The sequence below is a fragment of the Apium graveolens genome, chromosome 10 (genome assembly GCF_009905375.1).
Source record: "Apium graveolens cultivar Ventura chromosome 10, ASM990537v1, whole genome shotgun sequence".
In the NCBI taxonomy this organism is placed as follows: domain Eukaryota; kingdom Viridiplantae; phylum Streptophyta; class Magnoliopsida; order Apiales; family Apiaceae; genus Apium; species Apium graveolens.
The window spans coordinates 39,236,918-39,381,096 of NC_133656.1; the positions used below are offsets into that span (position 1 = coordinate 39,236,918).

Sequence of the window (144,179 nt, forward strand, 5' to 3'; positions counted from 1 at the left end):
ATAGTTTACAATATCTGCAAACCATGGTTCTTCCTCCTGAATTGCAAACAACTTCTCATCCGGAAAAGATTCATTGATTAACGTCCTATCTTGTGAAGTAGAATCGGGATTCTCCAACCTAGAGAGATGGTCAGCTACTTGATTCTCAGTACCTTTTCTATCTTTGATCTCTAACTCAAATTCCTGAAGTAAAAGCACCCAACGAATGAGTCTCGGCTTCGAATCCTTCTTAGAAACCAGATAGCGAATAGCTGCATGATCAGTGAATACTGTTACTTTCGTACCAAGCAGATAAGATCGAAATTTCTCAAAGCCAAAGACTATAGCCAAAAGCTCCTTCTCAGTAGTGGTGTAGTTCAATTGGGCCCCATTTAATGTCTTACTCGCATAGTAGACCACATGGAAGATATTTTTCTTGCGCTGTCCCAGAACTGCACCTACCGCATAATCACTCGCATCACACATCATCTCAAACGGTTCTGTCCAATCTGGTGCTGTAATAACTGGTGCAGTGATCAAACTCTTCTTGAGAGTCTCGAATGCTGCCAAACATTCATCATCAAATTTGAAAGGCACATCTTTCTCAAGCAAATTGCACAACGGCTTAGATATCTTTGAAAAGTCCTTGATGAATCGCCGATAAAAACCCGCATGACCAAGAAAACTACGGATTCCTTTCACAGAATTGGGTGGGGGAAGATTTTCAATGACTCCCACCTTGGCCTTGTCCACCTCCAGACCCTTGCTAGAGACCTTATGCCCAAGGATAATGCCTTCACGCACCATAAAATGACATTTCTCCCAATTAAGCACCAAATTAGTTTCCACGCATCTTTTGAGTACGGCGCGCAGATTATTCAAACATTCATCATATGAGTGTCCAAAGACGGAGAAGTCATCCATGAACACTTCGACGTTATTTCCAATCATGTCAGAGAATATAGCCATCATACATCTCTGAAAGGTGGCCGGGGCGCCACATAACCCAAACGAAACTCTACGAAAAGCAAATGTGCCAAATGGACAAGTGAAGGTAGTCTTTTCCTGATCCTCTGGTGCAATACAAATCTGATTATACCCGGAATAACCATCCAGAAGACAAAAATACTCATGTCCCGCCAATCTGTCAAGCATTTGATCAATAAATGGAAGAGGAAAGTGATCCTTCCTTGTGGCTTTGTTCAATTTCCTATAATCCATGCATACTCTCCATCCTGTAACTGTTCGAGTAGGGATGAGCTCATTCTTTTCATTTGCGACCACGGTGATACCTCCTTTCTTAGGTATACATTGTACGGGGCTCACCCACGAGCTGTCAGAAATAGGATAAATGATGCCTGCATCTAGCCATTTCAGAATTTCTTTCTTCACCACCTCCTTCATGATGGGATTCAGTCTTCGTTGTTGTTCCACAGTTGGCTTACTACCTTCCTCTAGCAGAATTTTATGCATACAATTTGAAGGACTTATCCCCTTGATGTCTGCTATGGTCCATCCTATAGCCGATTTGAATTCTCTCAAAATCCTTAAGAGCTTGTCTTCCTCACTACCTGAAAGGTCAGCTGAAATAATAACAGGTAACGTAGATGAATCACCTAAAAAAGCATACCTCAAGTGTTCAGGTAATGGTTTGAGCTCCAAGGTAGGTGCTTCCTCTATTGATGGTTTGAGCTTACCTTCAGCGTTCTTGAGGTCAGAATTACCAAGAGATTCAAATGGTATGTCCAGCTTTCGCTTCCAGGGAGAAGCGTTCAGATATTGTAATTGCTCGTTGCTATCTTCATCATCACTGTCAAATTCCCCCACTAAGGCCTTTTCCAATGCATCAGACATTAGCATGTGCTCGAGTTTCGAAGTAATCGCGGAATCAATCACATCCACTTTTAAGCACTCCTCATATTCTGTAGGGAATTTCATTGCCTTAAATACGTTGAAGGTCACATCCTGATCTTGGATCCGCATAGTAAGGTACCCTTTTTGCACATCTATCAAGGTACGGCCGGTAGCGAAGAAAGGCCTCCCCAAGATTATGGGAATCTTCTTATCTTCCTCAAAATCCAGAATAGCGAAATCTGCAGGAAAGAAGAGCTTATCCACCTTGACGAGCACATCCTCAACTATGCCCCTTGGGTAAGTAATGGAACGGTCAGCCAATTGTAGCGACATGTATGTGGGTTTTGGATCAGGCAGATCCAGCTTTTTAAAGATCGACAAAGGCATTAGATTAATGCTTGCTCCCAAATCACAAAGGCACTTGTCAAAAGTTAGATTGCCAATGGTGCAAGGAATGGTGAAGCTTCCTGGATCTTTCAGTTTTGGCGGTAACTTTTGCTGCAGAACAGCGCTGCATTCTTCCGTGAGAGCAACAGTTTCAAGGTCATCCAGTTTCACCTTCCTTGAAAGAATAGTCTTAATGAACTTCGCATAACTAGGTATATTGATGTGAAGTTTCTTGAACACCTCCAGAAACTTCCCAAACTGTCTATCCAGCTTTTGTTGCTGCAATCTCTTAGGAAAAGGTGGTGGAAGATAGAGCTGTTTCTCCCCTATATTAGCCTCAGGCAGAGTGTGTTCAACAGTAGTCTTCCTTGGTTCCGCCGCTTTCTCCTTTTGCTTAGATTCTTCATCTCTAACTTCAGCTTCGACTTCTTTTGCCTTTTCAGCATCAGCTACTTTTCCAGACCTTAAGATAATAGCCTTGACTTGCTCTTTAGCTTCCTTCCTGCCTGGTACTTCCGTGTCATTGGGAAGAGTGCCAGGTTGACGGTTGAGCACTGCATTGGCTAATTGACCGATTTGATTTTCCAAGGTCTTGATAGAAACTGCCTGACTCTTGCACAACAGCTTAAGTTCCTCAAAATCAGCACTAGTAGGTGCAGCTGCACTTCCCTGTTGAGGATATGATTGCCTTGTAGCATACTGCTGTGGTTGCTGGAATCCAGGTGGGTTAAACTGTTTACTCACTCCTTGCTGATATGTTGGATGAATCGCATTCTGATTATTCCCCCAGCTGAAATTTGGATGATTTCTGTTATTAGGATGATAGGTCGCTGGCACAGGCTGCTGTTGTCACTGATAATTATTCACATACTGAACAAATTCGTTGACAAGAGAACACTGATTCGTAGCATGAGAACCTGCATAAAGCTCACAAACCATAGCTATTTGATTAACTCCATACGTAGCCAGAGAATCGACCTTCATTGATAGCGCTTGGAGCTGGGCTGCAATAGCGGTGGCTGCATCAACTTCCAAAATGCCTGCTACCTTGCCTGACGTCATCCTCTGAGTTGGGTTTTGATGCTCATTTGCAGCCATCGTCTCTATAAGATTATACGCCTCAGTATAGCTTTTAGCCCATAAGGCGCCTCCAGCTGCTGCATCGAGCATGGGCCGAGATTGGGCCCCCAAACCATAATAGAAACCAGTGATCACCATCCAATCCGGCATTCCATGATGTGGACATTTTCTCAACATTTCCTTGTAGCGTTCCCAAGCCTCGCACATAGATTCTGTAGGTTGCTGTGCAAACTGAGTAAGAGCACTCCTCATAGCAGCAGTCTTTGCCATTGGATAAAACTTCACCAGAAACTTTTGTGCAAGATCTTGCCACGTAGTGATGGACCCAGCTGGTTCCGAATTTAACCAGTCTTTAGCCTTATCCCTCAGTGAGAATGGGAAAAGCCTCAACTTGATAGCCTCATCAGTCACGCCATTATACTTAAAAGTGCTGCAGATCTCGACAAAATTTCTTATGTGTATGTTGGGGTCTTCAGTTGCCGCTCCTCCAAAAGAAACAGAATTGTGCACCATCTGAATAGTGCCCGGCTTGATTTCAAAGGTGTTAGCTTGAATAGCCGGATGAAGGATGCTTGACTGAATGTCATCAATTTTAGGCCCAGAAAAATCCATAAGAGCTGGATCAGCTTGAACAATACGATCTACCATGTTTACTAGTTCTTTCTGCTCAGTTCCTGAATCCGAATCCTCAAAATCTAACTTCTCCGGAATATCAAGAACTTCGTCTGTCTCCTCAGCTGTATCTAAAGTCCTCTTGCGAGCACGAGAACGAGTTTGCATAAACGCTTGCTAAAGTACCTGGAACACAACCGAAAAGAGTAAGTAACTACTACGTCCTAATCACTGAGTCCTAATGACCAATGATGGTAAACACATAAACTAAACAAATACGCCGAGTCCCCGGCAGCGGCGCCAAAAACTTGTTAGGGCGAAAACACGTGCTAATATTCACGCAAGTATACGCGTTCGTAAATAATATAGAATACTTTCTAGTTCGTTCCCTCAGAGACTCAGACTAATTTATTGTCTAATTAAACTCACTCACCAATGTATGATTACTTCTCAATGTTAAGATAATAACACTTAAAATTGTTGATCAAATATTAACTACAATTAACTACTTAATTAACCACTTAACTAACACTTCAAATTATCAATAATAAAACACTCATGAGATCACAACTTCATTATTACTTCCTTCTATAGCCATTGTTATTACCTTTAGCATGTGACAGTGATGATATTAATCGAATAACACGAAACTGATAAAAGCCAACTTTCATTATACTAATACCATTCTACCAAACATCCACAATTAAGATAGAAGTTGAATAGTCATCAATTATGTTGAGTTCCTATATGTCTACAGAAATTGACAACACAACGATTTAAGCACAAGTTATTCCTTTTGATTACATAGGGCAAATAAAACTGTTAGAGTTACCCACTAATCATGCTCAACGTACATGAACCTATGCTAGCATGGCAAGTTCTAAATCTCAAGATCCACCGTCGCTTCACAAGAGATTAACACCCTATCTTATATGTTCGCGACGCACATAAGACGAATACGCACAACCAATACTAGATATCATGCAATCATCACACACTAAAGTATTAAACAATTAACTAAAGAATTCCATAATAAATCCGTTGTAACCCCATGATCACGATTAGCCCATAATAGAACTTATCGCCATCATGGGTTCATATGAAATCATGACAAACAACACAAGAAAATAATAACTACACTAATTATATTAAAACAGAGTACGTCACAAGAGTAAATAAGTCAAAGAAAGAAAACTAGCATCCAACGTTACAACGAAACAAGAATCACAAGAATATATGCTTCCTCTTCGTTGCGGTGTGCTAAATCGGTCTTCTTCCTTATCTCCTTTGCTTCTTGCGTAAAACACAATCTAAAACATAATCTCCTTAATACTCCCTGTGAAAACGTCTCAAATCTACCTATATAATAGTTCCATAAAACTCAGATTACATAGAAGTTGGAAGCCAAACAGAAGTAGAAGTCTAAAATAATTCAGCTTTTTCCCCGACCTTACGCGGCCGCTCAGCATATCTGCGCGGGCGCGCAGGCTGCTGCGCGGCCGCTCAGCATTGCTGCGCGGGCGCGCAGGACCCTACTGGAAAAATTCCAAGCTTGCTCCGTTTCTTCGCCGTAATCTGCCCATTCCTTTCCTCTCGCAATGGTGAACACATGCCAAGGCTTATTCTTGATGATTCCTCCCCCGAAATGCAACTAATACCCTGAAATGTATAAACACTAGAAAAACGCATCAAATACACAAAATACTTGATTTCAAGACACCAATTTAAGCCATTTTAAGACGTTCTAAGTGGTATAAAATGCCACTTATCAAAATGACACCCAAGAAAGCTATCCAGTCTAAAGAAAATAGTAGTAGTTTTGCGGAGGGTCCAGCTATAAATGAAATTCTAGACTTATTGTGCCAGAAGCAGCAGCAATAGTTGTAGTTAATCCAACATATTCATCACCACAATACCATCAAAGAGAGTCAAACGAAACTACTAGTTTTAAATCCATTCAGTCTGTTAAGCCCCCAGAGTTTAAGGGCGAAGTGGACCCTGTTGTTGCCCGAAATTGGCTTAAGGAAATGGAGAAAGCATTTACCCTCGCCCAAGTAAGTGATGATCTTAAGATAGATTATGCGAGCTACTTTCTCAAGAATGAAGCAAATTATTGGTGGGAATCCACTCGTGCGTTGGAAGGAAAAGGCCATGTTTCTTGGACAAGATTTACAGAATTGTTCTTGGAGATGTATTTTCCCGATTATCTAAGGAATTAGTTGGAAGTCGAATTTCTGGAACTGAAATAAGGTGAAAGAAGTGTGTTGGAGTACGAGGCCAAGTTTACAGAATTGGCCCGATTAGTTCCTGAGTATATAAATACGAAGATCCAAAAGGCAACGAGGTATCAACAAGGGTTGAAGCCTGAAATTCGCAGAGGAGTTGTGGTATTGCAACTCAAGACATACTCTTATGTAGTTCAGGACATCCTGGTAATGGAAAGTGACCATAAGTTTGCTGTTAAGGAAGAGGGTGATAAGAAATGGAAGTCTGAGGGTGTTTTAGACAAGGCGGATCAAGGAAAACCCAATCAGGAGTTTCAGAATTGGTTTGGCTGAAACAGGAGTAATAGATTCAGAAGACAGAGTTTCTCTCAGGCTAGGTCTAGTGCTACTTCAGTTGCTTCCACTCCAACCCAGTCAGTAAACTCAGCAGTGGTTTGCAAGTCCTATGATAGGAGACACAGTGGTTCATGCAAAAAGAATGTTCAATGTTTCAAATGTGGTCATAAGGGTCATTATGCGTCGGAATGCAATCCAGAAAATCCAGGAGTTACTTATTACAATTATGGGAAGGTTGGGCATATTGCAAGGAGTTGTGGAACGACTACTCAAGGTACTACATCTCAAGGGCCAACATCCAGCACATCTAGAGGCAGAACCTTCAAAGTGACCAAGAGATCAAATGCCTAGGATTCAGATGTAGTTGCAGGTGCATTTTCTCTCAACTCCATACATGTTAAAGTTTTATTTGGTTCAGAAGCATATTAGACTTTTATACCAAAGAAATGTGTGAGTAAAATGAATTTGATATTAGAAGAATTAACCGAGCCTTTAACCATAAAAGTGGTCAATCAAGGTGGACTTTCAGTGAGTCAACCCTGACTAAACTGTCAATTAGAATCCCTGAGTATTCTTTTCGGTTGATCTGATACCCTTCGAGCTTGAAGATTTCGATGCGATTTTAGGAGCGGATTAGTTTTCCTGTCATAAGGCAAAGACTGATTTCCAGAAAAAGCAAATTATAATATTTGCAGAAGCCGATATTAAAGTAAATTTCCAAGGGCAGAAGCAAAATAAGAAGGTCTTCTAATCATGCGAGAAAAGAAGTTAATAAGCCAAGGATATAAGGAAAGTTCACCATATGTAAAGATACGAAGAAGAATGTACTTAAGTTGGAAGAGATTCGAATAGTAAATGAAAACCTAAAAATTTTCTCCAGATGAATAAACAAGATTACCCTAAATTATGGGATAAAATATCTCATTAATATAGTAATCTGAACCAAACCAGTGTCAAAACTCCATGTTGTATGGTCAGTGAGAAGGAAATAATTAATTAAGTAATTACAGAAGTTATTAGGAAAGGGAGGTGATCATACCAGATATATCCCTGTGGAGTGCACCAGTGATGTTATTGGAAAATAAGGATGAAACTATGAGATTATGTACGGATTATCGGAAGTTTAATAAGATAAAGAATAAGAATAAGTAACCCTATTTAAAACTGGTTACTTATGTGATCTAATTTAAGGAACATGATATTTTCGAAGGTTGACTTGAGATTCAGCCTGAAGACGTATTAAAGACTATGGGTAGAACGAGTTATGGGCATTGCAATTTCTCATAATGTTATTTGGATTAACAAGTGTACCAGTCGTCTCTAAGGATTTACTGAACATGGTGTATAAGGAATGCTTGGGATAAGCATAATTGTATTTATTGATAACATACTTAGCTAATCAAAGATTAAGAAAGTCTGTGTAGAACGCCCAAGGATTTCCCTTATGAAGATTAGAAGGGAAGCAACCATACGTTAAATTCTCAAGTATTAATTTTTGCTGAGATTAACAAAAGATTCTGATTATTCCATTAACAACCACTTAAGCAAAGCCAGTGTAGTAACATATGCCTTATGCAGAAGGAAAGGATTACATGTGATTAAGATCACTGAGGATATAATAAAAGAATCGAAAAGAGTGAAAGTTGAAGTTCGAATACCTAAAGGAGATAAGAAGCAAACATATGAGATTACTTTCCAGCCGTAACTGAGAGAAAGGAGTAAGAGGTATTCAAATGTTTGGAAACTAAATTGAAAATGAGTATCGCCTATTATCCTTAGATGTAGAGTCAAAGTGAGAGGATGAATTAGACGATGTAAGATATGATAAGAGTATATGCTTTGGAATTTTTAAAGGAAACCATGGTAATCCCCCGCCACCGATTGAGTTTTCCTATGCCAATAGTTATCATGCTAGTAGGGAATACCATCTTGCGGAACCTTGTATGGACGTAAGCATAGAACCCCACTTTATTGAAATAAAGTGGAAGGAAAGAAGTTGTAAGGTGCTAAATTAGTCCAGCAAACCCAGGGTGTAAAGAAATTAATCTGGACAAGGTTAACAGCAGCTCGTGATAAACAAAGAAAGCGCGCGGACTTGTATTGAGAATATGTTGATAAAAAAATAAGATCGTTGGTGTTGTTGGAGATGTCATCTTGAAAAGGATTAGTCAGGTTCGGACAGGCTGAGTCCTAACTATAATGTACCGTTGTTAGGGCGAAAACATGCACTAATATTCATGCAAGTATACGCGTTCACAAGTAATATAGAATACTTTCTAGTGCGTTCCCTCAGAGACTCAGACTAAGTTATTGTCTAATTAAACTCACTCACCAATGTATGATTACTTCTCAATGTTAAGATAACACTTAAAATTGTTGATTAAATATTAATTATAATTAACTACTTAATTAACCACTTAACTAACACTTCAATTTATCAATAATAAAACACTCATGAGATCACAACTTCATTATTACTTCCTTCTATAGCCATTGTTATTACCTTTAGCATGTGACAGTGATGATATTAATCGAATAACACGGAACTGATAAAAGCCAACTTTCATTGTACTAATACCATTCTACCAAACATCCATAATTAAGATAGAAGTTGAATAGTCATCAATTATGTTGAGTTCCTATATGTCTACAGAAATTGACAACATAACGATTTAAGCACAAGTTATTCCTTTTGATTACATAGGGCAAATAAAACTGTTAGAGTTACCCACTAATCATGCACAACGTACATGAACCTATGCTAGCATGGCAAGTTCTAAATCTCAAGATCCACCGTCGCTTCACAAGAGATTAACACCCTATCTTATATGTTCGCGACGCACATAAGACGAATACGCACAACCAATACTAGATATCATGCAATCATCACACACTAAAGTATTAAACAATTAACTAAAGAATTCCATAATAAATCCGTTGCAACCCCATGATCACGATTAGCCTATAATAGAACTTATCGCCATCATGGGTTCATATGAAATCATGATAAACAACACAAGAAAATAATAACTAAACTAATTATATTAAAACAGAGTACGTCACAAGAGTAAATAAGTCAAAGCAAGAAAACTAGCATCCAACGTTACAACAAAACAAGAATCACAAGAATATATGCTTCCTCTTCGTTGCGGTGTGCTAAATCGGTCTTCTTCCTTATCTCCTTCGCTTCTTGCGTCAAACACAATCTAAAACATAATCTCCTTCATATTCTCTATGAAAACGTCTCAAATCTACTTATATAATAGTCCCATAAAACTCAGATTACATAGAAGTTGGAAGCCAAACAGAAGTAGAAGTCTAAAATAATTTATCCTTTTCCCCGACCCTGCGCGGCCGCTCAGCATTTCTGCGCGGGCGCGCAAGGCTGCTGCGCGGCCGCTCAGCATTGCTGCGCGGGCGCGCAGGACCCTACTGGAAAAAATCCAGGTTTGCTCCGTTTCTTCGCCGTAATCTGCCCGTTATTTTCCTCTCACAATGATGAACACATGCCAAGGCTTATTCTTGATGATTCCTCCTCCGAAATGCAACTAATACCCTGAAATGCATAAACACTAGAAAAACGCATCAAATACACAAAATACTTGATTTCAAGACACCAATTTAAACCATTTTAAGACGTTCTAAGTGGTATAAAATGCCACTTATCACACTCCCAAACTTAAATCGATGCTCGTCCTCAAGCGTCACAGACTCAAAACAAATAAAAATATGCATGAATGCAATCTATATGAAAATGCAACGATCCCCCTTACTACAATTAACCAACCAAATTGTCACATCTCAACGAATGCAGTTAGACAACTAAAGATCAATAAACTCATGCAAACGGACATACAGCCAGAAACGTGGTGTGTGCAAATGCTTAACAGATATGCTTCGGAACTAGACCAATTACTATGACTAGACTATCTTCAAGGCAATCCTACGATTATACAAAGAATAAAAATTCTAGGCACAAAGTGATATACAACACTACAAGAACTCTGGAGCTTACTACGGAATTGTGCTTTTTATTTACAACTCAAATGCTTATTTGACCGTGCAATGAGTGAGGTCCACAAAAGACTTATACAATGGTATCCATGTAACGAGCGTTAGGTTAGCGGATCCCAGACTCTAACAGCCTTAGGTCACTAGGCACAAAGTCCCCTAAGAACTTAATAACTCGAATACCAAAGAGCCTACTCTTGATCAATTATGCAAAAAAAAAATTTTTTTCTTTTCTTTTTTTTTTCTTTTCTGAGCAAGTGCGTTTCGCTCCATCTTGCTCAACCCTAGACTACTCGCATAACATGCGAGCCGGCTACTAGCCATTTGACGCCTAGCCACAACTAGCAACAAATTCCATCTTTACTCCATTTTTTTTCTTTTTCATGCCTTTACCACTAAGAACCTATTATCAAATTCTAAGCATAATAAATAGATTATCCTCGAAAATAATCAGATCATAACAACAATCTAGCCCTTAAGCATTCTCTAAGACTTAGTGAAAATACAAGTGCTTCTAGCATGCATATCAACCTACACAACTTAATATCACTTTAATGCTATCACTACACTCGCATCAATATCACAATTCAGTCGATAAATCATTGCAAAAGGGATCATGGTATATGCATGAGCTATATGATATGACAAACAAATAAAGCTATATAAAAAAACTATATGGCAAAAATTATGCAACTATATGAACTAACTATCATGAATATGCAGCTATATGACACACACAAAATATTCCTTAACTACCACCCCCAAACTTAAAATCTTCACTGTCCCCAGTGAAGGTAGTAGAAAGGAACAAGGGTATACCTACTCGGAGTCATCATCATCATCACCCTCAGTGGGTGGAGTATCAGGCGGCGGGTATGCAGAGTCCTCACCAAAAACTGGACACTGGATATCAGCTCCAACGCCTCGAAAAGCAGTCCCTAACGCAAGAGTGAGCTCCTAAGCAAACCTGCTCTGCATCTCATACATGGCATCCATCCGCCGTGAAAGCCTCCTATACTGGGCATCACCCATCCCAGCACCCTCCTGAGCTCTCGAAGAACCAGCCTCACCACGCCCTGGCCTAGCCATAGTAGCACCTCGTGCTGGACGTCCTCCTGGAAGACGATAACCCAGCCCATGCTCCTCAGGCTCACCACCGGTCCACTCCTGTATCCCATTCAGAGTGCCAGAATCTATCGGAGCTGCTGGCAACTGCAACTGCTCATGAGCCGGCCAGTTCACTCCTACTGCTCGGCATAGCTTCGTAACCGTGGATGCATAAGGGATGTTCATATGCTTTGCTCCCCTCAAAAACTTCAGAATTCCTTGGTAGATAAACTCACCAAGGTCCACATAGTATTCCTCATTCAGAATTCCCCACAACAACTGTGCTCTCTCAACTGTGACCTCGTGTGCATGTGAAGAAGGCAAAATATTAGCACATATAAATGCATTCCATGCACGGGCATACCTGTTCATGGCGATCGCCGGAAAGTGACGATACTCATTATTGGCTGGACTGCGGTTCCAAACTGTGCCCGGTCGACAGAGAGTCGCACAAATCAAATCCAAGTCAAAATCCTCAGCAGTCTTTTCATTCCAGTTCTCCTCCTCGGGCTTCCTCTCTCGCTGTCCAATCACACGGCGAATCGCCGCAGGATGATAATCAACCGTCAGCCCACGAACTACAGAAAACCCATTCTTTTCAGCCTTCGCGTTTGCGTAGAACTCGCGAACAACACTCATCGGTACTGCTTCGGGTGACTCACAAAAAGCTATCCACCCCTTCTCTGCAATCATGGGCTACAACTCACCATCCCTCCCTGATGGTAAAAATCCCCTCTCCTTCAGAATCGGCTTCCCCAACAGCCTAGTGTACTCCTCCTCCGCAGCTCTGTCAGTTAACCGAGGCCTTGCAGCAGTACCCCTTGATGAATCAGCAGTAGGAACTGTGCTGCTGCTGTCAATAGTGCGTGCTCTCTTGGGTGCCATTGATTTGTGAATAAAAGTGTGTAAGAACTGATTTTTGATGTTTATGAGAGGGTTTAAGTGTAGGAAGTTTGTGGGGGATATGTGGGATAGGTGTATGTATATATAGGGTGTGGAGTAGGTTAAATTAGATTAGGAGTGGGGTTGAGGGATAAAATCATGGGGTAATGGGAAAAGAATTCGTGGGTTTATGGGCTGTGATGGGTTTTTGTGTTTTGTTTTTTTTTTCTGAACTGCAAAAAATTTTCTGGAACTCGACCCCTGCGCGGCCGCTCAGCATTTCTGCGCGGGCGCGCAACAAGCTGCGCGGCCGCTCAGCATAGCTGCACGGGCGCGCAGAGGGTATCTGGAATTTTTTTTTTCAACCCCTGTTTTCTGATTTTTTTGTGTTTTTGGATAGGTTATTAACTTCTAAGGGTTCCTGTAACAACAATTCATGGGTTGCCTCCCACGCAGCGCTTTCTTTTTCGTCATTAGCTTGACGTTCCGTACCTTTCTCAAGTAGTCAACAAAATGGCACTAACCACCTCTCGGTTTGCCATGTCCCCATAGTAGTGCTTCAACCACTGACCGTTAACCTTGAATGCTTGGTCCGAATCATTCTCAAAAATTTCCACCGCTCCATGTGGAAACACAGTTTTGACAATAAAAGGTCCAGACCACCTTGATTTCAACTTCCCAGGAAAAAGTCGGAGCCGAGAGTTGAATAACAGAACTTGTTGCCCTGGCACAAATAACTTAGGATGTAGCTTCCTATCGTGCCACCTCTTCACCTTTTCCTTATACATTTTGTTATTCTCGTACGCTTGAAGTCGAAATTCATCAAGTTCATTAAGCTGAAACATTCTTTTCTTACCAGCTGCATCTAAATCCAGGTTCAATTTCTTCAATGCCCAATAGGCCTTATGCTCAAGCTCCGCCGGTAGATGACATCCCTTACCGTACACCAACTGAAACGGTGACATCCCAAGTGGAGTTTTGTATGCTGTTCTGTAAGCCCAAACAGCTTCATCGAGCTTTAAAGACCAATCCTTCCTTGACGGACAAACAACCTTCTCTAGAATGCGCTTTATCTCTCTGTTAGACACTTCCGCTTGACCATTTGTTTGCGGATGATAGGCAGTAGCTACTCGATGATTCACATTATAACGCTGCATCATAGAAGTGAACTTACGGTTGCAAAAATGCGATCCTTCATCACTTATGATTACCCGAGGCGTTCCAAACCTTGTGAAAATTTGCTTATGAAGAAAATTTAGCACTGCCTTTGCATCATTTGTCGGTAAAGCTTTAACTTCGACCCATTTTGAGACATAATCGACTGCCAGCAAGATGTACTGATTATTGCAAGACGTGATAAAAGGCCCCATGAAATCGATTCCCCATACATCAAAGACCTCGACTTCAAGCATCATATTTAATGGCATCTCATCCTTCCTTGACAAATTTCCCACTCTTTGGCAACGATCACACCTTAAAACAAACTGATGAGCATCCTTGAACAAAGTAGGCCAGAAAAAACCTGCTTGCAGAATACGAGCTGTCGTCTTCTCACCTCCATAGTGTCCACCATAAACCGTGGAATGGGAGTCTCGTAATATCCCCTCCGTCTCACAGAACGGGATACATCTCCTGATGATCTGATCAGCTCCCTGTCTAAACAAATATGGTTCATCCCACATATACCACTTCACCTCATGCAGAAACTTCTTCTTTTGAGCGGATGTCAAATTAAGCGGCATTATATTGCTGACAAGATAGTTTACAATATCTGCAAACCATGGTTCTTCCTCCTGAATTACAAACAACTGCTCATCCGGAAAAGATTCATTGATTAACGTCCTATCTTGTGAAGTAGAATCGGGATTCTCCAACCTAGAGAGATGGTCAGCTACTTGATTCTCGGTACCTTTTCTATCTTTGATCTCTAACTCAAATTCCTGAAGTAAAAGCACCCAACGAATGAGTCTCGGCTTCGAATCCTTCTTAGAAACCAGATAGCGAATAGCTGCATGATCAGTGAATACTGTTACTTTCGTACTAAGCAGATAAGATCGAAATTTCTCAAAGCCAAAGACTATAGCCAAAAGCTCCTTCTCAGTAGTGGTGTAGTTCAATTGGGCCCCATTTAAAGTCTTACTCGCATAGTAGACCACATGGAAGAGATTTATCTTGTGCTGTCCCAGAACTGCACCTACCGCATAGTCACTCGCATCGTCACTCGCATCACACATCATCTCAAACGGTTCTGTCCAATCTGGTGCTGTAATAACTGGTGCCGTGATCAAACTCTCCTTGAGAGTCTCGAATGCTGCCAAACATTCATCATCAAATTTGAAAGGCACATCTTTCTCAAGTAAATTGCACAACGGCTTAGATATCTTTGAAAAGTCCTTGATGAATCGCCGATAAAAACGCGCATGACCGAGAAAACTACGGATTCCTTTCACCGAATTAGGTGGGGGAAGATTTTCAATGACTCCCACCTTGGCCTTGTCCACCTCCAGACCTTTTCTAGAGACCTTATGCCCAAGGATAATGCCTTCACGCACCATAAAATGACATTTCTCCCAATAAAGCACCAAATTAGTTTCCACGCATCTTTTGAGTACGGCGCGCAGATTATTCAAACATTCATCATATGAGTGTCCAAAGACGGAGAAGTCATCCATGAACACTTCGACGTTATTTCCAATCATGTCAGAGAATATAGCCATCATACATCTCTGAAAGGTGGCCGGGGCGCCACATAACCCAAACGAAACTCTACGAAAAGCAAATGTGCCAAATGGACAAGTGAAGGTAGTCTTTTCCTGATCCTCTGGTGCAATACAAATCTGATTATACCCGGAATAACCATCCAGAAGACAAAAATACTCATGTCCCGCCAATCTGTCAAGCATTTGATCAATGAATGGGAGAGGGAAGTGATCCTTCCTTGTGGCTTTGTTCAATTTTCTATAATCCATGCATACTCTCCATCCTGTAACTGTTCGAGTAGGGATGAGCTCATTCTTTTCATTTACGACCACAGTGATACCTCATTTCTTAGGTACACATTGCACGGGGCTCACCCACGAGCTGTCAGAAATAGGATAAATGATGCCTGCATCTAGCCATTTCAGAATTTCTTTCTTCACCACCTCCTTCATGATCGGGTTCAGTCTTCGCTGCTGTTCCACAGTTGGCTTACTACCTTCCTCTAACAGAATTTTATGCATACAATATGAAGGACTTATCCCCTTGATGTCTGCTATGGTCCATCCTATAGCCGATTTGAATTCTCTTAAAATCCTTAAGAGCTTGTCTTCCTCACTACCTGAAAGGTTAGCTGAAATAATAACAGGTAACGTAGATGAATCACCTAAAAAAGCATACCTCAAGTGTTCAGGTAATGGTTTGAGCTCCAAGGTAGGTGCTTCCTCTATTGATGGTTTGAGCTTCCCTTCAGCATTCTTAAGGTCAGAAGTACCAAGAGATTCAAATGGTATGTCGAGCTTTCGCTTCCATGGAGAAGCATTCAGATATTGTAATTGCTCATTGCTATCTTCATCATCGCCGTCAAAATCCCCCACTAAGGCCTTTTCCAATGCATCAGACATTAGCATGTGATCGAGTTCCGAAGTAACTGCGGAATCAATCACATCCACTTTTAAGCACTCCTCATCTTCTGTAGGGAATTTCATTGCCTTGAATACGTTAAAGGTCACATCCTGATCTTGGACCCGCATAGTAAGTTCCCCTTTTTGCACATCTATCAAGGTACGGCCAGTAGCCAAGAAAGGCCTCCCCAAGATTATGGGAATCTTCTTATCTTCCTCAAAATCCAGAATAACAAAATCTGTAGGAAAGAAGAGCTTATCCACCTTGACGAGCACATCCTCAACTATGCCCCTTGGGTAAGTAATGGAACGGTCCGCCAATTGTAGCGACATGTATGTGGGTTTTGGATCAGGCAGATCCAGCTTTTTAAAGATCGACAAGGGCATCAGATTAATGCTTGCTCCCAAATCACAAAGGCACTTGTCAAAAGTTAGATTGCCAATGGTGCAAGGAATGGTGAAGCTTCCTGGATCTTTCAGTTTTGGTGGTAACTTTTGCTGCAGAACAGCGCTGCATTCTTCCGTGAGAGCAACGGTTTCAAGGTCATCCAGCTTCACCTTCCTTGAAAGAATAGTCTTCATAAACTTCGCATAACTAGTCATTTGTTCCAGAGCCTCAGCGAAAGGTATATTGATGTGAAGTTTCTTGAACACCTCCAGAAACTTCCCAAACTGTCTATCCAGCTTTTGTTGCTGCAATCTCTTAGGAAAAGGTGGTGGAGGATAGAGCTGTTTCTCCCCTGTATTAGCCTCAGGCAGAGTGTGTTCAACAGTAGTCTTCTTTGGTTCCGCCACTTTCTCCTTTTGCTTAGATTCTTCATCTCTAACTTCAGCTTCGACTTCTTTTGCCTTTTTAGCATCAGCTACTTTTCCAGACCTTAAGGTAATAGCCTTGACTTGCTCTTTAGCTTCCTTCCTGCCTGGTACTTCCGTGTCACTGGGAAGAGTGCCAGGTTGACGATTGAGCACTGCATTGGCTAATTGACCGATTTGATTTTCCAAGGTCTTGATAGAAACCGCCTGGCTCTTGCACAACAGCTTAAGTTCCTCAAAATCAGCACTAGTAGGTGCAGCTGCACTTCCCTGTTGAGGATATGATTTCCTTGTAGCATACTGCTGTGGTTGCTAGAATCCAGGTGGGTTAAACTGTTTACTCACTCCTTGCTGATATGGTGGCTGAATAGCATTCTGATTATTTCCCCAGCTGAAATTTGGATGATTTCTGTTGTTAGGATGATAGGTCGCTGGCACAGGCTGCTGTTGACGCTGATAATTATTCACATACTGAACAGATTCGTTGACAAGAGAACACTGATCCGTAGCATGAGAACCTGCACAAAGCTCACAAACCATAGCTATTTGATTAACTCCATACGTAGCCAAAGAATCACAAGAATATATGCTTCCTCTTTGTTGCGGTGTGCTAAATCGGTCTTCTTCCTTATCTCCTTTGCTTCTTGCGTAAAACACAATCTAAAACATAATCTCCTTAATACTCCCTGTGAAAACGTCTCAAATCTACCTATATAATAGTCCCATAAAACTCAGATTACATAGAAGTTGGAAGCCAAACAGAAGTAGAAGTCTAAAATAATTCAGCTTTTTCCCCGACCTTGCGCGGCCGCTCAGCATATCTGCGCGGGCGCGCAGGACCCTACTGGAAAAATTCCAAGCTTGCTCCGTTTCTTCGCCGTAATCTGCCCATTCCTTTCCTCTCGCAATGGTGAACACATGCCAAGGCTTATTCTTGATGATTCCTCCCCCGAAATGCAACTAATACCCTGAAATGCATAAACACTAGAAAAACGCATCAAATACACAAAATACTTGATTTCAAGACACCAATTTAAGCCATTTTAAGACGTTCTAAGTGGTATAAAATGCCACTTATCAAAATGACACCCAAGAAAGCTATCCAGTCTAAAGAAAATAGTAGTAGTTTTGCGGAGGGTCCAGCTATAAATGAAATTCTAGACTTATTGTGCCAGAAGCAGCAACAATAGTTGTAGTTAATCCAACATATTCATCACCACAATACCATCAAAGAGAGTCAAACCAAACTACTAGTTTTAAATCCTTTCAGTCTATTAAGCCCCCAGAGTTTAAGGGCGAAGTGGACCCTGTTGTTGCCCGAAATTGGCTTAAGGAAATGGAGAAAGCATTTACCCTCGCTCAAGTAAGTGATGATCTTAAGATAGATTATGCGAGCTACTTTCTCAAGAATGAAGCAAATTATTGGTGGGAATCCACTCGTGCGTTGGAAGGAAAAGGCCATGTTTCTTGGACAAGATTTACAGAATTGTTCTTGGAGATGTATTTTCCCGATTATCTAAGGAATCAGTTGGAAGTCGAATTTCTGGAACTGAAATAAGGTGAAAGAAGTGTGTTGGAGTACGAGGCCAAGTTTACAGAATTGGCCCGATTAGTTCCTGAGTATATAAATACGAAGATCCAAAAGGCAACGAGGTATCAACAAGGGTTGAAGCCTGAAATTCGCAGAGGAGTTGTGGTATTGCAATTCAAGACATACTCTTATGTAGTTCAGGACATCCTGGTAATGGAAAGTGACCATAAGTTTGCTGTTAAGGAAGAGGGTGATAAGAAACGGAAGTCTGAGGGTGTTTTAGACAAGGCGGATCAAGGAAAACCCAATCAGGAGTTTCAGAATTGGTTTGGCTGAAACAGGAGTAATAGATTCAGGAGACAGAGTTTCTCTCAGGCTAGGTCTAGTACTACTTCAGTTGCTTCCACTCCAACCCAGTCAGTAAAGTCAGCAGTGGTTTGCAAGTCCTGTGATAGGAGACACAGTGGTTCGTGCAAAAAGAATGTTCAATGTTTCAAATGTGGTCATAAGGGTCATTATGCGTCGGAATGCAATCCAGAAAATCCAGGAGTTACTTATTATAATTATGGGAAGGTTGGGCATATTGCAAGGAGTTGTGGAATGACTACTCAAGGTACTACATCTCAAGGGCCAACATCCAGCACATCTAGAGGCAGAACCTTCAAAGTGACCAAGAGATCACATGCCTAGGATTCAGATGTAGTTGCAGGTGCATTTTCTCTCAACTCCATACATGTTAAAGTTTTATTTGGTTCAGAAGCATATAAGACTTTTATACCAAAGAAATGTGTGAGTAAAATGAATTTGATATTAGAAGAATTAACCGAGCCTTTAACCATAAAAGTGGTCAATCAAGGTGGACTTTCAGTGAGTCAACCCTGACTAAACTGTCAATTAGAATCCCTGAGTATTCTTTTCGGCTGATCTGATACCCTTCGAGCTTGAAGATTTCGATGCGATTTTAGGAGCGGATTAGTTTTCCTGTCATAAGGCAAAGACTGATTTCCAGAAAAAGCAAATTATAATATTTGCAGAAGCCGATATTAAAGTAAATTTCCAAGGGCAGAAGCAAAATAAGAAGCTCTTCTAATCATGCGAGAAAAGAAGTTAATAAGCCAAGGATATAAGGAAAGTTCACCATATGTAAAGATACGAAGAAGAATGTACTTAAGTTGGAAGAGATTCGAATAGTAAATGAATACCTAAAAATTTTCTCCAGATGAATAAACAAGATTACCCTAAATTATGGGATAAAATCTCTCATTAATATAGTAATCTGAACCAAGCCAGTGTCAAAACTCCATGTTGTATGGTCAGTGAGAAGGAAATAATTAATTAAGTAATTACAGAAGTTATTAGGAAAGGGAGGTGATCATACCAGATATATCCCTGTGGAGTGCACCAGTGATGTTATTGGAAAATAAGGATGAAACTATGAGATTATGTATGGATTATCGGAAGTTTAATAAGATAAAGAATAAGAATAAGTAACCCTATTTAAAACTGGTTACTTATGTGATCTAATTTAAGGAACATGATATTTTCGAAGGTTGACTTGAGATTCAGCCTGAAGACGTATTAAAGACTATGGGTAGAACGAGTTATGGGCATTGCAATTTCTCATAATGTTATTTGGATTAACAAGTGTACCAGTCGTCTCTAAGGATTTACTGAACATGGTGTATAAGGAATGCTTGGGATAAGCATAATTGTATTTATTGATAACATACTTAGCTAATCAAAGATTAAGAAAGTTTATGTAGAACGCCCAAGGATTTCCCCTACGAAGATTAGAAGGGAAGCAACCATACGTTAAATTCTCAAGTATTAATTTTTGCTGAGATTAACAAAAGATTCTGATTATTCTATTAACAACCACTTAAGCAAAGCCAGTGTAGTAACATATGCCTTATGCAGAAGGAAAGGATTAAATGTGATTAAGATCACTGAGGATATAATAAAAGAATCGAAAAGAGTGAAAGTTGAAGTTCGAATACCTAAAGGAGATAAGAAGCAAACATATGAGATTACTTTCCAGCCGTAACTGAGAGAAAGGAGTAAGAGGTATTCAAATGTTTGGAAACTAAATTGAAAATGAGTATCGCCTATTATCCTTAGATGTAGAGTCAAAGTGAGAGGACGAATTAGACGATGTAAGATATGATAAGAGTATATGCTTTGGAATTTTTAAAGGAAACCATGGTAATCCCCCGCCACCGATTGAGTTTTCCTATGCCAATAGTTATCATGCTAGTAGGGAATACCATCTTGCGGAACCTTGTATGGACGTAAGCATAGAACCCCACTTTATTGAAATAAAGTGGAAGGAAAGAAGTTGTAAGGTGCTGAATTAGTCCAACAAACCCAGGGTGTAAAGAAATTAATCTGGACAAGGTTAACAGCAGCTCATGATAAACAAAGAAAGCGCGCGGACTTGTATTGAGAATATGTTGATAAAGAAATAAGATCGTTGGTGTTGTTGGAGATGTCATCTTGAAAAGGATTAATCAGGTTCGGACAGGCTGAGACCTAACTATAATGTACCGTTGTTAGGGCGAAAACATGCACTAATATTCACGCAAGTATACGCGTTCGCAAGTAATATAGAATACTTTCTAGTTCGTTCCCTCAGAGACTCAGACTAAGTTATTGTCTAATTAAACTCACTCACCAATGTATGATTACTTCTCAATGTTAAGATAACACTTAAAATTGTTGATTAAATATTAATTATAATTAACTACTTAATTAACCACTTAACTAACACTTCAATTTATCAATAATAAAACACTCATGAGATCACAACTTCATTATTACTTCCTTCTATAGCCATTGTTATTACCTTTAGCATGTGACAGTGATGATATTAATCGAATAACACGGAACTGATAAAAGCCAACTTTCATTGTACTAATACCATTATACCAAACATCCACAATTAAGATAGAAGTTGAATAGTCATCAATTATGTTGAGTTCCTATATGTCTACAGAAATTGACAACATAACGATTTAAGCACAAGTTATTCCTTTTGATTACATAGGGCAAATAAAACTGTTAGAGTTACCCACTAATCATGCACAACGTACATGAACCTATGCTAGCATGGCAAGTTCTAAATCTCAAGATCCACCGTCGCTTCACAAGAGATTAACACCCTATCTTATATGTTCGTGACGCACATAAGACGAATACGCACAACCAATACTAGATATCATGCAATCATCACACACTAAAGTATTAAACAATTAACTAAAGAATTCCATAATAAATCCGTTGCAACCCCATGATCACGATTAGCCCATAATAGAACTTATTGCCATCATGGGTTCATATGAAATCATGATAAACAACACAAGAAAATAATAACTAAACTAATTATATTAAAACAGAGTACGTCACAAGAGTAAATAAGTCAAAGCAAGAAAACTAGCATCCAACGTTACAATGAAACAAGAATCACAAGAATATATGCTTCCTCTTCGTTGCGGTGTGCTAAATCGGTCTTCTTCCTTATCTCCTTCGCTTCTTGCGCCAAACACAGTCTAAAACATAATCTCCTTCATATTCTCTATGAAAACGTCTCAAATCTACTTATATAATAGTCCCATAAAACTCAGATTACATAGAAGTTGGAAGCCAAACAGAAGTAGAAGTCTAAAATAATTTATCCTTTTCCCCGACCCTGCGCGGCCGCTCAGCATTTCTGCGCGGGCGCGCAAAGCTGCTTCGCGGGCGCGCAGGACCCTACTGGAAAAAATCCAGGTTTGCTCCGTTTCTTCGCCGTAATCTGCCCGTTCTTTTCCTCTCGCAATGATGAACACATGCCAAGGCTTATTCTTGATGATTCCTCCTCCGAAATGCAACTAATACCCTGAAATGCATAAATACTAGAAAAACGCATCAAATACACAAAATACTTGATTTCAAGACACCAATTTAAACCATTTTAAGACGTTCTAAGTGGTATAAAATGCCACTTATCAACCGTTTGAAGTATTAAGAAAACCAGTTAAGTCACCCATGAGTTAACGTTGTTGCCATAGATGCAACATACTCATAGTGTGTCTTATGTCCTTATGCCAAAGGAATTTATCCTCGATTTGAAACAAGACAGGGTGTACGAATCAATCTAGAACCTAGATAAAAAGCGAGGACTGAGGAATGAGTTTATATCTATAGTGAGTATGATTTGAATAAATGCTCGAGTAGAAGAGTCTACTGATGGATTTTAATCGCAGCGGAGACATGGTAAAACACTTTTACACATATAAAATCCAAATAAAAGCATATAAATCGTGATAAAAACATAGGGATCGATTACTAACCTTTAATATGCGATCCAAGAGCAACGATCGGAGATCCTTAGCAGCTGCTACTCAAACGTGAAGCACTCCACCGGTATCCACCAAGAAAATGACGTTAAGGAGGAGGAGGAGGTGGAGAGAATTTGGTTTTCTAAAACTTTTAGGTTTTTTTGGGGTTCAAATAAAATATAGGGTCTATAATAGTATATTTATAGGTAAAATTTTCAGCTGAAATTTTCCCATAAATATTATTATTATCCCATTTATTATTCTCATTAATAATTAAAACACCTTTTAATTATTAATCCTTTTTCTAAACACTTTAGAAATAATTCTCTCTCTTGATTTAATTTCCAAAAATTAAATCCTTAATTAATAATATTAAGAACTTTTCTTAATTAATTTATAATCAATTAAATCTCATTTAATCAATTATTAAATTTGCCAATTATTATTTATTTCACAAATAAATAATTATTAGCCATTATTAATTAATTCCTCCACCATTAAATCATTCTCTTTTTATGGTGTGACCCTGTAGGTTCAATATTAAGCCGGTAGTAGAAATAAATAATAATAAAACTATTTTATCATTATTTATATAAATTCTCTAATTTATTAAATATGATTAATTAATTAATCACATTTATTCTACATCGTGAGGGATACTTCTCAGCATATTGCGACTATCCGGATAATACGAATTCACTGCTTAGAATACCAAGAACCTATTCAGTGAATAGTTACCGTATAATAAATTCCTTCTACCCTACAATGTCCCGATTAAATACAAGGCATGGATCTCGTGTCAAGCCTATCTAATTCAATCACTTGCTTACCAATTACTATGTTTAGTTCTATGCAAATTAGAAACTCCTTTCTAATTTCATTTACTCTGGCCAGAGATTCCTGAACTAGCATAAGTGGATCAGCCTTGAACATTCGCTTCCTTCACTGGAAGGGGTAGATCCTTTATTGATCATACACTATCTTCGTGTACAAATTCCTATACCCAGTAGAGCCCTAATAATTGTCCCTGGAGACTAAGAACTAAACCAAAGCATAGTTCAGTGTACACAAGATGACTATGATGACCTCAAGTCTAAGGATACTTGTACAACTATCACTATGTGAACAACTGCTGACACGTGAGTGAACTCCATCAGTTGTTCAGCTGTGCGAGTCATGTTCAGTGAACTTATTCTATAATAAGCACCTACATACTAGCTATAGTGTCACCACATAAATGTCTATGAGAACAGACATCCTTCATAATGAAGCAAGCATAGTATGTACCGATCTTTGCGGATTATTAATTACCAGTTTGTAATCCTACGACCAGGAACTATTTAAGTTTAGAGTTATCATCTTTTAGGTCTCACTATTATGATCTCATCATAATCCATAAAAGCTTTACTCTAAACTATAGTATATCTTATTTAAACACTTAAATAGATAAAGCCCGTAATAAAAACAAAACAAGTCTTTTATTAATATCAATGAAATCAAAATAGATTAAACAGGAAGTTATTCCTAAATCCTAATACATGATTGGACTTAGGACATATTCCTTTCAATCTCCCACTTGTACTAAAGCCAATCACTCTGGTATCTAATACCCATCTAGTCTTTATGACGATCAAAGTGACTTTCAGAAAGTAGCTTTGTGAGTGGGTCTGCTATGTTGTTATGTGTGTCAACTCTATTTCAATACAATACAAGAAATGTTACCGCGCTCCCACTAACCCTTTTGTAGACGCATGGTTCATCTGCGTTTTTGATAAAATCAAACTCTTTGATTGTCTCATCAAAACGAATGTTCCATCTTTTGAGAAGCTTGTTTTAAACCACATATGGTTTGCAGTAGCTTACACACTAGGCTTTCATTTCCCTTGGAAAGAAAACCATCTGGCTATATGCCAGATCTCATAGTCGTAGTAAGCAGCAATCGCAAGCAAAATCCGAACTGATTTTAACAGGGCTATAGGTAAAAACTTTCATCAAAGTCAATCCATTGCCTTTGTTTGAATCCTTTTGCCACAAGCCTGGCCTTACAGGTCTCCACCTGGCCCATCTGCTCTAATTATTCTTTCCTATACCGTATACATAGATTCCTTTTCGGATTTCATGACACTATGCCATTTCTCAAAGTCAACACTACTCATAGCCTCATTATAGGTCACAGGGTCGTCATCATCAATGATCGACAACTCATTGTCATTCTTAATGACAAGGCCATATTACCTCTCAGGTTGGAGAGACACTCTCCCTGTTCTATGAATGGGCTGTTCCACAAAAGGTTGTTCAGTCAGAACAGGTGTTTCCACTTGATCCGTAGTAGTTTGTGCTTCTTGAACTTCATCAAGTTCAAATTTTGCTCCCACTGTTTCCTTCAAGGATAAACTCCTTTTACAAGAAGGTAGCATGTCTGGAGACAAACACCCGATGATTGGTGTAAAAGTAATACCCTAAAATCTCTTTAGGATATCCCACAAAACTACATTTTACGGATCGATATTCCAGCTTATCTGGGTCAACTTTCTTGACATAAGCTGGACATCCCCAAATCTTAACGTGTTTAAGACTCGGTTTCCTTTCTTTCCATATCTCATACGGAGTTTGAGGAACAGATTTGGAAGGCACCTTATTCAGTAAATACGCTGAGGTTTCCAATGCATAACCCCATAGGAATACCGGAAGATTTGCATAGCTCATCATGGACCGAACTATGTCTAACAAAGTTCGATTTCTCCTTTCAGATACTAATCTGGAGGAGTCCACTGGGAGACTATACCATTTACTTTGAGATAATCCAGAAACTCTCCATTCAAGTATTCACCACCTCGATCTAATCGAAGAATTATAATACTATGTTTGGTTTGTTTCTCCACTTCATACTTATATTCTTTGAACTTTTCAAAGGCCTCAGACTTGTGTTTCATCAAACACATATCCGAATCTAGATCTATCATCTATGAAAGTAATGAAGTATGAAAATCCACCCATGGATTGCGTAGACATTGGTCCACATACATCTGTGTGTACCATTTCTAGCAAATTTGCAGTCCTCTCTCCATGTCTACTAAATGGAGACTGCAATGCCACTATAAAGTGAGATTTTCATCATCCCTTTTCTTTTATTAGTTTGTTCAATCTGAAGTAAATTATGTCACATATATACAGACCATTATTTAAAGCACCACATCCATAAAGAATATTATCTCTAAGAATAGAACATTCATTATTCTCAATAATAAATGAAAATCCAGCCAAGTCTAACATGGGAATAATATTCCTCAAAGTCGAGGGAACAAAATAACAATTATTTAAAACAATAGTCTTGCCCGTAGGCATATGAAATGATTCTACATCTTCAGCAGCAACTCTTGCTCCATTTCCCATCAGTAGAATCACCTCCTCTTCCTCAAGAGTCCTACTTCTCCTTGGTCCCTGCAACAAATTGCAGATGTCAGAACCATAGGCGGTATCTAATACCCAAGTAGAAATTTGGCTTAATGACATATTCACTTCTATCATAAACATACCTGAATCAGAAGCGGCAGTCTCACTACCCTTCTTCTTCTTCAATTCTGCAAGGTAAACCTTGCAGTTACTCTTCCAGTGCCGCACCTTGTTACAGTGAAAGCAAACAACTTTGCTCTTGGGGTCTTCAGCTTTTGGTGGAACCGTCGTTTTCTCACCTACTTTCTTCTTCTTGGAAGAGTTCCTCTTCCTTTTTTTATGATTGGAACCTTCACCAATTAGAAGAACAGAACTCTTCTTAGGGGGAAAATTCGATTCCGCAGTCTTCAACATGTTGTGGAGTTCAGGCAGGCTGACATCCAACTTATTCATGTGAAAGTTCACAACAAACTACGAGAACGAACTCGGAAGCGATTGCAAGACCAAGTCTTGGCTCAGCTCCCCATCCATGGCAAAACCAAGTTGTCCAAGACGTTCAATCAAATTGATCATCTTAAGTACATGGTCATTCACAGATGATCCCTCAGACATCCTACAACCGAACAACTCCTTCGATATCTCATATCGAGCTATCCTCCCTGCCACATCATACAACTCTTGTAGATGCATGAGGATAGTGTGAGCATCCATATGCTCATGTTGCTTCTGTAGCTCAATGTTCATGGAAGCTAGCATGATGCATTGAGCAACATTTGCATCATCTATCCACTTACGATACACAACATGTTCATCATTATGTGCATCACTAGCAGGTTTAGTAGGCTTAGGTGAGTCAATCACGTATTCCAGCTTCTCAATCCTGAGAACAATTCTCAAGTTTCGAAGCCAGTCAGCATAATTATGACCAGTCAATTTGTGAGCATCTAAAATGCTCCTGAGTGATAGTGCAGAAGATATAATATAGTAAATCTGTAAATGATAAACACATAACAACACTTAGCAAATATTCGATTTCATTTTAAAACACTATATGAATCGGGTCTTTATTCATAAGTGGCTCCCACTAGTTTATCTAATTTATTCAACCCCCTACGTGAAAAAAAAAATTAAGCATTCATAATGCTAGTGGGAATAGGGATCCTACATTCCATTACACAACCCCGGCTGTGGCACGAAACGCCATGTAATGTTCAATAGGCAGACAACTCTTGTCAATTACATCTAATGTTATTCCCTAATCAAACTTTAGCCTCTTGAATAATTGAGTCACGGCTGTGGCACGATAAACTCAATATTCTAAGTCAAGTCTAACCCAACATTCCGTACAATTGAACCAGTCCCCAAAGGCCCACGGCTGTGGCATGTAACGACCTTTAGATTTTTATTCAATGTACACATCTCTATGTAATAGACAAGTATTCCTTATTTCGAAATCAAAGCCCTCGGCTGTGGCACGAAACGACAATGATTTAAAAATAAGAACTACTTTCTATCATGTTGGAAGGCTATGACCGACACAAGCCCGTTGTATCATTGGCCAATTACTACTTGATATTATTTAATTTTAGAGGGATTATATTACGTTACAATCATAATCATATTATAAAGAAATTCTTCCTTTTAAATTAAATATTTCAAATCAGTTATCAATAATCAGATGATTCCCAGATCGGGTGGAGCATTGTCAAGAGGCGTCACTTAATAACCCTTTCTTACAGATAGAAATCTGTTGTTGACAGAATCATCCTTTCTCTCATATCGAAAATTCATATTCAATTACGTGTTTCATAAACACAAGAATCTCATGATTGTATTCATAATATTATTCTTAAGGTTATGAAACAATTTCACTATACTAGGTTGTCTAACAAACGCCTTATGTTCATTTAAGTTCACCTAAATATATCATCGCATGATAAACTAAGCATATATCACATATATCAACATGAATAAACATCAATATAGGCATGTTATATCATCTAGCACATTAGTTTAAGCATTATACATCTCTATGTATCATATGAAGCATTTAAAAGCAATTAAAACAGTTAAAAACAGCTTTAAAACACTTTCAGAAATATAAACAGTTCAAAACTTTTATATAAACTAAAATTGATCACTCCATTAGATCCGTCTCGGAAAAACGAATCCAACGGTATATTGCACGCCTAAAACGGAGTTACGAAACTCCCAGAAAATCAATTTTAATGTGGACAGTCGGGCTGTAACGCATTACAGGAACGCGTTACAAGCCCTGTAACGCATTCCGGTGATGCGTTACAACCCTTTTAACCAATTAAAAGGTGTAACGCATTCCGTGAATGCGCCACAGGGTGTAACGCATTCCCGGAATGCGCGACACCTCTCTTTATTTTTTTATTTTTTTCTTTCCTGCAGCAGCCGCCGTCTTATCCCTCGAATGCCGTGCATGTCAGACCTGACTGTTCTTTGCTTCTGTGCAGCAGTATCAACACAGCAGATGCAGCAGATATATATATACACATACTTACAATTTATATATATATATGATTATTTAATTACGAATTTAATTACAAGATCTTCAAAAATTCATAATAAAAAATCTATACATCATAAAATTATGAAAAAAATATCCAGACGATCTACAACACTTGTAAGAACCCAAATCAACATTCAAAATTATTCTGAGAAATGATTTCTCATCAGACAAAATTAATCCATGATATAACTTGTAAAAATCATAATTAATTCATACAAGCACATAAAATTCTGAAATTTTTACCACAGATCTATATGCATACAACCTAAGCTCTGATACCAATGATGGATTTTAATCGCAGCAGAGACATGGTAAAACACTTTTACACATATAAAATCCAAATAAAAGCATATAAATCGTGGTAAAAACATAGGGATCGATTACTAACCTTTAATATGCAATCCAAGAGCAACGATCGGAGATCCTTAGCAGCTGCTCCTCAAACGTGAAGCACTCCACCGGTATCCACCAAGAAAACGACGTTAAGGAGGAGGAGGAGGTGGAGATAATTTGGTTTTCTAAAACTTTTGGGTTTTTTTGGGGTTCAAATAAAATATAGGGTCTATAATAGTATATTTATATGCAAAATTTTCAGCTGAACTTTTCCCATAAATATTATTATTATCCCATTTATTATTCTCATTAATAATTAAAACACATTTTAATTATTAATCCTTTTTCTAAACACTTTAGAAATAATTCTCTCTCTTGATTTAATTTCCAAAAATTAAATGCTTAATTAATAATATTAAGGACTTTTCTTAATTAATTTATAATCAATTAAATCTCATTTAATCAATTATTAAATTTTCCAATTAATTATTTATTTCATAAATAAATAATTATTAGCCATTATTAATTAATTCCTCCACCTTTAAATCATTCTCTTTTTATGGTGTGACCTTGTAGGTTCAATTTTAAGCCGGTAGTAGAAATAAATATTAATAAAACTATTTATCATTATTTATATAAATTCTCTAATTTATTAAATATGATTAATTAATTAATCACATTTATTCTACATCATGAGGGATACTTCTCAGCATATCGCGACTATCCGGATAATACGAATTCACTGCTTAGAATACCAAGAACCTATTCAGTGAATAGTTACCGTACAATAAACTCCTTCTACCCTACAATGTCCCGATTAAATACAAGGCATGGATCTCGTGTCAAGCCTATCTAATTCAATCACTTGCTTACCAATTACTATGCTTAGTTCTATGCAAATTAGAAACTCCTTTCTAATTTCATTTACTCTGGCTAGAGATTCCTGAACTAGCATAAGTGGATCAGCCTTGAACATTCGCTTCCTTCACTGGAAGGGGTAGATCCTTTATTGATCATACACTATCTTCGTGTACAAATTCCTATACCCAGTAGAGCCCTAATAATTGTCCCTGGAGACTAAGAACTAAACCAAAGCATAGTTCAGTGTACACAAGATGACTATGATGACCTCAAGTCTAAGGATACTTGTACAACTATCACTATGTGAACCACTGCTGACACGTGAGTGAACTCCATCAGTTGTTCAGCTATGCGAGTCATGTTCAGTGAACTTATTCTATAATAAGCACCTACATACTAGCTATAGTGTCACCACACAAATGTCTATGAGAACAGACATCCTTCATAATGAAGCAAGCATAGTATGTACCGATCTTTGCGGATTATTAATTACCAGTTAGTAATCCTACGACCAGGAACTATTTAAGTTTAGAGTTATCATCTTTTAGGTCTCACTATTATGATCTCATCATAATCCATAAAAGCTTTATTCTAAACTATGGTATATCTTATTTAAACACTTAAATAGATAAAGCCCGTAATAAAAACAAAACAAATCTTTTATTAATATCAATGAAATCAAAACAGATTACACAGGAAGTTATTCCTAAATCCTAATACATGATTGGACTTAGGACATATTCCTTTCATCTACTAGGGAGTTAAAGTCAGATATGCTTGACAAATATCCTCATTTGTTTAACTAGTTCAGATTCTGAGGATAAAATCTTTTTAGGGGGGGGGGGGAAGGATATAACGACTCGTATATTTTTGTACTATTTAAGTGTGTAATTATTAAATAATTAAATACATAAAATATATGTATGGGTTCTGTCAGCTGGATATTATTTTATTATTAATTAGGTGTGATAATTGGTGTTCGAGGATCATTTGTAATTCGTTGTTAAGCTGTGTTGTTTTGTTTTTATATTTAAAGGTGATTTTTCTTCAAGATTTATTTCCATAAATACTTGGGTTATCTCTAAAATTATCTTTACTGCTTTATAATTTTATTTATTAATTTTAGGATTTTATAAAATTTAGAAATCAATATTTCATTAATTATTTACCCTTAAATGATTTTCTAACTGCAATTATTTGTAAAATTAATATTAAATTCATAACTGCTTCAAAAATACGAAACTCATATTTTATGAAGTTTGGAATATTCCAAGAATTTTAAAATTATTCTGAAATTTTTTGGGATTAAATTCATCCGCGCGTTGTTTCGTTTAATCGTTAAATGCAGGTTTATGTTGTGTTTCAAAAACAGCTTAAAAATTATAAAAAAATTATTTTAGTAACTTCAAATTATTTTTAATACTTTAAGACTATTTTCGTAATTTTATGAATTTGTTTTATGCGCAACTTGGTTCGATTAATTGTGAGATGCGGTACAGAATTAAGCTGTCATGTGTTAAATTATACACGTATCCATCTTTTCAGACACGTGTAGCTCACTGGTTAGCAGAGAAAAACAACAACAACAGGAAACACCCATTTCAGTCGTCTTTTATCTTCTCTCTCTATTTTTTTATCTCTCCCACATATCTTCTCTCCCTTTTTCTTTTTTTTGATTGTTCGATCACTCCTCTTTTTCTTCGTTTATCTCCCTCTTCACAGGTGAGTTCCGGCCATTTTGAACTCCGGCCATCATCGTTATTGTGGTTGCTATTTTTAGTTGATTAGATTGGGTGTATACATATATGCTTGTGTATATGATTATATGCCATCTAATTAGTATTGGTGTGGTGTTATTCGTGTGTTCCTGCTCTTTTTCCGTTTCGCTGTTATCGCCTGATTCTTCCTTGTTGGGCGGCGCGTATGCACGTTGCCCTGAGTTTTGTAATTTCTGATTTTTTTCGGCTATATCTGATGAAAGTTACTTGGTATTTATGGAATTAAATTTTATTTAATCGGTGAATTCCATATGGGAACCAGAATCAATCGGGTACCGGCGAATTTTACCGCCGTCGGCGATGAGCCTCGACGAGCCGACGGTGGACCGTGATGAATTAATTCTGAGTCTTAATAAATTTAAAACATTAATTTAATTCATAAAATTATTTTCTTGAAATGAAAATTAGTTATTTTATATCAAAATCGAGCACATAATTTGGATGGTGAATTGTGATTGTTGGATTAATTGTTGGGTTGTTTGTTGGTTGAGACGTCGAATTGCTTCGACGGGTTAGTCCGATAAATAAAGGAAATGCTGGCGATTTTTCGGTAAATTAGATTACAGGAACACGGGAGCGTATTTAGTAATTATCGGGACGTCGAGCGAATATATATATATATATATATAAATGTTTTATACGAAACCTGATTGTATGTTGTGGTGAAGTATTTTGCCAAAACCAATGACCCTAGTTTCTGAAAGGAATATGTCCTAAGTCCAATCATTTATGAGGATTTAGGAATAACTTTTATGTAATCTGTTTTGATTTCATTGATATTAATAAAAGACTTGTTTTGTTTTTATTACGGGCTCTATCTATTTAAGTGTTTAAATAAGATATACCATAGTTTAGAGTAAAGCTTTTTATGGATTATGATGAGATCATAATAGTGAGACCTAAAAGATGATAACTCTAAACTTAAATAGTTCCTGGTCATAGGATTACTAACTGGTAATTAATAATCCTCAGAGATCGGTACATACTATGCTTGCTTCATTATGAAGGATGTCTGTTCTCATAGACATTTGTGTGGTGACACTATAGCTAGTATGTAGGTGCTTATTATGGAATAAGTTCACTGAACATGACTCGCACAGCTGAACAACTGATGGAGTTCACTCACGTGTCAGCAGTTGTTCACATAGTGATAGTTGTACAAGTATCCTTAGACTTGAGGTCATCATAGTCATCTTGTGTACACTGAACTATGTTTTGGTTTAGTTCTTAGTCTCCAGGGATAATTATTAGGGCTCTACTGGGTATAGGAATTTGTACACGAAGATAGTGTATGATCAATAAAGGATCTACCCCTTCCAGTGAAGGAAGCGAATGTTCAAGGCTGATCCACTTATGTTAGTTCAGGAATCTCTGGCCAGAGTAAATGAAATTAGAAAGGAGTTTCTAATTTGCATAGAACTACACATAGTAAATGGTAAGCAAGTGATTGAATTAGATAGGCTTGACACGAGATCCATGCCTTGTATTTAATCGGGACATTGTAGGGTAGAAGGAGTTTATTGTACGGTAACTATTTACTGAATAGGTTCTTGGTATTCTAAGCAGTGAATTCATATTATCCGGATAGTCGCAATATGCTGAGAAGTATCCCTCACGATGTAGAATAAATGTGATTAATTAATTAATCATATTTAATAAATTAGAGAATTTATATAAATAATGATAAAATAGTTTTATTATTATTTATTTCTACTACCGGCTTAATATTGAACCTACAGGGTCACACCATAAAAAGAGAATGATTTTATGGTGGAGGAATTAATTAATAATGGCTAATAATTATTTATTTGTGAAATAAATAATTAATTGGCAAATTTAATAAATGATTAAATGAGATTTAATTGATTATAAATTAATTAAGAAAAGTTCTTAATATTATTAATTAAGGATTTAATTTTTGGAAATTAAATCAAGAGAGAGAATTATTTCTAAAGTGTTTAGAAAAAGGATTAATAATTAAAAGGTGTTTTAATTATTAATGAGAATAATAAATGGGATAATAATAATAATATTTATGGGAAAATTTCAGCTGAAAATTTTGCCTATAAATATACTATTATAGACCCTATTTTTATTCGAACCCTCGAACCCCAAAACCCAAAAAGTTTGGAAAACCCAATTCTCTCCACCTCCTTCCTCCTCCTTAACATCGTTTTCTTGATGGATACCGGTGGAGTGCTTCACACTAGAGGAGCAACTGCTAAGGATCTCTGATCGTTTACTCCGAATTATTTTAAAGGTTAGATTCGATCCCTATGTTTTTACCACGTTTTATATGCTTTTATTTGGATTTTATATGTGCGAAAGTGTTTTTCCATGCCCCGCTGCGATTAAAAATCCAACAATGGTATCAGAGCATAGGTTGTATGTATATAGATCTGTGGTAAAAATTTCAGAATTTTATGTGCTTGTATGAATTAATTATGACTTTTACAAGTTATATCATGGATTAATTTTGTCTGATGAGAAATCGTTTCTTAGAATAATTTTGAATGTTGATCTGGGTTCTACAAGTGTTGTAGATCGTCTGGGTATTTTTTTCATAATTTTAGGATGTATAGATTTTTTATTATGAATTTTCGAAGTTCTTACAATTAAATTTGTAATTAAATAAATCATATATATATATAAATTGATTGTAAGTATGTATATATATATGTACTGCATCTGTGTGTGCTGTGTTGATTCCACGGAAAGAAAAGCAGAGACAGACATGGCAGAGTCGACAGAGAATGTCAGGCGGCTCATTTTCCAAGGAAAAGACGGCGGCTGCTGCAGGAAAAAAAAGGGTGTCGCGCATTTCCGGGAATGCGTTACACCCTGTGGCGCATTAACGGAAGGCGTTACACCTTTTAATGGCTTAAAAGGGGTGTAACGCATCACCGGAATGCGTTACAGGGCTTGTAACGCGTTCCTGTAATGCGTTACAGCCCGACAGTCCAGATTAAAATTGATTTTCTAGGAGTTTCGTAACTCCGTTTTGGGCGTGCAATATACCGTTGGATTCGTTTTTCCGAGACGGATCTAATGGAGTGATCAATTTTAGTTTATATAAAAGTTTTGAACTGTTTATATTTTCGAAAGTGTTTTAAAGCTGTTTTTAACTGTTTTAACTGCTTTTAAATGCTTCATGTGATACATAGATGATGTAACATGCCAACCTTGATGTTTATTCATGTTGATATATGTGATATATGCTTAGTTTATCATGCAATGATAGAAGGTGAACTTAAATGAACATAAGGCGTTTGTTAGACAACCTAGTATAGTGAAATTGTTTCATAACCTTAATAATAATATTATGAATACAATCATGAGATTCTTGTGTTTATGAAACACGTAATTGAATATGAATTTTCGATATGAGAGAAAGGATGATTCTGTCAACAACAGATTTCTATCTGTAAGAAAGGGTTATTAAGTGACGCCTCTTGACAATGCTCCACCCGATCTGAGAATCATCTGATTATTGATTATTGATTTGAAATATTTAATTTAAAAGGAAGAATCTCTTTATAATATGATTATGATTGTAACGTAATATAATCCCTCTAAAATTAAATAATATCAAGTAGTAATTGGCCAATGATACAACGGGCTTGTGTCGGTCATAGCCTTCCAACATGATAGAAAAGTAGTTCTTATTTTTGAATCATTGTCGGTTCGTGCTACAGCCGAGGGCTTTGATTTCGAAATAAGAAATACTTGTCTATTACATAGAGATGTGTACATTAAATAAGAATCTAAAGGTCGGTACGTGCTACAGCCGTGGGCCTTTGGGGACTGGTTTAACTGTACGGAATGTTGGGTTTGACTTGACTTAGAATATAGAGTTTGTCGTGCCACAGCCGAGACTCAATTATTGAAGAGGCTAAAGTTTGATTAGGGAATAACATAAGATGTAATTGACAAGAGTTGTCTGCCTATTGAACATTACATGGCGGTTCGTGCTACAACCGGGGTTGTGTAATGGAATGTAGGATCCCTATTCCCACTAGCATTATGAATGCTTAATTTTTTACGTAGGGGGTTGAATAAATTAGGTAAACTAGTGGGAGCCACTTATGAATAAAGACCCGATTCATATAGTGTTTTTAAAATGAAATCGAATATTTGCTAAGTGTTGTTATGTTTTTATCATTTACAGATTTACTATATTATGTCTTCTGAACTATCACTCAGGAGCATACTAGATGCTCACAAATTGACTGGTCCTAATTATGCTGACTGGCTTCGAAACTTGAGAATTGTTCTCAGGATTGAGAAGCTGGAATACGTGATTGACTCACCTAAGCCTACTGAACCTGCTAGTGATGCACATAATGATGAACATGTTGTGTATCGTAAGTGGATAGATGATGCAAATGTTGCTCAATGCATCATGCTAGCTTCCATGAACATTGAGCTACAGAAGCAACATGAGCATATGGATGCTCACACTATCCTCATGCATCTACAAGAGTTGTATGATGTGGCAGGGAGGACAGCTCAATATGAGATATCGAAGGAGTTGTTCGGTTTTAGGATGTCTGAGGGATCATCTGTGAATGACCATGTACTTAAGATGATCAATTTGATTGAACGTCTTGGACAAATTGGTTTTGCCATGGATGGGGAGCTGAGCCAAGACTTGGTCTTGCAATCGCTTCCGAGTTCGTTCTCACAGTTTGTTGTGAACTTTCACATGAATAAGTTGGATGTCAGCCTGCCTGAACTCCACAACATGTTGAAGACTGCGGAATCGAATTTTCCCCCTAAGAAGAGTTCTGTTCTTCTAATTGGTGAAGGTTCCAATCCTAAGAAAAGGAAGAGGAACTCTTCCAAGAAGAAGAAAGTATGTGAGAAAACGCCGGTTCCACCAAAAGCTGAAGACCCCAAGAGCAAAGTTGTTTGCTTTCACTGTAACAAGGGGGCACTTGAAGAGGAACTGCAAGGTTTACCTTGCAGAATTGAAGAAGAAGAAGGGTAGTGAGACTACCGCTTCTGATTCAGGTATGTTCATGATAGAAGTGTATATGTCATTAAATCAAATTTCTACTTGGGTATTAGATACCGCCTGTGGTTCTCAAATCTGCAATTTGTTGCAGGGACCAAGGAGAAGTAGGACTCTTGAGGAAGAGGAGGTGATTCTACTGATGGGAAATGGAGCAAGAGTTGCTGCTGAAAATGTAGAATCATTTCATTTACATATGCCTACGGGCAAGACTATTGTTTTAAATAATTGTTATTTTGTTCCCTCGATTGTGAGGAATATTATTCCCATGTTAGACTTGGCTGGATTTTCATTTATTATTGAGAATAATGAATGTTCTATTCTTAGAGATAATATTCTTTATGGACGTGGTGCTTTAAATAATGGTCTGTATATATGTGACATAATTTACTTTAGATTGAACAAACTAATAAAAGAAAAGGGATGATGAAAATCTAACTTCATAGTGGCACTGCAGTCTCCATTAGTAGACATGGAGATAGGACTGCAAATTTGCTAGGAATGGTACACACAGATGTATGTGGACCAATGTCTAAGCAAGCCATGGGTGGATTTTCATACTTCATTACTTTCATAGATGATAGATCTAGATTCGGATATGTGTTTGATGAAACCCAAGTCTGAAGCCTTTGAAAAGTTCAAAGAGTATAAGTATGAAGTGGAGAAACAACCAAACATAGTATTATAACTCTTCGATCGGATCGAGGTGGTGAATACTTTAATGGAGTGTTTCTAGATTATCTCAAAGTAAATGGTATAGTCTCCCAGTGGACTCCTTCAGATTGGTATCTGAAAGGAGAAATCGAACTTTGTTAGACATAGTTCGGTCCATGATGAGCTATGCAAATCTTCCAGCATTCCTATGGGGTTATGCATTGGAAACCTCAGCATATTTACTGAATAAGGTCCCTTCCAAAATCTGTTCCTCAAACTTCGTATGAGATATGGAAAGAAAGGAAACCGAGTCTTAAACACATTAAGATATGGGGATGTCCAGCTTATGTCAAGAAAGTTGACCCAGATAAGCTGGAATATCGATCCGTAAAATTTAGTTTTGTGGGATATCCTAAAGAGACTTTAGGGTATTACTTTTGCACCGATCATCGGGTGTTTGTCTCCAGACATGCTACCTTCTTGGAAAAGGAGTTTATCCTTGAAGGAAACTGTGGGAGCAAAATTGAACTTGATGAAGTTCAAGAAGCACAAACTACTACAGATCGAGTGGAAACACCTGTTCTGACTGAACAACCTTTTATGGAACAGCCCATTCATAGATCAGGGAGGGTGTCTCACCAACCTGAGAGGTATTATGGCCTTGTCATTGAGAATGACAATGAGTTGTCGATCATTGATGATGACGACCCTGTAACCTATAATGAGGCTATGAGTAGTGTTGACTCAGAGAAATGGCATAATGCCATGAAATCCAGAATTAAATATATGTATACGGGATACAAAAAAATGATTAGAGCAGATGGCCAGGTGGAGACCTTTAAGGCCAGGCTTTTGGGAAAAGGATTCAAACAAAGGCAATGGATTGACTTTGATGAAACCTTTTACCTGTAGCCCTGTTAAAATCAGTTCGGATTTTGCTTGCGATTGCTGCTTACTACGACTATGAGATCTGGCATATAGCCAGATGGTTTTCTTTCCGAGGGAAATGAAAACCTAGTGTGTAAGCTACTGCCAACCATATTTGGTTTAAAGCAAGCTTCTCGTAGATGGAATATCCGTTTTGATGAGAAATCAAAGAGTTTGATTTTATCAAAAACGTAGATGAACCATGCGTCTACAAAAGGGTTAGTGGGAGCGCGGTAAAATTTCTTGTATTGTATTGAATTAGAGTTGACACACATAACAACATAGCAGACCCACTCACAAAGCTACTTTATGAAAGTCACTTTGATCGTCATAAAGACAAGATGGGTATTAGATACCAGAGTGATTGGCTTTAGTACAAGTGGGAGATTGAAAGGAATATGTCCTAAGTCCAATCATGTATGAGGATTTAGGAATAACTTTTATGTAATCTGTTTTGATTTCATTGATATTAATAAAAGACTTGTTTTGTTTTTATTACGGGCTCTATCTATTTAAGTGTTTAAATAAGATATACCATAGTTTAGAGTAAAGCTTTTTATGGATTATGATGAGATCATAATAGTGAGACCTAAAAGATGATAACTCTAAACTTAAATAGTTCCTGGTCGTAGGATTACTAACTGGTAATTAATAATCCGTAGAGATCGGTACATACTATGCTTGCTTCATTATGAAGGATGTCTGTTCTTATAGACATTTGTGTGGTGACACTATAGCTAGTATGTAGGTGCTTATTATGGAATAAGTTCACTGAACATGACTTGCACAGCTGAACAACTGATGGAGTTCACTCACGTGTCAGCAGTTTTTCACATAGTGATAGTTGTACAAGTATCCTTAGACTTGAGGTCATCATAGTCATCTTGTGTACACTGAACTATGCTTTGGTTTAGTTCTTAGTCTCCAGGGACAATTATTAGGGCTCTACTGGGTATAGGAATTTGTACACGAAGATAGTGTTTGATCAATAAAGGATCTACCCCTTCCAGTGAAGGAAGCGAATGTTCAAGGCTGATCCACTTATGCTAGTTCAGGAATCTCTGGCCAGAGTAAATGAAATTAGAAAGGAGTTTCTAATTTGTATAGAACTACGCATAGTAAATGGTAAGCAAGTGATTGAATTAGATAGACTTGACACGAGATCCATGCCTTGTATTTAATCGGGACATTGTAGGGTAGAAGGAGTTTATTGTACGGTAACTATTCACTGAATAGGTTCTTGGTATTCTAAGCAGTGAATTCATATTATCCGGATAGTCGCGATATGCTGAGAAGTATCCCTCACGATGTAGAATAATTGTGATTAATTAATTAATCATATTTAATAAATTAGAGAATTTATATAAATAATGATAAAATAGTTTTATTAATATTTATTTCTACTACCGGCTTAATATTGAACCTACAGGGTCACACCATAAAAAGAGAATGATTTGATGGTGGAGGAATTAATTAATAATGGCTAATAATAATTATTTATTTGTGAAATAAATAATTAATTGGAAAATTTAATAATTGATTAAATGAGATTTAATTGATTATAAATTAATTAAGAAAAGTTCTTAATATTATTAATTAAGGATTTAATTTTTGGAAATTAAATCAAGAGAGAGAATTATTTCTAAAGTGTTTAGAAAAAGGATTAATAATTAAAAGGTGTTTTAATTATTAATGAGAATAATAAATGGGATAATAATAATAATATTTATAGAAAAATTTCACCTGAAAATTTTGCCTATAAATATACTATTATAGACCCTATTTTTATTCGAACCCTCGAACCCCAAAACCCAAAAAGTTTGGAAAACCCAATTCTCTCCACCTCCTTCCTCCTCCTTAACATCGTTTTCTTGGTGGATACCGGTGGAGTGCTTCACACTTGAGGAGCAACTGCTAAGGATCTCTGATCGTTGTCTCCGAATTATTTTAAAGGTTAGATTCGATCCCTATGTTTTTACCACGTTTTATATGCTTTTATTTGGATTTATATGTGCGAAAGTGTTTTCCCATGCCCCGCTGCGATTAAAAATCCAACAGTTTCCAAAATGATGGGTATATGTATTTCCTGAAAACGAACACTGAACCAACTTTTGAGAACGTGAACCCTAACTGATAGTTGTAAAGGTCTGCAAGGCAAGTACCCCTGACCATACTCCTAAGGCTCAGTATATATGAATGAAGTGTTGTTTTATTTTTGAGTAGGAACATAAACATTTTAAGTTACGTATCCCCTGTAATTGAAAATGTTGTTTAAAATATGTTTTGGGGAAATGTAACTTCTAAAAGTACCTATCTCTTGAATGTGATTAAAATGAAAGGAAGTTTTGAATAGTATGCTGTGACCGAATTATTTTTAACAAGAGATAGGTAAAAGTGATTTTGAAAACAGGATAAAACGAATCAGATATTGGATTACATTGCTTAAGTGGCTAATTCGGTTGCGCACCCTATCTTCACCGATTAGTCCAGCAAAGTTAATCAAGGATCTAGCTAGTCTCTTCGAATCTGATTAATTTGTGTGAAAGCTCGATCAGCTTTCCTAGACAATTTGTGTGATAGCCCGGCCAACTATCCTAGATAACTTGTGTGGAGGCCTGATCAGCCGTCCCTAGATAACATCTAATACATATCTGATTACGGTCTGTGGTTCCAATAACGGAACAAATGGTTTTGTGGTCCCCGTAACGGGACATATGGTTTTATGGTTCCTATAATGGAACAGTGGTTTTGGAAATGAAAATAGCATGCTAAAATTTGACTCTGGTACTTACGCAGCACACGACTGTTGATTTTATTTTATAGAGCTTGCTAGTTTTGATATCCAGATTATACATGTTTTAATTGTTTTCTGACAAGTTATGAATTATGTTCCTATAACTGCTTTATTTTAAATCATTTACTTGTTATTCATATAGTGGTACTGTTGAGCAATTGATTGCTCACCCTTGCAGAATGTTTTGTATATATGTATTGGAAATGCTTAGAAGATTATTTCGTCGTAGTCAGGGAAGAGTTCCAGTTCCTTCCGTACCAGACTCCTCTGAGGTAGTTATGTTGGACCAAAGATGGTCTGTGGAGTTGCAGTAGTAAGCTAGTTGCGTCAGGATTGTTTGTAGTAAGTTGGTTTTTTAATAGATGTAACCTAAGTCATACTTAAACCTGGAAAAGGTCTTGGTAAAGGGGTCGTGGTTATGTATTAGTAATGATTTGGATTATATTATGTTTGATATTATTGTTGTTGGTGACGTCAACTCCTGACCCCGGGGTTGAAGCCGTCACACGGTTGAAATTCCAAAATAAATTTATTGGGTACAGACGATTTTAAGAGTGACGATTAAGATTCCTGAAAACATTAATTCAAATTTAAAAATCACAAAATTATAGATCTAAATTGATAATATGAGATATACATACATATACATACACAACAATCATGAAGAATACAAAAAATGGAAGATGAACAATCATGGTAATATTATGTGTAGTCTATTCAAGAATATCTGAAATGATAAAAATATTGTGTACCTTTTTGATTGGTGAAGAAATTGATCAGAAAAAGCTATAGAATTGATGAAGAACAGACTGATTCCGGGCAGAGAGAACTTCAAGTGGTATGGATGGTTTTTTTTGGGAGTGTTTGGAAGAAAGAGTAAAGTAAAATGTAAAAGCACAATTTTTTTACTTGTATTTATAGGTGAAAATGATGTGGGACAGCTGTCATGTCACGTCAATCACGTCCCCATTACTCCCGATAAAGGTGGTTGTTCAACTTCAAAGGACGCGCCATGTAGCAAGGGTGCGCCTTGTGTTGTACTCTTTGTACAAATTTTATAAGTATAGAAAAGGTTAAAATTTCCATTTCCATTTTCAGTAACATATGGAATTTGAGGAGTAGTTGTTGTAATATCCGGGATATGAAGTATAATTATTTTTGTCAATAAATAAATATTATGTGATTATTATGTAAATTTTGGTGAATTATTTGTTAATTGGTATCTGTGTTTGAATGTTTAAATGTTATAAAGTTTGAGTATTTTAATTTTTATATGTCTAAAATAAAGTATAGATAATTTTAATATTTTTCTTTTAATTTAGACGTTTTTATATGATCTTATAAAAGATTTATGCATTTAATAAATTATTTTTCCGAGTAATTATAAATTATTTTGTGTAAGCGGCAACCGTCCGACTTCAACCATTTTTGCGTTTTTACAACCCGGAAGTCTCGGGAAAACTTCTTTCTAACCCAATTTGAATATTCCGATCATTTTCCGTGTTTTAACTTTTTTGATCCGGAGTACGGTTTGAACCGTGCGGGTCCCAGCGTAAATTTTATGATACAACAATCATTTTGGTAAATCAATAAAACCCATATTTTCGAGGAACGGGATATTTTGATTAAAGTATTATATTATCTTCTCGTAATTCGTGTAACCAAAATGCTGAGACCAAGACTGTATGTACAATAAGCCTGTCTTCGATAATTATCCTAAAACCGGTATCGAACTGGATCAGTTTTGTTAATACTTAATGATTAAGTATTCTAGTTTTATATCTGATATGATTCAACGGGGTACCAATATTCCGTAAATATAAATAATCAATACAGTACTTTATTTTATACATATAATCATTATTATACAGTAAAATATTATAATTATCCAAAGAAACGAACTGTGTTCTTCGTAATCAAACGAAGATTGAAGACGTTATTGGATTCCGATGGAGGCGTATGAATAGTCAAATCGAAGCTGTCGACGAGACGATCGTATCCGTATCAAAATCTTTGAATAAGGGTATTTATTTTTCAATTTCGTATTTTTCAATTTTTTAATTATTTAAATTTAAATTCGGTTTTTGATTTAGTGGGATTGTTGAATTGTTTTGATGATTAATTATCATTCCCGAGATCATGAAGATTGAATTGGTATATAAATTTGCTGATTTTGATTAAGAATGGATGAAGTTTCAAGTTTCGGGTTTTCGTTTAATCTTTAATTCGAATTTCTGAATTGTTCTTGAATTTGTTATTGATATTGAATGCATGGGTAGATTGTATAAAAGCTGAGCTTCATTTTGATGGTTGAATTATTAATTATGGTTGAGTAATGAAGAAAAACGGCAGTTCGCCGGAGTTCATGTTCAAGGTCACTGGACTTTGGCCGGAATCGACGTTCAGGGAACTTTTTGTTGTTATTAATCGCGTAACTAAACTCCTCGCATGATATCTGATGTGTGTAGGATGAAATTGTACTGTAAACCTACTCATTTTGGCCATAAACGGACTTCACCGGAGTACGGTGAAGCCACCAGAATTTGGGAAATTCCTAGAAACCGGTCGGCATTCAACCCGACCCGGTTTCTGTTCTTAGCAGCCTATTTCTGTTTTAGAAACAACCCGGTTTTGATCCTCCTCAACCCCATTGTTCTATTTTAAAATGTGTTTCTGGATTTTCTTTTTAAAAATAATTCATAAATTCATTATTTTATTTCTAAAATTCATTTTTAATTTCAAAAATCATTATTTTAATTCCAAAATTCCTTTTTAATTCAAAAATAAATCTAAATTATTTAGTTAATAATTAATTATTAAATAGGTCAATTAATTTAAATATTAATTGATTAATTAATTTAATTAGTTATTAATTAAATTTAATTAATTATTTAATTAGATTTAATTATTTAAAAATCCTGAAAAAATAGTTTCGTGCTTTAAAATACTTTTCTAAATTATGTTCAAGGCTAGATAATTATTATTAAATAATTTTAAAGTCAGATTCCGGTATTTGAACCCTGTTATTTATTTATAAAATGATTTTGGTGCCCATTTTAATTCCGAAAAATGTCCGAAAATTCGTAGTAAATACAAAAAAAATCATTATAACCCCGAATCTTCTTTGTAAAGTTATTTTTATCAAATTGTTTACGTGCTATGTGCTCTATGTGATCTGATTGATGTGCAATTTGCTTATATGTGTAATGTTTGATGATTTTTATCATAACTTTCAATCCGTAAGTCGGATTTGGGTAAAGCGAAGGGCAGATAAAAGCGTATGACATCTAGGTGATGATTAGAATAATATGAGATTGAATATTGATAAATACTTATGATTTCTAGTAGAGTAGGCGAGGTGTAGAAAAAGAAAGCAGATGATCAAGTTAGAGAACCTATGCGTAGAAAAGAAAGTGAGCGATCAGTGAATAGAAGCGAGGCATAGAGAAAATAAACAAGTGATTGTTGAATAGAATCGTTAGACGAGTGCAAGTAAAGTTGGAATCATTTGTGATAAGGCAAGTACTTCTGAAACCTTTCTTGAGATATATTGCAAATATTTCTGAACTTTCCCGTAACATGTTGCTAATATTTAAAATAATCATGTTTTATATTGTGAGTACTTTGAATCATTCAACTTTGAACTCTGATCGCATCATTTGATCCTTGAGTCGTAAGCCTTATTCCTTATAAACCATTGATTAAAGAATACCCAGATACTAAACTACACAAATACGATACAACTCCACAAATACATATACATCATACACCAGACACTGGAGCAGAATTTTTTGAATATACAAAGACTTATAGTTTCTACAAAACCTTGTCACATCAAAAAAACTAAACCTTTATAACCATTATTCCTCTATTACCTGATTCTTTTACAGGCTTAACGCCATTCTTCATACATACCTTGATATACCCTGGTGATACTCATGAATTGCTTTATATTTTGGGATGAATATTTTATCAATGTTAATCATGATTCTGTTTTATTGAATTACAATGTTTACCATATTGAATTATTTTAGAATGGATAGTTTTCTTTATGTGGACCAGATTTGTGGTCAGACCAGATTCGTGGTCAAATTAGGCCAATGTGTGCCTTGGATCCAGTATATAGAGCAGAGCCGTGTGCCTTGCTCGGGGTTAATACGTGACTGATCAGTAGCCTAACCTTGGTTTTAAAATTTAAAATGAATATCCAATTCTAATAATTACTTACAAGAAACATGATTCATCTGAATCATTTCAATTGATCAATGTATACCTTTAGTTATTAATGTTATAACTTGTTGAGCTAGTTAGCTCACTCTTGCGAATCTTTTATATGATTTTACAATTAAAAAGGAAGTTGTTGGTAGCGAGGATTCCCAATCCAGTGTGCGAGCTAGGATTTCAGGTTGAGTTGGATCAATCTAGCTGGAGCTTTATATTGTAGTTGAGTTATGCAAGATTGTAAGAATAATTTCATTATCAATTGTAAGTTAAACTAATTGGGATTTGGTACGTTCTAATAAAAGTTAAGTTTGTGGTTGTTTTCATACTTTAACCTGTTGCATCCGTGGTTGTGTAAATAAGGGTCATTGCATATAGTAATTCATGTACAGGTTTATATATTATATGTGTGTTGTGAACCCCAAACTTCTGACCCGGGTTTGGAGGGCGTCACTGATGTTATGCCCAAAATTTTGTACAGAAAATATCTGGGCTTAAAACTGGGTCAATTGGGTGAAATTAGGACATTTATGACTAAAATTAAGGAAAAGATTATGTAAGTCCTTTTTGCTGTAAAGGTAGTAGACGCGCCCTCAATATGGTAAAAATAGGAAAAACCCCAAGACCTGGAGGTGTACCCAGATAGTGCCTTAGCAAGGAAAAATAATCCTCATATTGATGAGGTGAAAAGAAAGCTTGAAGCTTGGGGAAACGCCCTATAAATACAGAAAGCGTGCCCTTATGATAAAAGGAGTTTGTTGACTGATGCCTTGAAGGTTCAAGGCGTGCCCTCATAACTATGAGAAAGCGCGCCCTACTAGTAATGAAGAAGGGATTTTGAATGATCTCTTGGGTTGGCCTATAACTTATTGAATTGTTAGGGCACGCCCTAAGCAGACAACATAGCTTGGATGGGACTTCAACATAGTTATATGGACGGATTCTTTAGATGATTTAGGAAGGAAGAAGACCATTATTAATAACTTATTTGATGCAGGTACTCTATTGAAGAACTCTTTTCTGTAATGCAACCATAGAATGGCGGTGTCCGTGGACAGAGTCCTACAGGGGTATGCCTGGACAGATAGTCAATGAGTGTCCTCATTGGGGATGTGGGATAAAACTCTGGTGTGTGATTTGGGAGCTCTGTCTCTGTAGCTAACGGGTGTCCTCATTGGGAGACTTCGGAGTATCCTGCACTTCGCACCCAAAAGCTTGGGATCACTTGTCTTGCAATCTTATAAGGGTTCGTTATCCGGGGACATGGATGCATCCAAAATTCGGGGTGAACTACGGCTATACCTGCGTCCACGTATTAGAGAAACAGCTAGTAGCGGAAGGTTATCCGTGGCCAAGGAGATGTCTTATCCGTGAAGTCTTGAGGCCACGGAAGAGCCTTGGACCTTTTTGGTTGGGCCTCATCGGCGGACATTCCTAAACCTAGTAGAAGACGGTTTCCAGTAGGTTTCTTACCGGGCCTCGGGACAAGAGATCTAAGTCCATTAAGTTTCTTGTTCCCTAAGAACTACGTTGGCTTGATTCTCTATAAATACGGATACATAGTCAAATTGCAAGATGTCAGAAGTTGAGAGCGCAAAAGAGTCACCACTAACTCTAAGCAATCTAAGCCATCAATAATCACAACCACCAAAAACACTATTGACGTTTTCCGACGAAAAACCACCGTCACAGATCTTGTTTCCGGCTACGAAACTCGAATTTTGTTGCTACTAAATTTCTTTTTCAACATATCTCTTCGCATCGTTTGAGGAAGTAATTTAATCTTAATTATGATGATTTTCTTAGGTAACAATCTTCTATTATTTTATATTTGAAGTGTCAGCTGTTTTACATAGATAGTAGCTGAACTTTGATTGAAAATCATTTATGGGATCAGTCAAGGAATCGGTTCGAACACATAATTCAGATAAATTGCCATACTATATTTAATTATTTTGGGTGTTCTCTTTTGACAGATTTTATTGTCTAAATTTCGGGACTGTTATTCATGATTTTCGGTTAGATAATAAATTTTATTATAAGAAAAAATTCCATTTTATTAAATTTAGGTTCAATTTTTATACGAGAATGTATCTTCCCAACAAAAAAAATTTCTCTCCAATTCTTAAAAAGAATGTAAAACATGCTAAAAATAATATTTCTATTTTTAAATTTTTGAATCCTTGAATCTGCCACCGACTGAAATTCAGTATATTTTGGAAATGCATGTAAATACATATACTTATGTAAGAAGATATCCTGCAGCACTCAATGCAGGAATTCTGGATACATACAGCGCATAACGTTAATTTCATTCTTTGCTTTAAATTTGAAGATGAAGGATCAAGTGGCTGATCGGTTACAGGTCTTACCTTAGAAGCTTTGCAAGGCAATGCTCTCGTGATTTTCTTACATCATGCAGTCACAACGTTATCGTTATCGTACATTCAATGCCATCCTTCATCAGCACAATATTATTGATTTAGACATATTTTTTTTTTTGAATTTTCTGAGCCTCGAATTATATGTCTGTGCTGGTCTCAAGATTTAAATTTCTTACCTAAGCATGATATGATCCATTTTCGAGCAATAAGTCGTAATGATTTGTTTGTTCTAGCTCAGGACGAATTTCCTGAACATCCTTATACATGTGGCTGAACCATAAATCTCAATATCAAATTTTTTTTTTCCGACAAATTTCCAAACAATAATCAATTGCAATATACAATGAGGTGATCGCCTACAATGCACTTCCAGTAGGATCTACTTTGAAATCTTCAACTCTCTGTGAACTTTCCAATGGAGACTTGAGCTAACACTTCAATAAGTATTTTTAAAAGTTGTTCCACTGATCTTGGCTTAAATGGAAAATCTCGTAGTGACTACAGCAATAACTCGCAAAAATAGTTGAATACATTTCAGTAGTTTAGTAGGAATTCTAAACGTTTTCTTCATTCGTTATTAATATTTAAGTGCGTATCACTTACATTTTGACAATAAAAGACGAGATTTCAGGGTTCAAGTTTAAGTGAATAATCAATCTGCATTATGATTAGCAGTAATTTAATATAGAGGGCGTTGTCCCACTGCTTTCTGACCGACAAAAAGTTAAAATAATATGGGATTAACTAAGAGAACATCAATGACATACTTGTACTTTCCTCCCCTATATAAACACCAAGGCTTTCAATTTTTCTCATTTATTTTTCAGCACAGGCCCTTCAGAAGTTTGTTCATATCTTTGAACATTAGACTGATAGGCAAAGGGGTCTGAACTCAAGATAAAAAACCATAGAAATGGATGATGAAGCTGCCCAAAGACTTCTTCAAGATGTTCCACGTTATAGAAATGATGATGATATTGAGCTAGGTATGAAGAAAAAGTGGTACAACGTATCGGATAATACAATGGTTGAGCTAAAAAGACAAGTTGGTTTAGCAGGTCCTCTTGTTTTAGTTAGTCTTTTGCAGTACAGTTTGCAAACAATATCGGTGATGTTCGTTGGACATCTAGGAGAAGTCTGCCTCTCAGGTGCATCTATGGCAACTTCATTTGCCGGAGTCACTGGTTTCAGCTTGATGGTAACTTGCTAAGCCTCTATGCTTACCTTAAAAAAGTTACTCATGATCCAAGTTGTTTTGTGATTTATAAAAGTAGTAAATATTTATTAGGTTTGAACTATTATCAATTTGGATAGCTGTACATTACTTCAATATTTATTAGGTATGAATTATTATCAATTTGGATAGTTTTAAATGAATGCCATATTACAAGATCTATAGTTTTGCTGTATATAGCACATACAGTAATTTTTTTATCTACTACAAATCTGTATTTTTATCTGCAGGCTTAACCTGTTATGCAGTACTTGCCATAGCAAACAGAATGCATGTACAAGCTCTATTGATTTGGTTCTTTATTTTTGTCATTTTTTTAAAGAATGATGTTAATTTGACACATTATTAAAGTTTATAAGCTGCTGCACATTTTACTTCTGATTAGCTGGGAATGGGAAGCGCACTTGAGACATTTTGTGGACAAGCTTATGGAGCAAAAGAGTATCATATGCTTGGCGTACACATGCAGAGGGCTATGCTAGTGCTTATGCTTATTTGCATTCCTATATCAATACTTTGGAGCTTTACTAGTAATATATTTACATTCTTGGGACAAGACCCCGAAATATCAGTACAATCTGGAATTTATGCCTGCTGGTTGATTCCAGCTATATTTTCCTATGGTCTCCTTCAGTGCCAATTTAGATTCCTACAAACTCAAAATAATATAAGGCCTTTGGTTATAAGCACTGGTATTACAAGTTTGATACATCTTTTAATGTGCTGGACCTTGGTTTTCCGCTTTGGCTTCGGATCTAGAGGCGCTGCCATTTCTAGTGGGATTTCGTACTGGATTAATGTACTAATTCTGGGAATGTACATCAAATTTTCACCAACATGTGAGAAAACATGGACAGGATGCTCTATGGAGGGTGTTAAAAACCTTTCCGTCTTTCTTTCATTAGGCATTCCCTCATCTCTTATGCTCTGGTGAGTATGAATCTCCTGTAACTGTCAGGTACACGGATACCATTTGTATATATTTGAGCTATAATAGTAACTTGTAATCGGTGATGATTTTATATTTGACATAATGCAGTTTGGAGTTTTGGTCATATGAGTTTCTAGTTCTCATGTCTGGACTTCTTCCTAATCCGAAGCTAGAGACATCTATTATGTCAATCTGGTAATTAGTGACTTTCATTACTTTACAAACTTTACATTAGCTTAAGTTTTTCTTGATGCACACTTTACTTTTAACATGAAAGTTAATTGTACCAAGTTGTTTACGTAGAGTTGCATACGAGTAAAGTATTGCTATCCTTCTCTGTAAAATAAACCCCTTTGTTGACCGTCTTTCTATACTATTTATTGAATTGTTAGTATTTTTGAATTTTCAGCCTCAACACATGTTCAGTGTTCTTCAGAATCCCATATGGGTTTGGCAGTGCAGTAAGGTAAGGGAGTGGAAACTGTAACAGTTTTTGTCTTATATCATCCTATTAGCATGTTTTTTCAGAAAACATATATAATAATTACTTTGTCTCCCTCTGTGTTTGAGAAGCACGAGAGTTTCAAATGAACTGGGTGCAGGGAATCCCTGGGCCGCAAAGCTTGCAGTACAGGTAGTTCTGTTCATTGCTGTTGTAGAGGGCATATTGGTTGCCTCTGCTTTAGTTGCAGTTCGAGGTGTATGGGGCTATATCTACACAAATGAAGAGGAAGTTGTGAGGTATATAGCCACAGTGCTTCCGGTGCTTGCCTTATCCAATTTTATGGATGGAATGCAAGGTGTACTCTCAGGTTAGATCTAGCTTCTAAATCATACACTAGAGTCATGCTCAAACCATGTTAGAATAGAATGATGCATTTCATTGAATTGTTTAACATAATATTTAAACTCTATTCCAAGTAATGAGCCCCAACTGACAATCTTTCTCCTGGTAACAAGAGCTTGACGATTTCATTCTCGGTGGAGGCATGAGTGTGACGCGACTCTAAATATTTGCAACTATAACTTGCTCTCTCACTAGCTTAAGATTTCAAACTTTGGATGAAACAGTTGAGAGCAAAGTCTAAGTTTTTTCAGCAACTCAGCTTTTATAATTTCCTTGATGTAGTTCTGTATAACCTTTTTATATGGCTTGAGATTTGAGAATAAATTAGGTGCTACAAGAGGATGTGCTATGCAGAAGGTCGGGGTATACGTGAATTTAGGAGCATATTACATAATTGGCCTTCCACTTGCAATTATATTGGCTTTTGTACTGCATCAAAATGGAAAGGTAACAAATTACTACACAGACGTCTTGGTTGTAATTTGAATTGGACTGTGGATTTCACCCGGGTTGTCACATGCATACAGGGTCTCTGGACTGGAATCATAGGAGGAAGCAGTCTTCAAGCTGTAATACTATTGGTAATTATCTTGCGCATAGATTGGGACCAACAAGTAAATAAATTAAAACCCTCTAGTCTCTAATGACAGAATATGATAACAGTGTCATTATAATCAACTTCACTCGTTGCATATTTATACTTTTTTCAGGCAAAAAGAGCAAAAGAGTTGGTGCATGGTTCCAAAATCCAGGGAGATTATGTATATTGTTCTAAACCTGTTGTATCTTCCATCAAATTTCTAGACACCGGCAAGCTTGAACTGAAGTTCTAATAGTGAATCGAATATCTGAAACTACTGAAAAGGTCTAGTAATGAAGGAGATGGGAATCTCTGTGGAGATATTTTGGATCCATTAGCAAATATGAAAAAACAATCTACAGTTTTGTACATAATCAAAGGGGATGCGCTGTATTGGCAAAGCAAATGTTACTGTACTTAAATTTTCTCAATTGTAATGCCACGTTAGTTTTAGCAAGGTCTGAACTGGCAATACCTGGTGATTTTCACGTTTTTCTCTATAACGTATAATCTGGTCCTTTGTCAGCATTAAAATTTTCTAGTTGAGGAAAAAAACTATGGATTATTGTATATCTTTTTCTAGGGTGCAGGCATGGGCACACCGCAACTACATTATGATCAATGCAATTTAATTCTTCTGTTCTATTCCAGCTCTTTTCTTGACCAAATTACATCATTATTAATGCTGCTGTTCTTTTATCTCTCCCGACGTGATATTACAATAATTACTGTTTTCTGTTAACACACACTAGAAAAACAGATAAGCTACAAGAAAAAAACATATACACTTAGAGATATACACCCACAAAATCCATTGTTTCATCGTTTCATGGATTCAATTGATGAAGTTGATTACTATTCACGGTGAATCAACTATTTTTGTTGATTTTTATGCACCCGTCAAACTCCATCAATTCATCGATTACTATTTATCAAATAAATAATTTAAATTTATAACATAAATTTAAGTCCATCTTCATTATTTATTGGTCCCACAAATAATATCCAATAATAGTTTGTTATATAATTTTAGATTTTTGATAAGATTGTGGATAAATTTAAATTTTTGATAAAATTTTCTTTGAATTACGTAATGACACGTGTCTTGATCTAAATTTGTAGATAGAAAAATTGTCCATAAATAATATCATGATCTTCTCAGTTTTGAAAGGATTGTTGAGTCAGAGGCAACAACACAGTCAAGAAGAGTCTGAAATCATGAATAACATGGTCACCGAAGCGGCAATGGTGATGGACTTCATCGACACTTCAGATGAACCACAAGAACGCGGCTCACGGCGTGGCAAATCTCCCAATCATCAAAGACAAAGGCTCTCGAGGGGAAAAAATCTCATGGAAGATTACTTCGTTGATCGTCCAATTTTCAGTGAAGACGACTTCCGCCGAAGGTATAGAATGCGCCCTCATGTTTTCAATCACATCATGACAGCTCTTTGCACTCAAGATTCCTACTGGCATGAAAAAGCAGATGTGGTTGGATTATTGGGGTTGCTACCCCAACAAAAAATGACTGCTGCATTACGAATGCTAGCTTACGGTGCAACAGCTGATCAATGTGCCGAAATATGTAGAATAAGAGAATCAACTACACTTGAGTGCATGAAAAAATTTTGTGAGCAAGTGGAAGGAATCTTCGGTAAAGAGTACCTTCGTGCTCCAACACCTGCAGATTTAAGAAGGCTTCTAGCAAGAGGCGAACAAAGAGGGTTTCCAGGTATGATTGGGAGTATCGATTGTATGCACTGGGAATGGAAGAACTGTCCAAGTGGGTGGGGTGGGGCTTATAGTGTTCGAAAAGGACGTCCAACTATCATTCTAGAGGTCGTTGCTTCTTATGACACTTGGGTGTGGCACGCTTTTTTCGGTGTATCTGGAGCTCAAAATGATATTAACGTTCTAGGTCAATCTCCCGTATTTAATAAAGTTATCGCAGGAGATAGCCCAACGGTGGTGTTTCACGTCAATGGCAAAAGATACAATAATGCTTATTATCTTGCTGATGGGATTTATCCTAGGTATTCAACATTTGTAAAAACCATATCAAATCCTGCCACTCAAGCACATAAATTATTTGCTAAGAAACAGGAAGCATATCGCAAAGATGTAGAGAGGTGTTTTGGTATCTTGCAATCTCGATGAGCAATTCTTCGTCAAGGTGCTCGGATGCATAAGCGTTCTACACTTAGAAGTATCATGATGACTTGCATCATATTGCATAACATGATAGTTGAGGATGAATTTGTTGAAGACGGATTTGTGGAGTCAGTAGAAGAAGATATAATGAATCCATTAGCATCACGAGTTTATGATGGGCCGGTAGATTGTAATGGAGTTAGAATTCCTTTTGCACCAGTACAAAGAGATGGAAGAAATCAACAAGCATTTTGGGATCGTATTGAAAACTTGGAATCAGCTTATGTTCATACAATGCTTCAAAATGATTTGGTAGAGCACAATTGGGCACCGGAAGCCAATGAATAGTTATGGATGTCAAATTATTATCTCTTCAAATGTGCCACTTGATAATTTGAAAGCAAGAACCACAATTTGAATAAATTTCTTTTATTGAATTAAAAAGTATTGAATATAATTAAATTAAAAAGTATAATACATAGTTGGATGAAAAAACAAAGTACATAGTTGAATGAAAAACGTAGATAAATCTAATCATAATAATCATCGTCAAAGTGAGGAACGTAAGCAGCATCACTAGTAGTCTCATTCACTTGTTTCATGATCTCATCTTTCTTTCTTTTAAACCACTTCTTCGTATTCGGAGTCATTTGGCTAGTATCCATTATCATGATCTTTGTTTGCTCCCTTAATTCTTCAATAGCAATTCCTTTTGACAATCTTGCTTCTTTTTGTTCTTTTAGAGCATCAAGTCTTGCCTTTCTTACTTCCTTTCATTTTTCAAGTTCTAATATCTCCCTCGACATTTGAAGGGTTTCCTCGTCTCTTTTGATGTTGGCCTCCAGAAGCTGTTTTTGGCTACATTGCATATTATTAAAAATAGCTATAGACATCTCATCTTTTTTTCTCATACCTTATTTTCCTTTCTTTTTGGCTTGCTTTGATGCCTTCACGCCCATGGGTCTAACTGGACTAGAAGGACCTTCAGTTTCTCGATTAGACTCCGGAGTCGTGAAACCTTCTTCATCAACGAAATCATCACTATTCAAATTAATTGGTGATTGCATTTGTGTTGGAAAGTTTCGTTGAAACGGAGGAGAAGTGGTTGGAACGTCTATAAATTGAGGATGCGCCGCAACTGCTTCATAACAATCCCATTTGTCAAATGTTTTATTCATGTCCTTGAAATATAATCATTGAGCTTGAGTTATCTAAATAAAATGACACATTATGCATATAAGTTACCATACAAATAATATATAACATATGATTATGAAAAATAAAAAATCTTACCTCATCCACCAAATTGGTTCCACTTGCACTATATCTACTACCTTGATTATTCGCACAATTCCATTTTTTTAGTGCTCTTTTCAATGGTGTCCAATGTGAATCAAGAGAAACTTTTGAACGAGGTTCGGCATGAGGATTTTCGGGAGTGCACACCAATTTTTTGCATAATCTTCATGATTTCGCCCCCATAAATTGCTCTTATTTGAATATCGACCGGAGATCGGATCAACGGATTGTCGAGCCCACGAAATACATAATTGTAATTCTTCGGAAGGAAGCCAATTAGTACACATTAAATATTTAAATATATAATAATTTCAAAGAAAAATAAAATTGGGAAGATAGAAAAATGAGTATTGTAAAATTTGGTACAAGCAGTAAGCAGAAGAAGCAGAAGAAATAATATATATACATAAATATTGGACCGTTGTTGCATCAAAGATATAGCCGTTATGGTGTAAAAAGTAAAAAAAATAGGGGACCCACTGATTGCCGGCCGTTGCAACGTCCGTTGAAAATAAAAGCTGGGGTTGCTGAATTGATGGACCTTTAAAAATTGAAGCCATCAATTTTTCAGCAGTGCATGTTCATTTTGGTCTGCCCCATCAAAAAAGCAGCTGAATCAATTTAGAAACCTGCCCCGGTGCATATGCTCTTAGAGCATATGCACCCACAAAATTCATTGATTCATCAATTCATGGATTCAATTGATGAAGTTGATTACTATTCAAGGTGAATCAACTATTTTTGTTGATTTTTATGCACCCGTCAAACTCCATCAATTCATTGATTACTATTCATCAAATAAATAATTTAAATTTATAACATAAATTTAAGTCCATCTCCATTATTTATTGGTCCAACAAATAATATCCAATAATAGTTTGTTATATAATTTTAGATTTTTGATAAGATTGTGGATAAATTTAAATTTTTGATAAGATTTTCTTTGAATCACGTAATGACACGTGTCTTGATCTAAATTTGTAGATAGAAAAATTGTCCATAAATAATATCATGATCTTCTCATTTAGGTATCTCAAAATTATTATAATTTATTGTCGAAATGAATGCATTGAAAAGATTGTTGAGTCCAAGGCAACAACACAGTCAAGAAAAGTCTGAAATCATGAATAACATGGTCACCGAAGCGGCAATGGTGATGGACTTCATCGACACTTCAGATGAACCACAAGGACGCGGCTCACGGCGTGGCAAATCTCCCAATCATCAAAGACAAAGGCTCTCGAGGGGAAAAAATCTCATGGAAGATTACTTCGTTGATCGTCCAATTTTCAGTGAAGGCGACTTCCGCCGAAGGTGTAGAATGTGCCCTCATGTTTTCAATCGTATCATGACAGCTCTTTGCACTCTAGATTCCTACTGGCATCAAAAAGCAGATGTGGTTGGATTATTGGGGTTGCTACACCAACAAAAATGACTGTTGCATTACGAATGCTAGCTTACGGTGCTGCAGCTGATCAATGTGCCGAAATATGTAGAATGGGAGAATTAACTACACTTGAGTGCATGAAAAAAATTTGTGAGCAAGTGGAAGGAATCTTCGGTAAAGAGTACCTTCGTGCTCCAACACCTGCAGATTTAAGAAGGCTTCTAGCAAGAGGCAAACAAAGAGGGTTTTTGTTAGGCCTCAATATGTTTGTAGAAGGGGGGTTGAATACAAATAATACCGTTTAATCGAATAAAATGCGGAATAAAAAGGTGAAACAAAATTCAAGTTAAATAAAACTATTATTAAACTTGAAAGGTGTTACAACAACGGTATCGTTTATAAGGGATTAATCTCAAATCAATTATTACAAATTTAGAATAAATTCGACATGAACTTTTTCTATTTTTGCAATAAAAAGATCAAATGCTAAAAGCGATTTGAGATTAAGTTCTAGGGATTTCGATCCGCTAGATAGTTACACAAGAACAAGAAAAGGATTTCTAGTGGATTAGATTTAACAATAAATACTAGAAATAAATTATTTGTGAATTTGCAATAAGTTCTCTGCAGGTTTCTTTTGTTCTGTGTTCTGCTGAATTTGATATTCAATACTCTGCTCTTCTTTGAAAAATAGTTGCTCTGCTTTATATTGAATCCTGTGATTTTAATTGGTAAGACAATCCATTTAGCTCAGCATGACAATCCTTTGAACTGGTAAGACTTTCGGTAGGACTATCAATTGAACTGATAGGACTTTCGGCAAGACAATCTAAATGCACTAGCATGACTTTCGGTATGACTATTGATTGTCATACCGATTGTCTTGCTAATACAAAAGATAGTCTTGCTGGATTAAAACAGATTTTAATCAAATAATAATTCTGAATTAATTAATCAATTAATTCAATTAATCAATAAATTAATCTTTGTAGATTTAATTTATTCTCTTAATTAAATTATATGACTTAATTAATTAATAGAGAATTAATACTAATCTTAAGCAGCAACCATTCTTCTGAAAAACTTCTGAAAATCACTGTCAATTATGAATCAATTCCACCACTTCAATGTTGACACTCGATGTACTGTCTGGTTCATGAGTGACTAACTTCCGTGACGTTTCTTCATGCCTTGACCTTGATACTCTTGATTTTCTTCAGACTAAATCCTTGTAATTAATTGATACCCTGACGAGATCTCTGTCACTTGATTACATCCACAATCTTGATTTATATCACTGAGGCTTGATCAATTTCTTGAGCTTCTTCCAGTGAATTAAGTCATCAAGTCTGTAGGAGAACAATGTTACTTAATCTTTTGACATATGTTACTCTGAGAGATCTCTCTAACGATAGGACCACTATTTACTTGTTACATCCTTATTTGAGTTGAGTTGTTATTACTGTCTAACAAACAAATAGGGGGAGATTGAAAGGCATATATCATAGCCTATTTGTTTATTCGAGGATTTAACTCAACTAAGAAAAAGATATAAACAGTAATGCAAAGTAAATAGCGGAAAAGTTCTGGATTATATTTAACATTTTCCAGATTCCAAAAGAAATTTACAAGTGAATACAAGATAGATGTTCCTCTAGTCTGAACATATAACTACATTAGTCTATCTTGATTCATAAAGCTCTAATCATATTACATTGAGTTTTGAGCTAATTGAATTCAGTTGTCTTCCCTTCTGAATTCACCTTCTTCCAAATCTTCACCTTCTTCCAAATCTTGAAGCAACTCCTTGTCAAAGACACGATCCTTTTCTGAAGTGAAGCTGTCTGGCCTGAATGGTTGAACTCCAACTGTCTTTAGCTTATTCTTGAGTTGATTGTACCTTTTAATATTCTTTTCACAATAAGCTTGAATCAGATCAGCTGCTTGAGTTTTCAACATGGATAAATATCCAGTAGTTCTTAAGTGATGTTCCATCCAGACAAGATGCTTAGCTGAGTAGTCTTTAAGAGATTGTGAATCGAGCTGGCAGATTTGAAGACAGTCAGACTTAAAGAATCTTACCTGATGAGGATTGTTGACCACTTGAGGACTAGCCCTGCTGGCAAACTCTTTGAGCCTTTCTCGAAGAACTTCATTCAATTCTGAGCTTCTTTTAACTTTGTTGAAAAGAACCCAAATCTCTGACAGAGAACGATTCTCAAACAGATGAAGTGACACCTTGAAAGATCCTTCACTCTGACAATATACAAATATGCTCATCTCATTTAGGGATCTGTCAAAGGCAGCTGTGAATTTTGAGACTTCAGTCTTTATAGCATTCATGTACATGTCATTGTTTGGATTAGAGATCTCCAGCTTGTCCAGAAGATGTAGAAACTGCCTATCATTGTTTGTGCTCAGCTGAGGCATATCAAGTACTCTCCTAACTTCATCCCATTTTTCACCAATCTTCAGTCTGACATCTCTTCTCCTTTCTTGAGCCTTAATGTCATGAAGACGTTGCTTTTGAAGAGTTTCTGTTCTTTGGATGTCTTTCCTCATGTCAATGATCTGGGATACCTTTTTGAGTTCAGCTTCTTTTCTTTTCAACTCTGACTGCTACTGCTAAAACTCTTTCTCAAACAGAGGATCAACTAGAGCTTCCTCTTCTCATTCTCCAAAATCACTTTCCTCCTCAGCTTCAAAGAAACCATCTTTATCTCCCAAGACTGATTCAGTGGGAACGTCACAAATATCAAAGTCATCATGTTCTCCACTATAGTAGATATCATCAGGCTTCCCTGTGCCTCCAGCAGATGAATCTTTTTCTTTTCCCTTTTCACTTCTCCCTTTCTTCTCCCCCTTAGTTGAGGAATCCTCTACAGACTTTCCATTAGATCCTCCATGACCTCCATCACCTCCAGAGCCTGAGCCTCCACCAGACGGCCCTTCAAAGAAAGTCCTTTGTTCTTCATTGGGGCAGTAAGAATTTTTTATCATGAAGTACAAGTGCTTCATCCCTTCATTCAGATGTTCCATACCCGTCTCTATCTTCAGAAATCTGGAGGAATCCAGTGAATGATTCATTTCAACCAAGTATTCAAGAGAAGTCATTCTTGTATGGAGAGAGCAGAAGTTTGAAATGTCTTCAGCTGATAACGTTGGAGATGCCTGGATTGAATTAAGCTTTGGTACAACAGATGTCTTCAAATCTGATATTTCAGTCCTGATGAGAGCCAGCTGATTATTGACAGAGGTGGAAGAAGAAGACCGTTCAACCACTTGTGCTTTGAATGATTTAGCTTTAGCATGACTTTTTGCAAGTTGTTCCTTGAGATCAGCAATTTGAGCTAACATATTTTTAGTGTTTGTGTCTGTGTGTGCGCTCACCTGAATATCTCTCCTGTTTAATTCACTCAACTCACGTACTTGTGTATCTCTCAATATAATTGCTCGTGAGGAGTCTTCCTTATGCTGATCTTCTGTACCTGCATTTAAAATCACCCTAGCCTCTTCAAGAGAGGTCAATGGTGGTGCAATGGGAATTCGCGAGTCCCGATCCTCAGTCAAACCTATCTTTTCATGTGAAATAGATGTCTGAATTGCTTCAGGGATAGATTGACCGAGTTTCCCTCCACTTTCTCCAAATAAATCTGCGAGTGGAGAATCCCGTGAGGGAGCCAGAGGTGTTGGATCTGGGAGGGGAGAAAATGACTCTATTAAAGGTGGCTGAGAGTCAGATTTTCCCTCAGAAGCATGTGACTGCTCTTCTGCCGTAACTATGGCAGGCACTGTAACCGACTCAATGTGCACTCCTCGCTCCGTGTCATGAGTATCATCTACTGGTCTGTATGCTTCCATTTTGAGTAATGGAATTGTGCTTGACTCAGTACAGGATGCCATGGCCCTATGACGAATTTCAATAGATTTATCCTGTTGAGAGAATGTTTCTAGAAACTGTTCAATGGCCATTTCAAAGTCCATGTCCTGTTGGGAGGACAAGGATGGGCTTTCAGATGCCTCAGTAAATGTTCTTCTTTTCTTGGGTGGAGGCAGAGCTGAGAGTTCATTCACATCCACTAACATACTACTTCCTACTAACCTTCTAGGCAACATTTTAGACAGTGGGGGAGAGGTTGAGATAGGTTGTGACTCTGTGTTTGGCTCTATGACCTGGGATTGAAGCTGTGGTTCTACAACTTCATGGTCAGTCCTATCAACCACTGGGGGTCTTTCAACAGAAGTAGGAATAGGTTGAGTTTGAGGAATTATTACCTGTAGAGGACGAGCATCTGATGTTTGAGCCTGGGTGGTTTGAACCACTGGAGGTTGAGCTTGTTGTTCATGACCGGGAAGATTGAAGATAGGTAAAGGAATATAAGTGGCCATGAAAGCAGATACAAGTACTGGAACTTGCCTGAATTTGAAGGTTGTGTCTTGGCGAGTGTAAATCTTTTTGCTTACTAGAGGGGGTTCGGTTACTGATGAGTTAGCAAAAAGAGCTTTATGCTCAGGTGAGAGAAGATGTTCTGCTATAAGCATGAGAAAACGAGCGTAGTAGCACGAGACCCTACGATTTGTAGAATAATCACGTAAAGCAGTAGTGAGACGTCTCAGAAGAATGGGTAAAAGTAGTTTGCCAAAATTGATCCTTTGATTGAAAACAACCGCAAGACCAATATACTGCAGAGTGGAAGTGATGTTATGAAAGTTGGATTTAGTGTAGTTGGCAAACACTTTAGAAAGTGTATCGAAGAAAATATCCCATTCAGAAACCAAATTGGATTTAGATAACTTGGTTAAATTAATCACCCCCTGATAGTGAATAGCATGGAAAAAGTTTGAAATATCATTTTCAGAGGGCAAATTACAGAAATTGTCCAATGGAAAATTTAACGCTCGATTGACGACTGTTTCATCAACAACATACTGTGTGTTTGCCACGGTGAATGAAAAAGATTTAAAATCATCAGCCACAGTAGATGTTGTGCAAATCAGTCTGAGCAGATCAACATTTAAAATCACATTTGATTTAATAGCAAAGCTGTAACGCCCCCAAATCCGGGGTCAGAGGATTTGGTCGTCACTATAAAACTTCAATCCAAATCAACCTGTTAATCAATAAATAAATGCCAGCTGAAGATATTTATCATAAATGACCCCAAACTTATCCAAGATCTTTTAAGGTTACAGTTCTAGAAATAAGATATCCAAATTCCACAAATAATTTTTCACTTTCTTTTGAAACTCTTTTCAATAAATACCAACTCAAAACTAAACCCACTAGTATAACTTCGAAATGAAGTATAGTAGGCCCAAATAAAATATACAACTATAATATAATATAATATAAATAACTTTACACAATAAAACTTACACTAGCCCGCAACCCTGGACAAACCACCTTCCAAGAGTTTCTTCTTTGCTTCCTCAAATTACGCAGCTAACTAGCGCAAGCTAATCCTCACTGGAGGTTAAATTTAAAAACAGGCAAGTATGAGCGGAAGAAATGCTCAGCAAGTTCATTATAATATATATAAGGTCGTTTTGATATAAAACCGACATCTGCATTAGAGCAGAACATTTAAAATCATAATTGCTGAATCATAAAATTTTAGTTGAGGAGCCTCAGAATTGATTCCTTAATCGTATTCAAAACCATTTTGATATTTTTGATCGAAATACTTCAGCAATACTTTGAATCTTGACGAGAGCAAAGCTCGTAAAACAATGTTTACGGAAATATCGTAAACAATAACAACAAGAAGCAATGATTATGGAACGAATCATAAACTTTACTCAAAACCGAACTCTTGAAATTAATACTTATTTTATTGTCATATCAAATTAGATATCAATACGAACTTTGATGCTCATGACTCCCATACTGAAGTCAACATCAATCATCTGTACTAATACCACCTTTGATATTTAACAACAAACTAAATATTCTAAAAATAAGAAACTGAATCAAAACCACATTTCATCTTTTATCCGAAAAAAATACTTAATAAATCATTCCTTGTAAGATGTCAAAAGCAGTATAATAATTTAGATTGGAATCCTCGAACGACGGTGTGTTGCCGCCGGTGATCAGCCGCGGAGCAACACCGGTATGCCGAAGCATATCCAACTAAACAAAGGGGTACCCAAGGCACATATCGGCCTTGCAAGGTGTTATATCCTGTATAACATATAGCTCACGCTGGACCGCCGCCACGGCCTCTTACGCAACCATCCAATCTTAAAACATTTTTATTGAAAGGGGTCATAATACTCGACACCCTTATAAATTTTATTCGCCCATTCACTTGTGTAGAAAACCAAAACAACGACATCTTTCTCAAAATCCACAACATTTATAAATCCGATAATTGAATAAGTAAAATCACTTAGCTACTCTGAACATAGAATAGCAGAAGAATACTTGCATAAACAGAATTATTTAATTCAGCGATATGTAAAATATTTATCGATTCTAAACTGAGAATAGGGAAAGCAATACTTGCATGATACGATTCAAAATAAATATCACTTGAACAATAAGTGATGATAGATATACTTGCATAATATGATTCGAAATAAACGTCACTTGAAAGATAAGTGAAGTCAGGGGTACTTGCCTTTGAGTTTTAGTAGTTAGTCACACTCGCAAAGACGCATCTATTCTGACATTCTGGCTTAAAACATCACCGTTCTTCTTTTCTACACTTGACTGATATGCTGCTCTTGCGATTGCTAGAAGCTAGATACCCAATACCATTCCATCTCATTCTTTATCCAACGTCTTATCCCGATCAACTCGAGAGATCCGCATCTATAATTAAAAGATATAACTTAATCGCTTAAACGATACTCACTCGACGAACTACGCGTCAAAAGCCTATCGTCTACCCATACGATAGCCGACACATAAATATAACAGACAAATACAGGACTCTTGATCCACATATGCACATAATTCACATAGCACATAAGCACATAACTCACATATCACATAATTCAAATCACATAAGACTCAGTTCATCAGAAGGGTCGACTCGGTACGTTTAAAACGAAAATCGGGTTGGTGTTTGTTTCCAGAAAATACGTATACTAATTATTTTACAAAATTAGAGTTATTGGTTTTGGCAAAATAATTTACCACTACATACAATCAGGTTCCGCATAAAATATATGTATATACTTATTTATACTCGCTCGACGTTCCGATAATTACAGGGTATGTCCCGAATTTTCGAATTTAATTTCCAAAAATTCGGGCAGCACCTCCTCTGTTTATCGGCCTACCCGTCGAACAACTCGACGTCAAATCAACAACAAACAACCCACAATTAATGCAAATACAATTCACAACCTCCGATTCAACCCAATCATTACACAACATCCATTCAACCACATCCCAACGACTACACTCCAAATTAGTTTACACAATTATCGACTAACTCATTACAGCTGCTAATTAAACTTCCTGAATAAGTAAAAAAAAACTATTCGATTAATCACTAGAAATTCATTTGAATCTTTTCGGAAATAATTCGAATAAATAATAACCACCGAATAATTTCATCATAAATCACTGCAATAATCCAAAATTCACAGCAGCAGGGAGCAGGAAGCCAAAGCACAGGGACGTACAACAGAGTACCCACACATATACATACGAACTCATACATATACACATAAATGTACACACGACTGAGCATCAAGAATCGAGCAAAAACAGTCGTACCAGAAACACAGCGGCGACTCACATGAAAAGCAACGACGAAGATGGCAGAGGAACAGAATAATAGAGGATGGAGGAGAGAAGGGAGGAATCGAATAGAGAAAACAGAGAAATGGTGAGAGATACCCGAACTTCAAATTGATTTTACCATAGATCTTCCATCCACTTCAATCTACAGTGATATGGTTGATAAAACTTGATTCTACGTGTCGCGAGCTTCGATTCGACTACTTGCATGCCAAAATCGGAGTTCCATAACACCTTTGAATCGCAGTTTAATTATGAAGAACATGGAGAACACTTACTACTTTCTATGGATAATTATGAAATTTTACTGGTAAAATGATTATAAGCGCGAAATAAAACTACAAAAAGGGCTATTTATAGAGGAAATTTTGAGAATATTCCTTGAATATGCTTTGGAATATTCCTTGAATATGCTTTTGGATAGAATATTCCCTGAATATACTTTGGAATATTCCTTGAATATACTTTTGGATAGAATATTCCCTGAATATACTTTGGAATATTCCTTGAATATACTTTTGGATAAACATTATCCTTTTTGGATAAACACTATCCTGTTTTGGATAAACGTCATCCTATTTCGGATAATTATCAAAAACCGGGCTTTTATAAAACGATTGTACGGAGATAATGTTATCGAAAAGGGTTACGTATCGAAAATATCGTGCCGGGCCGCGCACGGGTCAAACCGTAATCCGGATCAAAAAAGTCAAAACACGGAAAATGTCTGGAATTACCAGATTAGGTTAGGAAGGAGGTTTCGGAAGAGTTTTGGGTTGTAAAAACACAAAAACAGTTGAGGTTGGACGATTCCCGGCTTTATAAAATAGTTTTGTAATTATTTAGAAAATAATTAATAATACATAAATCATTATAAAATCATATAACACTCCAAAAATTACCAGAAAAATATCACAATTATCTATATTTTATTCTGAACATATAAAAATTAGAACACTCAAGGAATATCACATATAAACACCCAAACATCAATTCCACTTATCATATAATTCAAAAAAATTCACATAAAAATCATATAATAATTCCTAATAATTATAATAATAATATTGAAATATGGGATATTACAATCTACCCCCCTTATAAGGATTCCGTCCTCGGAATCAGCAGAAGAAAGCACTAAGGGTTTTCTAACCAAATTTTCATTTCCAAATAACCTCAATTTTCCATAATCTCAAATAAATCTTATATTCCTTGTATCATAAAATTTTTATAGGAGCTTCACTGCGCACCATTGTTTCATCCACATCTTTTGACCAATTCCTCAATAGAATCGCTTTTATTGATCGCGAGAAAAAGAATAAAGAGAAAATAGAGAGAAAGAAAAAGAAAAAGAGATAGAGATAAATAGAGAAAGAAATAAAGAGACAGACCGACTTCGTTATACGCTCCTGATATTTTAATCGCATTGCAATCCACTGCTGCTCTTGGTAATCTCATTACATAACCCTGCTTTGACTTGACCAGGATAACTCAGCTTAACTTGATTGGCATACTTTCGAATGTTTGAGATGATAAAATCATGGAATTTAAAAAAAGAAAAGAATTTGATACCATAAGGAAACCAAAATCTGAATTTAAGAAAAATATTGTTGAAATAAAAGAATAACTGAGAGATCAATATGATAAAATGAACTTGGTATTGCGTGTCCAAATTAAGACACTACTAAAGGTTGTTAACCTTCATGTATTCACAACACACACAAGTGATGGCGTCCCATCCAACTCCTATCACACAGACAGGTATACCTTGTGTCCCCTATAGTTAGGGTTGTTCATCTCAGTCAGAATAAAAAAATATCAAAGGAATCTAAAATCAAATGAATAAAACTGAAAAGATTTCAAAGCTGATATTTCTGGAGAAAAATGAAATCCAGAAAACAAGATTCTGTAAAAAAATGATTAAAGGAGTGTTAGGGAATATATCCTCTAACAGATACCTCTTTTGAGAGAGGTCAAAAGAAATTATAGAAAGAGAAGGTATTGCCAAAATCTTAATGCTTATCTTCAATTTGAACTCTTCAGTTGACTCGTCATCCGATTCTAGATATTTCTTTACGTTTCAGGAATATCGATAATCTTCATCGTCGTCAAATCGTAGTAGCCTCGAAAGATTCCACCATAGAAGTTTGCAGCTTCCCGGAGTTTCATCCAGCTCAGCACAACCATCTCAAACGAATGCGCCTATCTTAACTTACTCGTTGGTACTATATCCGATAGTCCAACAAGAACTCGATATGAGCTCAAACGTCCTCACATAGCTATACACACTCCTACACACTCTCGTTTCTAGTTTACTATAACCTCAGCTCTGATACCAACCTGTAACGCCCCCAAATCCGGGGTCAGAGGATTTGGTCGTCACTATAAAACTTCAATCCAAATCAACCTGTTAATCAATAAATAAATGCCAACGGAAGATATTTATCATAAATGACCCTAAACTTATCCAAGATCTTTTAAGGTTACAGTTCTAGAAATAAGATATCCAAATTCCACAAATAATTTTTCACTTTCTTTTGAAACTCTTTTCAATAAATACCAACTCAAAACTAAACCCACTAGTATAACTTCGAAATGAAGTATAGTAGGCCCAAATAAAATATACAACTATAATATAATATAATATAAACAACTTTACACAATAAAACTTACACTAGCCCGCAACCCTGGACCAATCACCTTCCAAGAGTTTCTTCTTTGCTTCCTCAAATTACGCAGCTAACTAGCGCAAGCTAATCCTCACTGGAGGTTAAATTTAAAAACAGGCAAGTATGAGCGGAAGAAATGCTCAGCAAGTTCATTATAATATATATAAGGTCATTTTGATATAAAACCGACATCTGCATTAGAGCAGAACATTTAAAATCATAATTGCTGAATCATAAAATTTTAGTTGAGGAGCCTCAGAATTGATTCCTTAATCGTATTCAAAACCATTTTGATATTTTTGAGCGAAATACTTCAGCAATACTTTGAATCTTGACGAGAGCAAAGCTCGTAAAACAATGTTTACGGAAATATCGTAAACAATAACAACAAGAAGCAATGATTATGGAATGAATCATAAACTTTACTCAAAACCAAACTCTTGAAATTAATACTTATTTTATTGTCATATCAAATTAGATATAAATACGAACTTTGATGCTCATGACTCCCATACTGAAGTCAACATCAATCATCTGTACTAATACCACCTTTGATATTTAACAACAAACTAAGTATTCTCAAAATAAGAAACTGAATCAAAACCACATTTCATCTTTTATCCGAAAAAAATACTTAATAAACCATTCCTTGTAAGAAGTCAAAAACAGTATAATAATTTAGATTGGAATCCTCGAACGACGGTGTGTTGCCGCCGGTGATCAGCCGCGGAGCAACACCGGTATGCCGAAGCATATCCAACTAAACAAAGGGGTACCCAAGGCACATATCGGCCTTGTAAGGTATTATATCCTGTATAACATATGGCTCACGCTGGACCGCCGCCACGGCCTCTTACGCAACCATCCAATCTTAAAACATTTTTATTGAAAGGGGTCATAATACTCGACACCCTTATAAATTTTATTCGCCCATTCACTTGTGCAGAAAACCAAAACAACGACATCTTTCTCAAAATCCACAACATTTATAAATTCGATAATTGGATAAGTAAAATCACTTAGCTACTCTGAACATAGAATAGCAGAAGAATACTTGCATAAACAGAATTATTTAATTCAGCGATATGTAAAATATTTATCGATTCTAAACTGAGAATAGGGAAAGCAATACTTGCATGATACGATTCAAAATAAATATCACTTGAACAATAAGTGATGATAGATATACTTGCATAATATGATTCGAAATAAACGTCACTTGAAAGATAAGTGAAGTCAGGGTTACTTGCCTTTGAGTTTTAGTAGTTAGTCACACTCGCAAAGACGCATCTATTCTGACATTCTGGCTTAAAACATCACCGTTCTTCTTTTCTACACTTGACTGATATGCTGCTCTTGCGATTGCTAGAAGCTAGATACCCAATACCATTCCATCTCATTCTTTATCCAACGTCTTATCCCGATCAACTCGAGAGATCCGCATCTATAATTAAAAGATATAACTTAATCGCTTAAACGATACTCACTCGAAGAACTACGCGTCAAAAGCCTATCGTCTACCCATACGATAGCCGACACATAAATATAACAGACAAATACAGGACTCTTGATCCACATATGCACATAATTCACATAGCACATAAGCACATAACTCACATATCACATAATTCAAATCACATAAGACTCAGTTCATCAGAAGGGTCGACTCGGTACGTTTAAAACGGAAATCGGGTTGGTGTTTGTTTCCAGAAAATACGTATACTAATTATTTTACAAAATTAGAGTTATTGGTTTTGGCAAAATAATTTACCACTACATACAATCAGGTTCCGCATAAAATATATGTATATACTTATTTATACTCGCTCGACGTTCCGATAATTACAGGGTATGTCCCGAATTTTCGAATTTAATTTCCAAAAATTCGGGCAGCACCTCATCTGTTTATCGGCCTACCCGTCGAACAACTCGATGTCAAATCAACAACAAACAACCCACAATTAATGCAAATACAATTCACAACCTCCGATTCAACCCAATCATTACACAACATCCATTCAACCACATCCCAACGACTACACTCCAAATTAGTTTACACAATTATCGACTAACTCATTACAACTGCTAATTAAACTTCCTGAATAAGTAAAAAAAAACTATTCGATTAATCACTAGAAATTCATTCGAATCTTTTCGGAAATAATTCGAATAAATAATAACCACCGAATAATTTCATCACAAATCACTGCAATAATCTGAAATTCACAGCAGCAGGGAGCAGGAAGCCAAAGCACAGGGACGTACAACACAGTTCCACACATATACATACGACCTCATACATATACACATAAATGTACACACGACTGAGCAGCAAGAATCGAGCAAAAATAGTCGTACCAGAAACACAGCGGCGACTCACATGAAAAACAACGACGAAGATGGCAGAGGAACAGAATAATAGAGGATAGAGGAGAGAAAGGAGGAATCGAATATAGAAAACAGAGAAATGGTGAGAGATACCCGAACTTCGAATTGATTTTACCATAGATCTTCCATCCACTTCAATCTATAGTGATATGGTTGATAAAACTTGATTCTACGTGTCGTGAGCTTCGATTCGACTACTTGCACGCCAAAATCGGAGTTCCATAACACCTTTGAATCGCAGTTTAATTATGAAGAACACGGAGAACACTTACTACTTTCTATGGATAATTATGAAATTTTACTGGTGAAATGATTATAAGCGCGAAATAAAACTACAGAAAGGGCTATTTATAGAGGAAATTTTGAGAATATTCCTTGAATATGCTTTGGAATATTCCTTGAATATGCTTTTGGATAGAATATTCCCTGAATATACTTTGGAATATTCCTTGAATATACTTTTGGATAGAATATTCCCTGAATATACTTTGGAATATTCCTTGAATATACTTTTGGATAAACATTATCCTTTTTGGATAAACACTATCCTGTTTTGGATAAACGTCATCCTATTTCAGATAATTATCAAAAACCGGGCTTTTATAAAACGATTGTACGGAGATAATGTTATCGAAAAGGGTTAGCGTATCGAAAATATCGCGCCGGACCGCGCACGGGTCAAACCGTAATCTGGATCAAAAAAGTCAAAACACGGAAAATGTCCGGAATTACCAGATTAGGTTAGGAAGGAGGTTTCGGAAGAGTTTCGGGTTGTAAAAACACAAAAACAGTTGAGGTTGGACGATTCCCGGCTTTATAAAATAGTTTTGTAATTATTTAGAAAATAATTAATAATACATAAATCATTATAAAATCATATAACACTCCAAAAATTACCAGAAAAATATCACAATTATCTATATTTTATTCTGAACATATAAAAATTAGAACACTCAAGGAATATCACATATAAACACCCAAACATCAATTCCACTTATCATATAATTCACAAAAATTCACATAAAAATCACATAATAATTCCTAATAATTATAATAATAATATTGAAATATGGGATATTACAAAAGCTAACAATCGAATGGTCATTTAAAAATCTAATCCACGGCTTAAATTTTTCCACATCACATTTATCTGGATTAAAATAACCAACAAGATTATGCGAAATAATTTGGAAATTGAGAGCCATTTAAAAAATAATAAAACACACACTTTCAGAATTTTAAGAATTAAATTAAGAGAATTCAAATTAAAATTAAAAAAAATTAATAATTCGAATTAAATCAATTATATCCGAAAAATTTAGAAAGTAATGTATCTCGTTAAAGTTCTTAACTCACGAAAGCAGATATGCAAAATCACAATACACAAAACCAAATTGAAATACACAAAAAAACTGATTTTAGGGAAAAATCGAATTAAAATATAAAAACAATAAAATGGGCAGCACTTTTGTATGTATATACGTGTATGTATATAACAGAAGTGAAGTTTTTGTTTGCTGAGTAAACACTCGAGCAAGGATGACAATTGTTGCGATGGTGGTTTGATCGAATAGAGAGAGAGAGAGAAATAAGAGAGAAAAAGAAACTGATGGAATTTGAAAAAAAAAGAACTGAATGAATAAAAAGTAAGAAAGGAATGAAAAAACAGCTTAAGTAGACAACTGGTATGACAATTCGGGATAGTCTTATTGATTGTCATACCAATAGTCATACCAGGCAATTTGAGAAGACAAAACAAAAAATAGTAATAATATAACTGGTATGACAATCTGATAGTCATACCGATTGTCATACCAGTACAAAATAAAACAAAAAAAATATCTGATATTAATTTTATTACTGGCATGACAATCAATAGTCATACTGATTATTTTGCCAGTTATAAAATTAAACTGAATTAAAAATAAACACTTATATGTACTGGAATGACTTTCAGCAAGACAATTTCAATTGTCTTGCCGATTGTCATTCTAGTATAAAATAAATTAAGTATTTATATAAATATACTGAAATGACTTTCAGCAAGACAATTTCAATTGTCTTGCCGATTGTCATTCAAGTATTGAATTAACACAAACAAATATATATATATATATATAAACCAAATATAAACAGTTTTTAACAAAAACAGAACATATAATAAAAAAATAGAAAACTACAATAAATACTAATATAGATATGGCAGAAAATATTTACACAATTAAAATATCCTGAGACATTAAAATTAACAAGTTGAATAAATAAATAAGATAAGATAATAAAAACTTATATAGAAATGAGCAAGAAATTATGGAAAATGATAAAATAAATTTGCAAATGAATTTTTCAGTTATGAAAAATTCATTTGTAAATTCACTCAAGAACAGATTTCAGATATTCACAAGTTTAATCACTAAAGCTATTCAACATACCCAATTTACCAACTAATTTGGTAAATGTGGATTCATCAAGAGGTTTAGTGAAAATATCTGCTATTTGTTCTTCTGTTGGAACAAAAAATAGTTCAACAGTACCATTCATGACGTGCTCTCTAATAAAATGATACCTGATGTCAATGTGCTTGGTCCTTGTATGCTGCACAGGGTTGTTGGGGATGGCTATTGCACTTGTATTGTCACATAGAATAGGTATTTTGTTCAATACAGAGCCATAGTCCCGTAGCTGATTCCTAATCCACAAGATCTGAGCACGGCAGCTTCCAGCAGCAATATATTCAGCCTCGGCCGTTGAATTTGAAACTGTTTGCTGTTTCTTGCTGTACCATGAGACTACTGCTACCTAGGAATTGACAACTCCCTGAGGTGCTTTTCCTATCAACAACACTTACTGCGTAATCTGAATCTGTATATCCAACAAGGTTAAAACCAGATTCTTTAGGGTACCAAATACCTAGATTTGGTGTTCCCTTAAGATATCTTAAGATTCGTTTAACAACAACGAGATGAATATCTTTAAGATCCGCTTGGAACCTTGCACATAAGCATGTAGCATACATAATATCTGGTCTACTTGCAGTAAGATAGAGTAACGAGCCAATCATACCTCTGTAGCTTGTGACATCTACCTTAATGGAGTTTTCACATGGTCCAAGCTTGACAGCTGTAGTTGACGGAGTCCTTGCTGATGCAGAATCCTCTAGATTGTACTTTTTGAGGAGTTCCTTGAGATACTTGGATTGACAAATAAAAGTTCCATCTAACCTTTGATTTACTTGTAATCCAAGAAAGAACTTCAGCTCTCCCATCATGCTCATTTCAAATTTGCTGTGCATTAACTTAGCAAATCTCTTACAGAGATTATCATTAGTAGACCCAAATATTATATCATCCATATAGACTTGGACTAATATAGTATCATTCTTATGCTTTTTAGAAAAGAGATTTTTGTCTATGACACCTCTAATAAAGCTATTTTCAATAAGAAATTCAGAGAGAGTGTCATACCATTTTCTCGGAGACTATTTGAGTCCACAGATAGCCTTGAAAAGAAAGTAGACAAAATCCAAATGATCTGAATCTTCAAAACCAGGAGGTTGCTCTACATATACCTCTTCATCTAGCTTTCCATTCAGAAAGGCACTCTTGACATCCTTTTGATAAACTTTAAAGTTAGAGAATGCTGCAAATGCCAAAAATATCCCGATGGCCTCTAGTCTAGCCACTAGAGCATAGGTTTCATCATAATCAATGCCTTCAGCTTGAGAATACCCTTTAGCTACCAGTCTTGCTTTGTTTCTTGTAACCACACCATCTTCATCTAGTTTATTCCTGAATACCCACCGAGTACCAACAGCTTTCTTGTGTGTAGGTCTAGGTACCAGTTTCCAGACTTATTGATGTTCAAACTGATTGAGTTCATCTTGCATAGCAATCACCTAATCTGGATCAGTCAGTGCTTCTTCAATCTTCTTAGGTTCCATTTCAGAAAGAAATCCTGAGAACAGACACTCATTTTAAGTAGCACGTCTAGTCCTGACTCCAATATCTAGATCACCAATAATCAACTCAAAAGGATGAGCTTTATTCCAGACAGTCTGTCTTGGAAGATTTGATCTTGATGATTCGCCTTGAAATTCATTGGGATGTTGTATCCTACTAGTTGATCCTTCAGCATCTCCCCCTGAGTTGTTGCCATGTTGACTTGAAGATTCTCCGTCAGTAGCAGTGGTATCTCCATTGTTGCCAAAGTTTCCATCACCATTACCTTGAGTATCATCATGATTAACAGGTTCTTCATCAGCAACAACCTCAAGTTCTTGATCATGTTCTGATTCTGAATCTGACATATCATCAAACTTCAGTTTCTCAGAAGGATCTTCAGTTTGGATACTAGGGAGTTTAGTGTCATCAAATGTAACATTGACACTTTCAGTTACTTTGTGTTGATCAATGATATACACCCGGTATGATCTTCTTCCATATCCAACAAAAATACCCTCATATGCCTTTGCCTCGAATTTACCACGATGATCATCTCCATCCTTGAGCACGAAGCATCTGGCACCAAATACATGAAACTATTTGATAGAAGGTTTCTGTTCATTCAAAATCTCATAAGGAGTTTTCATGAAGTATTTGTTGATTAGAGTTCGATTCTGATTATAAATGCAGTATTGACAGCTTCAGCCCAAAAGTACATTGGAAGACCTGATTCGCTTAACATCGTTCTTGCAGCTTCAATCAATGTACGATTCTTCCTTTCTACCGCTCCATTTTGCTGAGGGGTTCTAGGAGCTGAAAATTGTCTGGTAATCCCTTTCTCTATACAGAATCCATTGAGAAGTGAATTCTTGAATTCTGTTCCAATATCTAACCTTATTGCTCTAACAGGGACATTAGAATCTAACTCGATCAACTTGATATGATCAATCACAACTTATGGTATTTCATCCTTAGAGTGAAGGAATAAAACCCACGTATACTTGGAATAGTCATCAACTATCACAAGACAGTAACACTTCTTTGACATTGAAAGGACATTAACTGGTCCAAATAAATCCATGTGCAATAATTGCAGCACACCAGTTATGGAGGATGTGTCGGTGCCTCTGTGACTTGCTTTCTTTGACTTTCCTTTCTGGCAAGCCTCACACAGTCCTTCTGGGGAGAATTCCAGCTGAGGCAGACCTCTGACCAATTCTCTTTTGACAAGAGAATTCATTGTCTTGAAACTGAGATGAGAAAGTCTCTTGTGCCATAGCCAACTCTCATCAGACGATGCCTTTGCATAGAAATAATTGACTTCAGGATTGCTTCCAGAGTTCATGTCAGCTACGAACAGATTTCCTTTCCCGATTCCCATCAAAGAGGGTTTTTCATTTTTCTTGTGCAGAATCTGACACTTCAGCTTGTCGAATAAAACATTGTAGCCGTTGTCACAGAACTGACTAATGCTAAGCAGATTGTGTTCAAGTCCTTGCACAACATACACATTTTCAATGATAACATTTCCAGCTAGCAAACAGCTATATCCCTCAGTTAAACCTTTGTTGTTATCTCCAAAGGTAACCACTGGGCCATCTTTCTCAATCACATTTGATAGTAGGGCTCTATCTCCGGTCATATGTCTTGACGATCCGCTGTCAAGAATCCACACTACCGGTTGTACCTGTTTAATGCCCTGCAATACAAATGGATTAGACCTTCTTCGGAACCCAAGCTTGGCTGGGTCCGACATACTTGTAAAATTGGCCTTTATCAGGCAAAACAACATTCTTAATTTTAATGTTTTCAACTTTCTCAATGACTGGACATTTAACCTTGTGAACAGCCTTGACAAATTTCTGTTTAGGCTTAGGCACAAATGTCTCCTTTCTAGCTTTAGGAGGACTAGCAGTCTTAGACCTATCATGCTTCCTATTATTCACATGCTGACGAGGAGTAATCTTATCATTAGAAACATGCTTACCATTAAAATAAGCATACATCAAATTAAAAGCACAAGACTTACAATCAGGAACACCACATGCTTTATGAGAGGGATTAACAATAGGCAACTTATGCATGGTAGACATGGCATTTGTGTTATCCAACTCATGTGTGTCTGAGTTAGTCTCAGTTGCTTTCACAACTTTGACTGGAACCTTTGACACACTTGACTTGGAAACAGCTTTCTCATTAGCCTGATCTTCAGCACGGATTTCTTCTTGACTAATAAATGAGGTCTCATCAAATGGTTCAGCAATTGATTCTTTATAGAAGGGTTCATCAACACCCTTAAGCACATGTGGTACTTCCCTGCCTTTAGCACAGACATGAGGAGGGGAGTTTATGCCTAATTTTCCAATAGCAACATTGTAATCATAACCTATTCCAGATGTTTGATTAACAACTTGTTTATTGTAAAACTCTTTGGACTTCGAACAAGAATTAAAGTAAGCTTTAACCTTAGCCTCAAGACCGATGATCTTGTCTTTGAGAATAGTTTCGAGTTGTCTATAACAGTCAACTCTATTCTCTAGAAAAGATACTTTTTCTTTTAATTTATCTTGATTAATGTGCACAAGTCTTAATTCATTGACCTCTTTCTCAAGGTCTTTCATTTGTTGATTTAACATTTCATTATCACGACGAGCACAATCTAAGGAACCTCCTAGATGATAAACTAATTCAGCATCAGTAAATTTTACCTCTTTTCTTGATGATGAGGTGTTTGCATCACTAACCATGAGAGCAAGATTCACAACTTCTTCATCTTCACTTTCAGTATCATCCCAGCTTCTTCCCTTTGCCAGGTAAACCCTTTCAGATTTACTCTTCTGATTAGAATCGTAAGAGTTCTTCCTAACTTGTTTTGGCTTCCTGCATTCTGTGGCAAAGTGTCCCAACTCATTTCAGTTGAAGCATCGAATGGTGCTTCGATCAACCATCCCTGTTTTGTACCCACCACTGCTGGTGTTAGAGGATGAAGATCAACCTTTCTGGAACCTGTTGTAGTTGGACTTGTACTTGAACTTGGGATTCCTCTTGAATCTGATATTGGAGAATCTCTTGATAATCAGGGCCATTGACTCATCCTCCAATTGCTCCAGTTCTTCCAAGGAATAAAAATCATCTCTTGATTGATTTGTAGTAGGAGGATCAAATTCTGCTACTATCACATTTTCTTCAACCTTGGAAGACTGTACCATTCTTTCTGACTGTTGAGATTGTTGTTGAAATTGTGGTTGTTGTTATTGTTCATCAGCTACTAGAGCAATAGACGTGCTGACCACTCTTCCTTTCCTGTAAACTTCCTTCTGCTGAATCTGCTCCAACTCATAAGTCTTTAACACACCATAGAGCCTTTCCAAAGAAGTCTCACTCAGATCTATTGCTTTTCTTATGGCAGTGATTCTATGTTCGAGATGAGTTGGCAGTGTTAAAAGGAACTTTTTGTTGACCTCCCTGATGGAATAGTATTTACCATTAATGTTCAGGTTGTTGATCAATGCATTGTACCTTTCAAACACTTCAGTGATTCCTTCTCCTGGATTGGATTTAAAGTATTCATACTCAGAGGTTAGGATTTCTAACTTGTTCTCCCTAACTTCCTCTGTGCCTTCATTAATAACCTCAATGGTTTCCCAGATGTGTTTGGAATCTTTACAGTTCATCACATGTCTATTCATCAAGGGATCAAGGGAATTTACTAAAATTAATTGAAGGCTAGCATCCAGGGAGGCTTCTTCTTTTTCAGCAGGAGAAAAATCCTCAGGATCTTTCACATAAGTTCTTGCTTTGGTAATCACCACATCATTTTCTATTACCTCTGGTTCAATAACCATCGGAATTTTAGGACCCTTCTTTCACACTTCCAGATATTTGGAATTTGCAACTTGTAAAAATAATAGCATCTTCTTCTTCCACATAACATAATTTTCTTTATCGAATAGTGGAATTTTAACGGTTCCAACTTTTTGTGTAGTCATTATGAATTTTTGAGTAAATAAAAATTCAAGGAGTGAAAGAATCACAAAAGTCTAGGATCTTGATTTCTTCGTTAATCAGAAGGCTCTGATACCAATTGTTAGGTCTTAATATGTTTGTAGAAGGGGGGTTGAATACAAACAATACCGTTTAATCGAATAAAATGCGGAATAAAAAGGTGAAACAAAATTCAAGTTAAATAAAACTATTATTAAACTTGAAAGGTGTTACAACAACGGTATCGTTTACAAGGGATTAATCTCAAATCAATTATTAAAATCTAGAATAAATTCGACATGAGCTTCTTCTATTTTTGCAATAAAAAGATCAAATGCTAAAAGCGATTTGAGATTAAGTTCTAGGGATTTCGATCCGCTAGATAGTTACACAAGAACAAGAAAAGGATTTCTAGTGGATTAGATTTAACAATAAATACTAGAAATAAATGATTTGTGAATTTGCAATAAGTTCTCTGCAGGTTTCTTTTGTTCTGTGTTCTGCTGAATTTGATATTCAATACTCTGCTCTTCTTTGAAAAATAGCTGCTCTGCATTATATTGAATCCTGTGATTTTAATTGGTAAGACAATCCATTTAGCTCAGCATGACAATCCTTTGAACTGGTAAGACTTTCGGTAGGACTATCAATTGAACTGATAGGAATTTCGGCAAGACAATCTAAATGCACTAGCATGACTTTCGGTATGACTATTGATTGTCATACCGATTGTCTTGCTAATACAAAAGATAGTCTTGCTGGATTAAAATAGATTTTAATCAAATAATAATTCTGAATTAGTTAAAATTTAATTTATTCTCTTAATTAAATTATATGACTTAATTAATTAATAGAATTAATACTAATCTTGAGCAGGAACCATTCTTCTGAAAAACTTCTGAAAATCACTGTCAATTATGAATCAATTCCACCACTTCAATGTTGACACTCGATGTACTGTCTGGTTCATGAGTGACTAACTTCCGTGACGTTTCTTCATGCCTTTACCTTGATACTCTTGATTTTCTTCAGACTAAATCCTTGTAATTTATTGATACCCTAACGAGATCTCTGTCACTTGATTACATCCACAATCTTGATTTATATCACTGAGGCTTGATCAATTTTTTGAGCTTCTTTCAGTGAATTAAGTCATCAAGTCTGTAGGAGAACAATGTTACTTAATCCTTTGACATATGTTACTCTGAGAGATCTCTCTGACGATAGGACCACTATTTACTTGAGTTGAGTTAAATCCTCGAATAAACAAATAGGCTATGACATATGCCTTTCAGTTTTCAAGTATGATTGGGAGTATCGATTGTATGCACTGGGAATGGAAGAACTGTCCAAGTGGGTGGGGTGGAGCTTATAGTGTTCGAAAAGGACATCCGACTATCATTCTAGAGGCTGTTGCTTCTTATGACACTTGGGTGTGGCACGCTTTTTTCTGTGTACCTGGAGCTCAAAATGATATTAACGTTCTAGGTCAATCTCCCGTATTTGAAAAAGTTATCGCATGAGATAGCCCAACAGTGGTGTTTCACATCAATGACAAAAGATATAATAATGCTTATTATCTTGCTAATGGGATTTATCCTAGGTATTCAACATTTGTAAAAACCATATCAAATCCTGCCACTCAAGCACATAAATTATTTACTAAGAAACAGGAAGCACATCATAAAGATGTAGAGATGTGTTTTGGAATCTTGCAATCTCGATGGGCAATTCTTCGTTACGGTGCTCGGATGCATAAGCATTCCACACTTAGAAGTATCATGATGACTTACATCATATTGCATAACATGATAGTTGAGGATGAATTTGTTGAAGACGGATTTGTGGAGTCAGTAGAAGAAGATCTAATGAATCCATTAGCATCACGGGTTTTTGACAGGCCGGTAGATTGTAATGGAGTTAGAATTCCTTTTGCACCAGTACAAAGAGATGGAAGAAATCAACAAGCATTTTGGGATCGTATTGAAATCTTGGAATCAGCTTATGTCCATACAATGCTTCAAAATGATTTGGTAGAGCACAATTGGGCACTGGAAGCCAATGAATAGTTATGGATGTCAAATTATTATCTCTTCAAATGTGCCACTTGATAATTTAAAAGCAAGAACCATAATTTGAATAAATTTCTTTTATTGAATTAAAATGCTTTGAATATAATTAAATTAAAAAGTATAATACATAGTTGGATGAAAAAACAAAGTACATAGGTGATTGAAAAACGTAGATAAATCTAATCATAATAATCATCGTCAAAGTGAGGAACGTAAGCACCATCACTAGTAGTCTCATTCACTTGTTCCATGATCTCATCTTTCTTTCTTTTAAACAACTTCTTCGTATTCGGAGTCATATGGCTAGTATCCATTGTCATGATCTTTGCTTGCTTCCTTAATTCTTCAATAGAAAATCCTTTTGACAATCTTGCTTCTTTTTGTTCTTCTAGAGCATCAAGTGTTTCCTGTCTTACTTCCTTTCATTTTTCAAGTTCTAATATATCCCTCGACATTCGAAGGGTTTTCTCGTCTCTTTTGATGTTGGCTTCCAGAAGCTGTTTTTGGTTACATTGCATAGTACTGAAAATAGATATAGACATCTCATCTTTTTTTGTCATAACTTATTTTCCTTTCTTTTTGGCTTACTCTGATGTCTTCACGCCCATCGGTCTAACTGGACTAGAAGGACCTTCAGTTTCTCGATTAGACTTCGGAGTCATGAAACCTTCTTCATCAACGAAATTATCACTATTCAAATTAATTGGTGATTCCATTTATGTTGGAAAGTTTCGTTGAAATGGAGGAGAAGTGGTTGGAACGTCTACAAATTGAGGATGTGCCGCAACTGCTTCATAACAATCCCATTTGTCAAATGTTTTATTCATGTCCTTGAAATATAATCCTTGAGCTTGAGTTATCTAAATAAAATGACAAATTATGCATATAAGTTATCATACAAATAATATATAACATATGATTGTGAAAAATAAAAAATCTTACCTAATCTACCAAATTGGTTCTGCTTGCACTATGTCTACTAGCTTGATTCTTCACACAATGCCATTTGTTTAGTGCTCTTTTCAATGGTGTCCAATGTGAATCAAGAGTAACATTTGAAAGATGTTCGACATGAGGATTCTCGGGAGTGCCACACCCATTTTTTGCATAATCTTCATCAATTTTCCCCCATAAATTGCTCTTGTTTGAATATCGACCGGTGATCGGATCAACGGATTGTCGAGCTCACGAAATACATAATCGTAATTCTTCGGAAGGAAGCCAATTAGTACCCATTAAATATTTAAATATATAATAATTTCAAAGAAAAATAAAATTGGGAAGATAGAAAAATGAGTATTGTAAAATTTGGAACAAGCAGTAAGTAGAAGAAGCACAAGGAATAATATATATACATAAATATTGGACCGTTGTTGCATCAAAGATATAGCCGTTATGGTGTAAAAAGTAAAAAAAACAGGGGACACACTGATTGCCGGCCGTTGCAACGTCCGTTGAAAATCAAAGCTGGGGTTGCTGAATTGATGGACCTTCAAAAATTGAAGCCATCAATTTTTCAGCAGTGCATGTTCATTTTGGTGTGCCCCATCAAAAAAGTAGCTGAATGAATTTAGAAACCTGCCCCGGTGCATATGCTCTTATATATAATGCATCACAGAAAATTATGACCAGTAACCAATTATCCAATTTCCATGTTTAGCTACATAACTATGAATACCTACACCGTTATCTATAAGATTCATGTTGTGCGTATTTGACCAGCATTACTTTTAGTAATAGGAAGCTGAATCTTGCTGAAACAATAAAATCAAAAGATCAAAGATAATATACCTGATACATTGTCGAGCAGATCAGAACAATCTGAACACAGTAGAAATGGATGTAGCTAGCCAAGGACTTGGTAAAAATCTCCTTCCACATTGTGAAAATGATGACACTGAGCTAGGTGTGAAGAGAAGGTGGTACAGTGTATCCGATAGTGCAATGACTGAGCTAAAAAAACAAGTTTGTTTAGTAGGTCCTCTTGTTTTGGTTAGTCTTTTGCAGTACAGTCTTCAAACAATATCAGTTATGTCGTCGGACATCTAGGAGAAGTGTATCTCTCAGGCGCATCTATGGCTACTTCTTTTGCTGGGGTTACTGGTTTTAGCTTGATGATAACCTTTTTTTCTCTTTCACTTTAATTTATTTCCGGCTTGGATAACTATACTGTTAGATATTTTAGTGTAATTGGATTAACTAGTTGACCAATGTGATTTTAATATTTCATCAAACAAGTCGGGAGAGTGCGGAGTGCATGCTTGTTTGAGTTTATTATGATTTTCGGTATTGGTGGGGGTTGGTGTTAATGTGAAAAGACATGTCTTTTAGACACAACCGTATACCTCAAAGGATGTGTCTTAGGACATGACTTTTAGACATGTATGGATGTGTCTTAGGACATGTCTTTTGTACATCTATGGATGTGTCTTAGGATATGTCTTTTGGACATGTATGGATGTGTCTTAGGACATGTCTTTTGGACATGTATGGATGTGTTTTAGGACATGTCTTTTGTACATGTCTTTTGGACATGTATGGACGTGTCTTAGGACATGTCTTTTGGACACCTATATAATACTTGCAACAGATTTGGTCATTAATATAGAAAAAATAAAAGGTTGGTTGTTGAATTCACACAAAATACATCATTCTCTGTTCTTATATTCTGATTTTATCCGGTTGAAAAGTTTCGATAACCACAAAATTGTTTCAATCTGAAATTGTTTGTAAAGACTTCAGAATAATCCAAGTTATCCTCCATTTTTCTACAACAAAGATTGAAACAAGTTTGTTTTCTGAAGATGGCGAACAACGAATCTGTAAAAGACATGACTAGCAAGTTTGAAAAACTAGACAAGTTTAAGGGACATGACTTTAGAAGATGGAAAAAGAAGATGCATTTCTTGTTAACCACATTAAAAGTTGTGTACATTTTGAGTACTTCAATGCCAGAAATGATTGAGGAGGAAACTGTAGAACAGACTAGAAGACGCTGCAAATGGGATAATGATGACTACATTTGTCGGGGTTACATCTTGAACGGTATGTCTGATTCTCTTTTTGATATATGCCAAAATGTTGAGTCTGCAAAAGAATTATGGGATTCCCTTGAATCCAAGTACATGGCTGAAGATGCTTCTAGCAAAAAGTTTCTGGTTAGTATTTTTATTAACTATAAAATGGTTGATACTAGACCGGTCATGGAACAGTATAATGAATTGTTAAGGATTTTGGGACAGTTTGTTCAACACGACATGAAGATGGATGAATCCATTTCGGTTTCCAGTGTTATAGATAAACTGCCACCCTCGTGGAAAGATTTCAAACACACCCTGAAATATAATAAGAAAGAGATGACTTTGGTTGAACTTGGAAGTCACTTCAGAATTGAAGAGGCTTTAAGGGCTTAAGAAATTGAGAATAATCCTAAGGGAAAGAATCAAGTCGGTAACTCTTCTGTAAATATGGTTGAAGATGGTGGATCTTCTAAGAATTCAAACAAAGACAATGGTAAGAAGAGGAAGTTTAAAGGAAATAGCAATACCTGTTCCAACAAGAAACCAAAATTGGCATGTTGGAAGTGTGGCAAACCTGGTCATTTCAAGAAGGATTGCCGGGTTGGTAAAGGCAAGCATAACGCTGGTCCAAGTGGATCTAAGGATCCAGAAAATCAACAAGGTCATATTTTAGTACAAAATTATAATTTTGGGCAGAATTATGTGTCACTAATCTCTGAGGCATTTTATGTGCAGGATGATAATGTTGCATGGTGGATTGATTCTGGAGCAACAAGTCATGTGTGTAAAGATCTTCGTTGGTTTGAAGATTTTCAACCAATTGAAGATGGATCTATTTTAAAGATGGGAAATGTTGCAACTGAACCAATAAAAGGACTAGGAAATGTAAAGCTTGGTTTTACTTCTGGAAAATATATATTATTAAATAATGTCTTGTATGTTCCCGGAATTCGAAAGAATCTCTTGTCTGCTGTTGTATTGAATAATTGTGGTTACAAACAAGTGTATGAAAGTGACAAGTATATCTTGTCAAAGCATGGTACTTTTGTTGGCTTTGGTTATTTATGTAATGGCATATTTATGTTGAATTTTAATGCCTCATTTGATGATGAATCTGCTTGTATTGCTTCTAATAGTGCTAGTAATAATTTGAATAAATCTAAATTGTGGCATGCTAGACTGGGACATGTACATTATAAAAGAATAAAGGATATGTCTAAAATGAGTCTCATACCGGCTATTGATATAAACAATGAGAAATTTAAAACATGTATGTTAACTAAGATAACCAGAAAGCCTTTCAAGGACGTAAACAGAATATTTGAAGTGTTGGAACTGATACATAGCGATTTATGTGATTTTCATGCTACATCTTCGTTGGGAAATAAAAAATATGACATTACATTTATTGACGATGCATCTAGATATTGCTATGTTTATTTGTTGAATACTAAGGATGAAGCTCTTGATAAATTTAAAATCTATAAAGAAGAAGTAGAGCTACATAAAAGTACTATGATTAAAAATCTGCGTACTGATAGAGGAGGTGAGTATTACGATCCAGTATACTTTCAATCTACTGGTATAATACATCAAACCACTGCTCCTTATACACCACAACAAAATGGTGTGGCAGAAAGGAGGAGTAGGACTTTGAAAGAGATGGTTAATTCCATGTTATCCTATTCGGGTTTGAATGAAGGTTTTTGGGGTGAGGCTATGTTAACAGCCTGTTATTTGTTAAATAGGATTCCTACTAAGAGGAATAAATTTACCCCTTATGAACTTTGGTATAAAGAGCCACCAAAATTGAGTTTTCTGAGAGTTTGGGGATGTAGAGCAGTTGTAAGGCTCACTGAACCCAAAAGGAGAAATTTGGGTGAAAGAGGTTTAGATTGTATTTTTGTGGGGTATGCTGAGCATTCCATTGCATATAGGTTCTATGTATTAGAATCTACTGATTATGTATCTGTGAATACGATTATCGAGTCAAGAGATGCTGACTTTGATGAAAATAGATTTACATCTATACCTAGACCAAGAGACATGATTCAGAATTCTTTCAGTAGGAACCCGGTTCAAACTGAAGAATTCATGGACCTTCTGAACCAAGGAGAAGTTTTAGAGCTAGAAAAAACAAATCATTTGGACCTGATTTTCAACTTTATTTGGTTGAAGGTTCAAGAGATGAGGTTGAGATTGAGTCTGAGTACCAATATTGTTTTATTATTGAGGAGGATCCAAAAACATTGAATGAAGCAATGACATCAAGGGATGTTGCATTCTGGAAAGAAGCTATTCAGGTTGAGATGGTTCTATCATGAATAATAACACATGGGAATTGAGTGATCTACCTCCTGGTTGTAAAGCATTAGGAAATAGATGGATCTTCAAAAGAAAAATGAAAGTGGACGGTACCATAGACAAATTTAAAGCTAAATTGGTTATACAAGGCTTTAGACAAAAAGAAGGGATTGATTACTTTGATACTTATTCTCCTGTTGCTAGGATTTCTACTATTAAGTTGTTGATAGCACTTGTATCTATACACAACCTTGTAATTCATCAGGTGGATGTAAAAACTGCATTCTTGAATGGTAAATTAGATGAGGAGATTTATATGAAACAACCAGAAGGGTTTGTTATGCCTGGTAGTGAGCACAAGGTGTGTAAATTGAAGAAATCTTTGTATGGTCTTAAACAAGCACCAAAAGATTTGCATCAAAAATTTGATAGTGTGGTTTTGTCTAATGGTTTTCTTCTTAACCAAGCAGACAAATGTATATATAGCAAGTTTGATGCTTCTGGTAAAGGAGTTATAATTTGCTTATACGTAGATGATATGTTGATTTTTGGTACTAACCAAAATCAAGTGGATAAAACCAGGAAATTTTTGTCATCTAATTTTGACATGAAAGACTTGGGAGAGGCTGAGGTGATTCTTGGTATAAAGATCAAGCGTACGAAAAATAGTATTTCAATTTCTCAATCTCATTATATGAAAAAGATTCTGAAAAGATTTAACTTTAATAATTGTTCTCCAGTTAGCACTCCTATTGATCCTAGTCTTAAGCTAGTATCTAGTAAAGGAGTTGTAGTATCTCAACTTGAATTCTCAAGAGCGATTGGTAGCCTCATGTATGCCATGATAAGCACTAGGCCATATATAGCCTATGTTATTGGTAAGCTTAGTAGGTTTACTAGCAGACCAAGTTCACATCATTGACAAGCTTTAAGCCGGGTGTTCAAGTACTTAAAAGGAACCATAGATTATGGTTTGACTTATACCGGATTTCCTTCGGTTCTTGAAGGTCATTCAGATGCAAGTTGGATATGTGATAAAGAAGATCATTCTTCCACGAGTGGTTGGGTATTCCTTCTTGGGGGAGGTGCTATTTCTTGGGCATCAAAAAAAAAGAGTTGCATTACTAACTCAATAATGGAATCTGAGTTTGTAGCATTATCAGCTACTGGTAAAGAAGCTGAATGGCTAAGAAATCTGATTTATGAAATTCCATTATGGCCTAAACCGATATCTCCCATATTTATCAGATGTGATAGTGAGTCTGCCTTGACTAATGCTTATAGAGAAGTGTACAAAGGCAAGTCTAGACACTTAGGTGTTACACACAGCATGATTCGAGAGCTTATCATGCATGGTGTTATATCAGTGGAGTTTATAAGAACTCAATATAATTTAGCCAATCATTTGACCAAAGGGTTGAGAAGAGATCTTGTGTACAAATCGGCTATAGGGGTGGGATTAAAGTCCATCTAAAATATCTCATGTTGAGATACCCAATTCCCATCTAATATGACATTAGATGCTGAATTCAATGTGGAAAGCTTAACATCTAGTGATTGGAACACATTAATAGTATCATCCCAAGGTATGTGTTCCGACCTGCAAGTTGAGGAGGTTGAAGTTTATCTTCTTAATAGTTCTTTTGAAAAATTGCATATGCATGTGCAAGAATAAAAGAGCTACCTATGTGAGCATGAAGTTTAGCCGCTTCAAGAAGTTATGACTTGACTTTATTATGCTTATGAAGGATTAGGACACAAGGCTAGTAAAAGATAGTGTCAAGTGAGAACATGTGAGAATGTAAATTTATGTGTATATTATCTTCATGTATTCATTATGAATAACAGAGGTTTAATCAGTTGTGATACCTTGATATTCGAATATCTGGAATATGTAATATACTAATATAAAATTCAATCATCATGATATTTCATTTATGCATAAATTTGTTGTTTGTAGTGATTTTGTTTAGTTAATCATGGATTACGCTAAAATGGGGGAGGATTATTAGATATTTTACTGTAATTGTATTAACTAGTTGACCAATGTGATTGTAATATTTCATCAAACAAGTCAGGAGAGTGTGGAGTGCATGCTTGTTTGAGTTTATTATGATTTTCGGTATTGGCGGGGGTTGGTGTTAATGTGAAAAGACATGTCTTTTAGACACAACCGCATACCTCAAAGGATGTGTCTTAGGACATGTCTTTTGGACATGTATGGATGTATCTTAAGACATGTCTTTTGGACATGTATGGATGTGTCTTAGGACATGTCTTTTGGACATGTATGGATGTGTCTTAGGACATGTCTTTTGGACATGTATGGACGTGTCTTAGGACATGTCTTTTGGACACCTATATAATACTTGCAATAGATTTTGTCATTAATATAGAAAAAATAAAAGGTTGGTTGTTGAATTCACACAAAATACATCATTCTCTGTTCTTATATTCTGATTTTATCCGGTTGAAAAGTTTGGATAACCACCAAATTGTTTCAATCTAAAATTGTTTGTCAAGACTTCAGAATAATACAAGTTATCCTCCATTTTTCTACAACATGTACTATGATATTAATTCTATATCCTTTAGATGTTCAGAATTTTTGATATTACTGCAGACACTACTACAAAATGTAATGTTAAGTTACCAATTCTGTTAAGCCTTAAAGCTTTAAATAGGTTTAATTAATATGAATATTAGTGTCGCATTTTTTTTGTTAATATACGTAAGCACTCATAAATTGCTCGAATGGATTTTGAAGCGAGGGGGATGCTAACATCAAAGAATGATACTACTCCAGACACTATTGCTGTTAACTTAAAACAGACCTTCAAATAGCTTAGTGATGCTGCAGTCGTCAAAACAAGGATCTTTAAGTTGGTTTCTCATCATTTCTTCTTGCATGGTGGATATCCTGCTTTCGTGATTGTTGACCAATAGGTAAATCTTTTTAAATTTTCTAAAGGGGAAGGTTATTTGAACAAAATGGCATCCTGTAAGTGGCCTGATAATTAAGCAAATCATTAACAAATAACGAAACAGGGTCTTTCAAAATATAGAGTTTTTCTGTGAATTAGAGGATTAAATTTAGAACATATTTCTTTATCCTGATTAAAATGTCACTTTTACATATGCACAGTAGGGAAACCTTTTAATGTATGCCTCTATGTAAACAATACAGAGATATTACTGATCTCACTACCTCAGTTTATTCATTTTCATAAAGAACAGACATTTGATACATATTAAACAATTTCTAAAGCCGGGCATGTATTTTACTTCTAATTAGTTGGGAATGGGAAGTGCGCTTGAGACATTTTGTGGACAAGCTTATGGAAAAAAAGAGTATCATATGCTCGGTGTACACATGCAGGAAGCTAAGCTAGTGCTTATGCTTATTTGAATTCCTATATCAATACTTTTGAGCTTTACTAGTGATATATTTACATTTTTGGGACAAGACCCCGAAATATCAATACAATCATGTGTGATGCTTGATACCAGCTATTTTTGCCTACGGTCTACTTCAGTGCCAACTTAGATTCCTACAGACTCAAAACAATATAAATCCTTTGATTTATAAGCACTTGTATTACAAGTTTACTCCATCTTTTAATTTGCTGGCCCTTGGTTTTCCACTTTGGCTTTGGTTTTAAAAGCAGGGAGACAAAATAAACCACTAAGGTTTTATTATAATACTTAATAATAATGATATATATCTCAATGTTTATATAATAAACTGTTACAAGCTAAATTACGAAAACATCTTTAATATAATATATCACTAATAATATATAATAAATATATATTCTAACATTACCCTCAAACTCACGATGCTGCAGCATTAAGAATTGAGAGTTTGTCAGACAATAACCAGAAGCGCGAAATCGAATGAGCTTTGGTAAAAATATCTGCAATCTGAAGTGAAGAAGAGACATAAGGTAAGGTGATAGTACCCTGCTGCAAGTGATGACGGTAACATGACAATCAATCTCAATATGTTTAGTGCGTTCATGAAAAACAGAATTACGAACAATATAAACTACACTCTTATTATCGCAATATAGCTAAGCAGGATGAGTAAGCTTAATACCCAAATTTGCAAGCAACCAATGTAACCAAACAACCTCACAAGAAGTAAAAGCCATTGCATGATACTCAGATTCTGAAAATGATCGAGAAACAACATCTTGTTTCTTACTTTTTCATGAAATTAGAGAATTACCAAGAAAAATACAAAAACTTGTAGTATTCTTGCGATCCTCGGGATATCCAGCCCAATCAGCATCACTATAAGCACGCAACTCGAAAGATGAAGTAGAAGAAAATAATAGACTCTGAAACTGAGTCCCTCAAAGGTATCTGAGAATACGAAGAATAGCTCCCCAATGCACAGTAGTAGGAAAAGTGACGAACTAACTTACAACATGAACAGTATGCGCAATATCTGGATGAGTAACAGTGAGATAAAAAAGACTACCCACAATAGTACGATATAAAGTAGGATATGCCAAAGGAAGACCATCAGATGATGAATATCGAACATTTATCTCAAAAGGAGTATCCACAATCTAATTATCAGTAAGGTGAGCACGATCAAATAATTCAGCAATATATTTAGGCTGTGATAAAAGATAACCCTGTGACGAAGTAGCAACCTCGATCCCCAAAAAATAACGAAGAAAGCCTATGTCTTTCATAGTGAAACAACGAGCCAGCTCCCATTTTAACGACTCAATACCAACACAATCATCACCAGTAATAATCATATCACCAACATACAAAACCAAGAGAATATGACCTGCACTTGTACAATGAACAAATAAAGCAGAATTATGATGACTAAAATGAAAATCGAGTAAAATAGGTACTGTGGCAAATTTCTCAAACCAACAACGAGATGCCTGTCGGAGACCATATTGTGACTTACGAAGTCGACAAACATAACCAGGGCTATGAGGAAAATCATGAGCAGGTGTCATATAAACTTCCTCATGTAGAACACCATACAAGAAATCATTTTTAACATCTAACTGAAATATGTTCCATTTGGAAACTGAAGCAACTACAATGTAGAGTACGAACCTTCATCATCTGTGCAACGGGTTCAAAGGTCTCCTCATAATCCAAACCATACTCCTGAGAATAGCCTTTAGTAATAAGCCGAGCCTTATAGCACTAAACAGAACCATCAGATTTCATCCTAATTTTATAGACCCAACGACAACCAATAGCATGTTTCCCTGGTGGTAAGGGAACCAAGTCCCACATATGTGTCTCATGTAAAGTAGTAAGTTCCTCAACCATAGCTGCCTGCCAAAGAGGATCACGAAGAACATCTCTATAAGAAACATGCTCAGATAAACCGTGAAAAGATGTAATAAATGAGGAAAATGAAGTAGAATAAGATGAATAAGAAAAATCAGGAAGTCGAGTTGACTTACGAATACGAGTAGATTGACGAGTGGGAGGAGGAGGATCCAAAATCTCTTGAGAGGATTGAGTAGTCGTAGACGGGGGCGGAGATGGGGGAATCTGAGATGTCTCAAGAACTGAAGTACTAGGAGCCGCGGGCAAAGTTTCCTCAACATCCGAGTCAAAGGATCAATACAAATGAGATCTGCCTGTGTCATATTATGGGAACTAGCAGGGACAAAAAAATATGGAATATGCTCAAGAAACACAACATGATGAGAAACATATAAATTTTGTCTAGCAGGATCAAAAAAACTATTTCCTTTCTGACTGATACCATAACCCAAGAAAATATACAAAGCAGATTTAGGAGTTAATTTTTTACGCTCTACATGTGGGAGAAGGACAAAACAAGTGGAACTCAAAACACGCAACGATGAATAGTCTGGAACATCTCCATATAATTTCTGAAAGGGATACAAACTCGAATTATGAAAAGTAGGAATCATGTTAATCACATAGGCTGCAGTAAGAAGCGCTTCCCCCCAAAACACACTAGGAACCTGAGTGGACAACAAGAAGGAGCGAGCTATTTCTACAATATGACGATGTTCTCTTTCAACAACTCCATTTTGTTGAGGCATGTTTGTACACGAGTTTTGACGTATAGTTCCATCAAAAACAACTGGAAAATTTCAATAGAAGTGTATTCACCCCCAAAATCACAACGAAAACATTTAATAACAGCAGAATGTTGAGTATTTACAAGAGCACGAAATTCTTTGTATATATCAAGAAAATCAGACCTATGTTTCATCATATAAACCCATGTAAAATGAGTATAATCATCAATAAAGGACACATAATATCTAGAACCCACCTTTGTGGGTACAGGTGAAGGTCCCCACATGTCAGAACGAATAATATTAAAATGTGCAACAGTAAAAGATACACTTTTATAGAATGGCAAAGCAGCAAATTTATCCAGTTTACAACCACTACAATCAGAAATATCATGAGTTTTTAAATGTCCTAAAACTCCTGTAGAAACCATATACTATAAACGAGGGGCAGACATATGGCCCAAACGAGAATGCCAAAGATAAAAATTTGACGAAGAATTACTCAAAGGAAAAGATGATAAATCAACAGTAGAAGCTCCAATATCCGAGACTTTTAGTTCATCCAAAACATAGAATCCCCCTTGCCTACGACCTATCCCAATCACTTTCTGAGATCTTTGGTCCTCAACAAAACAAGTGAAAAAAGAGAATGAGAGTAAGTATCCAGATGCACATAACTGACTCACAGAAACCAAATTCATCTTACGAATGGGAACATAATATACATCAGATAGGGACATGTTTGGTGTGGCAACAGAACCAACACCTTCCAATAACATGGGAGAACCATCAGCAGTCATAATAGACAAAGATGCGGTAGAATACAAAGATATAAAAGATGATAAAGTTGGAGACATATGATGAGAAGCACCTGAATCCCAAATTCATATGAAAGAAGATATACCTAATGAAGTGGAGGTTGACAAACCTATTGAAGAAGATACAGACATAGCATGTGGTTGAGAAGTGATAAACTGTAAAATTGCTCAAGCATATAAGGATCCAAAGCTGGAGCAGCAACTGAATTAGTAATGGGTGGCGATCGAGGTGTCCAAGTAGCGGGACCCGAAGGAGGCTGAGGCTGACGTGGTGAAGGAGGTGTCTAAAGATGTTATTGCTGCTGAGGTGAACGAGATGTCCAAGGTCATTGTTGCTAACGTAACTGTTGAGGTGTACGTTGTTGCATGACAAATAGTTGAGGACACGAAGACCTTAAATGACCCTTATCTCTACATTAAGAACATTCATCTTAAAGAGGCCAGATAGACCTATTTTGAATACTACCGGATGAACGTGGAGGAACGGTAAAAATAGAAGGAGTACCAGATGATAAATTTTCCTTAGCACCGTTAGATTTAATACGAATCTCCTCCGCTAAAAGTTCATTAACAACAGAATAAACTGATGGAAGTGGAGTACGATGCAAGATTGTCCCTTGCAAAGGTTCAAAATTAGAACAAAGGGCCATTAAAAATTGTACCAAATGTTGTTCTTCTCGTCTCTTGACATAAGCAGCTACTGTAGTCAATTCTAGCTGGTTCAGTCAATGCAAGTTGATCCCAAAAAGAAGACATGGCAGAATAAAATTTTGAATAGACATATTTTGTTGTTGAAGTGCACGAATATCCATCTCTAATTGATACTGTTTAGCAAAATTGGATTGTGTATACAACCTGGATAGATGATCCCATACCTTTTTAGCCGTTTCATACTTTGCTAACAGGGCACCAATAGAATGTGTAACAAAATTTTTAATCCATGTAATAAATTTTGAATTCTCAGCCTCCCAAACCTCAATTACTTTTGCAGAATCATCAGTCTTAGCATCTGCTGTTTTAGTCTTAGTATCATTATCACGAACATAACTCCACTAAGTTTTTCCACGTAAATTGTTTTTCATAACATTACTCCAATATGAATAATTTGTACCATCCAACTGAACATTAATCGACTGAAGAGAATCATCTTTACCGAAAGCCATGACAATAAAACAAACAACCTCAAATAAAATAGAGCAATCAACAAACTAATTTTTCCATAACCTAGCTCTTGATACCATGATAAAAGCAGAGAGACAAAATAAACCACTAGTATTTTATTATAATACTTAATAATCATGATACATGTCTCAATGTTTATATAATAAACTGTTACAAGCTAAATTATGAAAACACCCTTAATATAATATATCACTAATAATATAAAATAAATATATATTCTAACATTTGGATCAAGAGGCGATGCTATTTCTAGTGGGATTTCGTACTAGTTTAATGTACTAGTTCTGGGAATGTACATCAAGTTTTCACCAACATGTGAGAAAACATGGACAGGATGCTCTATGGAGGGTGTTAAAAACCTTTCTATCTTTCTTTCATTAGTCATCCCCTCATCTCTTATGGTCTGGTGAGTTTGCTTCCTTAACTGCCAATATTATCATTTCTTTATATCTTAGGTACAATAGCAACTTGTATATTTGGAATAATGCAGTTTGGAGTTTTGGTCATATAAGTTTCTTGTTCTCATGTCTATCCTTCTTACTAATCTGAAGCTAGAGAGGTCGATGATGTCGATCTGGTACCTATTTTTCATTAGTTCATTCTATTTTATTGTGCACATTACCTAGATGTTTTTTCTTATGCACATTTAACTTTTAATATGAGAAGTTAATTTACCATGTTGATTATTAGAGTTGCAATATCAGGAATGTAGTACTATTATTTTCTCTAAAACAGAGGCCACGGTTTACTATCACTTCATATTATTATTCACTTATTGTTTTTATTGAATTTTCAGCCAGAACACATGCTCTGTGTTCTTCAGAATCTCATATGGTTTCGGCAGTGCATTAAGGTAAGGGGCTGGAGTATGTTTTAATTTTGACTTAATTTAACACTATCGGCATGCTATTCGGACAACATACTGAGTGACTCGCTTGCCTACTATGGTAAAAAAGCACAAAAGTTTCAAATGAGCTGGGTGTCGAAAATCCCTGTGCAGCAAAGCTTGCAATACAGGTAGTTATATTCATGGTCGTGGTAGAGGGAGTTTTGGTTGCCTTTGCTTTACTTTCAGTTCAAGGTGTAGGGGGCTATATCTACACAAACGAAGACGAAATTGTAAAGTATATAACTACAATGCTTCTTGTGTTTGCCGTATCCAATTTCATGGATTGAATGCAAGATGTACTCTCAGGTACGAGCTTACTTTTAAGTTATTAAACAAAAATCTTGCTCAAAGTCTCAGACCGTGTCGAATAAAATATATGAACTCAATTCATTGTATTGTGCCCCAAACCCCAACGGATATCTGCAGCATGTCTCACTTAGTAACAAGTGGTTGGTAGGTTGAGTCTTGTAGGCATGTGTATCTAAATTTTCACAGTTGACCAAAAATAAACATCTGTTGAATCTGTATAATAGTAAGGATTTGTTAAGAAACATCCGTTAATGCATAGAACTCAGTATCCGTTGATGGATTTATCCGTTGAAGTACCGTGTGGATTTATCCATTGAAGCTTAGTGTGGATTATCCGTTGATGGATTGATCATGTGCATTATCCGTAGATGGACAGATCCTGACATGCCTGCAACATGATTTGCTACATATACATCCTAATGAATGGATCAGGATTTGTCGAGTGCAAATACTGATGGGCTGGCTATATCAGGATTTGTTATCAGGATTTAACAAAACCTGATAATGACTGTTATGTTTCTGATTATGAAAATATTCTATTAAATGCATATTAAGTCATATTATTTTTTTAATTAATGCATATATTCAGTTACGTTTTTTGTTGTATTATATACTAAACAAAATGTTTGGAATAAAAATATGTGTCGATTATATACATGTGAAACCCTAGCTGCTATATATCTCTCTTTCTCTCCTCCATAACATACTGATTAGCATACGTTTTCTGGGCAAACTGGGTCAGGTCGCTGTTGAACTTTACGTATCTGTGGACGAATTTATCTGAGCTGTTGTATCCTAGAAGTGATATTGCTGGAACCCAACACAGCGTAAGTGGGGCAATAATATCTTTAAGAATAGTCTAGACTACTCGAAGACTAGGCGCCTCAGCTGTTCATAGTTCTTTCAGATTTTTTAAAGCTTATGTTAGAGCTAAGTATTTTATCCTCTCTTTGTCAATTCAGTTACTGATATATCTTATTATTTTGCCTTCATATTTTTTTTGTTATTTGGTTTAATTTCCTGTTCTTGTTAATTTTTGATATATATAACCGCCTCATTGTTGCACGTAGTGTTAGTAAATATACCCAACAATCTTGAAGAGATTAATTTTTATATAGTGTAATTAGCAAGATGGTTAACAAAACTGCTGATGTTCAGAAAACTGTTGAGACAAGTTCTGGTTCTGGTGTTACTGCATCCATTGATTGATCCACATATCGTTTTCCACAGCCTGTTGATTTATTGGGTATGCCTGATAAATTCAGTGGTGGAGCTTCTTTTTCTCATTGACAGAAAAAGATAAAGCTCTGGTTAACGGTTAAGGGTCTATGGCCAGTGGTGCAGTATGATCCTCCTGTGTTGGATCAAGAAAAAATTGAATCTGTTAAGGCTTATGCTTTATAGGGTGGCTACGGCAGCCATTTTGGCAGCCTTGGCGAACACCTTGTTCGATGTTTATTCATCAGATGCCTATACTGCTAAGGTCTTATAGGATAAGCTGTACCAAACTCACAATACTGATTCTCAAGGACTTGAGAAGTATTCTGTGGCTAGGTTCCTTGAATTCAAACTGGTGGATGGAAAATCCATGACAGAAAAGGTTCATGAGTTTGAGATGTTAGTTCATGCTTTGGGTGAGTCCGGTATGGTCTTACCTGAGAAGTTTCGGGTTATGACAGTGATTGAAAAGCTCCTTAAGTCTTGGGAAGAGTTTGCTCTCTCCCTGAAAAGATAGAAAGGAGAGATCACATGGACTAACTTGATGTTAGACATCTCTGTGAATGAGTAGCACAAGTCCAAACAAGGACATGTGATGCCTGCTGAATATGGAAGCTCGAAGGTGAATATAGTGACTGTAGGACAGAGATAGAAAGGCAGTGACTAAGAAGGCTAACACTAAATATGACAAGAATAAGGCTAAGAAACCAAAGGCAAACAAACCATGTTGGTCTTATGGACAGGTTGGTCATTGGAGTAAATATTGTCTTAGTAAGAAAGCTAAGAAAGCTGGAGTGGTAGCTCAAGCATATACTGTGCTTGGACTTGGAACTACAAGTGGGCCTGTATCTAACATGGTTTTTGGTGAGGTTGTTGCCTTTAAAACCAATGACGGGTATTTTACTTACAACCCTGTACTAGTTTCCACTTTTCTATCACATAAGTGGTTGATTGATATTGGAGATAATGTGCACATTTGTGTTGATATTTCTTTGTTTGTATCTTATCAACAGAGTCATGGAGTGACAGTGACGATGGGGAATGTTAGTGCTGCACAAGTGCTTGGAGTAGGAAACATGGACTTGAAGTTTACTTCTGGGTTTATTATGTCTCTTACTAGAGTGCATCATGTACCCTCTATTCGTAGAAATATAATAAGTGGAAGTTATGTAGTTAAGAATGGGTTTGAAGTTTTTTGAAATGTTATAAAGTAGTGATTACTCACACTGGTACATTTTTTGGCAAGATTTACTTGTGTGATGGTTTATTTTTAATAAATGTTGAACCCGTTTTAGGTGATTTTATTAATGATAGTGTTGCACCTTCGGTTAATTGTATTAAATCATCTGATTTGTGGCACTTACGACTTGGTCATTTAAATTTTGGTGCTTTAAAGAATATGATGAATTTAGAATTGATTCCAAAGCATTCCATTGATAAGAAATCTAAGTTTCAAGTGTGTGTAACTGCTAAAGAAACAAAAAAACCTTTCCATAATGTCATTAGGGATTCAGACTTGTTAGATTTAGTTCACACGGACATATGTGAATTCGGTGGTGCATATTTGAGATACCCTCCAAATCTGGGGTCTATATTTGGTAGTCACTGACCGATAAACCAAAATATAATAGACACAACGGAATAAATTAATAAATATGACCCCTTACATGTTATCGGATGGATCACAGGTTATAGTATGAAATATGCACTAAAACAAACCAAGTGTTATTACAACCCATAAGTCTATTTAGTTTTACAACTCATTCAAATTTTATTACAAACCTCTAGATTAGTCAAGCATTCCACAACAATCTACTTGTAAAACACACCAACTATCTATAAGAACTCAACTCCTGGTCAAACCTGGAACTAGCTTGCTCTGACTTAGCTGAAAGATCAGAATAATAAACAAGTATGAGCGAAGAAATGCTCAACAAGCAGTATATAGTTTATAATTGAACAACAATAACAATATCTAGGTAAAAACCAGAAGCTGATATAACTTTAATGTTTAAGCGACAATTTTTAACAAAACACAATTATGCACTATGTTGTTCCCGATGATCAGTCATGAAACAGCACCGGTATCCTGCAGCCATACCGTAAATATAGGTATTGGTATTCCGCAGCCATACCGTACCTATTGGATATCCATAAAAAGGCATATACTCGAGACCGGTGCCTCGGCCTCTTACGCTAACCAATAACCAATTCACAAAACAATTTTGATTAAAAGAGTCGTATCAATGACATCCTTATCCATTTAACTCCCCATTTCACATGGTCCGGAGTCATCTCAACAACTAATGGTGAAATAACTAGAACAAGTAATTATTCGCCAACCTCATCAAAAAGTTTCACTGTATAGAGTATATCTAGATAGCATAGTTATTCACTATCTATCGAATCAAAGATTTGTTCTAGCAGAACGATTTCTAGAATAAAAGGATTCCAATAATCAAATGACTGTTGGTATCTAACGCACCACAAGATTATTTATAAATAGTTCTAATATTTTGAATACTTAAAATAATAAACTATTCTGAATTTAGAATAGGGGAGAAAACTTGCCTGGTATGCTTAATAACTTTCACTATAACCTTGGCTTACATCTGCTAGCTATCAACTCCGTCTAACCCTTGACTGCACTCCATGCTACTCGATTCTATAAACAAAAGGACTATCTTAATTGACAGAACCAAACTCAATCGACATAACTATACGTCTTGGCGTCTACCCGATCATTTATAACTAATCATTGCATTTTAAAACTGTAAACGAATAGCATGCATATCACGTACCACGTAATCATATTATTCATATAAAACGTAATTACATATTCTATGTAACACATAAGTTAGATCGTCAAAAGATAGGTCTCAGTACGTTTAGAATTGAAATCAGGTCAATAACTGTATTTATCGATCAAATACCGGCTCAGAATGACTCGCAAATCAAATGACCTTGTTATACAAAAGAAATTAGGTCTCAAAAGTATTTTTATTGGAAGCGCAATGTTTTTTTGACTATATATACGTTCGTTTCGTATTAAACGGACGAACGGTTTATTTATTACGAATAAAATAAGAATAAAATAGGAATAAATCAATTAATAATAATATTAATTGATTTTTAAATACCAAAACATAATTTTTAAAAGTTTAAAAATAATTTTTAGGAATTATTTGAAATAGTTATATATAATTTACATTTTATTTAACTATTTATAAATAAAATCAATTTATTACATAATTTAATCAATTAATTAAATTCATAAATAATGAACTAAAATAAATTAAAAATAATTAAATAAAATTGTATTTTTAAAAAAATAATAAAAGAAAATAATTTTTGGAATTTAAAATAATTAAGTAAATAATTTTTAGAATTTAAAATAATAATTAAATAATTTTTGAAATTAATAAAATGATTTTAGAAAATAGACTTTGAATTTTGATTTATTTTTAAAATAGAAATCTGGGAAACATAATTGGAATTAGGGGGTTAGGGTTTAAAGGGATCAAACCCGGGTCAGAATTAAACCAACTGGGTCGGGTCAATTGCTGAAACGGGTCGGTGAAGAACTCACCAAAAATGGAAAAGAAACCCAGAATCCAGTGATCCTTTCCAAATCCGGGAGCCCTGATCGGAGCCCAAAACCTCTCTAAAACTCTCATTTTTCGTAGCCAAAACATTCCTTAAAATTCCCAGAACCCAGAATCGAGCTTAACACATTCAAAACCCTGCCCAGGCTCCGATTCCGATCAAATTCCGACCCCCAAACTCGAGTTCTCCGTTCAACTACCCTAATTGTTCAAAACTCGACCAAAAATTATATTAAACGTACCAAAATAAAGCTATGAATACGTATAATCTATTAGCAATAACCATAAACACTGAATATGATTCAATCATTTAGAAAAGCCGAATCAAAATTTGACTTAATCCAATAACTCGACTTTTATAATCCTGAACTACAACATTAATAAAAATTATGTAAATCAATTCCTGGGATCATTCTCAAGCTACTAGTAACCTCAAACAATCAAAGATCAACAAGAATCAAAAACGATTTCAAGAACAAGAACATGAAAATCGATTTTACACAATACTTCATCTTGATTTGTAAAAATGGTACCAATAGAACGGGCTCATCGCGGGGATCAATTTGATTATTAGAACATCTGATTTGGTTCCCTGAATCATCCAAAATCAACAATCAAAGTTGTGCCCAAGAATTTCACCCCCAATTTGTTCTTGATTTTTCGTTTAATGAAAATAAAAAAATGAAAAAAAAGAATTAATGAGCTATTTATATTATCTCCAAAATAAATACTCTAAAATCATTTAAGGGTATTTTTATCCACTAATTAAAATAATTAGGCCCAAAAATAATAATTATGGGGAATAATTTTAAAAGCAATAAAATATAAAATTTATATCAAAATTTCCCAAAAATTGCCAATAATTCAAAAATACAAAAATAAAAGTATTTGAAATGTGTATACTTTTATAAAAATAAAAACATGAATTTTGTGGGCTTTAACGTCCCGGTGGGGTCCCGGTCCATTTATTTTTTGAAAAATAGAAACGATTCCTAAATTAACAGAAAATCCTGAAAACACATAAAATGCATTCAAACGCACATAAAATGAGATAAAACGAGTACCTCAATAAAGACGCTAATAAACACGTGTCTAGATTGCAGATTGATTCATATAAATGCAGTTTAAACGCATAACAATTAATCGAATAAAAATTATAACACGTAATATCATGGCATTAATCATTTTAATCTCATAAAACACATTATATTTATTTTTTTAACACAAAATATTGACATAACTTTCCCGAATATTACAATTTCATTACTTTTATAGATGATTGTAGTAGATATTGTTATGTTTATTTTCTTAAACATAATCTCCAATAAATGTGGAATCACATCCAAAATCTCTCATTATCAATACACCAACACACACAATTCTCCCAAAAACTCACTGGATGTGGATATGATAAATATATCAATTCCTGATTCTCAATCTTTAAAATTCTTGGAGGAGCCAAAATCTAAAGCAAGTGAGCATCATCTTATTGATGATTTGTTGGCTCACTTGCCTTTTCTTTCTGAAACCAATGATGAGTCTATGCACAAAAATCTAAAATCAATCTCCACAGACTCAACCATAGTTTCAACTCCTAAATTTTTTATTTCTACCTCTTCGACGGATATTCCTCATCCGTTGATGGGTGATTGTCCCTCGACGGATAAGCTTAACAGCATTCATCCGTTGATACTCGCAACTGATACTTCGACGGATATCACTTATCCGTTGGCAGTCATTGCACCACCTGAAATCTCTAAAATTGTTACTAGTGCAGACGACTTAGTCGTTTTATAATCACTCCTAGGTTTGAGGGAAGTGAGTGGCTTGAGTGAGAGGCTGAGTTGCTCTTAGGCAAAGGGAGAGGATAAGAGTGAACCTCCACATGCTATTTCTTCCAGCATGGTAAACGTGAGTGATAGGAGTCCCACCTTAGATGGTGAAGGTGAGGGTTTGAAGGTGGGGAGCCAAGGGGAGCCCTTGATGAAAAAATATAGAGAAAATGAGATAAAAGCAGGTATAGGAGAAATAAGGTTGGAAACCATTGCAAATGAGTCAATGAATGTCAATGAGGCAGAAAGGAACAGACTATGTCAACAAGATTACATGGCTATTATAGATTCTATTTCCGTAGATGCTGAGGCATTTACTCATCCTGTTATAGCCTACCAAACATTGGTTGTTGAGGGAAATGAGGAAGGAAAGAGGATTCTCAATCTGGTACATACTACAGCTTCAATGCTAAGAGAAAATGATGCAATCAAATCTCTTCCACCTACAGCTAGTGATGATTTTAAGTATGATTCTGGTGACTCTTTTGGTGATGAGTCAAATAGGGAAAATACTGATGAAGTTGGCTTGAACTTAGGGGGAGCTGTAGGCCCTAGTTCCTCTACAGGTACTCCATCTTGGATGCTAACCAAGTAGTGCAATTATCACCATTTAAATACCACAATGTTCAAGCTTATTTCTCAGACTCAATCAGCCATTCAAGACACCACTAATGCTAGTACCAAATATCTTCTAGAAGCCCATCTTGAATCTCTATAGCTGCACAGAATTCAGGATCTTAAACAGAATCAAGATGTGGATGAACTCAAATAAGCCATTGATACAGTAAAGAAAGACAGTAATGACAAAATAAAGGTCAAGCTTCCTGAGTCAACTATGAAGGATATTCACCAGAAATTTCGAAAGGACGGTGATCTAAATAAGAAAGTTGAGGCCTTGAGTTCCAGAATGATAGCTGTTGAGAATTCAGTTGCCAAGATACTTTCAAACCAAGAAGCTCAAACTCAATTACTTCAACAGTTAATGGCTGCTCAAACTTCAAACCCTATTTCACTTGATGATAACAAAAAGGGGGAGAAGGATGCGAATATTCAAGTCAACAAGGTGATAGTACCAGCTATTACTATCTCTAAGCCACCAACTTTGGACAACATTGATCTGATCAATCTAGCAGTAGATGAGCTCAAGTTAAAAGAAAAAATACAGAAGATTGATGACATAATTGAGAAAGTTTTTGTCTCAACTGCTACTCATGATCAATCAGTGAAGCATTTCACATAGTTGAAGCCAATCACCATGGATGATATGCAACTAGGAAGAGGAGATAAAGGTGAACCATCAACAAAGAATGAGTTCAACAACTTTGTGGGGCTAAACCCAAGCAAGCAAGTGTAACAATATCAACAAAGCACCCAATGTTGGTTGATTATTCTCCTCCTCGGACAGATGAAAAGAAGCTGATGGGTGCATCTATTGAAAGCTTCAGAATCACCAAAGATGCCATACTAAGACCAAGAATTGCAAGAATCTATAGATATGGAATAACGATTTGTGTGATGAATGGACACCCTCAGTTTGGGGAATCTAAACAAGAAAAAATAGAAGACTTGAAGCTCAGAGAAGTAGGAAGAAGCATGCCATTAAAGGAGTGAAAAGAAAACTTGAGATGCAGGCTGTTTCAACTGAAATTGAGAAGACTTTAGCTGATGAACCAAAGAAGAAGGAAGATAAACCAGAGTGGGTAAAGGGGATTAAAAAGAAAGCTAATGCAAAAAGGCCAGCTAGTCATACTAAAAAGGAAACTGATCAAGCTCAATCTACAACTACAAATCAACCGAATGTGTCCACTAAGGAACCTGTCGAATTCAAGGTTCATCTAGGCATCAACTTTCATGGTAAGCCTATCTTACCCAAGGATGAACCCATAGTTTGGGACAGTTTGCCTTTACCTAAATTCAATCTACCACTGCCCACCGAAAAGAGAAATTCAAGGAAGAGAAGTGTAGGAGTCAAGTCAAATCCACCATAACTCAAAGTGGTTCCTATGCATAAGCCTAAAGTTAATAAGGATGATCGGCTATTCATCTGTGACATCAAAAAATTCTCAGATATTAATCTTTTCTTGGACGAGCTAGATGAAGTAAGGGGATTGATGTTTACAACAAGTTGCCAGAAAGATTGGTGTTTAAATATAAGGGAGGCAAGGAGATCATTTGGCCTTTACACAGAATTTCCAATGAAAGTCACGATGTTCTTGCGAAGGTGTTCTCTACAATGAAAAAGGATATTGTTTCACCAAAGCTGCCAAATCTGAAGTACATAGCAATATCATCCAAATAAGACAAAGCTGGAGAAATCCAAATGCAATGCCTAAAGTTTTAACTATTTTATATAATAGTGATACAGTGCATTTTGGACCTTATTGGATGATGGAGTTCAGAGATGAAAAGGGTGTCAAAAGATTTTTTAGACTTGAAGACCGGTTACAAATATCAAGCAATGATATACTCAAATAATTGGAGGAGATGCTAGATCTCAATGATGGAAATGAAGCTGAATTCTTTAGACAAATCCAACACAAAATTGAGGAGAATGACAAAAGGCTGAGAAAGATGACTAGGGATTGAAGGAAAAGAAATAATCAGCTCAGACTAGAGGAGCATCTTGAAATGACATTTAACTACACTTAACTTCCTTCGTTCAAATTTTACTTTGAAGCATTTTACAATTTATCTACTGCTTACAGTCTTAATTTTTATTAGGGTGTTTTGTTATCATCAAGTTAACCTGAATTTATGCATAAAATTCTATTAGACATAAATTGGGGGAGATTGTTAGGAATATGTTGTATGCTTGATGATAACTTGACAAAATACTCTAAGTAGATAAGTAAAATGATTTTTGTAGCCATCAAGTGATGGAGTACCTTATGTTTAAATAAGTCTGTAGCACATTCCCGTATACTGTAATATCTTAGAGGTTTAGAAATTGTTAGGCGTTCCAAGTCCTGTTGACTACGAGCAAGATATGCAAAATAGGTTGGCTAATAGTAAATAGATGATGTCTTGTAATTCTGCATAAGTGAAAGAGTATCAATTGCTAAGGAAACACTATCAACGGATAAACTGCAAAGCACTCAACGGTTGACTCAAATCACTTTCAACGGATGATCCATAAGAGACTCAACGGATAATCCAAGCTGAGTATCAATGAATAACAGATTCAAATAGAAGTTGAAAGCGAATAGAAAGTCACATGGGTTGATTGTATATAAATGGAATGTGGTAGCCTGTAATCAGGTTTATGAAGATCAAGAAGCATTTCATTTTCCATGCAATACAGGGACGTTCAAAAATGATGTATCTATCTAGATTGCATGGGACAAATGAAGAAACATGTGATTAGACCTAGATAATAGATTTATGTTTCGTCTTATTATACATGTAACTTAGTGATATATGAACCAATTGTAGCAAATAGTTAATTATTGATTGACACAATCAACACAAGCAAGAACAAGAGAGCATTTATAAGCTATATCTTTTAGCACTCTCAAGTTCAGTTTGTAAGAACTCTTGTAAGCATCTGTATGCTTTTGCAACACAGAGATCTTCAACATTTATATATATCTATGGTGGAAATATCAATCCACCAGAAAGATTTTAAACAACTTTGTTTATTTACTTTGTGTTTTGAATAGTTGAATACTTCTTATCTGCACCTAACTTATTCAAACACTGTTATATATATTCGTAAAAAGATTTTAAATTTTCCAAAAGAAACCAGAATTCCATTCAACCCCCCTTCTGTAATTCTGTTGTTAGATTGTTAGGGAATAACAGAAAATATGCATAGTTTTTAGAATATGGTTTAACTTAAGAATATTGTGGTTGATGATCTTGTAGATCGGTTATTTATGGTTTTTTTTAAGTAGTTTAACTTAGATTTTTTGTGGTTAGTAACCAGTTTGGGTGATTAGATTGTTGGATGGAATGGTATTTTTGTGTAAATGATTTAGTTTTTTGGGATTGCATATATTTAAACAGCACAATTTCATTTTTTTTCCTAGGAAAAGTGTTACATTAGCTTCATAAAGTGTTACAGTAGGCCCTCTAAATGTTTCAGTAGCTTACATACAAACATTACAGTCGATACTAGAGTGTTACCTTAGTTACTAAAATGGTACCAAAAAGTAGGGCCCATATGCTACGTCAGTACTATAAGGCCCACATTACACGTCAACATAGTGGGGCCCACATGCCACGTCATCAATCCACATCAGTAACCATGTCATCATCGTGTCATGTCAAAGTCAGCATAGTGGGGGACCCAAATTAGGTCCGAATTTTTTTAAAAAAATTGTCACACTCTAAGGTAACTTATATTTATGTTACAATAAGCCTATTTTATGTTATCTTAGGTACCCTAAGCTAACATAAGCTTGCATGTTACCGTAAGGGGTTAATATGTTACCTTAGGTTGTAATATCCCATATTTTCAGATATTATTTTTATAATTATTTGGAATTGTTTATGTGAATTTTTTAGCGAATTATATGATAATTGGAATTGATGTTTGGGTGTTTATATGTGATATTATTTGAGTATTTGAATTTTTATATGTCCATAATAAAATATAGATAATTAAGGTATTTTTCTGGTAATTTTTGGAGTGTTATATGATTTTATAATGATTTATGAATTATTAATTATTTTTTGAATAATTACAAAATTATTTTATAAAGCCGGGAATCGTTCAACCTCAACCGTTTTTGCATTTTTACAACCCGAAACTCTTCCGAAAACTCCTTTCAAACCTAATTTGGTGATTCCGGACATTTTTCGTATTTTGACTTTTTCGATCCGGATTACGGTTTGACCCGTGCGCAGCCCGGCGCAAGATTTTCGGTACGATAACCATTTCGATAAATCAACAAAACCCATATTCTCGAGAGACGGGATATTTTTACATTATTTTCGTATATGGTATTTTATGAAAAGCGTGGTTTTGATGATTACCCAATTCTGGTATTAAATTGTATCATTTTTATAGTTATTTAGCGGCTAAGTAATCTATTTTTGGATCCGATATATAAGTGTAAATTCAGTATTAAATTCCAGAATATTTCAAAAATTCATGAAACTTATATTTTATTAGTATTTGAATATTTTGAGAATTTTAAAATTATTTCAAAAAAAATTCGGGTTATATTTACCCGCACTTTTGTTCGTTAAATCGTAAATTGCGGATATGACGCGCGTTTTATAAATGTTTTAAAAATTATGAAGATTTTATTTTATTAGTTTTAAAATATTCCGAGAATTTTAGAAATATTTCGGTTTCATAAAAATTATCGGACCGGGCCCCTATCGGGACATAAAACCCCACAAAAAAAAATCAAAATCTTATTTTTATTTTTATAAAATCGTGGGACTTTCAAATATTTTATATTTTCGTATTTTTGAAATATTCATAATTTTAGAAAATTTTGAGATAAATTTTATACTTATTTGATTAAATATTAAGCCCCGCTATTTATTAATTTTGGGCTAATTTTAATTAGGTTGTATTGAGTTTTAGTTAAAAAAAAAAAGAAAGGAAACGTGTAACCCCCACCCCAACCCACCTAGCGCGCACACCCCCCACCCCCTGTACCCTTGCATATACCCCTCCCCCTTTCCTTAAATTTTTTTTGTTATCCCAGCTTCCTCCTCCACTTCTGTTTCTCTGTCTCCCCGATTTATATATTTTTAATTTTCAAAAATTCATAGCTTCTCAACCGTCCGTCCAAATTTCAATTGTTATATATATAAACGATCAGCGCTTCGATACCTACGCATAGGTATATATATTGCGAAGTTTTGAGAAGAAAATTTGTGGAGCATATTTTCCGTTTTAAATTATTTTCGGGGCGTAGAAAAATAGTTTGGAGGCGGTGATTACTCCACATGGCATCTCAGCGTGTATATGTCTAAGGCTATTAATTTTGGATTTTTCTGGAGATATTTTCCGGACATCGTTTATTCTCTTCGGGGTGATCAAAATTTATTTTGGGTAACGATTCCGAAATTCCGCCTTCGTACTTGTGTATATTATAGAATGTTAGTGTTTATATATTTATTTCATAATTTTTAGAAATTGCTGGGGAAGTCACTTTTGGTTCGAGTTTTGGTTCAGGTGGCCGTGTTATATATTTCTGGACTGTTTATACGCGTAAATATAAATTATTGTGTTGATTGTTGTTGGTTGTGTCGATATGATATCGACTGGCAGTCCGAGAAATAGAGGAGGTGCTGTCCGATTTTCAAGAAAATATTATTTTTAGTTATGAAGATTATTACTTTTATTATTATTTGATAATAAATCCAAATTATTTAGTTAATGAATTTTAATTGATTATTTAATTCGAGTTAATTATTTCTTATGATTTAAAAATTCCGAAAAATAGTTCAAGCTTTAAAATATTATTTTAAATTATTTTTCAGGCTCGACAATTCTTATAAAATTATTTTCGGGTGTTCGAGCTCTAGTATTTAGGTATAAAATGATTCGGAGACCCGTTTTAATTCCGAAAAATATTCAAAAATTCATAATAAATAAACAGTTCGTCCGTTTAATACGAAACAAATGCCTCCAGACTCAGAAAAATATCCCGCTTTCATTAAAAATACTTTCGAGACCTAAATTCTTTTGTTTCAAAAGGTCGTTTGTTTTACGAATCATTATGAGTCAATTATTTATCGATAAATTATATTTTTGACCCGATTTCAGTTTTAAACATACTGAGTCAAACCTTTTGATGAACCAAGTCATATGTGATATGAATTATGTGATACGTGGATTATTTATTTATATGTTATGTGAATTACGTGCGTACGTGGGTTAAGAGTCTTGTGTTTGACTGTTATCGTTATGTGTGGGCTATCGTATGGGTAGACGATAGGATTTTTATGCGCAGCTCATCGAGTAATTATAGTTTAGACGATGAAAGTATTATATTTTAATTATAGATGCGGATCATTCGAGTTGATCAGGATAAGACGTTGGATAATGAGTAAGATGAAATGGTATTGGGTATCTGGCTTTTAGCAATCGCAGGAGCAACATATCAGTAAAGTGTTGAAAAGAAAGATGGTGATGTTTTGAGACATAATGTCAGAATAGATGCGTCTTTGCGAGTGTGACTAACTACTAAAACCCAAAGGCAAGTATCCCTATCATCACTTATTGTTCAAGTGATATTTATTTTGAATCCTATTATGCAAGTATTTTTTTCCCTATTCTCAGTTCAGAATATATAAATGTTTACATATTGCTGAATTATCATGCAAATACTCTTATACTATTCTATGTTCAGAGTATCTAAGTGATTTTACTTATCAAATGAATGGATTTATAAATGTTTTGGGTTTTGAGAAAAATGAGTTGGTTTTGCGAGTATTCCTGCCCAAGTAAATGGGGGAATAAAAGTTTATAAGGGTGTCGAGTATTATGATTCCTTTCAATAAAATGTTTTTAAGATTGGATGGTTGCGTAAGAGGTCGTGGCGGCGGTCCAGCATGAGCTATGTGTTATACAGAATATAACACCTTGCTAGGCCGATATGTGCCTTGGGTACCCCTTTGTTTAGTTGGAGATGCTTCGGCATACCGGTGTTACTCCGCGGCTGATCACCGGCGGTTCAAGGATTCCAATCTAAATTATTATATTGTTTTTGATAATCTTATAAGGAATATTTTATCAACCGTTTTGGTTTTGAACAAAGGTGGAATACAGTTTTGGATTCGGTTATTGATTGATGTTGATATTTAAGTTGTTGTTGAATATCAAAGGTGGTATTAATGCAGATGATTGATGTTGACTTCCATATTTTAGCACGAGTAGGTTGTGAGCATCAAAGTTCGGATTGATATCTAATTTGATATGACATCAAAATGAATATTTATATCAGGAGTTGAGTTTTGAATAAAATTTATGATTCATTCCATAATAATTGTTTCTTGTTATTATTGTTTACGATATTTCCGTAAACACTGTTTTACGAGTTTTATTCTCGTTAATATTCAAAGTATTGCTGAAGCATTTCGCTTGAAAATATCAAAACGATTTTGAATACAATTAAGGAATCAATTTTGGGGTTCCTCAACTAAAATTTTATGATTCAGCAATTATGATTTCAAATGTTCTGCTCTAATGCAGATGCCGTTTTTATATCAAAACAACCATATATATATTATAATGAACTTGCTGAGCATTTCTTTCGCTCATACTTTCCTGTTTTCAAATTTAACCTCCAGTGAGGATTAGCTGCGAAATTCGAGGAAGCAAATAAAAAGCTCTTGGAAGGTGGTTGGTCCAGGGTTTGCGGGCTAGTGTAAGTTTTATTGTGTAAAGTTGTTTATATTATATTATATTATAGTTGTGTATTATAGTTGGGCATAGTATACTTCTTTTCGAAGTTATACTAGCGGGTTAAGTTTTGAGATTGAGAATTAATGAAAAGAGTTCTAAAAGAAAGTGAAAAATTTATTTATGGAATTTGGATATCTTGTTTATAGAACTGTAACCTTAAAAGATCTTGGATTAATTGGGGTCATAGATGATAAATATCTTCCGATGGCATTTATTTATTGATTTAACAGGTTATTTTGGATTGAGGTTTCATCGTGACGACCAAATCCCTTGACCCTGGATTTGGGGGCGTTACAGGTTAGTATCAGAGCTGAGGTTATAGTAAACTAGAAATGAGAGTGTGTAGGAATGTGTATAGCTATGTGAGGATGTTGGAGCTCATATCGAGTTCATGTTGGACTATTGGATATAGTACCAACGAGTAAGTTAAGATAGGCGCATTTGTTCGAGATGGTTGTGCTGAGCTGGATGGAACTCCAGGAAGCTGCAAATTCTATTGTGGAATCTTCCGAGACTATGATTCGATGATGATGAAGATTATCGATATCCTTAGAATATGAAGAATGGTCTAGAGTTGGATGACGAGTCAACAGAAGAGTTCAAATAGAAGATAAGTATTAAGACTTTGGCAATACCTTCCCTTTCTTTAACTTTTTTTGGCATCTCTCAAAAAGAGGTATCTTTTAGAGGATATTCCCTAACACTCTTTTAGTCATTTTATGCCAGAATTTTTGTTCTCTAGACTTCATTTCTGTCAGAAATATCAGCTTTGAAATCTTTCTAGTTTCATTCATTTAATTTTGGATTCTTTTGATATTCTTTTATTCAGAATGAGATGAACCCTAACTATAGGGGACACAAGGTATACATGTCTGTGTGATAGGAGTTGGAAGGGACGCCATCACTTGTGTGTATTGTGAATACATGAAGGTTAACAACCTTTAGTAGTGTCTTAATTTGGACACGGAATACCAAGTTCGTTTGATGATAAGTGGCATTTTATGCCACTTAGAACGACTTATAATAGCTTAAATTGGTGTCTTGAAATCAAGTATTTTGTGTATTTGATGCCTTTTTCTAGTGTTTGTGCGTTTCAGGGTATTAGTTGCATTTCGGGGGAGAAATCATCAATAATAAGCCTTGGCATGTGTTCAGCATTGCAAGTGGGAAGAGAGGAGCAGATTACAGCGAAGAAACGGAGCAAACAGACAAAACTTCCAGAAAGGGTCTGAGCGCCCGCTCAGCTATGCTGAGCAGCCGCGCAGGAAGCTGAGCGCCCGCTCTGCTATGCTGAGCGGCCGCGCAGGGTCGAGAATTCAGAATATTTATTTTAGACTTCTATTTCTGTTTGGCTTCCAACTTCTGTGTAATCTGAGTTTTACGGGACTCCTATATAAGTAGATTTCAGAGACGTTTCACATGTGTTGGATCGTTGTATTAATCAAAGAGCGAAGGAGATAAGGAAGAAGACCGTTTTAGCACACCGCAACGAAGAGGAAACATATTTTCTTGTTATTCTTTATTTCGTTGTAACGTTGGATGCTAGTTTTCTTGCTTTGAACCTATTACTCTTGTGACGTACTCTAGTTTAATATAATTAGTTTAGTTATTATTCTTTTGTGTTTATTTATCATGTTTTCATATGAACCCATGATGACGATAAGTGCTAACATGGGCTAATCGTGATCATGGGGTCGTAACGGATTTACTATGGAATTCTTTAGTTAGTTGTTTAATACCTTAGTGTGTGATGATTGTATGATATCTAGTATTGGTTGTGCATATTCGTCTTATGTGCATCGCGAACATATAAGATAGGGTGTTAATCTCTTGTGAAGCGGCGGTGGATCTCGAGATTTAGAACTTGCCATGCTAGCATAGGTTCATGTATGGATCTCGACATATAGGGACTCAACATAATAGATGCCTATTCAACTTCTATCTTAATTATGGATGTTTGGTAGAATGGTATTAGTACAATGAAACTTGGCTTTTATCAGTTTCATGTTATTCGATTAATATCATCACTGTTGCATGCTAAGGGTAATAACAATGACTATTGAAGGAAGTATTAATGAAGTTGTGATCTCATGAGTGTTTTAATATTGTTAATTCGAAGTGGTTAATTATAGTTAATAATTAGTTACTTAAATCTAAGAGTTACTGTCTTAACATTGATAAGTAATCATACATTGGTGAGTGAGTTTAATTGAACATAATTAGTCTGAGTCTATGTGGGAATGAACTAGAAAGTATTCTATATTACTTGCGAACGCGTATACTTGCGTGAATATTAGCGCGTGTTTTCGCCCTCACAAGTTTTTGGCGCCGCTGCCGGGGACTTGGCGTATTTGTTTAGTGTATGTACTTACCATCATTGGTCGTTAGGACTCAGTGATTAAGACGTGTTACTTATTGTTTTCGGTTGTGTTTCAGGTACTTTAGCGAGCGTTTATGCAAACTCGTTCTCGTACTCGCAAGAGGACTTTAGATACAGCTGAGGAGACAAACGAAGTTCTTGATATTCCGGAGAAGATAGATTTCGAAGATTCGGATTCAGGAAGTGAGCAGAAGGAGCCAGTAATCATGGGTGATCGTATTGTTCCGGCAGATCCAGCTCTTATGGACTTTTCTCGGCCTAAAATTGATGACATTCAGTCTAGCATCATGCACCCGGCTATTGAGGCCAATAACTTTGAAATCAAGCCGGGCACTATTCAGATGGTGCAGAACTCTGTTTCTTTCGGAGGAGCTGCGACTGAAGACCCCAACATGCACATAAGGAATTTTGTCGAGATCTGCGGTACTTTCAAATATAATGGTTTGACTGATGAGGCTATCAAGCTGAGGCTTTTCCCATTCTCACTGAGGGATAAAGCTAAGGACTGGTTACATCCTGAACCAGCTGGGTCCATCACTACTTGGCAAGATCTTGCGCAAAAGTTTCTGGTGAAGTTTTATCCAATGGCAAAAACTGCTGCTATGAGGAGTGCTCTTACTCAATTTGCGCAACAACCTACAGAATCTATGTGCGAAGCTTGGGAGCGCTACAAGGAAATGTTGAGAAAGTGTCCACATCATTGAATGCCCAATTGGATGGTGATTACTGGTTTCTATAATGGTTTAGGGGCCCAATCTCGGCCCATGCTCGATGCAGCAGCTGGAGGCGCCTTGTGGGCCAAAAGCTATACTGAGGCTTATAATCTTATTGAGACTATGTCTGTAAATGAGCATCAAAGCCCAACTCAAAGGATGATGCCTGGGAAGGTAGCAGGTATTCTGGAAGTCGATGCAGCCACCGCTATTGCAGCGCAGCTCCAAGCGCTGTCTATGAAGGTCGATTCTCTAGCTACCTATGGATTCAATCAAATAGCTATGGTCTGTGAGCTTTGTGCAGGTTCTCATGCTACGGATCAGTGTTCTCTTGTTAGCAAATCTGTTCAGTATGTGAACAATTATCAGCGACAATAGTAGCCTGTGCCTGCTACTTATCATCCTAACAACAGAAATCATCCAAATTTCAGCTGGGGTAATAATCAGAATGCTATTCAGCCACCATATCAGCAAGGTGTGAGTAAACAGTTTAATCCACCTGGATTCCAGCAACCACAGCAGTATGCTCAAAGGCAATCATATCCTCAACAGGGAGGTGCAGCTGCACCCACTAGTGCTGATTTTGAAGAACTTAAGTTGTTGTGCAAGAGTCAGGCGGTGTCGATCAAGACCTTGGAAAATCAAATCGGTCAAATAGCCAATACGGTGCTCAATCGTCAACCTGGCACACTTCCCAGTGACACGGAAGTGTCAGGCAGGAAGGAAGCTAAAGAGCAAGTCAAGGCTATTACCTTAAGGTCTGGGAAAGTTGTTGATGCTGAAAAGGCAAAAGAAGGAGAAGCTGAAGTTGGAGATGAAGAAGCTAAGCAAAAGGAGAAAGCGGCGGAACCAAGGAAGACTACTATTGAACACACTCTGCCTGAGGGTAATACATGGGAGAAACAGCTCTATCCTCCTCCACCTTTCCCTAAGATATTACAACAACAAAAACTGGATAAGTAGTTCGGTAAGTTTCTGGAGGTGTTCAAGAAACTTCACATCAATATACCTTTCGCTGAGGCTCTGGAGCAAATGCCTAGTTATGCGAAGTTTATGAAGAGTATTCTTTCAAGGAAGGTGAAACTGGATGACCTTGAGACAGTTGCTGTAACGGAAGAATGCAGTGTTGTGCTGCAACAAAAGTTACCTCCAAAGCTTAAAGATCCAGGTAGCTTCACCATTCCTTGCACCATTTGAAAGTTGTCTTTCGATAAGTGCCTTTACGATTTGGGAGCAAGCATAAATCTGATGCCGTTGTCGATCTTTAAAAAGTTGGATTTGCCTGATCCAAAGCCCACCTACATGTCTCTACAATTGGCTGATCGTTTTATTACTTAACCAAGAGGCATAGTGGAGGATGTGCTAGTCAAGGTGGATAAGCTCTTCTTTCCTGTAGACTTTGTTATTCTGGATTTTGAGGAAGATAAGAAGATTCCTATAATCTTGGGAAGACCGTTCTTGGCTACTGTCCGTACCTTGATAGATGTGCAGAAAGGTCAACTTACTATGCAGGTGCAGGATCAGGATGTGACCTTCAATGTATTCAAAGCAATGAAATTCCCTACAGAAGATGAAGAGTGCTTAAAAGTGGATATGAATGATTCTGCGGTTGCTTCGGAACTCGATCATATGCTAATGTCTGATGCATTAGAAAAGGCCTTAGTGGGGGATTTTGACAGTGATGATGAAGATGGCAATGAGCAATTACAATATCTTAATGCTTCTCCCTAGAGGCGAAAGCTGGACATGCCGTTTGAAGCTCTTGGTACTTCTGACCTCAAAAATGCTGAAGGGAAGCTCAAACCACAATTGAGGAAGCACCTACTTTGGAGATTAAGCCATTGCCTGAACACTTGAGGTATGCTTTTTTAGGTGATGCATCTACATTACCTGTTATTATTGCATCTGACCTTTCAGGTAGTGAGGAGGACAAGCTCTTAAGGATTTTTGAGAGAATTCAAATCGGATATTGGATGGACCATATCAGACATCAAAGGGATCAGCCCTTCATATTGCATGCATAAGATTTTGCTAGAGGAGGGTAGTAAGACAATTGTTGAGCAACAGCGCAGACTTAATCCTATCATAAAAGAGGTGGTGAAGAAAGAAATTCTGAAATGGCTGGATGCAGGAATCATTTATCCTATTTCTGACAGTTCTTGGGTGAGCCCCGTGCAATGTGTGCCTAAGAAAGGGGTATTACAGTGGTAGCAAATGAGAAGAACGAGCTTATCCCCACTCAAACAGTCACAGGATGGAGAGTATGCATGGACTACCGAAAGTTGAACAAGGCCACGGGGTAGGATCACTTTCCTCTTCCGTTTATTGATCAGATGCTTGACAGGTTGGCCGGTCATGAGTATTATTGTCTTCTAGATGGCTACTCGGGGTATAATCAAATTTGTATTGCATCAGAGGATCAAGAAAAGACTACCTTCACTTGTCCATTTGGCACATTTGCTTTTCGCAGAGTTTCGTTTGGGTTATGTGGCGCACCGGCCACTTTTCAGAGATGTATGATGGCTATATTCTCTGACATGATTGGAAATAATGTCGAGGTGTTCATGGAAGACTTCTCCGTCTTTGGACATTCGTATGATGAATGTTTGAATAATCTTCGTGTCGTGCTCAAAAGGTGTGTGGAAACTAATTTGGTGCTCAATTGGGAAAAATGTCATTTTATGGTGTATGAAGGCATTATTCTTGGGCATAAGGTCTCTAGCAAGGGTCTTGAGGTGGATAAAGCCAAGGTGGGAGTTATTAAAAATCTTCCACCACCTATTTCTGTGAAAGGAATCCGTAGTTTCTTGGTCATGCGGGTTTTTATCGGCGTTTCATCAAGGACTTTTTGAAGATATCTAAGCCGCTGTGCAACTTGCTTGAGAAGGATGTGCTTTTCAAATTTGATGATGAATGTTTGACGGCATTCGAGACTCTTAAGAAGATTTTAATCACTGCACCAGTTATTACAGTACCGGATTGGATAGAGCCTTTTGAGATGATGTGTGATGCGAGTGATTATGCGGTAGGTGCAGTTCTTGGGCAGCGCAAGAATAATATCTTTCATGTGGTCTACTATGCTAGTAAGACCTTAAATGGGGCCCAAATGAACTACACCACTACTGAGAAGGAGCTCTTGGCTATAGTCTTTGGTTTTGAGAAATTTCGATCTTACCTGTTTGGGACAAAAGTGACAGTATTCACTGATCATGTGGCCATTCGCTGTTTGGTTTCCAAGAAGGATTCGAAGCCGAGACTCATTCGTTGGGTGCTCTTACTACAGGAATTTGAGTTAGAGATCAAGGATCGAAAAGGTACTGAGAATCAAGTAGCTGACCATCTCTCTAGATTGGAGAATCCCGAGTCTACTTCACATGATAAGACATTGATCAACGAATCTTTTCCGGATGAGCAGTTGTTCGCACTATAGGAGGAAGAGCCATGGTTCGCAGATATTGTGAATTATCTTGTCAGCAATATAATGCCTCCTAATTTGACCACAGCTCAAAAGAAGAAGTTTCTACATGAGATGAAGTGGTATATATGGGATGAACCATATTTGTTTAGACATGGAGCTGACCAGATCATCAGGAGATGTATCCCATTCTGTGAGACGGAGGGGATATTACGAGACTGCCACTCCACAGTTTATGGAGGACACTATGGTGGAGAGAAGACGACAACTCGTATCCTGCAAGTAGGTTTTTTCTGGCCTACTTTGTTTAAGGATGCTCATCAGTTTGTTTTAAGGTGTGATCGTTGCCAAAGAGTGGGAAATTTGACGAGAAAGGATGAGATGCCGTTAAACGTGATGCTTGAAGTTGAGGTCTTTGATGTTTGGGGAATCGATTTCATGGGGCCTTTTGTCTCGTCCTGCAACAATCAGTACATATTTCTGGCAGTCGATTATGTCTCAAAATGGGTAGAAGTCAAAGCTCTACCGACAAATGATGCAAAGGCAGTGTTGAATTTTCTTCATAAGCAGATTTTCACAAGGTTTGGAACGCCATGAGTAATCATAAGTGATGAAGGGTCGCATTTCTGCAACCGTAAGTTCACTTCTATGATGCAGCATTATAATGTGAATCATCGAGTTGCTACTGCCTATCATTCGCAAACAAATGGTCAAGCGGAAGTGTCTAATAGAGAGATCAAGCGCATTCTAGAGAAGGTTATTTATCCGTCAAGGAAGGATTGGTCTTTAAAGCTCGATGAAGCTGTTTGGGCTTACATAACAGCATACAAAACTCCATTTGGTATGTCCCCATTTCAACTGGTGTATGGTAAGGGATGTCATTTACCAGCGGAGCTTGAGCATAAGGCCTATTGGGCGTTGAAAAAGTTGAACCTGGATTTAGATGCAGCTGGAAAGAAGCGAATGCTTTAGCTTAATGAACTTGATGAATTTCAATTCCAAGTGTACGAGAACAACAAAATGTACAAGGAAAAGGTGAAAAGGTGGCACGATAGGAAGCTACATCCTAAGTTATTCGTGTCGGGGCAACAAGTTCTCTTATTCAACTCTCATCTCCGACTTTTTCCTGGGAAGTTAAAATCAAGGTGGTCTGGACCTTTTATTGTCAAAACTGTGTTTCCACACGGAGCGGTGGAGATTTTTAAGAATGATCCGGACCAAGCATTCAAGCTTAATGGTCAGCGTTTGAAGCACTACTATGGGGACACGGCAAATCGAGAAGTGGTTAGTGCCATTTTATTATCGACTTGAGGAAGGTACGCAACGTCAAGCTAATGACAAAAAATAAGCGCTTCGTGGGAGGCAACCCATGATTTGTTGTTACAGGAACCCTTAGAAGTTAATAACCTATCCAAAACCACAAAAAAATTAGAAAAAACCGGGCTAGAAAAAAAAAATTCCAGTAGCCTCCTGAGCGCCCGCTCAGCTCTGCTGAGCGACCGCTCAGGGGTCGGCTGGGAAAATTTTTTTTTAGTCCATAAAAATCCAAAAAAAAATCAGAAAATAAAAAAAAACAAATTACAACCCATAAAACCCACGACCTATTTCCCATTATCCCATGATTTTACACCTTAAACCCACTCCTAATCAAATTCTACCCTAACCCATACCCTATATATACATACACCTATCCCATATATCTCCCATACACTTTCTACACTCCAACTCTCTCCCAAACACAAAAACACAATTCTCAAGCACTTTTATTCAGATTCGATGGCACCCAAGAGAGCAAGGACTATTGATAGCAGCAGCACAGTCCCTATTGCTGATTCTTCGAGGGGTACTGCTGCGAGGCCTCGTTTGAATGATAGGGCTGCTGAGGAGGAGAACACTAGGCTTCTGGGCAAGCCGATTCTGAAGGAGAGGGGATTTTTACCATCGGGGAGGGATGGTGAGTTGCTGCCTATGATTGCTGAGAAGGGGTGGATAGCTTTTTGTGAGTCGCCTGAAGCAGTGCCTATGAGCGTGGTTCGCGAGTTCTATGCGAACGCGAAGGCCGAGAAGAATGGGTTTTCTGTGGTCCGGGGGATGACGGTTGCCCAGCGGCGATTCGCCGTGTGATTGGGCAGAGACAGAGGAAGCCCACAGAGGAGAACTGGAACGAGAAGACTGCTGAGGATTTTGACTTGGATTTGATTTGTGCTACTCTCTGTTGGCCGGGCACATTATTGACTTTCAAGACTGGAACTAATAAGTATCATCACTTTCCGGCGATCGCGATAAACAGGTATGCCCGTGCATGGAATGCGTTTATTTGTGCTAATATTCTGCCTTCTTCGCAAGCACATGAGGTCACAGTTGAGAGAGCACAGTTGTTGTGGGGAATTCTGAATGAGGAGTACTATATGGATCTTGGTGAGTTCATCTACCAAGGAATTTTGAAGTTTTTGAGGGGAGCTAAGCACATTAACATCCCCTATGCATCCACGGTTACTAAGCTTTGCCGAGCGGTGGGAGTTCAGTGGCCGTGTCATGAGCAGTTGCAGTTGTCGGCCGCTCCTATTGATTCCGGGACTCTGAATGCGATGCAGGAGTGGACCGATGGTGAGCCCGAGGAGCATGGGCTGGGTTATCGTCTTCCAGGAGGGAGTCCAGCACGAGGTGCTACTATGGCGAGGCCAAGGCGTGATGAGGCTGGTTCTTCTAGAGCTCAGGAGGGTGCTGGGATGGTTGATGCCCAGTATAGGAGGCTGTCGCGGAGGATGGATGCTATGTACGAGACGCAGAGCAGGTTTGCTCAGGAGCTCACCCTTGTGCTAGGGACCGCTTTTCGAGGCCTTGGAGCTGACATCCAGTGGCCAGTTTTTGGTGAGGACTCTGTATATCCGCCTCCTGATACACCACCCACTGAGGGTGATGATGATGATGATCTCTCCGAGTAGGTATACCCTGTGTTCCTTTGTACTACCTTCACTGGGGACAGTGAAGATTTTAAGTTTGGGGGTGGTAGCTAAGGAATATTTTGTGTGTGTCATATAGTTGCATATTCATGATAGTTTAGTTCATATAATTGCATAATTTATGCCATATATATATTTTTTTATAGCTTTATTTGTTTATCATGTCATGTAGCTCATGCATATACCATGATCCCTTTTGTGATGATTTTCCAACTGATTTGTGATGTCGATGCGAGTGTAGTGATGGAATTAAAGTAATGTTGAGTCATGTAGGTTGATATGCATGCTAGAAACACTTGTATTTTCACTAAGTCTTAGAGAATGCTTAAGGACTATGTGGTTGTTATGATCTGATTGTTTTCAGGGTTAATCTATTTATTATGCTTAGAATTTTATAATAGGTTTTTAGTGATAAAAGGCATGAAAAGGAAAAAATGGAGTAAAAAAAATGGAATTCGTTGCTAATTGTGGCTAGGCGTCAAATGGCTAGTAGCCGGCTCGTATGTTTATGCGAGTAGTCTAGGGTTGAGCAAGATGGAGCGAAACGCACTTGCTCAGAAATTTTGAAAAAAAAAGGGAAAAAAAAGAAAAAAAAAGAAGGAAAAATAGTATGTGTTTATGCATAATTGATCACGAGTGGGCCCTTTGGTATTCGAGTTATTAAGTCCTTAGGGGACTTTGTTCCTAGTGACCTAAGGCTTTTAGAGTCTGGGATCCGCTAACCTAACGCTCGCTACATGGATACCATTGTATAAGTCTTTTGTGGACCTCTCTCATTGCACGGTCAATAAGCATTATTGTTTTGAATAAAAAGCATGATTCTGTAATAAGCTCCAGGATTCTAGTAGTGTTATAAGTCACTTTGTGCCTAGAATTTTTATTCTTTGTATAATCATGTGATTGCCTTAATGATAGTTGAGTCGTGATAATTGGTCTAGTTCTGAAGCATATCTGTTAAGCAGCTGCACACACCACGTTTCTGGCTGTATGTTAGTTTGCATGATGTAATTGATCTTTAGACGCCTAATTTCATTTGTTGAGATGTTGTAAGTTGGTTGGTTTGGTCGTAGTAAGGGGGATCGCTACATTTCATATAGATTGCATTCATGCATGTTTTTATTTTGTTTTTCAGTCTGTGACGCTTGAGGACAAACATCGATTTAAGTTTGGGGGTGTGATAAGTGGCATTTTATACCACTTAGAACGTCTTATAATAGCTTAAATTGGTGTCTTGAAATCAAGTATTTTGTGTATTTGATGCCTTTTTCTAGTGTTTATGCGTTTCAGGGTATTAGTTGCATTTCGGGGGAGAAATCATCAATAATAAGCCTTGGCATGTGTTCAGCATTGCAAGTGGGAAGAGAGGAGCAGATTACAGCGAAGAAACGGAGCAAACAGACAAAACTTCCAGAAAGGGTCTGAGTACCCGCTCAGCTATGCTGAGCGGCCGCGCAGGAAGCTGAGTGCCCGCTCAGCTATGCTGAGCGACCGCGCAGGGTCGAGAATTCAGAATAATTATTTTAGACTTCTATTTCTGTTTGGCTTCCAACTTTTGTGTAATTTGAGTTTTATGGGACTCCTATATAAGTAGATTTCAGAGACGTTTCACGTGTGTTGGATTATTGTATTAATCAAGGAGCGAAGGAGATAAGGAAGAAGACCGTTTTAGCACACCGCAACGAAGAGGAAGCATATTTTCTTTTGATTCTTTATTTCGTTGTAACGTTGGATGCTAGTTTTCTTGCTTTGAACCTATTACTCTTGTGACGTACTCTGGTTTAATATAATTAGTTTAGTTATTATTCTTTTGTGTTTATTTATCATGTTTTTATATGAACCCATGATGACGATAAGTGCTAACATGGGCTAATCGTGATCATGGGGTCGTAACGGATGTACTATGGAATTCTTTAGTTAGTAGTTTAATACCTTAGTGTGTGATGATTGTATGATATCTAGTATTGGTTGTGCGTATTCGTCTTATGTGCGTTGCGAACATATAAGATAGGGTGTTAATCTCTTGTGAAGCGGCGATGGATCTCGAGATTTAGAACTTGCCATGCTAGCATAGGTTCATGTATGTGTCTGCATGATTAGTGGGTAACTCTAACCGTTTTATTCGCCCTGTGTAATCAAAAGGAATAACTTGTTCTTAAATCATTATGTTGTCAATTTCTGTAGACATATAGGGACTCAACATAATAGATGCCTATTCAACTTCTATCTTAATTTTGGATGTTTGGTAGAATGGTATTAGTACAATGAAAGTTGGCTTTTATCAGTTTCGTGTTATTCGATTAATATCATCACTGTTGCATGCTAAGGGTAATAACAATGACTATTGAAGGAAGTATTAATGAAGTTGTGATCTCATGAGTGTTTTAATATTGTTAATTCGAAGTGGTTAATTTTAGTAGTTAATTGTAGTTAATAATTAGTTACTTAAATCTAAGTGTTATTGTCTTAACATTGAGAAGTAATCATACATTGGTGAGTGAGTTTAATTGAACATAATTAGTCTGAGTCTCTGTGGGAATGAACTAGAAAGTATTCTATATTACTTGCGAACGCGTATACTTGTGTGAATATTAGCACGTGTTTTCGCCCTAACATTTGATCATATTGATCTCTCAGTTATTCTTTCATTTCAACAATACTTTTTCTCAAATTCTGATTTTGGTCCTGTTATGGTATCAAATTCTTTTTTTTAAAAAATTTCATGATTTTATCATTCCAAATATTCGAAGGTATGCCAATCAAGTTAAGCTGAGTTATCCTGGTCAAATCAAAGTAAGGCGGTGTGATGGAATTACCAAGAGCAACAGTGGACTGCTGTGTGATTAGAATATCAGTGGCGTATAACGAAGTCGATCTATTTCTTTACTTCTTTCTCTATCTCTCTCTTTCTTTTCTTTCTCTCTCTATATTTCTCTCTATTCTTCATTCTCGCAATCAGTAAAATGTAATTCTATTGAAGAATTGGTCAAAGGATGTGAATGGAACAGTGGTGCACAGTGAAACTCCTGTAAAAGTTTTATTATACAAGGAATACAAGATTTATTTGAGATTATGGAAAATTGAGGTTATTTGGAAATGGAAAATTGGCTAGAAGATCCTTTAGTGCTTTCTTCTGCTGATTCCGAGGACGGAATCCTTATAAGGGGGGAAGATTGTAATATCCCATATTTCCAGATATTAGTTTTATAATTATTTGGAATTGTTTATGTGATTTTTTAGTGAATTAATGATAATTGGAATTGATGTTTGGGTGTTTATATGTGATATTATTTGAGTATTTGAATTTTTATATGTCCAGAACAAAATATAGATAATTAAGGTATTTTTATGGTAATTTTTGGAGTGTTATATGATTTTATAATGATTTATGAATTATTAATTATTTTCTGAATAATTACAAAATTATTTTATAAAGCTGGGAATCGTTCAACCTCAACCGTCTTTGCATTTTTACAACCCGAAACTCTTCCGAAAATACTTTTCTAACCTAATCTGGTAATTCTGTACATTTTCCGTGTTTTGACTTTTTCGATCCGGATTACGGTTTGACCCGTGCGCGGCCCGACGCAAAATTTTCGGTACGATAACCATTTCGATAAATCAACAAAACCCATATTCTCGAGAGACGGGATATTTTTACATTATTTTCGTATATGGTGTTTTATGAAAAGCCCGGTTTTGATGATTATCCAATTCTGGAATTAAATTGTATCGTTTTTATAGTTACTTAGCGTCTAAGTAATCTATATTTGGATCCGATATATAAGTGTAAATTCAGTATTAAATTCCAGAATATTTCAAAAATCATGAAACTTATATTTTATTAGTACTTGAATATTTCGAGAATTTTAAAATTATTTCGAAAAATTTTTGGGTTATATTTACCCGCACTTTTGTTCGTTAAATCGTAAAATGCGGATATGACGCGCGTTTTATAAATGTTTTATAAATTATGAAGATTTTATTTTATTAGTTTTAAAATATTCCGAGAATTTTAGAAGTATTTCGATTTCATAAAAATTATCGGACCGGGCCCCTATCGGGACGTAAAACCCCACAAAAAAAATCAAAATCTTATTTTTATTTTTATAAAATCGTGGGACTTTCAAATATTTTATATTTTCGTATTTTTGAAATATTCATAATTTTAGAAAATTTTGAGATAAATTTTATACTTATTTGATTAAATATTAAGCCCCGCTATTTATTAATTTTGGGCTAATTTTAATTAGGTTGTATTGAGTACCCGCTCAGCTATGCTGAGCGGCCGCGCAGGAAGCTGAATGCCCGCTCAGCTATGCTGAGCGACCGCGCAGGGTCGAGAATTCAGAATATTTATTTTAGAATTCTATTTCTGTTTGGCTTCCAACTTTTGTGTAATTTGAGTTTTATGGGACTCCTATATAAGTAGATTTCAGAGACGTTTCACGTGTGTTGGATCATTGTATTAATCAAGGAGCGAAGGAGATAAGGAAGAAGACCGTTTTAGCACACCGCAACGAAGAGGAAGCATATTTTCTTTTGATTCTTTATTTCGTTGTAACGTTGGATGCTAGTTTTCTTGCTTTGAACCTATTACTCTTGTGACGTACTCTGGTTTAATATAATTAGTTTAGTTATTATTCTTTTGTGTTTATTTATCATGTTTTTATATGAACCCATGATGACGATAAGTGCTAACATGGGCTAATCGTGATCATGGGGTCGTAACGGATGTACTATGGAATTCTTTAGTTAGTAGTTTAATACCTTAGTGTGTGATAATTGTATGATATCTAGTATTGGTTGTGCGTATTCGTCTTATGTGCGTTGCGAACATATAAGATAGGGTGTTAATTTCTTGTGAAGCGGCGATGGATCTCGAGATTTAGAACTTGCCATGCTAGCATAGGTTCATGTATGTGTCTGCATGATTAGTGGGTAACTCTAACCGTTTTATTCGCCCTGTGTAATCAAAAGGAATAACTTGTTCTTAAATCATTATGTTGTCAATTTCTGTAGACATATAGGGACTCAACATAATAGATGCCTATTCAACTTCTATCTTAATTTTGGATGTTTGGTAGAATGGTATTAGTACAATGAAAGTTGGCTTTTATCAGTTTCGTGTTATTCGATTAATATCATCACTGTTGCATGCTAAGGGTAATAACAATGACTATTGAAGGAAGTATTAATGAAGTTGTGATCTCATGAGTGTTTTAATATTGTTAATTCGAAGTGGTTAATTTTAGTAGTTAATTGTAGTTAATAATTAGTTACTTAAATCTAAGTGTTATTGTCTTAACATTGAGAAGTAATCATACATTGGTGAGTGAGTTTAATTGAACATAATTAGTCTGAGTCTCTGTGGGAATGAACTAGAAAGTATTCTATATTACTTGCGAACGCGTATACTTGTGTGAATATTAGCACGTGTTTTCGCCCTAACATTTGATCATATTGATCTCTCAGTTATTCTTTCATTTCAACAATACTTTTTCTCAAATTCTGATTTTGGTCCTGTTATGGTATCAAATTCTTTTTTTTAAAAAAATTCATGATTTTATCATTCCAAATATTCGAAGGTATGCCAATCAAGTTAAGCTGAGTTATCCTGGTCAAGTCAAAGTAAGGCGGTGTGATGGAATTACCAAGAGCAACAGTGGACTGCTGTGTGATTAGAATATCAGTGGCGTATAACGAAGTCGATCTATTTCTTTACTTCTTTCTCTATCTCTCTCTTTCTTTTCTTTCTCTCTCTATATTTCTCTCTATTCTTCTTTCTCGCAATCAGTAAAATGTAATTCTATTGAAGAATTGGTCAAAGGATGTGAATGGAACAGTGGTGCACAGTGAAACTCCTGTAAAAGTTTTATTATACAAGGAATACAAGATTTATTTGAGATTATGGAAAATTGAGGTTATTTGGAAATGGAAAATTGGCTAGAAGATCCTTTAGTGCTTTCTTCTGCTGATTCCGAGGACGGAATCCTTATAAGGGGGGAAGATTGTAATATCCCATATTTCCAGATATTAGTTTTATAATTATTTGGAATTGTTTATGTGATTTTTTAGTGAATTAATGATAATTGGAATTGATGTTTGGGTGTTTATATGTGATATTATTTGAGTATTTGAATTTTTATATGTCCAGAACAAAATATAGATAATTCAGGTATTTTTATGGTAATTTTTGGAGTGTTATATGATTTTATAATGATTTATGAATTATTAATTATTTTCTGAATAATTACAAAATTATTTTATAAAGCTGGGAATCGTTCAACCTCAACCGTCTTTGCATTTTTACAACCTGAAACTCTTCCAAAAACACTTTTCTAACCTAATCTGGTAATTCCGTACATTTTCCGTGTTTTGACTTTTTCGATCCGGATTACGGTTTGACCCGTGCGCGGCCCGACGCAAGATTTTCGGTACGATAACCATTTCGATAAATCAACAAAACCCATATTCTCGAGAGACGGGATATTTTTACATTATTTTCGTATATGGTGTTTTATGAAAAGCCCGGTTTTGATGATTATCCAATTCTGGAATTAAATTGTATCATTTTTATAGTTACTTAGCGTCTAAGTAATCTATATTTGGATCCGATATATAAGTGTAAATTCAGTATTAAATTCCAGAATATTTCAAAAATCATGAAACTTATATTTTATTAGTACTTGAATATTTCGAGAATTTTAAAATTATTTCGAAAAATTTTTGGGTTATATTTACCCGCACTTTTGTTCGTTAAATCGTAAAATGCGGATATGACGCGCGTTTTATAAATGTTTTATAAATTATGAAGATTTTATTTTATTAGTTTTAAAATATTCCGAAAATTTTAGAAGTATTTCGATTTCATAAAAATTATCGGACCGGGCCCCTATCGGGACGTAAAACCCCACAAAAAAATCAAAATCTTATTTTTAATTTTATAAAATCGTGGGACTTTCAAATATTTTATATTTTCGTATTTTTGAAATATTCATAATTTTAGAAAATTTTGAGATAAATTTTATACTTATTTGATTAAATATTAAGCCCCGCTATTTATTAATTTTGGGCTAATTTTAATTAGGTTGTATTGAGTACCCGCTCAGCTATGCTGAGCGGCCGCGCAGGAAGCTGAATGCCCGCTCAGCTATGCTGAGCGACCGCGCAGGGTCGAGAATTCAGAATATTTATTTTAGAATTCTATTTCTGTTTGGCTTCCAACTTTTGTGTAATTTGAGTTTTATGGGACTCCTATATAAGTAGATTTCAGAGACGTTTCACGTGTGTTGGATCATTGTATTAATCAAGGAGCGAAGGAGATAAGGAAGAAGACCGTTTTAGCACACCGCAACGAAGAGGAAGCATATTTTCTTTTGATTCTTTATTTCGTTGTAACGTTGGATGCTAGTTTTCTTGCTTTGAACCTATTACTCTTGTGACGTACTCTGGTTTAATATAATTAGTTTAGTTATTATTCTTTTGTGTTTATTTATCATGTTTTTATATGAACCCATGATGACGATAAGTGCTAACATGGGCTAATCGTGATCATGGGGTCGTAACGGATGTACTATGGAATTCTTTAGTTAGTAGTTTAATACCTTAGTGTGTGATAATTGTATGATATCTAGTATTGGTTGTGCGTATTCGTCTTATGTGCGTTGCGAACATATAAGATAGGGTGTTAATTTCTTGTGAAGCGGCGATGGATCTCGAGATTTAGAACTTGCCATGCTAGCATAGGTTCATGTATGTGTCTGCATGATTAGTGGGTAACTCTAACCGTTTTATTCGCCCTGTGTAATCAAAAGGAATAACTTGTTCTTAAATCATTATGTTGTCAATTTCTGTAGACATATAGGGACTCAACATAATAGATGCCTATTCAACTTCTATCTTAATTTTGGATGTTTGGTAGAATGGTATTAGTACAATGAAAGTTGGCTTTTATCAGTTTCGTGTTATTCGATTAATATCATCACTGTTGCATGCTAAGGGTAATAACAATGACTATTGAAGGAAGTATTAATGAAGTTGTGATCTCATGAGTGTTTTAATATTGTTAATTCGAAGTGGTTAATTTTAGTAGTTAATTGTAGTTAATAATTAGTTACTTAAATCTAAGTGTTATTGTCTTAACATTGAGAAGTAATCATACATTGGTGAGTGAGTTTAATTGAACATAATTAGTCTGAGTCTCTGTGGGAATGAACTAGAAAGTATTCTATATTACTTGCGAACGCGTATACTTGTGTGAATATTAGCACGTGTTTTCGCCCTAACATTTGATCATATTGATCTCTCAGTTATTCTTTCATTTCAACAATACTTTTTCTCAAATTCTGATTTTGGTCCTGTTATGGTATCAAATTCTTTTTTTTAAAAAAATTCATGATTTTATCATTCCAAATATTCGAAGGTATGCCAATCAAGTTAAGCTGAGTTATCCTGGTCAAGTCAAAGTAAGGCGGTGTGATGGAATTACCAAGAGCAACAGTGGACTGCTGTGTGATTAGAATATCAGTGGCGTATAACGAAGTCGATCTATTTCTTTACTTCTTTCTCTATCTCTCTCTTTCTTTTCTTTCTCTCTCTATATTTCTCTCTATTCTTCTTTCTCGCAATCAGTAAAATGTAATTCTATTGAAGAATTGGTCAAAGGATGTGAATGGAACAGTGGTGCACAGTGAAACTCCTGTAAAAGTTTTATTATACAAGGAATACAAGATTTATTTGAGATTATGGAAAATTGAGGTTATTTGGAAATGGAAAATTGGCTAGAAGATCCTTTAGTGCTTTCTTCTGCTGATTCCGAGGACGGAATCCTTATAAGGGGGGAAGATTGTAATATCCCATATTTCCAGATATTAGTTTTATAATTATTTGGAATTGTTTATGTGATTTTTTAGTGAATTAATGATAATTGGAATTGATGTTTGGGTGTTTATATGTGATATTATTTGAGTATTTGAATTTTTATATGTCCAGAACAAAATATAGATAATTCAGGTATTTTTATGGTAATTTTTGGAGTGTTATATGATTTTATAATGATTTATGAATTATTAATTATTTTCTGAATAATTACAAAATTATTTTATAAAGCTGGGAATCGTTCAACCTCAACCGTCTTTGCATTTTTACAACCTGAAACTCTTCCAAAAACACTTTTCTAACCTAATCTGGTAATTCCGTACATTTTCCGTGTTTTGACTTTTTCGATCCGGATTACGGTTTGACCCGTGCGCGGCCCGACGCAAGATTTTCGGTACGATAACCATTTCGATAAATCAACAAAACCCATATTCTCGAGAGACGGGATATTTTTACATTATTTTCGTATATGGTGTTTTATGAAAAGCCCGGTTTTGATGATTATCCAATTCTGGAATTAAATTGTATCATTTTTATAGTTACTTAGCGTCTAAGTAATCTATATTTGGATCCGATATATAAGTGTAAATTCAGTATTAAATTCCAGAATATTTCAAAAATCATGAAACTTATATTTTATTAGTACTTGAATATTTCGAGAATTTTAAAATTATTTCGAAAAATTTTTGGGTTATATTTACCCGCACTTTTGTTCGTTAAATCGTAAAATGCGGATATGACGCGCGTTTTATAAATGTTTTATAAATTATGAAGATTTTATTTTATTAGTTTTAAAATATTCCGAGAATTTTAGAAGTATTTCGATTTCATAAAAATTATCGGACCGGGCCCCTATCGGGACGTAAAACCCCACAAAAAAAATCAAAATCTTATTTTTAATTTTATAAAATCGTGGGACTTTCAAATATTTTATATTTTCGTATTTTTGAAATATTCATAATTTTAGAAAATTTTGAGATAAATTTTATACTTATTTGATTAAATATTAAGCCCCGCTATTTATTAATTTTGGGCTAATTTTAATTAGGTTGTATTGAGTTTTAGTTAAAAAAAAAGAAAGGAAACGTGTAACCCCCACCCCAACCCACCTAGCGCGCACACCCCCCACCCCCTGTACCCTTGCATATACCCCCCCCCCTTTCCTTAAATTTTTTTTGTTATCCCAGCTTCCTCCTCCACTTCTGTTTCTCTGTCTCCCCGATTTATATATTTTTAATTTTCAAAAATTCATAGCTTCTCAACCGTCCGTCCAAATTTCAATTGTTATATATATAAACGATCAGCGCTTCGATACCTACGCATAGGTATATATATTGCGAAGTTTTGAGAAGAAAATTTGCGGAGCATATTTTCCGTTTTAAATTATTTTCGGGGCGTAGAAAAATAGTTTGGAGGCGGTGATTACTCCACATGGCATCTCAGCGTGTATATGTCTAAGACTATTAATTTTGGATTTTTCTGGAGATATTTTTCGGACATCGTTTATTCTCTTCGGGGTGATCAAAATTTATTTTGGGTAACGATTCCGAAATTCCGCCTTCGTACTTGTGTATATTATAGAATGTTAGTGTTTATATATTTATTTCATAATTTTTAGAAATTGCTGGGGAAGTCACTTTTGGTTCGAGTTTTGGTTCAGGTGGCCGTGTTATATATTTCTGGACTGTTTATACGCGTAAATATAAATTATTGTGTTGATTGTTGTTGGTTGTGTCGATATGATATCGACTGGCAGTCCGAGAAATAGAGGAGGTGCTGTCCGATTTTCAAGAAAATATTATTTTTAGTTATGAAGATTATTACTTTTATTATTATTTGATAATAAATCCAAATTATTTAGTTAATGAATTTTAATTGATTATTTAATTCGAGTTAATTATTTCTTATGATTTAAAAATTCCGAAAAATAGTTCAAGCTTTAAAATATTATTTTAAATTATTTTCCAGGCTCGACAATTCTTATAAAATTATTTTCGGGTGTTCGAGCTCTAGTATTTAGGTATAAAATGATTCGGAGACCCGTTTTAATTTCGAAAAATATTCAAAAATTCATAATAAATAAACAGTTCGTCCGTTTAATACAAAACAAATGCCTCCAGACTCAGAAAAATATCCCGCTTTCATTAAAAATACTTTCGAGACCTAAATTCTTTTGTTTCGAAAGGTCGCTTGTTTTACGAATCATTATGAGTCAATTATTTATCGATAAATTATATTTTTGACCCGATTTCAGTTTTAAACGTACTGAGTCAAACCTTTTGATGAACCAAGTCATATGTGATATGAATTATGTGATACGTGGATTATTTATTTATATGTTATGTGAATTACGTGCGTACGTGGGTTAAGAGTCTTGTGTTTGACTGTTATCGTTATGTGTGGGCTATCGTATGGGTAGACGATAGGATTTTTACGCGCAGCTCATCGAGTAATTATAGTTTAGACGATTAAAGTATTATATTTTAATTATAGATGCGGATCATTCGAGTTGATCAGGATAAGACGTTAGATAACGAGTAAGATGAAATGGTATTGGGTATCTGGCTTTTAGCAATCGCAGGAGCAACATATCAGTAAAGTGTTGAAAAGAAAGATGGTGATGTTTTGAGACATAATGTCAGAATAGATGCGTCTTTGCGAGTGTGACTAACTACTAAAACCCAAAGGCAAGTATCCCTATCATCACTTATTGTTCAAGTGATATTTATTTTGAATCCTATTATGCAAGTATTATTTTCCCTATTCTCAGTTCAGAATATATAAATGTTTACATATCGCTGAATTATCATGCAAATACTCTTATACTATTCTATGTTCAGAGTAGCTAAGTGATTTTACTTATCAAATGAATGGATTTATAAATGTTTTGGGTTTTGAGAAAAATGAGTTGGTTTTGCGAGTATTCCTGCCCAAGTAAATGGGGGAATAAAAGTTTATAAGGGTGTCGAGTATTATGATTCCTTTCAATAAAATGTTTTTAAGATTGGATGGTTGCGTAAGAGGTCGTGGCGGCGGTCCAGCATGAGCTATGTGTTATACAGAATATAACACCTTGCTAGGCCGATATGTGCCTTGGGTACCCCTTTGTTTAGTTGGATATGCTTCGGCATACCGGTGTTACTCCGCGGCTGATCACCGGCGGCAACACACCGTCGTTCAAGGATTCCAATCTAAATTATTATATTATTTTTGATAATCTTATAAGGAATGTTTTATCAACCGTTTTGGTTTTGAACAAAGGTGGAATACAGTTTTGGATTCGGTTATTGATTGATGTTGATATTTAAGTTATTGTTGAATATCAAAGGTGGTATTAATGCAGATGATTGATGTTGACTTCGATATTTTAGCTCATGTAGGTTGTGAGTATCAAAGTTCGGATTGATATCTAATTTGATATGACATCAAAATGAATATTAATATCAGGAGTTGAGTTTTGAATAAAGTTTATGATTCATTCCATAATAATTGTTTCTTGTTATTATTGTTTACGATATTTCCATAAACACTGTTTTACATGTTTTATTCTCATCAATATTCAAAGTATTGCTAAAGCATTTCACTCGAAAATATCAAAACGATTTTGAATACAATTAAGGAATCAATTCTGGGGTTCCTCAACTAAAATTTTATGATTCAGCAATTATGATTTCAAATGTTCTGCTCTAATGCTGATGTCGGTTTTATATCAAAACAACCATATATATATTATAATGAACTTTCTAAGCATTTCTTTCGCTCATACTTGCCTGTTTTCAAATTTAACCTTCAGTAAGGATTAGCTTGCGCTACTTAGTTGCGAAATTCGAGGAAGCAAATAAAAAGCTCTTGGAAGATGGTTGGTCCAAGGTTTGCGGGCTAGTGTAAGTTTTATTGTGTAAAGTTATTTATATTATATTATATTATAGTTGTGTATTATATTTGAGCCTAGTATACTTCTTTTCGAAGTTATACTAGCGGGTTAAGTTTTGAGATTGAGAATTAATGAAAAGAGTTCTAAAAGAAAGTGAAAAATTTATTTGTGGAATTTAGATATCTTGTTTCTAGAACTGCAACCTTAAAAGATCTTGGATTAATTGGGTTCATAGATGATAAATATCTTCTACTGGAATTTATTTATTGATTTAACAGGTTATTTTAGATTGAGGTTTCATCGTGATGACCAAATCCCTTGACCTCGGATTTGGGGGCGTTACATAGGTACCCTAAGGTATCATCGAAAATTATAACAGAAGATTTTTGTTACCTTAGGCCTTTTGTAATATTTTAGGGGCCCTATTGTAACATTTTTTTGGTTATAGAAGGTTTTTCTTGGTGTAGTGGATAATTTGTTAATTTTCTTGTATGTTTGTGGCTCTGGTACAATGTAGTTTCTATTTAATATTGTTCTAAGAAAAATGTACAGGAATCTAGCTCTACAATAAAAATTCTAGCACTTAAATGTGACCATGATTATTTGTTGAAACCTTGTAGTTTGGTTAATAGTCATAAACCTTGCTTTAGTCGGCAAAATTAGGTTTTTGTATTGCTATGCTATGCTTATTTTATCCGAATCTTTCTTCTAGATGTTTAAGCAGAATTCACCGGCAAAATATTCAAATATCAGGATGCGTATTGTTAAAAGGGTTTATAGGTATCAGGATTTGCTTAGCATCAGGGTAGTCCATATTTTTGTGAACACCCTTTGATTAATTAAGTACACCACACATACTTTAAAATAACAACTAAAGATGGTCAAACTTCCTCGTAAGTTGTCCTTTCATACTTGCATAGTTTTAATGATTGACATTGGTTTTACTGATGTAGATTTTTGAAGATCTTGTATCTGGAATATCATCCTAAAGGTTAATTTATGTAACACCGGAATTTATTACGACACCTGGTTTTATGTTACGATTGACAAAGATCCATGCTGAAGGGCTCTTCAATATAATAGCCATCGATGAGGTACAAAGGCCTATATTACTATTGAAAGTATGTTATTATTGCAATCATATGCATATTGTTCTGCTTTCAACAGGATTAACTTCATTTATTTCTACATTTTTTTGCCAAAAATTGCAGACCCATTGCATCGCATCTTGGGCCATGACTTCAGATGACAACATATTTATAAGTTTATTACACTAGATTTGCCATTTTCTTTTTATGTGCAACATGTATTGGTATCTCAACTTCTATATTAACTAACTACGTGATACTTTTTCTTGTTTTTTCTGCAACCAGATTAAGGTGACACAGATTCTGAACTGATTAAGGGCCAGAATTTTAGGTGTGTACAATTGCTTCTTGTAATGATATCTTAGTTTTCAATCAAAAGTTGAAAGTAAATATTTTTTCCAATTTTTTTGTTTCTTGTAGACCGACAATGTTAGGAACTAACAGGAAGGATCATTTTATTTTTCCGCTTTCCAACATCCAAATTAGGCAGCCACTTAGATAATTAGAAATAGAGTAGTATGAAATTTTCATTTGACTTGATAATATTTTAGATTTGAGAATAATGTTTTTTAAGTTCGTCAATGATGTATATTAGAATGTGTTGGTGAGTAGCTGTATGAACAGTTACGTGATAACTCAACTTGAGAACAACACTAGAATAAGACAGGTTAATAATACTACGACTACACAAGAAATCAGAAGAAATAAACACAAGGCAAATACAAAGAATTAGAACATTAGAAGAAGGCTTGAAGTCTATTTACAGGTCACTAAAAGAAGTTCATTAATATGTTCATGCCTCAGTGAAGAATAAAGATTAAAGACTTTTAGGGTTTCAGAAATGATGAAGATTCAATGTATAAGTGCTACTAGAAGATTTCAGTATATTAGCATTGATTGATGATAGATAGTGTATGAAGAATTGAAGAAAGGGTATAGACAGAGGTTAAAGAAGAAAGCTGCAGTCTTGAAGTCATACTCACTGACAAGAGTTCAATTATATGTTCAAGCGTCGGTGAAGAACAGTGAATAAAGTATTCAAGATTGTAGTAGCAATGAAGACGTTGTCTAAAGTATCAGAAAGGATTCCAGTGAAAGTACATTTGTTTATTGACAGTCAGTGTTCGAAGCGATAAAGTTGTTTCAAGCTTAACAATGTAATCAAAGCTATAATACGAAGACCTTAATCGGGTTAGTCATCTGTGAACCAGAATAGTTGCACTAGGCGTCAACAACTCGTGAAAGGAATCGAGGTATTATTTTTAGAAAAATTATTATGTTGAGGAACGTACTTGTATTGAACGTTTATTTGTTAAAGTACGAGAAGAGGTGAGCGGGGTATACAGCTAAACTGCTCGAGGGATTGGCGAAGCTCAAAGTTTAATTGTAAAATTAAATAAATTTATTTAATGGATTTAAATAATTTATTTAATAAACTTAAAATGATATATTTTATAAACTTTAAATAAGTTTATTTTCTAAGTCAAAATTAGTTTATTTATATAAGTTATATTTAAGTTTATTTTATAAATTAATTTAGTTACAGTTTAAACTTAAATAAATAGAACAAGAAAATCAAAGAAAAGAAAAAAAGAAAAAGAAAAAGAAAAAGAAACAAAAAGAAAAAAAACAAGAAAAAAAAGAAAAAAAAAGAAAAACAATAAAACAAAAAGGCAACCAAATGTTAGTCGCAGGTTGTCTTTCAACTAAATGAATTGAAGTACAAGTTTTATACTTCTATTAGTAAGTCGCCAGTTAAGTTTACTGGTCACAGATTGCTAACTACAACGTAGCTAGTTGTCATTTTTGCTGGTTCAAAAATCCTTAGTCGCAGGTCACAAGGAATATTCCATGATCTCAGCTCTATCCTCAGCCACACATTATTGATATACAAGTCTACACATCAGCAGATGCAATTCACGTGTGCTTCATCTTCTTCTTCAAAAAGAGAGCTGATGAAAAATAAGCAGCAAAGAATTTACAGAGAAGCTGAAACTTTTTATTTATCTGTTTAACTTCTTAACCGAAGTAACGTTATAATGCCCAGTTTAACTCTTGTATATTCTTAGGGGCATTATAAACATTACCCGGTAATTAAATCCTAGTACAAACAAAAGTTATATCATTGTATAGGATTTGATTTGTAAATCTTTGTAGAAGCTAGGAACTTTGTTGTTCTTAGATTATAGCCGGTTAATTTATTTACCGGAATGTAGCAACACCCCTCGCAGATTTATATACGAATATATATTTCCCCGAATATCTTGTGTTCCTCGTTTTATATTCTCAAACACTATTCTCCTCAAGAACACGAAGCCACCAACCGAGCACTAAATTTTATATCCGCAAAAGATTCGAAAGAATTTTTTAATTTAGTGATTATTGTATCCAACCCCTCCTTCTACGATACTTCGGTACCTAACAATTGGTATCGGAGAGGACTGATTGATACACAAATCAGGATCCTTAAATAAATTTATTTTATTAATTTGAATTTACATAAATTTATTTTATAAATTGTATTTAGCAACTTTATTTTATAAATTTAATTTAAATGAGTTTATTATTTAAACTTGAATTAGTTTATTTTATGAACTAAATTTAAATTAATTTATTTTATAAATTTGACCTAAATTTATTTATCATCTAAATTTTAGTAAATACTATTTTTAATTTAAATTATATTTTCAGTTTTTTTTGAGTCGTTCCTGCCAGTTTTTTTTCTGAGCTCATGTTTTGTACTCAATTTAAGCTGTCATTTCTATGCAAACTTAGGCTGCCATTTTATGTTATCAAATCAAAAGAAAAAAAATGAAGACAAGCAGCTTCAGTTTTGTTAACAATTGGCAGCTAAAGGAGGAGTGGTCATCTGGAGATACACGCGCCTGGCGAGAACTGGAAGTCACGTGCACGGTTTGTACAACATTGCATGGATGTGCAAGCGCGACAAGTTGGAGCAGTCACGCGCGGTTATGCAGATTTGTCAAGTAAACTCACGCGATGGAACAACAGGTTGGCAACTAAAGAAAAGAAAAACAAGGCTGCTGGAATATTTAACCTGCATTTATAAGTTAGAAGCTCTCACCCTTGAACATCAACTCAAGGAACTCTTTTGTAAAAAGGGATTTGTGAGAGGACTGCCTCATCTCGAATTTAGAAGGATAATAAATATGAGTCATGTCAGGAAGAGAAGTCAAAGACAATATCACATCAAAGTAAAGATATATCTTAGTGATGAGTGATGGCTACTCTTAAAACAAAGTTGTTGTTCGTGCGTTCTCAAGACAAGACATCACATATGGTGATTGATCATATCAAAGAAGATCAAGCTGGAAGCAACTATAAAAGAAATGATCTTGTGGTCAGATAATGGGACTGAATTCAAGAAGCATTCTGATTAATATCTGTAACATCAAGAACATTTTGAGACATATTCAGCACTGAGAGCTCCGTGTCAGAATGGAGTGGGATAAAGAAAGAACCGAAACTTGATTAAAGCTACAAGGGCAATATCAAGCTAATCAAGACTTTTTAAATACCAAAGGGCTGGAATAGTCAACACAGTTTGCAGCAAGTAAGATCAGGCCTTGATCAGTATGTATACATAAAGACCACTAATGAGTTAATGGCCAACAGAAGCAAACAATGGATAACCTGAAAGTGTTTGGAGAGAATATTCTACAGAAGCAAACAATGAAATATTTTCAGTTGTTTGAAGATCTTGGCATTTGCAGCTAAGACTAGTTAGGATATTTTCATGGCTACTCAGTGGAGTATACAACCTACATGGCATTTGTGGTTGATCAACAGAAGGTGATTGAAAGTCTAAGTGCACAGTTCAACAACTCCATGCTCCAAGCTATTATAGGAGAAATTAATGGGATTCACATCTAAGGAGTGGAATGTCAGTGTATAAAACAACTCATTATTTTAATGAAGCTAGTCAGCAAGGATAAGGATTTTCAGGAAATCTCAGCAACAGCTTAGGGGGAGCAAAAGAAGGATTAACTAGTCAGACACAACACCACATTGAAAATCAAGAAGACACTACAAGAACATATTGCTGAGATAAAAGGTTTGATATTATTATTATTCCCGGAGTCTAGTTCTTAAGTGATCGAGATGATTGAGTAATGATTAACAGGGCTACTGAGTATGAATGATTAATACTCTAGTTTTCTATCTGAAGAAGAAACTAAGAAAGTTACAGAAGCTCTGACAGATCCAGATTGATTGGGTGATTGTAAAGCAAGATGAACTCAATCAGTCAGCAAACAGATTATAGGGAAGCTAGTATCCAAACGAAATGACAATTTTATGCTTGGTACAAGGATAACCATAAGTCAAACTGGATGACAATGGCATTGTTACGAGGGACAAGGCCAAACTGAATGTTAGGTTATTATCAGGAAGCAATATCTAATAAAAAGCACCAGTGACGAGACTTGAGGATATAAAGACATATCAAGCACCTGATGCACATTCAAACTTGGAATTGGACTCTAGTAGATGTGTACAAGTGCACTCCCGGTTGGTGTGTCAAAGGAGGAAGTCGATGCACGACAGTTCACGAACTTTGCAGTTACAGATCTATTGGACTATGCATATATCTGTTAGGGATTCGAGCAGAAAAATGCAACGGAAAAATAAAATTTTTGAATCCCTACCGCAGGATCTATGTATAATGAACGGATAATTACGGAGAATAGATGTTTTACCTTAAGAAGCTTTACGTTAATTGTGACGCCCCAAAATCTGGGGTCAGGGATCTCGGAGGCCACGCCATCTTAATTACTATAAACCATATACCTCGCATCATAATATATAAATACTCACACTTTATGACCCCACACTTATCACACACACACACACACTTACAGGTTATTGTCTTGGAAACGAACCATTCATTACTAGAGTAAATCAAACCACAAAGTGATCATTATTACAACCCAAAAGTAATTAAGTCTTGCCGAGGAATAACCTTTAAGTAAGGCTAGTCCATCGACCAAATATTTGTTTCTTATTCATTACCTTACATAAGTCATACTTATAAATAAGCCAGACTAAAAACAACTGAAAACCAATCCAGCTTATTCGGTCCACCTATAGTACAACACCAAACATCCTACATAACAACTGGCCATTTCCTACCTGTTTCCTAGTTGTGAGTTTCATGATAAGCATAATGCCCAGCATAATAATTTAAGAAAACAAGTGTGAGCTATAATGCCCAGCATAATAATTTACAGTATGAAAATGACTGTATGATAAACTCACGTAAAACATCATATATGATAATTATGTTTTATTCAAAAATAGTTTTCCTTGGTGATACACACCTTCTTATAAAAACAATTCATTAACGGATTATTATCCTGTGAATACCTTAATGGTAAACCCAGCACCTAGGCTTGGGTTACGGTATTACATCACAATTCCAATTGTAAGAATAGGACATTCACTGGAGCCACCACATACGATGATCAGTCATACTACGGAAATAGTAACCTTTTCTAAATGTAGATGGACGATTCCCTTTTATTATCGGTTATCACTCTGGCCGTATTCGGGCCTTTTCTATGTCCGTCCCTCTCAGGTACACACTTCGCGTCTATCCCTCTCAAGACATGGTTTTGCGTCCATCCCTCTCAGGTATGTATACTCCACATGTTCATCAGTATATAATATACCTTCTCATATGGTAATAAATTGGTCGTCTCCCCAGTCCACAAAGTACTGGAGTCTACCCCTCCTTGTCCTTGTAAGAATCCCATTATATAATGGAACTTATATTGTTCCCCAAGCATATTGCTTGTTGATAGGTACACTCGGATATGTACGTATATATACGCACTTCCGAGAATTTTCGGAGGAAGTACTAAGGATGTGAGTTGACCGTTGTCAACATATTTATTAAATAAGGGGGAAGTTTCTTTTGAAACTATAATCAAAATAATTAAAATAAGTCGAGATAATATTCTCCGACGTTCTGAATTTATTCGAATGATTTTTCGAAAACCAGAAAGTATTTCAAATCAGGTTTTATGATTTTTAAATCATAAATAAATCATTAAATAAATAATTAACAATTAATTATTAATCATTAAATAATTAAACCTTGAATAATTATACTTTAAAAGAATATTTGAAATAATATTCCTCAACTCGTTCATGTTTAAGTAATATAACAATCTTTGATATTTAATCGAGTTTGAAATAATTATTCACTGGAGAATACTTCCTCCATAATAGATGAATAGTTAATAAATATTTATTATTCGAACGGTAAGGTATAGTTTAGGGAATACGGTCTTTGGAAATCATTTTCATAAAAGTTTGAGGTATTTAATATTTCGTAAGTGGACGTTGGGTCCCTTAAAACATACTACTATGAACTTTAAATCATCCTATAATATTACCGGGATGATCACCGGGTTTTTATCTTAAAATCTCGACTGACTCTCGGTCTTATAATTATACGTCACGCTTAAAGCGGAATTAAACATTTTACGATACATACTTATCGTACAACATCGCTACATCATGCGAAAATTTCAATTATTACGTATCATGGCAAGCATGGTATTTATTTAATGATAATAAAACAATCCTTTCACAACACAACAGTAAATGGAGTTGGATCCGTAAACTTGCATGGGTATCTCGAGGTGAAGGATGCTCTAGGTTCCGCTCGGAAATCTATAATTATAAACAAAATTTCATTTTGTTAGGTCCCGTTCTAATTTACGACGACTTGCACTCATGCGCTACTTATTATGCACCCTCTCAACTCATATTACCCTTATTATTTCCTTAAATCCTTATTCCCATTATGGTCACTTCCTTTTTCAAAGTATCTTATGTTCGTTTTACTTTTCATCGACGGCTCCGCTTATGGATTCTACAGTTTTCTAATCGCGCGGGCTCGGTTCCGGTATTTGTATAAAATTGAAAAATCATTATTTTTACTTGAAATTTTTATGGAAGTTATAAAAATCAATTTAATACTCTCTGTAAAAATTTCACGATTTATGAACATTTTTAAGTCGATCCTTTTTATTTAAAAAGTTTGTAATTCGTAGCAGTTTTTGTCGCGTAAATCACTTTTAGTAAAACGGCCATAACTTTTGATCCGTAAATCGGAATTACGCGATTCAAGCGCCGAAAAAATCCTTATAACATTTTCTATCATAATCAAGTGTTATTTTTCAAGAAAATATAGTTTAAATCTTCGGGACTTTCTGCAGAAACTTAAAGTTACGTTTTGTGTGTTTTAGCGAGATTACGGTTACGATCGGAGTTTCGTTTATGCCTTAAATCTTTATACTACCACCAACAATCAACATATCATCATCACCACACTAACTCCTCTCAAGAACATCATGTTCTTGAGGCAACAACAATCAACCTTAAATCTACTTAGCTAAACATCAAGATTACAACAATACTTCCACCAAAACTAGGTTTACAACTATGTTCTAAAAGAATATTGAACTTAAATCTTAAGTAAGGTTGGGTCAAAGATTTATACCTTTCTTGAGAGCTTGAGATGTGTTCTTGATGATGGTGAAGTATTGGGTGTGCTTAGTATGGTTTTTGGAACCTAAAACAACCATTAAAATCAAGAAACAAAATAAAAGTTACTATTCATACTATTCACTATCATCTTTCTTGATTTTATTTCACCCATCAAACCTTGATAATAAGAGCTCAAAGATTTATATTATCTTATTTTAGGTGGTATGAAGCTTGAGAATTAATGGGAGGATTTATCCATGGCTAGAGCTTGATGTTTTGATTTTGATTTCCTTGTTTTTAGAGAAAGGGCCGAATGGAGTGTTCTTGGGAGAGAGGGAGTGTTTTTATGCTTGCTTCTTGGTTGCTTCTAGGAAATAATGCAAGTGATAGCTTGTAATTGATTTTTATTCTCTAGTATATAGCCTAGGATGTATTCTTTGTTAGCAAATCCTTGGACAAAAACTAGCTAGCCTGTCTAGTTTACAAGCTAAGCTAATTAGCTTAGCTCTTTAGCTTACTATTTGCTAGCCCTTGGTTGATCATCCTATATCCCTGGCTTACTATTTGATAAAGTAACCATGGTTACTTTTCTACCATGGTTAGTTAATGCATTACGTTTATTTAATCGTTTACATGTTTATTCGGTCGCTTAACGTTTTCGTAATACTTTCTCGTAAATGGTTCGCAACATAAATCTTTTCGTATTTATTCCTTATGTTTTGAATTATCGTACTTGGATATAAATCCGTAGGGTTTTAAATTCGTAATTATATTGTGATTCCCGTAATCCATGATGATTCGTAAATATGGTCATTTTTCAAAGTTCGTTTTCTTCGAAAACTAATAGCTTTTACAAACACTAATATGGTACGTATAGTCATAATATCAACTTCGAAACTCATTTTCTCATGCACTACATAGTGTGGGCTAAAAAGTTTTCCCTGTCTATCAGGGTTACTATTCATTAAATGTTTTTACAAGGTCTCAAAAATTCGAGTTATTACATTAATGGAAAGATGGAGGTCTTGAACGATCACCACGTAGCCCGTCGCTGGAACGATTTACGCCTTGAAGGTATCCACACGAATGATCGCCCGGAGGATGGGTGTGTACTAGCACATTCTTGAGGCCGCCTTCTTACTCTCTCTATCTCTCTTCAAACTGCTAGGGTTTATATTTTATCAAATAAAATGTGTAACCCTAATTCTATTAGAAAGACATATTATATAGGCAAGAGTTAATGGGCCTCCAACCCTAAACTGAATTTTAGAGTTATTATTATTATTAAATTAGAAATTCTAATTATTGTATTATTAAGTCTCACTTAATAATCCAATAACTTAATTTCGGATTTAATATTAAATTCGAATTTCCTATTTATTTAATTAATTAATTCACACTTAATTAATAACAAATAATTCGAATTACTTACATTTAATTTAAATTAAATAATCCTCCTATCATTCTTTGTGCGACCCTTTAGGTTATTATTACGTTGGAAATAATTTTAAATCTAATTAAAATCATAAACAATGAGCGGCATCTGGCAATACATCATTGTTACCCAAGTAATAATAATTAAATCGGTGATCAATTAAACCTTTCGTGAATAATGTACAATGTAATATAATCCCTTTAGCCTTATATTATAGATCAAACTCGAGGCATGCATTGTGTCATCCTCTGTTAACGTTCAATCCTTATTTTCTTGATCAATGAGTAAACTATTAAACAAATCAGTATTTGAGCACGACCATGCATTTTATAGTCTTACTCAATCAAGAGGCCAATAATATCACTCCTTTAATAAAGGAGGGCTAAATCCCATCTAAATCATTCATATTTCTCATACGATTCATAATGTACCCAATGTCTACTTTTATTATTACCCGGTCAAGGATAACTTTCAACAGTATCAAAGTATATTAATTCTCATATAAAAATATAATGATTTCAGGTCAAAGGACCAATACATCATTATCACTGTGAGATTAACTTATGACACTATAAACATATAATATCTCACAACGGGTCAATCCAGCACCATGTATTTAATACATGTACCTGTGTTTTGACTTTAGTATCACCATACCTATGATCAATGAGATGTGATCATCAGCCAACAAACACACTAGTCTCAATGTATTTATTATCGTCCCTTAACAATAATACTTGACTAGGGACCATTGGGAATATCAATACTATTCTCATAATCTCATTTCTAAGTCACGTACTTAGAGGTATAGATTTACATATCATATTCCAAGGACATTTATTAATCTAACATCTTATCACAGAAAATAAAGATATAATAAATTACTAAATAATAGTCCATATAATCATAATTAATAATCCAAATGTTTCATAATATAAACATAATAGTGTTGTCTCTAGGGCACAAACACTAACAATATCTTCATCACAAGCTCACTTCAGGTTGGTATGAACTAGTATACTACTCAAGAAATGGTCAAGGACATGGTATGGCACTCTAACTGAAGTTACAGTTTAATATGAACTAGTTGAGTCATCATATTAATAAATCTCTAATTATTAGGCACACACATATTGTTTTATATGTGCAGTGATATAATGAAAATGTCATATGTTGGTCTACTAACAAAGACTTGCGCAAGATTATTTGCTAAGTAATTGCAGAGTAGGTATGGAGGAGCATGTTGGAAAAGTTGCATATCTATTTGGAATTACTACAAGCATGCCAAAAGAATATTTATTTTAGAAGCTCAAGTAAACCAAAAGAATGATGGAAATACAAGTAAGTTAAGGATCTTCCGAAGATGTAAATTTTGGAAGATTCTGAACATGCCAAGACTACTTACCAACAAGAACCGCTAAAGCTTGATCAATACAACTCAGGTATTGTAACGCCCTCCAAACCTGGGTCAGAAGTTTGGGGTTTAGAGCACACACACACAATATATAAACCTATATACAAAATAATATATGCATTGACCCTTCTTTACACAACCACGGATCGCAACAGGTTAAAGTATAAAAACAAGCCACAACCTTAACTTTTATTACATCATACCAAATCCCAACTAGTTCAACTTACAATTGCTAATGATATTGTTCTTACAATCTTGCATAACTCATCTACAATATAAAGCTCCTGCTAGCTCGATCCAACTTAACCTGGAATCCTAGCTCACACACTGGACAGGGGATCCTCGTTACCCACAATTTTTCCTTTTCAACTGTTGAAAACATAAAAAGGTTTGCAAGAGTGAGCTAACTAGCTCAACAAGTCATAATAGTAATAACTGAGATTAAACAATAATCAATTGGAATGTGAATCAAGTTTCTGAATAAGCAATGATTAGAATTGGATATTCACTTTTCATTTTAAAAACCAAGGTTAGGTTGCTAATCAGTCACGCACTAACCCCGAGCAAGGCTCCCAGCTTTGCTCTATATACTGGATCTAAGGCACGCATTAGCCTTTTATGACCATAAATCTGGTCCGACCACGAATCTGGTCCACATTTATAAAACCATCCAATTCTAAAACAATTCAGTATGATAACCAATGTAATTCAATAAGCTGAATCATAAAAAATATTTGTCTTGAAGCATAGGGTGATTCACAATACCATGAAGGTATAACAAGGAATTCAAAAAGTTTGGCTTTCAATCAAGGAAAGAATCAGAAAGTAGAAGACCAGGGGTTCAAGGGTTCTAAGGATTGGTCTTCTGTTAAACAAGGAATAAGGGTTGGTATGTCAAGCAATTCAATATCAGAAATTAGTATGTGGTAGATACGTATTTGTGAAGTAGTATCGTATATGTTTGGCTCGTATCTGAGAATTCAACAATCAATGGTTTATGAAGAATTAGGCTTATGGCTCAAGATCAATAAGAATCAGGGTTCAGGGTTGAATAGTTTAAAGTGCTTATAATATAAAACAGGAGTTATTTCAAATAATAGCAATATGTTATGAGAAAGTTCGAAATATTTACAATATATCTTGAAGAAGGTTCAAAGGTACTTGCCTTATCACAGATGACCACCAACTTCACTTGCATTCATCTATCGTTTCTACTCAACAACCACTTATCTTCTTTTTCAATGCCTTGCTTCTATTCACCGATCACTTGCTTTCTTATTCTATGCTTCGGTTCTATTTACTGATCACTGGCTTTCTGTTTCTATGCCTCGATTACTCTGCTAGACATCACAAGTATCTATCAATACTCAATCTTATATTATTATAATCGTCACATAGACGTCATAAGCTTTTATCTACCCTTCGTTTTACCCAAATCCGAGTTACGGATTAAAAGTTATAGCAAAAACCGTCAAACAATAACCACATAGGCATATACTACATCAATCAGATAGCACGTAGCACATAGCACATAGCACGCAAGATATTCGATCAAAATAATTTTCAAAGAAGATTCAGGATCAAAATAATTTTTCCATGAATTTAATACAATTTTTTTTAACATTTTTCAGAATTAAAATGGCCCTCCGAATCATTTTATAATTAAATAATAGGGTTCAAACACCTGAATCTGACTTTAAAATAATTTTATAATAATTATCGAGTCTTGAAAATAATTTTAAATAATATTTTAATGCTCGAAACTATTTTTCGAAATTTTTAAATACAATTAAATAATTAAATCTAATTAAGTAATCAATTAAAATTAATTAATAACTAATTAAGTTAATTAATCAATTAATATTTAAATTAACTGACTAATCAAATGATTAATTATCAACTAAAATTAATTAATTAAATAATTAAGATTTATTCTTAAATAAAAATAATTTTCAGAAATTAAATAATGAATTTTTGGAATTTTTAAATAATAAAATAAATTTCTGGAAATAATATAAAAAGAAAATATAATTTC

The 144,179-nt window shown here is 35.7% G+C and overlaps 3 protein-coding genes, 2 non-coding genes and 1 pseudogene across 9 annotated transcripts; 5 read left to right on the top strand and 1 right to left on the bottom strand.

Moving 5' to 3' along the window:
- Positions 1-3,448: 3,448 nt before the first annotated feature.
- On the top strand, positions 3,449-3,555 carry LOC141694955 (small nucleolar RNA R71). The gene has a single exon (XR_012564233.1). It is a non-coding gene; the product is annotated as a small nucleolar RNA R71 (small nucleolar RNA).
- A 44,851-nt stretch (positions 3,556-48,406) lies between these two features.
- LOC141692701 (protein DETOXIFICATION 16-like) lies at positions 48,407-51,877 on the top strand. Of its 5 annotated transcripts, XM_074497618.1 has the most exons (9): positions 48,694-48,831; positions 49,098-49,141; positions 49,253-49,797; positions 49,907-49,993; positions 50,208-50,264; positions 50,369-50,610; positions 50,974-51,092; positions 51,173-51,259; positions 51,356-51,877. In XM_074497618.1, the coding sequence occupies exons 2-9, from the start codon at positions 49,136-49,138 to the stop codon at positions 51,476-51,478; spliced, it is 1,266 nt and encodes a 421-aa protein (XP_074353719.1). In that variant the 5' UTR covers positions 48,694-48,831; positions 49,098-49,135; the 3' UTR covers positions 51,479-51,877. The 5 variants fall into 5 exon arrangements, 4 of the variants coding, with proteins under 4 accessions (XP_074353718.1, XP_074353716.1, XP_074353717.1 ...); XM_074497617.1 differs by lacking the exon at positions 49,098-49,141 and having other exon boundaries at positions 48,411-48,831; positions 51,173-51,226; XM_074497615.1 differs by lacking the exon at positions 49,098-49,141 and having other exon boundaries at positions 48,418-48,831.
- Positions 51,878-52,452: 575 nt separating this feature from the next.
- LOC141690528 (uncharacterized) lies at positions 52,453-53,727 on the top strand. Its single transcript, XM_074495320.1, has 2 exons — positions 52,453-53,365; positions 53,474-53,727. The coding sequence occupies exons 1-2, from the start codon at positions 52,453-52,455 to the stop codon at positions 53,725-53,727; spliced, it is 1,167 nt and encodes a 388-aa protein (XP_074351421.1).
- Positions 53,728-55,738: 2,011 nt separating this feature from the next.
- On the top strand, positions 55,739-78,872 carry LOC141690529 (uncharacterized). Its single transcript, XM_074495321.1, has 3 exons — positions 55,739-55,992; positions 56,034-56,330; positions 78,407-78,872. The coding sequence occupies exons 1-3, from the start codon at positions 55,739-55,741 to the stop codon at positions 78,870-78,872; spliced, it is 1,017 nt and encodes a 338-aa protein (XP_074351422.1).
- Positions 78,873-80,711: 1,839 nt separating this feature from the next.
- Positions 80,712-101,336, top strand: LOC141690530 (protein DETOXIFICATION 16-like; annotated as a pseudogene).
- Positions 101,337-111,446: 10,110 nt separating this feature from the next.
- Positions 111,447-111,553, bottom strand: LOC141694074 (small nucleolar RNA R71). Its single transcript, XR_012563406.1, has one exon. It is a non-coding gene; the product is annotated as a small nucleolar RNA R71 (small nucleolar RNA).
- Positions 111,554-144,179: the final 32,626 nt, after the last annotated feature.

Excerpts from the sequence above, each read along its gene's own strand:
- LOC141692701 (XM_074497615.1), top strand. The coding sequence starts at position 48,547 with ATGGATGATGAAGCTGCCCAAAGACTTCTTCAAGATGTTCCACGTTAT. Across the intron at positions 48,832-49,252 it reads TCACTGGTTTCAGCTTGATG|CTGGGAATGGGAAGCGCACT; the intron begins GTAACTTGCTAA and ends ACTTCTGATTAG. Across the intron at positions 51,093-51,172 it reads TACTGCATCAAAATGGAAAG|GGTCTCTGGACTGGAATCAT; the intron begins GTAACAAATTAC and ends ACATGCATACAG.
- LOC141690528 (XM_074495320.1), top strand. The coding sequence starts at position 52,453 with ATGGTCACCGAAGCGGCAATGGTGATGGACTTCATCGACACTTCAGAT. Across the intron at positions 53,366-53,473 it reads AGATGTAGAGAGGTGTTTTG|TTGAGGATGAATTTGTTGAA; the intron begins GTATCTTGCAAT and ends ATAACATGATAG.
- LOC141690529 (XM_074495321.1), top strand. The coding sequence starts at position 55,739 with ATGAATGCATTGAAAAGATTGTTGAGTCCAAGGCAACAACACAGTCAA. Across the intron at positions 55,993-56,033 it reads GAAGGCGACTTCCGCCGAAG|CTCTTTGCACTCTAGATTCC; the intron begins GTGTAGAATGTG and ends GTATCATGACAG. Across the intron at positions 56,331-78,406 it reads TTTTTGTTAGGCCTCAATAT|GTATTCAACATTTGTAAAAA; the intron begins GTTTGTAGAAGG and ends GATTTATCCTAG.